Below are 144,179 nucleotides of genomic sequence, written 5' to 3' on the forward strand. Positions count from 1 at the left end.
ATAAAAACACACTCAATGTAGACAACAAGTGGAAATCTATGTCAGAAAGGACTATTAGAGAATAACTTGAAGTCTGTAAAATGTGATGATGTTCACCAATACATTAAGGGAAGACTCTGGGGGAAAAAAGAACAAAAACAAAAGAAAAAAAAATGGGGAAAGCAAAACAAAACAAAAACCCCACCATAGTTCACAGACAAAAAAGTGTGGACATTTTTCTTTGGTTTTAAAGAAAAATCCAAACCATACTACCCATGTTTCCACTCGTTGGTACAGTGGATGGCCCTGATTCAATGAAACACCAGTGTAGAGATGTAATATTAATTGTGTGCTTGAATCTAACCCTATTTCATGAGTATTTAGATACATAAAGTTTAACTTTGTTGAATCAGAGACATGAGTAGGAGGAACAAATAACCCATGCATTAAATGAAATAGATACATGCCTGGTTGCTGCACTCTTAATAATTTCTGCTATAGCACCTTTTCCACATGTATCTTTCCCCATGTTACTTGAACAACTTTAATTAGTAATGTCTCATAACACTCCTTCGAGGGAGATAATCACTGTAGTGATTTTGCAGATTAGACAAGGAAGCCAAGACAGATTGTAGCCTATATTTTTGTTAAGTGCTTCAGTTTTTTAACAACTAACTTGAAATACCAGAGCCCTGATTCTCAGTGTTAGCTCCTCTGCACAACAGCCACACACATTAAACATTCAGTAGTTCAGCCAGAGCAGCCTTATGTTTGGTACCATATACCTCTCCTTGAAGGAACTGTTTTGAAAACTGGTGCTTAAGTGATTCATTAAAGCAATAATCCTGACTCCTGAGCATGTTCTTTAATCCTTGAAGTCCAGTTCAGAACATAACATCTCTATTCAGGAAAGCAACTGATGATCTGCTAACCTTTAAACAAAACTTTTGTGCTGAACATTGAGGACTCACTTAGGTGTTTTCATGAACTGATATTCTGATTACACCATTGGGAATCATCATAGAACACCCCAGGTGTTACAAAAGTTATCAATAAACGCAGACCCTAGATTTGTCTTTCATATGGAAATAGGAATGAAAAAGCCCTCTCCCTCATGGTTTACGAAAGTAGCCTTTTTACTTGGATCAGTTGCTGTGCACAAATTCAGCTTTAATGGTAGCTATAATATTTCAAAAGCAGTCATGCAAAATTAAATAGATACAATTAATTGGAATAACAGGGCTAGGCAGTTCAGGTACACAGGTATGGCAGTTCCCTGAAGAGACAAATCGGGAGCAGAATATTAGCGATTTTTACTTTACTAAGTTTGCACCAGGAAGTGATTTTTTCTAAAGGTTCCAAAAAACTCTGACATGTGAATATTCTAAGTGGCTCATAATGAAATGCAACTAGATTTACTTCAATGTGTTTGTCGTTAATGTCAAAAAGAGTTTATCTCTTTGCTCTGGAGGAAAAAAACACACTTTCTTTTTTCTAGGGGACTTATACAAAGTTCTACTGCATCATTGTTGGCTCCACAAATGATCCAAGAAGGAATTGCTCTTAGCAAAGGCTATTCAGTTTTTGAAATGTGTGTGATACCTTGAGGAAGAGTACAAACTATAGTAATTTGGTATTGGTGGTTGAAAAGATAGTTTGATGAAAAGACACTGTTTTGACCTAGCAGAAGTCCACACTGATAACTCATAAGGTGAAAGAACATATGAAAAAGTAGATTTTAGCTATTTCTCATTCTAAAGGTTCATACAGGAATTGGACAACAACGGATCCAAATCTCCATTTCTGTGTAAGATTACCACGTGTTGTGATCTATAGTTTTACTGGATCTCCAAACATTACTAGAAGTATGCCTGCAAGAGACATTTCTAAAGTGCTCCAGAACTCATACAGTTTGCTGGCCAAGTTTGACCACACATGATTGATTGCTCTTAATAATCATTGCAGCAATGTGGAACTTCATCTGATACCTCTCTCTTTCTAATTTAAAGGCTTATTAGAAAGGCTGCTTATACTTGATTTAATACCAGCTTGAGCTACAAAACTATTGTCATGCCTCCTCAAGAGTCTGTTCTTTTTCAGGCAAAGCAATTCAACCAATGGGCTACTGCACAGGAATGTAAAACCAAAAAATTTTAGGGTGTGCAACGTGTAAATACTGCCAGAGGGTCCATACACTCTATGTCTGCTGAGTCAAACTGCATCATAAAATTTTGTTGTTGCTTTTATTAATATAATCATTATTAAACAATCTTATTGTCAGGAAATGGCCTAAAATAATAGAAGGAAGCAAAGAATGGCTTCTTATTGTCAACTTGCATAGGCATATATCACCCTTTCTAGACTGGAATAATGTGCAGTTTTCAACAAAGGATGCAAGTAAATTCTCCAGGGAGCTTAGGAATATACTTCGAGGGTTTTTCTGTGATGATAATGAAGATGAAGAAGGGAAAAAACATGACAGGATTTTTAACTTTTATGGAAAGATATTATTGACTACAGTTCAAAACTGCACGGGAAAAAAAAAAGATAATTTAAAAGTAAAGAAGTGAGTTATGGAATATGTGACAGTAACTTACTAGTTTTATCTAGATTCTAAAACTGAAGTTTGAAAAAGCTGTAGACATACAGCTGATATAAGTCAGTACAACTTTGTTGCACCTGCTAGAAATAGAAAGGAGAGGAAGTCTGAGCAACTCCGTTTGGTGGACTTTTTTTTCTTTCAAATAATAAGCAGATAAGAGAGGTATGATATACTAAAGAAAGTAAGAGTTTTAATTTTGCAATTAACCATTAGTAATAAAAGTGTTTACAAATTAGTTCTGACAAATAGACTCCGGCAGCAGTTCAGAAGAGTGCAGCGAATTGAGAAGGGGTTTTGTACTGAGCTGGAAACAATAGAAAAAGTGAATAAAGGTGAATACATTAACAAGTTTGGTGGCTGAACAACAGCACAGTGAATGAAGATGAGTGTTAATAAATACAATGCATTAGATGCTGGAGAAGAAAAAAACCCAAACATACTGATGTAATTTGCTGACGTTTTTCATTTAAACATGAGTGACACAGGTATAATTCCAGACAGATTAGCAAACCTGTGTATTTAGTGTTCTGCTAAGTAAATAAGGCAGAAGGAACTTAAACAGAGAGGTTTACACTGATTTATGAAATAACATTAGGCAATCATATTAGAACATTGTATCTAAGTGGTGTGGTTTCATCTGGGATAGTACCTGCTGTAAAATGACCTTGTCTCAAGAAAGGTACTATAGAGGGGGATCAGAAAGGGAAAAAGAATTGGCATGAAGCATGAAAAAAACAGAGCCTTGGCTGAACAGAGGGTGAAGAAAAAATTATGGAATCCTTACCTTGGAGATTAAGGGCATAGGAAAGAATATGGAAAAAGTAAAAATCCAGTGAATAATTGCAATATGGGAATTTGGGATTCCAAGGTGGGAAATTGCTGTTCTTGCCAAATCAGACAAAAAAAAAAAAATCCACCGTGGCAGAGGCCATCAGCTGAGGTAAAAGGTATCAACTTCAAAGCTCATAAAATAAAATAAAAAATTTTCACAAACTTAATTCAACTGTAAAACACACAATTACGCTGTAGTAGTCAAAACTGAGGATTATCCTGAGCCTGAAAACTTTGCAAGGTTTAAAGAATAAGAGGGTATTTCTAGACATACCAGCAATATCCTAAATTATAATAGCAAATGCTAAGACAAACAGTAGAAGAGACAACAAAAGCCATGCAGGAGAATTTATGCAGCTGTAATTCTTTGTGATTAGAAGGAGACTTCTTGGAGGAGGCAAATTATCTCATGTCTAATGAAGAAACTACTTCGCACTTTCTATAGAAATACCCAATTCTGGCCATTCTTGGAGAAAGGCTGCTAAATGTGTTAGTCTACAGATTGGGAATTATTTACTTTCCTCATGCTGTGAGTCTGAGACGCACAAAAAAATTCAAAAGAAATTCCAGCTGTGAAGGAGAGGAAGTGAAAAATGTAGAGACAAAGAACACAGAACCCAATTTAAAGAGCAAGGCAAACAAATAAAAGATGTATTTCTAAGTCCATATGTAAAGAGGATAGTGAACTGTACTGCAGAAACTGCAAGCTGGCCCTTAGAGAGCTGGCACACCACACAGAACCCTAATGATTTGGAAGATACCAGTTCAGGTACTGAAAACAGAACAGTCACAACCACATGGAATTTCACCTGAGCCAGTAAGCCCTGCTCCATAGAAGAATTAATTAGAGAATATTGTGTCTAACTCTGTGTCTAACCACAGAAGCACTGCTGTCTCTGATGGCTCAGGACTCCTGGCACTGTTTGGTGCAAAGCTTTGGTGAGTGTGACACTTATGTCATTACCAGCGGGTGAAAGGAAAAGGATAAAACAGTGTGGTATTGTTCCTGACCATGATGAGTGATGTCTGCCCCAGCACGGATGACAAATGGAACTCCTTTCACTCTGATTCAAATCAGTAACTCACTAGGCACTAAGGAGAAGGTGCTATCCAGCATACTTAATGTCAGGTTATTGTTAATGTCTGGTTTTAAGTTAAGTTGTTGTTGTTGTTGTTACTATTACTGCTTGAATGCTCATCCCAACTGTGTGTTATGTGTGACCACCGTTGAACTGGCAATGTTCTTCTCCTGCAAGCATCACTGCTCCAGTAGGTAACAATAGACACAAAATACAACACTTTAAGGAGGAGAGAGACAGAGAAAACAAGAATCCCACAGGAAAATGCTCACTGGGAACCTAGGAGGTGTGGATTCCACTCCCCTCTCCCCCCAAACTGCATTCATTTTCCTGTTTGTATTTCTATTGGGATGGATCTGAGCTGCCCGCAGAAGCAGCTTGCTAAAAAAGTGATCAGGAACTCCTATTTTAACAATTCTGTTCCTGAATTTATGGGCTTTGGATGCGCTTTGAATAACCATTCACTCCATACGTGTGTTTGGGTGAGTAGTATCAGCACTAGAGAGACTTTGTACGAGCCCTGTGGCAAAATCAGAAATACAAAGGGGAAGTGTCTACAGAGTTACACTGCAGGAGAACTTGGTTCCTTGGCTTGAACTGCTTAAAGAGCTGCCAGAGCCCTTGACTTCATGCCTCATGAAGATGAATCCTTGAGTCTGTTTGTAAAATAATATTTTGGGAAAAATATTTCCCCCAGAACTGTGAACCTCTTTAAATCTCTTCACAAAAAAACCAAAATTCTCAGCACTCCTCTGGAGTCACTGGAGCTTTGCACATAAACCTGCCAAGGGTCTAGCTGCCCTCAGAAAAATTTGCATTTGAAATACCTCTTTGTCCTTCCCCAGTTAATTAAAATAAAAAGAAGTGCATGGACTGCCTGACTCCTGCCTTCCTATGTCCATACACCATACCTGTGTATAATGCAAGTGAAAAGGACAGGTTTCCAGTGACTGAGGCTCTCTGCAGAAAAGTTCCGCTTACACTTTTGCGATAACACAGCTATTTACTTAGAGCCTCTACTGGAAGGAGCTATTTATAATCCTGAGCTTCAGCTTACTGTGTTCTTCAGTGTATGTTAGAGCTTTTCTGACACTTCTAAAGGACACGATGAAGTCTTCCTCATTTCTAGCCACTGACTCCAGCTAATGGGTACATGCAATGCACAGAAACAGCCCTCTCCGTTTTCCGCAGGGAGTCATCTTCCAAGGAACACAGCATTAAAAACAACAGATGTGACCTCAAAGAAGATCACACCAGATGTGCAGCTCATTACTGGTTTACATTTGCTTGAAGAGCTGCAAACACGCATGAGAGCAACGGCCGTATGTGCAAAGGTGTGTGTGCGCATGCGTGCGTGCACACACAGACACATGGACACACAGACAGAGGGACCCACAGACACTTCAGACACAGGGACACAGAGGCAAAGAGACACACGGACACAGGGACGCAGTGACACAGAGACACACGGACACAGGGACGCGGGCACGCGGGCACGCGGACACACCGACACGGGGACACACGGACCCACGCCCGGCGGCGGGCCGGCCGCTCTCCAGGGTGCTGCAGGCGGCGGGTCCCAGCTCCTCCGGCGGCTTCCGCGGCTCTGCCCGTTGGAGGATTTTCCTATTTTCTCCCGATCAGAGACACTTCAGGCTATAAGCTCCTGAGTTTCAGGTCAAGGAGGGCGTGTGATTCTAAGGTCAACATAAAGTAAAACTTTTATGCAGTAGATAACCCACTCCACACACACGCACACAATTTAGAGGATTTTATTTAACTCTTGGCCTTTTAAGAGCCTTGTGGCACAGCTGTAAAACATATCCTGTTATAAACACAACAATATGACTGCTTGCCCCTTTGTTAATGCTTTTTAACTCCTATATCACATAAATTGAGGCCGTATTCTTCCTCTTGTTTTCTTTCTCCTGAAAGTCACTTTTCTGTCTGCACTCAGAAGTATGTCTGAGAGCCTTGAACACATGCTGTACTGTCATTTTCAGCAGCTGTCTTTCCAAGCCTGGACAAAGGTGACACAGGTTCTCAGCAAATACTTTTTGCAGATTGTTTTGAAACTGTGTTCGGATCTGCCCACCTATATATTTACTCACCTGGGACGCTGCAACTTTTGCAAAGAGCAATTATTCCTACAGAAAAAAAAATCAACCCACCCTGCAGATCTGCAATTTATAGGGCTTTATTGATAGGCAAACTACTTGAATGTTTACATTAAAAAATGCCCCCTCAGCTTTGCTGTGCCTAGTGGGATGTTCTTCCAGTTACTGTGTTTATCCTTAATAAAACAGTAGATTTGATTTTCCAGTTCACCACCTAGCTGCTCTGCACGAGAGGGGATCAGTTTGGCTTTGAAAATTAGACTCTGAGACCTGGCTAAACCTGCTGGGAATTTCCGTTTCATCAGTGTGGTCTATTTTCAATAATTCCTAGTATGTTGGGCTTTGAGATTCAAAGGGGCCACAAAAACACTGTCATCATGCAGGGGGGGACTGAAAGAAAAGCTTGATGACTTTCTCTTAGTAAGGCAGTGCTTAATGTTGCTGGTGGCTGAAAGCAACACACCTCCTTGCCAGCTGTGTTGGTGGGCTCTGAGGTTTAACTGGGAAGGAGAAACTGAGGTGCTCTTACCTCCCTTAGAATTAATGATATCCAAGCTGTGATATGTCAAGGTTTCAGTGCCTTCCCCTGGCAGATCTAACTGTGCTTTATAACGCTCCTATGGAAATGCTGCTCTGGACACAGCTAAGTGATTACGTACCCTTTTCTGTTAAAGGTTTGACCACCAGTTAGTTTAACTCATTTAATTTCCACTGGTAAGTGCCTATTAGAGATTTATTTGCATGGAGTCTGACTTGCCGTTGCCTCCGTTTGGATTTGTTCCTTCCTTTCTTCTTGCTCTCTGCAGTCCCCACCATCCGGATGATTTGCTGTTGCGTTGTCCCATTCTTGCCAGCATTTTCCCATCATCTGTCAAATGCCTGCCTCCCCCATGTGCAAAACCATTAAAATCAGCTGTTCATTGCAATGCTGGAGGTAAACAAGCGTGGAAGCCCCAGAGATGGCTAAACAGCAGTAGAGCAGCGTGATGGGTGGTGGCGAGCACAGCCTGTAGCCAGGGGACCAGGTGCAGCAGCCCCGGGGCCTGAGCTGGTCCCTGCTGGGGGTGCAGTGTCCAGCTGGGCTGGGTGAGTGCCACTGCCTCCCCGTCTCACTTGACACCTTGTTTAATAGCCTGGCTTTGCTTGTGCCAAGTGCCCATTTGCAGGCATCCTTTGTCCCAGAGAGAAATTAGGGCTTCTCCATGATCTTCCTCACCTCGTTGGCCTAAAACTTTTGGCAAAAACTCTAAGGAAAGAGGTGCCCTGAATAAACGTGGCTATTGGAGCTATTTCTTTCCCCTGTGATGTGACGTGTCTGCCTCCAACAGGGACTGGGGAGAAGATCAAACCTCCAAAGGGAAATCAAGCATTTTAGTTTGCAGAGCTGGTTGTCTCCTGGGCTTGTTCTCTCAGTCCCCTGAGAAAGCCATCTGTTGGCTGGGAAGCAGGTCACCTAAGCCATGGCAAATGGGTTGGGAGGTAGCTGAGCCATCAGGATCCCCTCCATTGGGCACCCACATGTCTAAGGGTGCAACCTCCCTCCTCCTAGGAAACGTGGCAAGTCAGAAACCATAAGCGAGGGCAGTGGGGCTGCTTTTCTTAGCCATCCTTATCCACCTGGGGATAGATAAAGGCTAACAGGAGGGAAGATCTCATCTGCCTTGGCTCTGGGTGGACATGAGTGCCTCTGCAAGTGAGAGGGAAGCCGGCAGTTTCACCTGGGGTCTGCCCTTTTCTCATAACCTGCTAGTCCCAGCCATGTTGCAAGGGGGTAAAGGAGGTGTATAGGGGCACTGAGGAGGGGGGAGTAGGTGCTGTGGAAGTGTGGGGACAACCCGCCCAGGGTACTTTGTCCCCGGCTCCTCTGTAACCTCCCTCGCCCTTGAGGGGACCTTGAGTCTCTGCAGACATCTCTGTGGCCCCCAGGTATCAGGGCTGCACTCCCCCTTGAGTACAACAGAAAAGATCACGTTGGAAGTGGTCGCCGGGGACCTCTTTCCTCTCCAACCTTTGCCCATCCAAGCTATAGAACCCTTGGGACAGGGTGCTCGTCCTACCGGAGCGCACCCCAGCAAGGCGGCTCCATGCCCGAGGAAAGAAGCAGTCTTTTGGGAGGCGTGTAGCTACAGGCAGGGACACGGCCCGCAGCAAAGTCTTTACTAGAGATCACTCGGTATCACTGGGTACGGATGCGATTTCTTTTGGAAATCTCCTCTCTCAAAGTTGCTGTCTTTGCTTCCCTTCCCCGGGAGCATCTTTTGGTCCCTCCGCGGCAGGAGATCATCATTAGCAAATACTCTCTTCCTTATGCGCTTTCCTTTTTGTTTTTGGTTTTTTTTTTTTTTTTTTTTCCTGCGAAGGAAGGGCTAAGCGCTTTGTTCTGTGGTTTTACGATGGATTTATCTCTACAGCTGTTTAGCACACTGTAAATGACTCGGCTCCCCCTCCCTCCCTCCTCTTGCATGAGCACGGGACGAGGGGAGGAAATGCGTTTTAAATGTTTTAAGCTCGGGAGCAGCCTTTTTTTCCCCTCAGGAGGTGTGTCTAACACGTAGTGCTCTGAAGAGAGGAGCCGGTAATAACAGATGCTCTGTCAAAATTAAAAGGCGCTGCTTACCACGGAGTCACCGGGTGCCATCAAGATGTATCTGCTGAGATTGATTAAGAGCAGGGCTCCGCGGGCTCAGGAAGGCAGCGCTGCGCACACGCGTTTCGGCTGGGGGGCTGCGGGGGGGAGCAAATCTCCACTCACCCCAGGCGGGCTGCAGACAAGGCAAGGTGGAGGCGGGGGTCACACGGCAGGGTTTCCAGCACCGGCCTTTTATTTCCACGCCGGCGGGGGCGGGGGGGGGGGGGGGGGGGATGCGTGCGAGTGAGAGGAGCTTCTCCCCGGCTCGGGTGAGGTTTGCACGGAGGAGGCTGCCCCTCCGGCCGTCCGAGCTCTGCAGCCGTGAGACCATACGGCGCTGAGCAGCATGGCATTGGGGGGCCCCCTGCAGCTGGGTACAGCCGAACCACAGCCACAGCCAGAGCCCGCAGGTACCTCCTGCCATCGCTCCAGCCGCGGGAAGCAGCGAGCTGCTAGAAGCGGGCCTTGCCCCGAGAGCTCTGCCCCTCTCCTGCGACGCCACCCCCTCCCTGCTCCTCCCTTCGCGAAGGGCTGACTCGTGCTCGCGGTTATTGAACTCTAATTAAATCTCCGGGACTCAACGTGCACAATCAAACACTCGCGACGTCGCTGGGAGGGAAAAAAACAACAATAATAATAACAATAATAAGCAGAAGAGGAGGCGGACATTGTCCCTTTTGAGGCTGATGATGATCTTGATTAATGAATGTTAAACTATGTTAAGCACCAAGGTCTTGGAGATGGCCCGTGGGAGGTGCAGGGAGTGACCGGGCTGTCTCACAAAGGACAAGAGCTATGGGGGTTGCTGTCCCTTGCCCCGGCATGGCTGCACCTGCGACAGATCAGACCCAACAGAGCCATAGCCTCCTCATAGATTGCTTCAAAACTCAACTGTACCAAATCTCACCTGAGTTGCCCAGATAGTTGTCTCCTAACTGCTATGAAGTCCATGCTATGAAGTCCAGGCAAAGTTTTCTGTGAGGGCTAAAAAACCAAGGGACAGACATCAGGTCCCAGCTGCCTTGGTGCTCCCGAAGAGCCACAAGTGATCCAATCCTCAAACCCTATGAAAGTGCGTTCAGGTAGAGAAACATAGATTTGTGTAACACGGAAGCATGAATACCTCCAAAATTCAGAGTTCCCCACCTCCAAATTAGCCCTACCACCTGAGGCAGGGGAAATACCCACCCTACGGCCGAGCAGAGTATTTCCAGAGTCCTGCTTCCCTGAAAGGCACATCGCCACATTACCCTCTTGGGGATAAATCCACCCCTGAGATTCTTCCAGGAGCGATAGCTAAATGTATGTGAGTAGTGTAGGCAGCTTGTCTGCCTGGGGCAATCCCAGGCCAAGAAATATTTTCTGCAAAGTGAAGGAGTTTTTCGAGTGGAGAGGAGAGGAGTGGTTGGGCTGTGGGTCCATTGGCCCTTCAAGAAGAGGGATGGGGCAGGGGAGGCAGGGCAGGCAGCAGCCAGAAACCAGGGTCACCTTCATAAGGTGCATCTCTCTCCCCTTGTCTCTTATCACTTTCCCCCTATTATTGTTTAGACAATAGATGAGATGGGTTCCCCTCTCCTGCTTCCCACCCTGACAGCCCCTATCCCAAGGGAAAAAAGCCTCACTCCAGACCTCAAATCAATTCCGGTCCTGGAGAGAGGCAAAGATAGACAAATCAAACCTGAAGACGTTTATATCTAGATTATTTACATGGAACTGGCCAGTTCCCTTAAGCAAAGTAAATACTTCTCGGCTTAGTGACTATTAGTTAAAGGTCAATGCTTTACACCCAAGGAGAATTAACTCTTGTTCACAAAATGTATCTGTTTCCCCGAATTAGTTTGTCATTGTGCTGGAGAAGCTTTCCATGAATATTTCAGCATAATAATCAGTTTAAAAAACCAAACTGAATTTAGTGTAACAACATTTTTCCACAGTGCATGGAGACTCTGATGACTGCAATAATCTAAAAGCAATATCTTTCTCTCTTTCTCCTGCTGTATGTCACTTTAGCCTTACAACTATCATGGAACTGTGAAAAAAAGTAACCAGAAATAAAGAGGAGAGCATTGTGGGGAAAGATGGGTAAGAGGTAATTGAAAAAAAAAAATAATCGGCTCTGATGTGCAAATTGTAGATAAAGACTTCTGATGAGGAAGAGGGGAGTGTCTGATGAGGAAGAGGGGAGAGTGTGTTGAGAGATAACAAGAAGCAGTAATTTCTATTCAGCAAAGCCACCAAATCAGAGAGCAGTGCTGATCTTATTGGAGGAGAGCCTTCAACAGCAACTAATCCTGTCATATTGAAAGAAAATTGTAAATGTTCTCTGCAGAAATTGCCTGCCCATTGCAGCTAATCGAGCCCGCTTCGCGCTCTCGCACACCCACACACCACACACCCCTGCAGGCGGGCAGCAAGCGGACCCACAGCCACAGCACCCCACAGCAAGGACATTCGCCTGAGATGCTCACCTAGGCGCCCCGTTTCCCTCCCTCGCCACCACCCCCACGAAGGTGGCAGCTTGCCCTCATTTCCTCAGAAGTGCTGGGGGAAGTATGAATTATTACCAGCTCACTTACGAGTCCCAGCTTCTGCTATTTTTAATTTCTCCAGTTTCGTCCACACCGTTAAGCCAGGTTTGATAGCACTATTGCTCTAGTATTTTTTATTTTTTTTTTTTTAAAGCTCAACTTGGCTGAACTGAAGCGGAGATTCCCAAGGGCCAGAGCCACGGAGGGTGTGCGTGTATATGTGTGTGCCTGTGCGTGTGGGAGGGAGAGAGCGAGCGAGGGAGAGACAAAAACTCCCTCAGCCCGGACAATGCCACCTCTTGTTTAAAGCTTCCAAACTGTTATTCTTTCCCCCACCACACACCCTCCATTATCACGGTACCAAGTAATCTGTCTTTCCCCCTCACCCCAACCCCCCCTCCCTCCTCTTGGAAGATATGGAAGAGAAAGATAAAGCGGCTGCCGCCGGGCTCTGACTGCGCGCAGCCCGCATGCCTCTGCCGCCACAGCCGGCGCGACTCCGCAGCCGCCGCTCGCAGCGAGCCGCTTACAGCGGGATGGGATGCAACTTCTGGTAATTGGATCACAGGTAGGAAAGCTTTGGGTTTTACTGACGTTTCCTCTGTGTTTTTTTTTTTTCATTTCTTTTTTCTTTCTTTTTTTTTTTTTCTGTTTTCTGTCCCCCCTCCTTTTCTTCCTCGTCCTCTACGCTCCTCCACTTCTTCGCCGCACCTAGGATTTCATCCGCTGCTGTCATAGGAAAGCTCCCGCCAAGAAAATAATGTCCAAGTAAACGAGCTTACGTTTTGCTTCCTGGCAGAAGGAGCAGAACAAAACATAGGGAAACTTTTGCTGGAAAGGTCCATAGCGGTGCGGGTCAGCAGGGAAAGGCAGCGAGAGGAGAGAAGGCAAACCGATTGCCCCCGACACAGAGCCTTCTTCTCCTGAGTTACAGTTGTGACATTAATCCCAGAATCGAGTCTAGCATGGTATATAGCGGGGAAGGAGAGACGCAGTACCCTGATTTATAGAAATCCCCACATTTTCCTGGCGCTGTCCATAGGTTTTTTTATGTAAATGCTGCATTCCAACACACGGACATCTCCCGGATTACCCTTCCCAAATCCCGCTGTGACATGCTTGTTGACGACTCCTGCAAAATGTCACCGGGAGCCGAGAGCGGAGCCTTCCCCGGGGAGTAGAGCCTGCCTGCGGGGCGCACTGGCTGGCGGGCCGGGAGGGTTAGAAACGGGACGGGAGGGGGATATCCCTGCCCTGCTGGGGACCATGCAGGGATGCGGGGTATAAGGGGAGGGGAATTCCGCTGTGTCAGTGTGGTCCCTCGCCCTTCAGCATCCCTCCTGGGGAGCGGGCGCCTGCCCGGGGTCAGTGTCCGTCTGCGCTGCCTCAGGTCTCCGGTCCTGCCTCGGGGAGGGGGAGCGCGGTCGCGGGGAGCAGCCGAAGGCGGGGAAGGTGTGGGGTTTCCCCGTCTCATTTCCGACCCAACTTCCCTGGTTCGGTGCCCCTGGGTCCCCCGTGCGGCCAGCGAGCCGGATGCGGCGGGGGAGGATGCTCCAGGGCCGGGTAACGCTCGCCCCGTTCCCCCGGCAGGATTGTGCCCCTGGCAAGACCCACCCGTGCCTCCGGGTTCCTTTTCTTCTCTCTTTTCTCCTGTGGCCTCTGCCACAGGGTGCTTGTGGCCAGAAGGAGCGAGTTGATGCCTTGAGAGGCAGCTCAGATCAGGCTGTGGGAGAAAAACTGCCTCCCAGAAACAGCTCTGGGGGCCGAGGTCCTCGTGCCCCATCCCCCCCCCATTTCGGAGCCTCTGGAAGGGCAAAGTGCTTCTTCTCAGGTCAAAGCCGAGACCCCCACCTCTCCGGCTAGTGCCGCTCTTCACCTCGTGCCTTCCTACTGTTCTGCTCCCTCTTCGTGCTTGCTGGCTTCCCCGGGACTGCCCGAGTGCCAGAGTGATGCCCCACTGGGGGAGCAGGTGGGAAGCAGCAAGGCTTCTCCCCTCTGCTCGTCTCCCCGCAAGGCAGCTGGGCTGGAGGGTCCCTGCCCCAGCTGGAGAGGAGCTCCCGGCGGGAGGCTTTGCTCACCACATCAAGGCCCGCTGCCAGCTCCGAGGGGAGGCTGACAGGGCTTGTAACTTCTTCTCACAGGCCTAGGGGTGGGTACTCACCCCTTCACTGGGGAAAGAACAAGGGACTGTCCCTCTGTCCCCCTGTCCCCCATAAGATTGTTTTCTCCTACTACTTTAATGTGCTAAAGTAGTGCTCCTTTAGGAAAAGGAGAGGTAGCCTTTTCTTTTTTTTTTTTCAACTAGAAGAGGACACTGGGGAGAGGGGTAATTCTTATTGCAAATCTAGCCAGAATAGCATCTCTCCCCATTTGTATGTCAACCGGTGTGTTTTCACACATTGGCTTGTCCCTGTCCCTTAAGGAAGGTCTTCCCTTTGCAGAAGGAAAAAAGGCAACGGGGAAAAAAAAGGAGAGGGGCAACCTCTGCTTGACAACCTGCTTTTGCAATTTTTTTGGGGAAAAAAAAAACCAACCAAAAAAAACCCCCACAAACAAAAAAAGAGCAACAATGAGGACGGTTAATACAGGAGATGAGAAGTATGTATGCTGTCTGCTTTTATGGTATTGCATTGCCTACAACCACAGACCCTGTCTAAATACACACCAGCCTTGATAGTATGGTTTATGACACCAGCCGCTCTCGGTGACTTGTCTATAAACTGCATTAAGCTACACAGAGTACATTCCCTCTCTCATTTAGGCTCTTTTTGATTATAACTTTGGTTGAACTTCCCCTTTGCAGGATCCCTGGACTGCAAAAGCAGCCCTGTTTGCTTTTGTATCAGGAGAGCGAGAAGTGCGGTGGGCTCACTGACTTGGCAAGCGTGTGCCCCACTGAGTTGCCCACTCTGCCCCTGCCCACAGCACTCTGTGATTTCTGCATTGCAGTCAGCTCGGGAAAGGGGCTCAGTACATGGGGAGGGGGGTCTAGAATGTCCCCAGGTTGCTTTGGACAGAGGGAAAAATAATAAAAAGGAGATGTCATGCTCTTCTCCCATACAAATCCAAGATTTTAAGTAATATCCTGTACCCAAAAGGTTGTTACTCTGCATCTGGGCAGAGGTTTGGGAGATCTGGACCATCGTGATCGGGAATGTTCTGGGGAGGTGGAAGGGGCAGCAGCTGTGCCCTGCTGTGCCATCACCCAAGAGGGGGACCAAGATACAAAAGGGAAAAAACAATGCCACCACTTAAAAACAGCATCTGTGAATAAAAGTATATTTTTTATGTTCAGTTCATGTTCAGTTTCATGCCCCACTGTCACTTTGTTTTTCACCTCTGGGCTGACTCCCTGTCTACGTTTTGTGGCTCTCAGTCTCTCTCAGTGCTAGGGTCTTTCAGTCCATTGGGTGTCTAATTCAATAGTTTTTTGAGGACATCTACTATGAAATCCCCCAGTGTTGCTGATGCAGTACCAAGTGGTTACTCTGCCCCACTTCACTCCTGTAACCCACTCACCCGTTCACCCAGACTTTCTCTTCTCCACTAATATCATGACCTACATGCAAAAGACTTATTTTCTGGTCCCAGTTTCCATAGCAATGCAGCATCGGGAACACAGACAAACCAGTAATAATGAAGCATATTCCCTTTCTGTGAAATCAAGACTGCTTTGAAAGTTGAGTTCAATTTAAGGGAAAATAGGGATTTGAGGAGAGTTGGATTTCCGGCCCAAAGCCCAGATCTCTGCACCCCCTAGTGCCAAAGGCAGGCGAGAGAGAGCATCCCTGGACATAGGGGACATGAGGCTTGATAGTGAATTACAGAGGAAGGAGAGAAACAAGTGGTATGAGATAAGGACTTTCCCCCCAGTGTCTGTTTCCAGCCAGCTCTTCCCTTTCTAAATTCCAAGCTACAAAAAAAGGCAGGTGGCATTCAGCTGATCCTGGTTCAGTTACCCAGAAAGCTAATGCTGGTGTGTGGGTTAAACTATGGAGGAAGAGATATGAAGAAATTAAAGCTGGGAAGCCCAATCTGTATCTGGCCATTTATTCACAAATTTGGGATTTCTCTGTCTTTGAGCTTTACAGCTCGCAGCGACTTGCAGCTAATTCTCAGAGATTTGAAGTCACTGAAGAGGATTACTTCACTTGTGAAAATGCTGCCCTGACCTTCTATGGGGTCTTTGGGCAGGGGAATGGGTGGACAAGAGTAATCAGGCTAAGGAAAGCTGAAGGGGCTTAGATGCAGCTCATATGAATGACAGGGATAACTTTTTCAAAAATGCTTGTAGCCTTAAATCTTAAAAAGCTGAAATTGTATGGTAGCATTTCAGGCCCTGTTAAATCTGAGCCTGGATTCCTGTCTCTAAGAACCAGGCTGGACAAAAGACCAGGCATCGAGAACCACTGTAACTAAATGAGACAACTGGCACACGCCCCACACACCACCCTACCTATATTTTCCAGTTCCCATATTTTGGCAAAGATAGGTTTCAGTTTTGCCAGGGTGTCCATGGCATTTCGTGGGTTGGAACTGCCCAAAAGATGCGGAGTTATCTACTTGCTTGTCCTCGTCCCACTAGCTGAACACCAACCTCCTGTGCCTAGCAGATTGCATTCCCAAGCGCTCCGTACCAAGCTGAGTGGGGATTGCTTAGTGATTTATCCCACTGCCTTCCTACATCTTCCCAATACAAGTGGGCAGAATTAAAAGATGAGGCCACCCTGGAGTTGTATTAAAAGGCTGCATCCCTTTCCCTTGGGCTCTGAGCTTGGTTCTATGTAAAAATGCTTTAGGCTGTGGAGCTGCCTGTCATTTTGGACTGTCTGTCCTACCTTTAAAGCTGGATCATTAGCTATATGTAACATCATCTGCTCCCTGTAGAGAGAGATATGTATCAGCAGGCGTTCCAAAGACACATCTCTCCTATAACATGATTTTAAGTCCCAAGAGGATGGGACAGGACGTAGTGAGTTTCATCTCATTTCCATCAATAACTTCCTAAAGAATGCTTGCCAATGAGGCTAAGACAGGCAGTGGGATTTCAGTAGTCCATGTGTTCCATGTATTCATTTTTAAGAATATGATAAGGATAAAATGAAACAGACCATCATTTAGGACCAGCTGCTTTGCTGAGAGACTTCTGTACGTTTTCATTTTGATGAGATGATCCTCTGATTCCTGTCTTTTCAGTATCTCTTTTGACTCCATGGGCTAGATTCTCATCTTAATTACGTTCTTTCAAATCAGAGGTGACTCCACTGACTTTAATTATTTCTGGTTTATTCTAGTGCAATTGAGCTCAGAATTTGACTTTCACAGAAACATAGTAAGTGTTGTAATTAGAATATGCCAGTGTTTTGACAACTGTTCATGGAACAGCTCTATTTCATCAGTCTCTGCCTAAAGGGAAATGCAATGTGATAATGGGCATTGGGAATAGTATGGGGCACCTCTAACAGTGACTACAATAAAGATCTCTACGAGATGCCACAACACAAATAGGTGAGAAAACCAGCATCTCCCAGGGTTTTCCTCAAGCTCTTAGAAAAGCTCTGAGTAAACTGTGGGCAGGTGTGGGTTTTTTTAGGTCTTTGTTCTTTTTCTTTTTTTTTTTTTTTGAGAAAGAGGTGGAACGGAACGAGACAAAAAATATCTTCATAGATCTTTCTTCTGAATCATTGTGAAAATTACTGTTGGAAACCAAGGAGATAAAATAAACCTAGTCATTTAAAAGAATTCTCTTGCTTAGTAATTTCTCTGGGTCAGGATTCTCAGGTAGTCTGAATATGTAAAGCTGTCTTGATTTTGGTGGAGATAGGATGACCTGCAAACTCTTTTTTATAATTTTATAATCCATTTTTATAATCCATTCCAGCATGTGAGAAGTAAAAATTAACAAAATCTGTCCATGGGAAAAAGTAAGCCTCTGGTACAGCCCGTAGCATGTTCACAAGTTCCTGGGAAATTTTCTCTCGGCTTTGAAATGAATTACTGATGTCCGTTTTATACTCATCTATCTCATATTTAGTCAATTAGAAAGCAAAGTGGTTGTATATTGAAAATGATTCACAAATTTGTTCATGAATAATGACAACAAGCTCATTCTACTATGACTTCTGAGGTCATTTAGTGCAAGCCAGTGACCAATGATTTATTCATGAAAATATGCATACATCTCAAAAGTTTCATGAACGTTAGCATGAATAATTAACAGATATTGTGTTATTTGTTATCATTACTCATTATTTTCCTATTCAAAAAGGCATCAGTCATCCAGTTAAAGACCATTAGAACATAATGATTGCAACATTGGATCAGGCAGGTATTTTGTCTTGTCCAGTATAGTGTCTTTATTAATGTCCCTTACCACACGCTTCAGAGGCACGTGCAGGGAAAGCTGCCCTAGATAAATGTGCTTCCCTGAAGTAAAATGTTTTAATACTCACCAGTTTGTGTTTGCTCACTGCCCGGAGACCATTTCCAAATGAAAACAAGGTACCCGCCTTCCTCATCAAAAGAAGGTTCTAGACAAACTGCAGCCATACTCACAGGCCAGATAAGCAGCTAATCAGGTTTTGCCTCCAGTAAGTTCACTACCTTAGTGATAGCATGTAGCAGTGATTTCAGTAGGTTAATTACATATTTTTGGGGGAAAAGCACACTCCAAGCAGCCTTTGATCTATTTAAATTAGTTGTCTTTCAATGTTATTGCTACCTCTCTTTTATGTGACATGAAAAGGCCAACAGGAGCACGCAGTTCATTGTATAGGTGCCATTCATTCACTCAAGCATGAACATTCTTTTTCTTTTCTTCTTTCAGACAATCTCAGGGTTCCCAATCACTCTGCATGTCTTAAAAATGACTAATTCTTCCATCTCCTTTTCTGGTGATGGATTGACCAATGTGGACCCTGTTTTCTGGATGAGAACTATAGGCTTATATAGTAAAACTGTGTTCATTTTAACAACTTTTACTCGTTGCACTAATGGAAACTTTCTTTTGTTTGTTGGGGTTAGGGCTTTTTTTTTGACTGCTGCTGTAATTGAGCAGAATTTGCAACTGGGTTGTCCACGGTGACATCGATATCCTTCCTTCAGTGGTCACAGTTGGCTTAGAGTGCAGGAAGGTTTCTAAGTATTTCACTCCACCCGTGAGTGTTCTGTATCGGCCAATATTTATTTCCATTTGCGATGTGAATGCTAGGTTCACCTGACTTAACTAGCACACTCTGAAATACTTCAGTCCTTATTCCCTTTATCTGACAGCAATAATTTCAGTAAGGAAGTTATACATGGTGTAAAATCTTGGACAACCCAACGGTTAGTATTTTACAGTGAAAAATGAACACTCTTGTGTAGTTCCTGCTTTCTCTCTCTTAAACAGTTTCAACTTGTAATAATAAGCTACTTCTTCTGTGTTTACTTAAATTCTTTAAAGAAAATTTGTCAAAGGATTTAAGAAGATACCTATATATACACATTTATTGAGTTGTTTTTCTTGGTCTATTAGCTTGATCCTTCAAAGAATACACAGAAGAGACATTTCTTTGAAAGAAACTGATTTTTTTTTCCTCTCCTGTATGTAATTCTAGTTTTTGTTAATTTCAATCAATTAACTTGAAAGTAAAATAAGACTTTTCAGTATATAATACCTAAGATCAATCCAGTGCCTGTCCTAAAGATAGGTATGCTAGCTGCTACCCTCCAGTCCTTCTGTAGCGTATCTGACTTCAGCGACAGCTTGCGTATTTTTGCTATCAGTGCAGCCACTTCATTTTCAAATGCTTTCCAAACTCTTGCATATATAACCATGAGGTCCTTGTGACATGCTGCTATTTAGTTTATCAGTTTGTTCCAGTGTTTCCCCTTTCAGCGTTTCACATTCTGACAGCTCATGTCCTTTCTTGTCTTGAAAAAAATAGGTCTAGTGTGGACACTGGCACAGCATCATTTGTGAGGAAGATTGACTCAAATGAATGGTTCAGAACCTCCGCAAAGTCCTTTTGCTCATTACTTATTCCCATTACCCCCTGGATGTGCAGCAGATCCCATTGGTTCCCTCTTAAACTGGGTGAATTTAAGACCTTTCAGAAATGTCCTGCAGTTCCCCCCTCCCAAGCTCTTGTCAGTTAACACATCCTTGGCCCTCATCTTTTACAGCCGACGTTTTGTTAGTGTTTTTTTATAATTTTCCTCCCTTAGCCAGGAGCTTCACCAAAGCAGAAGTGCCATTTCCTGAAAGTTAGTTGCTTGGCTCAAACAACCTCTTGGACCTTAACATTTCACAGTACCTTTTTCTTTTTTCCTACCTTGCCTTTCAGTTTGCTTTCTGCATGACTTCACTGAATCAGAAACTGTCTGTTAATATACCTGTTGCTTTGAATCTATGGATTTTATGTTTTTTCTTCTTTTCTTTCCTTTCCTTTTCTTTCATTTCATTTTCTTTTATTTTTTTCTTTTTCTTTTTTTCTTTTTTCCCCCTATTCTCTTTCTACTTCCAGTACTTTTTAAGCAGATCGCTAATTATTATCGGTTTTAACCTCACGGTCTTAGCGTAGTAATAAGTTCATTACTATTCAGTGGCTTAACTGTACCATTTCTTCAGCTACTTAAGACTAAGTTAAGAACCCATAATGTTATGTTGTCCAGTTATTCTAAAAATCACTTAGGAATATTTTTTTTAAAACCTGTTCGTACCAGTTGATCTACCAATGTACAGGTGGGTGAAGTCACCAATGATTTCCTTTTTATTAGACTTAGTTGCCTCTTCGATCTCTTTCCACATAACCCATTGAGTATCCCAGACATTTCCTGGACTAAGTGTGCTAATGCTTTGTGCAAGCATCAAGATTTAATTAAAGTAGGATATTTTTATGCTGAGTAAGACGGACCCAGATCAAGGAGATCACAGATAAGATCCTGACCATGCCACCATCCTCCTGCCTGACCTTTGACAAGTTCCTATGGCATGACACAAAGCCTGCTGAGATCAGAGAGAAACTCTTGTTACCTTTGGGCAGGCTTTGGCTCAGCTTCCTGAGATGAGGAAAGTAACTCTTCTTGATCTCAAGATAGTGTTGTGAGGATTCAGTCGCCGCAGTTTGTCAGGTATTGAGGTTTCGCTGTGGTGGTGCCACATGAAAACAGGAGCAGACAGATTCCATCCAGAGGGGCTTTTTTTGCACAGGGGTGTTGTAAAGTTGAGCCTTTTGGAGCTGATTATCAGGAAAGTTTTAGTTCAGAACAGAGGATAAGTTAATATGTTCAGCATCCCTCCAACAAAAATGTACTGAAGCTTCTAACTGCTCCAGATCTTGGTGAGGATTAAAAGGATAAAATGACTAACATGGCCAGTTTTAGCTGGAGGAAAGCAGATCTCATAATATGGTCTTATTTGGGGAAAAAAAAAAAAAGAAAAAAAAAGAGAGAGAGAAATAAATTAAAGGCAATGTTTAAGGACTAGATCTAGAGAAGAGGACTAGCAAGGGATATGTCTTCTCTGCTGTTGCTTTTCTGTGCTTAGATTAAGCTGCAAACTGGTCTCCTGATCTGTTACTGGCATCTTTCACCCACACTAATTTCACTTTTCTAGCAGTGTATTCTCAGCCGATGAAAGCTGTCAGAACATGAGTGACATGAAAGGAGAGGCCATCACCAAACAAAGTGCTATATTTAACCTGGCAGTGTCATGCCTTCTCAGGTCTGACCTTGAGCCGTAGCAGTGAGGATATAAATGGGGCATCTTGGTTGTAAAGTTTATTCCTTCTTAAATACAAGGAAAAGCAGCGAAGAAGGAAGGTAATACAAGTTACCCTTCTACTTTTGACATTTGTGATAACCAGCACACTTAGCTGCCACTAGAAGGAAAGAATACATGAAGGGCTCACTGTTAAATTCTCATTAAAAATGTCTGTTTGATGTCTGCAAGTCATTTTCACAATCTCATCCACTGGGAGTAAATGTAGGGATCTTTGCTGAAAGGTTTTGACATCAGAAGCAGTTCCCTGCAAGGAGTATCATACTGTTATTATTCATTTTGCAATGTGATTCAGTAAAGGCAAAAAAACCCAAAAGTATACAATTGGAAAGAAACAAGGGAGGAAAAAGAAAGAAGAAGAAAAACATTTTGTCTGCTTCATTTGTAGAAAGCTTGTAACTATCTCTCCCTTTCTTTAGCAAAGAGTGAGACTGTCTATCTCCTGCTTTGAAGCACAGGGGAATGCAAACTATCTGACTTCAAAAACCCTAGACAACTCAAGTATTGCCATTATTTCAGATGACAAATTTCACAATTACTATTCCACATTATTCTCTTTAATGCCTCTTAAAAATCAAAGTGGGGTGTGGAAATAACATAACTAAAAAAATGAGGAGCAATTTTCTTGTTACTTCATTCGGACAATAGTGACAAGGGCTGGATTCATGGTTTCACCACAGGTTGCTGATGAGACCATGGACAAACTCAGCAATCTCCTGGACCTCAGCTTGTAACACGGAAATTGTACAAAATAGCATTTGCATTCTCACGTGTTTTGTCTGCCCTTCCTCTTCAGATTTGAAAGTGTTTGGCAGAACTCCTGTAACAGTATGCACAGCGGAACCTTGCCTAAATTTGGGCATCCATAGAAAGAAATTAATAATACAGTACCTTTCAAGCATTCGGTTGCTTTTTATTCCATATGAAAATTAGCTTATAAAACGGACTCGGTCTTTCTCTTCTTTAGAGAGTAAGAGCCTTTCCATTCACCCAGGGGGGTTGCTGGTACAGGTAGTTACACATTGAATACCTCTCAGAAGCCTCTATCTGGAGCAGGTCCGTGACAGATCTGCTTTAACCCTGAGAGCAGCGCTGCCCATGCTAGTGCTGCAAGGGTATGGAGAAACTGGGAAAGGTACACAGAAAGATGGAAAAAATGGGGAGAATCACCTGCCTTCCAGAGACGAGATGTTCAATAGACTAGGACTCATCATCCCAGAAATGATATGACTTCTGAGGAATAAAGGTAGGTCTGAGCAACCTTGAAGAGAGGAAGAAGGTGAACAGGGGACCATTTCAGTATTTTCACAACATCAGACCCAGAGCCCTCAGGTGGATATTAACAGGCATAAATTTAAAAAATCACTGCATGGTTGAGCTGTGGCACTTACTGCCCTATGATGTTTTGTTGATTCCAAAGGTATAAATGAGTAAAAAATGATCAAACAGGGCAGGCTACTGCAAGAAAAACACTACCAAAAGTTTTGTGATTCTAATAAAGTCACAGGGTCAGGGACCCCCCCATCACTACCACCAATTCCTTTGCCCTAAGAAAGGTATGCTGTAGTGGTGTCACTGCATGCCTGCTCCCTTTGCTACTGGCCACTTTTGAGAGAGGATAGTGGGCAAGCTGGCTTAGGGAGAGCTGCTCTTGCACTCGGAGACTCACTTGGAGTCATCAGGGTAGTTGTCTTCTTTGGACAATGCTCAACCTGTTTTACTTTTGCTGCTCACCAGAAATTTGTTGTCTTTCTTGGCTAGGTGCTTACCAAAACAGCCACAAGACACTTTGGAAAGTTGTTTAACTAATGCCCGACTTGCCAGAAAGACCTCCTACAAATAAATTCAAAGATTCTTCAATTTAGTTGCTCATTGTAACAATTGGAAATTTTTAATATACACGTGGTTTCCAGGCAGATCTCAATGCCGGTCACGAAGTAAGCATTCTTGCCCCACTGACTGTAACTCTGATATAACAGCCTGAGATAACCTCCTTGCAGACATGCTCCTCTTTCGGCTTAATGCCTTTGTGTTCCCTTTATAGGTGTTCCCTTTACAGGGAACCAGTGAGTTGAGAAAGGGAAAATGTGGTCACAGCTCTGCCTTTAGTCTCTCTTTTCATTCAGTCTTCTACTTCCAACAAGTAAACTGGAACAAAACAGCCTATATACACCAAAAATGAGGAAGGATGTGACAAACATTGAGAGAGACATTTGCATCCCTGTAAATGTGACAGGAGAAAGCCTCCCTCGATAGTTGCATGCGTACAATTTCTTACCTCATTAGAGCAGACCTGCCCCTCCCAAATGCCAAAAGAGAGATGATTCCTTCTTCTTGCTTTTCACTTGAAAGCTCCGAAATCACAGACTGCTTAAAGCTCTGTATCATTTTGTGTGCTGTATCAGGATTTAGACAACAGCCTTTTAACCAGTGAGTCCTAGGAAAAAAAAAAGAAAAAAAGAAAAAAAAAGAACTTTACAGAATAGAAAACTAAAGCTGAACTTAGGATGAAGGAGATACTTCCTGAAGATGATTTCTACTTTGCTGAGGTCTTTTAGGTCTTTAAATGGTGGGACATGGGTTCACTGGAAAGCTCTCCTGGTCAGAGTTTTCCTGTTATGACCATGGTCCCGTGAGAACCACAACATCATTCTTTCACCCATGCAGGATTGCACTGTACTGCAATTGCGTGCCGATCTAAAGGCATGAACTTAAAGGTGAGTTGAAAAGCTTTGAAATGAGCAGAAGCCAAGCTTTTTGTTTGTTAAGAAACCCACACAACAGCAGCATTAAAATTACGTTTCCAAGCTCATAACAGCTGAGGCCCCCACATTTTCTACTGAATAACTGTAAAAATTATTTCAGGGTGCTTTGCTTATTTAAAAGTCAAGCTGTTAGTGTATGTACTTGACTATGGCTTTAGAAATCCAAGTTTAGGTACAATATTTTTGACTCTAAGCCAAAATCTTTATCAAGCAAAATAAAATACATCTCAAAGAAAATATGGGCTTTCTTCCATTCTATCTGGAACCTAATTTCTTTCCTTGCTGCCCACAAGGCTGTAAAAAGCTGCAGCTCTGCTTGGGCTACACTTCAAAGCTATTTTATATACATATAGATGACTGCAAAATACTGAAGGCAGAGGAGAGCCAGGCCCATACCACACAAATTAGCAATGCAGTGTTTGTGGGTTTTAGAAACCAGTGAGCAACTTTGCAGGTAGATGATATAAGATTATGGCAGGTCCCAGTGAGCTGAAGTTTTTTCACCTGACAAATATTTCAATGGCATTCTCCAAGTTATTCTGCAAAGAGGACAAGGGAAAGAAGTTAAGTTTGGGGACACACGTCCCTGCTTTGCCAGGGTTGGCTAGGGAAGACGCTGTTCCCAGCTAATTAACAGCTGTAAGTTATCAGTTCCCATGACCTATCACCAGGTCTGATTTTTTCACTTTTCCCAACCCACTTCAGTCATTTGGTGATTTCCTTAACATATTGGTGGTACGTGTGTAAAACAAATAAACAGTGTAAACTAATACATGATATGTGTTATATATGCTGGTGTAATACAAATTCCCTCTCACTATAGCTGGTTTGCACAAACAATGTTGAGACAGGTTCACAAGCATGAAGATTTATCAGTGAAGTCCATGGATGATGGCCTACATTGTCTCTAACTGTGAATAACTGAGGAAAAGATAAGGCACGGAAAAATAAACCAAGAGGACAGCCAGAAGGGAAAGCACTCCTTGTGGCACTCGGCTCGGAAGAGAAGCAACCAGGGTTTCCAGACCTTTCCTGGACATCTGCTGCTGTGTGGCAGCTGTTTCCCCCCATAATACTCTTCCCATAGTAACTATACAGTTTCCATCAGTACTTACTCAAACCCTCAGCTGGTCATCGCTGCTTACCATTAGTATTGATTGGAGGATGCATTTATCAGGGCAGGGGCTGCATGGCCACTTGCTTGTGCGCATATGAACATTATTGTGTCTCTTGCATAAACCAAAATCTATAACCAAAATGTAGCAAAAGTTGGGGGGAAAAAGGCTGATTCTCTTGCCGGTGGTAATTGCTGCCCATAACAGCCCACCACAGCAAGACTACCAGGGTATGTAGGTGCAAAGCTATAAGGGTAACAGCATGGGAATAACAGCATGGGAACAGCGAGGGGAAAATACTGCCCCAGGGGCTCTGAAAACATTTCCCCAGTGGCCTGGATGGGAGGGTTACAGAGCCGTGAGGAAAAGGTAGGCTGCAAAGTTGCAGAGAGAAAGCTCCTAGGCACGCAAACCAGCAACAGCAGTATTTTCCTAGTATGGGAAGGTGTAACAAGGTGACATAGTGGTACTGCAGAAATCAAACGTGCCGCTGTTTGGCTTTGGACAAAGGGTGCAGTTTCTGAAGATGCATTCTCGCAGGAAGCTGTTTGAATCACGCTCCCTGTGTGAGCTGGGGCACAGGCTGGATGGCCAGTTCCTCTCTCAAAGGGGTCTTCCTGCTGGTGAATTGAATGAGAACAAATGCCTTTCTCTCCACATCCCCCTTTCCCTCCCATTGTTTGTTTAACACTTAAAACATCAAGTTCCCCCACTGCAGGTCAGCAGACAAGAAGAGCTGAGGACATGTTGATTCTGTGCTAATGACGATAGCATAACAAGTACCTACAGCACAACTGCAAAGGGGAAATACATTCTCTGCCTTTCATTTTCTGATACATTTTAGATGTTACGTTGAGTTTAACTCAACTGGGAGGAGCAGAGACTCCTGATTGCATGTCTTAGCAGGTGAAAAACTCTCAATTGAACTTTTATTTCTAGATAGGGTAGATGGAACAACAAAGAAGGTCTTCAGCCCTTTACTTCAAGGCATGAGGAGACTGTGGTTGAGCTTGTTTCCTAACCCTCTGTCAGTGTTAATGGAACACAACAAAGAGAACAAGGAGAAAAATCCAAGAGTGCTCTCTTATTTGGTTTTGGTTGGTGTTTTTGAGTTGGTTTTTTGGGGTTTTTTTGGTTGTTTTTTTTTTAGGTGTTCTTTTTCATTTGTTTAATTCATTTATTTATTTCACAAGAAGAGCTCCATACCAAGATTTTACTTATTGTACTTCACGTCTTCATGAACCAAGGAAGAAAACTAAAATCACAACATCCAGGAAGGAAGAAATTTCTTCCACATAGACATGAGAAGAGATAACTAAATAAAGAGGAATCATTTACTTATTTAGAAGGTGTATTAAGACCTCTTTGATATGGATCACACCAATTTATTTATCTTTGTTGCACTGACAAGCACCCCATCTCTTCAACCTACTGTGCTCTGCCATGGAGCCAGCTCCTGCACTGCAGCATTAAGAAGTAATTATTACCCTTTACTGTGTAATGATTAGTTTTTGCACAGGCCACGTAGAAGACTTCTGCAGTCGTCATGCCAACTCTCTCCTCTATCCTGATTTAACCCTCTCTGCTCTGCTGCAACAATCAGCCACAGGTGTGCGTGGGGGCATTCAGGCTGTGCACGTCCCATTCTGATTTCACTGCATCCAGGACACTAAAAGACGGTCTCACCTCGTGTGTACAGGCACAGGGATTTTAAAGACTGTTATCTCTTGCTCAGCCCGAGTTTCCCTGCCATGATCTGAGAGGATTACTATGTACCCTGAGTGCCAGACCTCTCGCTGCTCTACAGTGAACCCCTCTGGGTGCTTAAAGTGCAGCCTCAGAAGGAGCCTAATCCAGTCCTTGTCAGCTGGCAGCACGTTTCCTCTGATACCAGGGCTTGGCACGCTGGGGCTTGATGGGTGTTTAGCAGAGATGCATGAAATGAGGGGGAGAGGTGCTAAAACGAGGCAGCATCTCACAGAGAACCCAGATGCACTCAGCTGCTCTGGTAGGAACAAATGTGTCTTTCCAGTTACCTCTCAGTGCTACTGCTGAAAGGATCCTAACCTGGCTGGTGGTCCTCTTTTGGGGGGAGAATTGCTTAGCTAGAAAATGACACCACCACCTTTTCTTTAAAGTGGTGGCTATGTGCCAGTGGGGAGAAAGGCCGCGTATTGTCTGCTCTCCCACTGTTCCTCATACTCCAATGTGAATCACACAGCTAGGAAAATGAGAGCTGGTCTTTGCTTAGACAAGCATTCTCCAAGCAAATTTACAAAATAGTGACATGGCTGTTTGCATTCCTATAGGAAATGATGTACATGCCATCCCAGCTTTAGGATCAGTCCTGCAGTCCTGCATGCTGAAGGGTGCAGGACCAGACCCTTTGTAGCTAGTTTAGCTCATGAATAACTGGGATTTGATATAATATCCATATTTAATATGTTTTTTTTTCTTTTGTTGCTTGATGCAATTAGTACCTACAGCCTCTCAAGGGGAAAAGAAAAAAAAATCTGCAAAAAACCTCCACAACAAGTAGATCATGTCATGCAGTTGCTCTTACTGTTATTTATACACAGATGATTATGTTATCTGTCTCACAGTGAGGAATGAAGGACTTAATTGGAGAAATTATCTGAAAATCAAATTATTCTTTCCTTGGTGTTTCTTCAAAGAATAGATTTTGCCAATGTTGCTCCACACTTACTTTTTTTTTTTTCCCTTAAACAATCTATCAGTTCTGTAAGTAAACATCTAACTGAAGGGAGCAATATTTTTCCCTTCAAGAAACAAGTAAAAGATTTATTATTTTATGGAAAGCATCACTCTGGTAACCAGAGCTGATGGGAGACAGTCAGCAAAGGATGAGGAAGGAGAGAGGAAAGTTTCTGTCTTCAAATTTCTCAGTCTTTCTTTGAATTCAGTCTACATCCAGGAGACTGAAAACAGAAGACTCTCCCAATCAGATTCGTTCTTTCTTACTACTCTCTCTTCCATACACCTCTCCCTTCCACCATGCACTTCTCATCACTCTTTGAAAAGAGACAGCCCAGCCAGTAATCAAATGACATCATCTGCTATTTAGGTCTTTGAGTCAATGATCACCTAAAAAGCCCCAGTCACACTTAGAAGGTACCATTTTGCTTGGTATTCCACATCCACTGTAGGAAAGTATTGCTGTTCTGAACAGTTTGCAATCTGTCTCTTTTGCCTTTGCCGGGGTTGTCTGATTGTTATCTCTGTCCTCTCAGTCTAAAGAAGAGACAGCAGGAAAAAAAAAGTTGTCAAGCTATAGGTAAAGAATAGATGTGGGACAAAACCACACCATTCTCTTATATTCCAGCCAGCTGCCCTCCCGGCTCAGCCTTGCTCATGTGGTCATTATAAGTTTGTGCCATTCTCCAGGGTAAGGGTGAAGAAATTTGTTTGCAAGCAAGTCATCTGATCAGGTTGGTGTGCTGGAGCGTAATGCCAACACAAATAGTTATTATGGGGACATAATTAGTAGGTTTCTATACAGGAAAATAGCTGTGAATGATCGATTGCCATTAACCTGAAAGATGTGAGAAAATTTTTCACTTTCCAATAGCTTCAAAGACAGTTGTGTGAAGACGGACATTTCTGAGAACAGATATTCCCTCAGTCCTGAGTGACTGGACATTGGTCCCATCAGACAGCTGATGTTCTCTTTTGCTTTCAGATCACTGAAAAAAAATGACCTATGATGTACAATCTGTTAGTTGTCATTAATTTGTCCTCTGGATATTTTCCCCCTATATTTTGAATTGTCCATCTGCAAGTGTGCTGGCTAAGCTTAGCAGTCTGATTAATAGTTTCAATGATCACGTCAAGGCCAAGAAATTCTTCTAAGTTTTTAATGTTCAGCATTGAGAATCTGGTATTTTTCACGCATGATTGTTCACTTAACTCATGTGACATAGCTTCCCACCTCTAATTTAATGACCTGGAGCAGTAGCTGAAGATGCCCTAGATGGTGGGATGGGCAGATAAGTTGGCCAATAACTGCTCCCTTTTGCTCTAAGAAGAACACAAGGATGGCACAGCTGAGGGGACAGATACAAAGTCAGAAAGATCTTGGAGAAAAGACAAAAACATAGGGTTGGTCTGTTCATCAGGGGCTGTATTTACTGTCCCTTTCCCACATCAGATAATTATTGCAAATCTCTGGTGGCTGACTTCACACCTCAGCTTGTTCTCGATGACGGCTTGTGGCAGGATCCTTTGGTTCAATACTGATAATGCTGACAAGTTACAGTTTAAGGCTAGAGGGGGCAATATTTTGCAATGTCCACTTCTTTTTCTTAAAGGGAAAGGTAAGTATCTTTAAAGAGGCATTAAGGCCAAGCACAGGTCCATGTTGTGGGTATCTTTGGGGCAATGGTGGGCAGTACTAGAAGCTACCTTTGAGGACATTTTCTTAGCTTACACCAGGATGACCACCACACAGGACAGAAACTGTGCTGCATCTCCTTCACCCTGGCAGCGGCACAGGGTCCAGTCCACTCCAAAAGTACAAATCTGGTTTCCTATGTGTGTCCCAAGGATAAGGTATGATCCTGACAGGTCTGGCTTCCCTGGGAAGTTAATTTCTGACTTGTGGTTTCCTTTACTTCAGCATCTGGCTGTTCCATCATCCCCTTTCTTGAATGTTTTGTATCTGCAATGCAAGCAAAGGGATTCCAGTCTTACAAAATTTTTGCTGGTTTTGCACTGCCTTTTTTTTATACCACCTGCTGTCTCTTCTGCTCACTGTAGGCCAGATGCTGCTGCTTTTTTACTCACTTTGAGTAGTACACCAGTGTTGAAAAAACACCCCAGAAATGTTTGCCATGTCAACTGCTACATGCTGTGAGGCAAGGTCCCCAGGTCTGGCACAAAACAAGGACAGAACGAAATGGTATCCAGTCTGAGCAAAGACTGCAAAATCTTTCATGATCTCTCTCACCCACATTTCTTAGCACCTCTTCTCCCACACATACAACCTGTTCACACATGCTGAAAATACAGAGAAGCACATTTGAAAGTGTTTGCAAGGAATATTTTACCCCGTGTCTTTTATGCTGTTAGGTGGCAGACTATAGGCAGTTACTGAGTAGGCAATGCAATGTGTTTTTAAGAAGCATTGGTCACTCACATGGAAATAAGCATCATCTTTAGGTATACTAATTGTTGTGCCTTCTATGATTAAAATTACTACTGGTATCAGTTCTCATGTACCTGGTTTTACATTGATTACCAAGTCAGAGCTCAAAGAGGTGTCCTTCCACTTAAGAAATGACTACTGATTGATGATCAAAGTGCATGATTTTTCCTTGAAGCATGAAATATAAATAATTATTATATGTCAGGATGTATAATTACTGTACTCTTGGGTAGGGGCATCAGTGATCCCTGTCAACATGCAGATTCTTTGGTTTCAAAAATATCTCAGACTCATAAAAGAACAACCAAAAAGAGCATGGGATATGCACAGGGCACCAGGGACCTTTAAATAGACAGAGAAGTGTCTCAGCTAGCACGGTTAGAGAGATTCTGTTTGAGATGTCACTTCTAAAGAGTCTGTTCTTCATTTGGTGCACTTTGGTAGCAAAGCAGAGCTTATAAAAGTCCATTTCTCTGCATCAGAGTAAACACAGGCAGAAGGAAGAATAAATGGCTTCTGTCTAATCTCATGTTGATTGTTGATGCCAAGGAGAGTAGAACCCAGATGTCCCGACTCTGAATTCAGCACCATACTCTTATTATTGGACCATCATTTTACACGGAGCTTTTATCTTCTTTTTTTTTTTTTTTGGAGGGGCATTTGTTCATGTCAGCCAGGACTGAAGGAAAAATATTATGTATAATTACAGAGCTAGACAGGCTAAAACGTCACCCATCAGAATCATTTAATCTCTGGTATTATTCTCTGTTCTTACTCACCCTCATGTCAGTGCTGCCTCTCCCTCCACCTCAAATCCTTAACTCCTCCTTCCTCTGACAGGGTGTACAATAGCCAGAGCAGTATAAATCAAAGCCTAGAATCAGGAAAATTAGAATAGATTGGAAGTGCCAGTTTCTCAAGAAGGAAAAGAAAGAAACAAGACCGCGGGAGATCAGAAGAGTGATTGCAGCTTCATTATGAGGGCCGTTGTACCATCGGAACAGGTTATTGCCTGTCACAAGCTGTTTTTATTTTCCAGCTCCTGACTGATGCAGAGCTTGATCTGAAATAAATGCCATCTATCCACTTGCTTTATAAATCTCCTCACTGTATTCACATTTAATGTTTACAGGTCTTCACATTTTTCAAGTAAAATATAATTTTATACTTGCAGTATTTTTACTGTAAAACAGCAGCAGGGAATTTGAGGGTTACACAGGAGCTCTTACTGGTCCATGCTGAGGTGGGACTGTGACCCTTGGGAATGAACTCAGCTATGTCAAAAGACAGGATAAACCATGGTAGGACTGCCATGAAATGCACCCTCAATGTAAACTGCTTCTTTAATCTGTGTCACGTTCACCTACTAACAACAGATCGTGCAAGTGGTCAAAATACTTCAGTACCGGAGTATTACTCCAGTATTAAAGATTACAAGTGGTCAAAATACTCCACTACTGGAGTAATAATCCGGTATGAAAGATATCTTTCATGAATTTACTTAGCAGTTAAAAAAACACAAAACTTTCTTCCCAACAATCCCACAATATCAAGTTTTTTGATAACAGAAGGATTTCAGCAGCATGTCCTTGGGAGTTTCAGATTTTGAGAGACCAGTAAAAAAATACCTGGAGCAGAAAGAGGTAAAATAAAGATGGTCATTGCCTCAGTGCTGACTCTTTCTCTGCTGAGAACCTTAATTGAGAACAGATTTCCATACTACCTTTTGTTCTGGGTGGGAAGAAAAAAAAAAAAAAAAGAAAAAGAAAAATCTCATTAAGATAAAGATTTTTTTTAAAAAAAAAACAAACTATATGTAAAACAATAACTGATCTTTATATTAGCAACAGCTATAATTGCTAGACCTGCTGCTTACACAGCCAGCACAGTATACCTGTGCTTGTTATTTAGAAGTTGCATTTAGTGGTAACTGAAGCAACAACTGCAGTGTAGCTTATGAATTAGTGGGAAGGCTTATTCTTCTTATGCTCTGTAAATAGTAAAGTGCTTCAGGTTATACTTTTTGAGTAGCTGCAGTCTTTAAAGCAGCCTCAGTGCCCTTAGCCTGAGGTAGAGTGGGTGTTTTTCTCCCGTTGGCAGAGTTTTGAAACTGTCACTCTCACAAGCGGTCCCTCGGATGTAGGTAGATGATTTGCATGAGTAACGGTGGTTTGTTTCAGCAAGGAGTGCAGAATTGAACTCCTTAACTGGGAATGAGGAGCTCTCTTTGCCTGAACAGCAACTGCCTCCAAACAGTGAGGGAGTGATCCAGCCCTGATTTCCTACCTGTGCATTGTAACTCCGCGGAGGAAGGCTGCTAATGACATGGCACAGGAATGATTATTTTTAGAAAATGCATAATGTAAGTGTACACTTACAAGCATGAGAAAATCTGCCAGTATTGAGCATCAGCTCACTGTAAAAGCTGGTAATGAACAGGCGGGTTAGATTAGTTATGCATCGGAGTAACTGTACTTCCCCGCTGCTGAAGCTGGTCCCATTAATCGTAACAGTTTTAGTACATAGCTAGTCTTGGAAGGCAAAATGTTCACTCCAAGTTTCAGAGTAGGTTGTCTGAGATCAAAATGATCTTATTTTGCTACTTCAATGAAGTGTCACAGTGTTGCTTTAGGTTAACTTGTCATTGACTGGGTAATTGTCCTGAATGGGCCGGTCTAAGTTGAAAGCTCCTGGCAACAACGGGAGTCAAAGAAATTCGTCAGATTTGCTTCATGTAAGCGTTTCTCACTGGAGATGTGTTTTCACTCTACATGGAATTGAAGAGTAAGATTCCAGCTATGCTTACCTCTATTGAATGTCCAGTTTTAGGACTAAGTATTATCGTTTCAGTTCATTTTGTGACCTTTTCTCTTTATACTCACTAATTAATTTATAAGACTCTGAGCTGACACCACAGTTGCAAGAGCTCCCCATTTCAGACTCAGTCTTTTTTTAAACAGTCTGCTTCTTTCATTTTCAGTTATTATAGTATTTATTTATGCATTAAACTCGTTTATTAGTATATGTATTACAAAATTAATGCTGTCTCTAATGAAAGAACATATTTTAGAGTAGAGGAGGTTTATTTCTTTTCAGATATAGTAATTTCCCTTGTATTAGCACTAGAAAACACCTAATAGGAGAGGAAGATAAACAATAAACATCTCAAACCGCGGATAACTGCCATTTATTTGTATTAAAAAGCAATGAATGCCAAAAAAATACATAAATTCAGGAAAATCATTACTTTAATATACTTATTAAAGAGTTCTTAGTAAAATATTTGATTTTCTATTTGCTAAAAATTCTAGTAGAAAATAATAATAAAAAGAAACAAAAGAAAACAAAAGAAAACAAAAGAAAACAAAACCTAATTTCTTCATGAGAAATTTCATACAACACATTTCATCAGTTTTGGGCCAGCTCATTGAATTGTTTGCTTTTCATTTCTATCATTTTTAAACAAATTTTAAAAAACCTTGTTGGTCTTTTTCGTTTAACATTGCTTTGAGAGATGACAGTGCCAGCTCAGCAGCATGCAAAGTATATGTGGAGAAACCAAATACAATGCCAGATCAAATTAGTGGAGACAAAGAAGAAGAGAATAAGGGGATATATGCCTTAGGAGATAACGGTAATTTTATAAAATTATATTTGTTATTACTGTGATATAGCCCATCAAATGATATGATTGTGACCCAAAGGCTTAGTATTTTTCTTGAGTAAAATACAGTACGCATTTTATTTGACTGGATCTACTTACATTTGGAATGCCTTGCAATTTTCTATACATTAGGTAATTCTATCTATTTTTTGTGAATAGGCTACTATGAGAATTTCTTAGAACAGACTACACCAATTTGCTACAAATGCACATTTTGAACCTGAAAACACTTTTGCCTGTCTAACTTTGAACAGAAACACTTTTTTGTGCCTTCTGTGGGACTGTCCATGTGTTTGGCTAGGCATAAGTTTGTAAGTAACACTTGATCCACCTTTGCCTGTTGAAAGTCTTGCAGGGTGATCACATTTCTATCAATATCACCATGAAACATAAATACTTGTGTAGGATGAAGTGTTGTCACAGTTGTTTGTGATTGCCGAACTGTGTCAGGGCTTTGACTACCAGGCAATTGCATTGCAGGTTAATGTTCTTTAAATTGTCACCTGGTTCAGTTTCTTTCACCAGGTGGGGACTCGGAGGAGGGGGAGCAGTGTTTTGGGGTTCTTATTTTCTTCCAATAAGTTTTCCCTTTCCGCATGAGTACTAGCATGTACAGACAGACACAGGCTTATACCCTACTGAATTAAAACAACATGCTTAACTGACATTCTGCAATGGGATTTCTGTGGGTGATGTAATTTGGACAAAGACACCAGTGAACACAGGAGAAAACAGCAGCCTGACAAACTTGCACCAAAGCTGGTAGGAGCGCATAGGTGGGCAGGCGTTTGGCAGACTGTAGGACATGCCCAACTTGGTGCAGGCATGAAGGTACAAGGAGCACTTGAGGTTTGGAGGGACCTGACAGTGCTGGAAAGTGGTATTTTGACCGTTGGTCAGGTAGAAATGGGACAAAACAAAAGGAATTGCGGACTTACACCAATACCAGCAAGAGCATGTGCCATTGCAAAAGACAGAGAGGATGGATCATGTGGCTGGAGAGAATAATGCTGAGACAACACTTTTTTGGCTAGACAAAAGTGAAAGACACCCCCATGGGGCAGGGAGGATAAAATTCTACTAATGATGTTGCTGTCTTATCGTTTCTACTATCTCACTGGCTCTGGAACAGCAGGTGGGAGCAACATGGAAGGGAGTGAGCCTGAAACAATCAACACTGCTTCTTCAGGAAATAACTCAGTCTTGAAATCTATTTTCATTTTGCATCTGAAGAAAATCATTATAGGATCCATAGGAGGTCACACATACATATAAATAAAAAATTACACCTCCACAAAAGTTGTCTAGCTTACACTATTTTTTAAACTTGATTCCGAACCAATTAATTATTCCTCTCCATTCTGAGCTCAGATGAGTAACTGACACCTTTCTTATTTTTACTTTGTGTAAAGATGTATGGGAAAATAAATAAAAGCATCAAAATTCTTCCCGATAGCCATGGAGGATGTAAAACAAAGGAATGGGTTAAGACACAATTTGAGATAACCACTCTATCCCTCCAACAAAACATAGGCAAACCACTTGAGTGGGAAATGAATATTAGCAAATTATGCTCATTTTTCCAGATTAATGGATAAGGGATGTAACCATCCCAGTGCTTTGGGCCAAACTGATTTGCCTCTTAAATTTTGTTTAGCTGTCAGTTGTTCCTTCTTCAGCTGTCTTCCTCCCTACCCCATTTTTCTTTAAACTAGCCTACATTTTTGACTGGAGTTCACAAGGAGGTTGTTATGTGTTACCTAATTTACTTGAGTGCGCCACTTTTTCTTTCTTTCTTTTTTCTTTCTTTCTTCTGGTACATTTCTGGTTTATGTTTCTTTTCCATCCTTCTTCATTTTTCAGGAGCTTTTTTTCATACTCACACAGAGGGATTTTTTCACCTTTTTCCTGCCTCTGTTCTCACTTCTCTACTTTCCTACCTCATATCTTATTCCCTATAGATGTACTTTTATCTGTAGTGATTTTGCAGAGTGAATGAGATGGCACAATTCTGTCCTCTGATTCTTTGCAAGCTATGAGTGTCACAGAGGGAATCCTAAACCCAAGTGAAGTAGCTAGGATTTGGCTTACAAATCTGGGATGTGGTTTTTATTTACTTTTAATGTACAATACAAACTTATTTTTTATTTTCTGGCTCTCCTTTTTTTCTACCAGCATCGAGGGTTTCAATATTCCAGCTTCTGTCACACAGGGTGACTGAAACAGACCTATCCCGGGATTATTTATATCTCAGTTTCCAGCAAAGCTGCACAAGCTTTGTATGTTATACCATGCCCTTCCATCCTTCCTACAGGTAGATGCTGGCAAAGTCTCCAGCCTCAAACCCATTGACATTACTAACCTCCACAGTGCATGGAGCAGGCTCACCCCAGCATTTGTACAGCAGTAGTGGTGCTGCTGTGGCAGTTTCTGTCAGAGCACTTTTATATTTCTTTTAGAAATATCTGGATACAAGAAGAGTGTAAAAGCAATCTGTCTCCATCACACTGTCATCTGACAATAACAGCAATTATTTCAGGGGCATCAGGTGCCAGATGAACAACCTTCTCCTGCCTGCTCCCGCCACCTTCAAACCTTCAGAGAAGAACCTAACAGCAGTGGCCACAATTGTGATAATATAATGAACACTAAATTAGACAGATTGGCAATTTCAGGCTAGAAGGACTTCAAAAGTCTTCTACATTAAGCACTTTATAATAAGCCCTGAAGAGTGCCAGTGCCTGGAACAGAAGTGGGAGCATACGTGCCTCTGCTCCATTCGTGCCATATTACCTTAGCAGAGCTTTTGAGTCCTGGGTATTTTTAGGCTCTCTGGACTGCCCATACGTATCATACCCACCTGGTGCTGCCTCTTCAAGTGCCTCCGTGTTGGCCTGCTTAGATCAATGACCTGACTGCTCAGAATGTACCGCAACAGAGCTGGCAGAGGATGATTTCTCCCTGGACACGGTCCCCTGGTGTGAAAAGAAGCACCTTTCGGCTACTGAGATGGGAGAGAAATTCTTCTCAAAGCCCAGGGTGCTCTGGAAATAAAAGAGAACACAGTTCTATTCTTTATGTTTGTATCGATTGTAATCTTCATATTTTCTACAGCAAAAGATAATTTTTATGTGTATTTAAAAACAAAACAAAAGAAAAAAATGCACAAGGAAAACTTAGCTCCTTATTCTTTCTTTCTCCTTTTCTCTTTTCATTTTTATTCTGCATACATGTATGATTTTCCTCAAGTTTTACTGAAGAAGCTCCTAGAACGCTTAGGAGAAGTAAAAAGATTAATCTTAAAGTCCTGGTTGCTGTTCACTCAGTAGTGTTCTTCTTCAGAAGGAGACTTTTCCTTGTTAATGCTAACGTTTGAATAAAATTATTTTTGTGGCTGCTTGCAGCTAGCATCCTTTTATCCACAAACAGTGGCAGCAAGTCTTCCAGTTTACCCTGAAACAATTTAAGCAGTAGTTTGGTCTTTTGATTGCAGAAGGAAAATAGTTCACAAGATATCTAGAGTCCGTGGGAGATATAGACTCCTACACAGATTTACAGAGAGCCCTCTACTGAGGAGAATAGCTTTGTGGTATATTGGGAAATTACCTGGCAGCTGGTAAATGGCGCTTTTGTGTGGCACTGTTTATTAAAGCAGAAAGTAAGAGTGCGTCCAGAAAATGTCTTAGAGCCTGGGATAGCAAAAAGCCCCACAAGAGCAACGATAATCAACATACATTTAAAGAGTATGTTGTTTCAGGTTATTAGCATGAGGTTGCTTGTGCATGCTGTCCATTACCTGCTTGCTAACAAGATGCAAAATATTTCATTGTAGTGCTTAACGAACTCTGTGCAATGCAGTTGTAGGAATTAACGTGACAGTGGCAGAAGCAATGAATATCTGCTCTGGTTTTTATGTTGATGTACACTAAGCTGAGTTGCATTCTGAATTTCTTAGTGATATCCTGTACTCTACGCGGCTGTTTTACCCAGTTACCTCTGATATGCACATCAGCATGTTCCAAAAATACCATATTTCTTAGGACCTTCAGTGGTCAGAGAGGAAATCAAGTTTCCATCCATTTAACTGGGAAAATCAGTTCTTCTAAAACAATGTTTCAACTGGTAGGAAGAAGAATCATAATTTTCTGAAAGCAAAAAGTAATAAATGGCTCATCTTCCAGGGTTTTGCTCTGTTGTTGTTTTTTTTTTTTCTCTTTTTGTCCTGCAATACATCACAGCCCTTTAGTGTAATTTTGTTTTCTCCATTTTAATCAGTTTATCCTCTAACTATGACATTTCTCTGCCTGCTTGTCTTTTCTTTTTAGCTTTCAGACAAAATTATTATAAACCAGGAAAACCAAAAGAAAAACATACCAAATCGAAGTTGGATTTCCAATTAAGTGTCCAAACAAGACCATCTCTAAACGAGAACATCTTGCTGGAGGTACTTCTGTTTTGAGAACAACCTTCCCTTTAGATATATGTCTAAAGTTTTGTCAGTTTAGTTTGGTCAGTAACACTAACGAGAAAAAAGATCATCGTACTCTACATATTTATTTTTAATTTCATGCATTCTGTAGCAAACAGCATATGATTTTTATTGGATAGGACTAGTGCCCCTTGGTTTCTTCTTTCTGCTTTAATAAAAGTTCTTTCTCTTTGCCACCTGTCAGGAATGATGCGTAACAGACTTATAGAAATTAGGAGTTTTCAGACACCGACAAAGCAGCATGCCTCCCTGAGAATTAACCTAATTTCCTGAGCTTGGCATTAGAGCAGAATCTCAAGATTGTGACACGAATGACATGTGCTCTCGTACCTTCTTCTCACTCTTTCCAGTTTCTTTCTGGCATCGTGACTGTTTGCCCACTTAAATAAGCACAAACAAACCTCAAAAGTAGCAGAAGAAACAAAACTCCGAAGTCATTAATCAAAACCCTACTGTCAAAGCCACTTGCTCTTCAGGCAAGATCACATCTTTCTATAAAGGGTAGTGTTGAATTCTTAATAGGGCAGGACCCTTGTGAAAAACCTGGTTGTTCTCAGACCACTGTTATGTTCCTGTGAAAAACTGTCCTTTACATGTGAGGATTGATGTCCTACCTAAAACACAGTTATGAAACATACTGTTTCTATAACAGCATTATGAAAACGCACTACTTCTGCCAGGCCAAAGTTTTTGATAGTGTAATGGATAGAGCACAGTTTGTTAAAATACCATGTGATTATCTCAAATCTGAAGTTCAGCCTTTTAGTGCACAAAATGGCTTGAGCTGTGCTTGAGATTTTTCCATACATAGATCGCTTGTCCTCTGGCTTTAAGCAAATGACTTAAAAAACATTTAATTTAAAATTACTTAAAAACCATAAAAAAACATTGGGGAGTGAGCTGGCAAGGAGTTAAAAATTTTAATGTGAAAGATAATCTCTCTTGAAAATGCCAGGGACACCACAGTGTTCCTTGTCCCACTTGATCAAGATTAAACATCCCATGTTTCTCACAGCAGAAGCTAAACTCATCAAAGAGGCAAGTTCTTGCAGCCAACCCTCAGCAGGCTATTTGTTTTCAATATGCAGTGATACAGCTGGTAGGAGTTTTTTTCAGAGTTGTCTGATTTAAGTCCCTAGAGAAATGACCACCCTTGGACTGTGGCAGGATTGTCTCTCAGGTGTAAAAAAAATCCTCTTCTTGCTGAAGCTTCTGATTTTCCTGTGGATAACTATCAGGTTGATAATATTTTAGAATACTACCCTGTGTAAAACTCTTCAGGACCCAAATTCCCTTCTCTCCTTTTATGGATACATCCGATGAGCAATTGTTTCACAATGATGATGTATGGGATGATCACATCCCAGTGTGGATGAAATTATTTCAGACCTCTATTTTCTCTTGTTTTCTGCCACAGTGTTGCCTAATAGCTCCCTGGCTTTATAGGACATTTAAAGCAATTGGAGTAAACCATTCATTGTTCCAGCATTGGTTATAACTGTTTGATGGAAGAGGGCGTGTGGCAGTATTTGGGGACAGGCAGTTTGCATGGTCAGTTGCTAAGATATTGGATAATGTCAAAATCATGTCTGAATTGATGGATTGTGCTGTCACTTAAAAAGATTTTAGCTGCATGTTGGTCTTTATTTGTCTTCAGAAAAATGCTGGCCCTTAGAAGAATCGTTTCATTTTTGACATGCTGCAAAAACTATATGACTCAGCAGAGTGAAATGCCCTCTAGATATGATATCCATCTCACTAGTACACAGTACTAGTATACAGTTCACATCAAATAAATTCTGCCTGGTTTTCCCCATTAGGTGGAAAACTCAGGTCACAAGCAGCTGTCATGGGAGAAATCTTGTTTCCACAGAGGTCAAAGTAGATCTCCCTTTGCTTCTGGTCATCACAAAGCTTCATCTTATGCCTTTGTGGACAGGTAGTATTAGACAACATCTTACTTCAAATTAAAACAACCATGCAGACACACCCTCAGACCTCCTAAGAGATAAGGGACTTTTTTAACCTTGTGAGAAGGCTTTATCTTTATAAAACAAGTATCTGTCTTGATCAAATTCTTCACAGAAATCAGTGGAAATGTTTTATTCAATTTCAGTCAGCCAAGAGTCCACCCTGGTAAAAATTTTGAACAAATACTAATCAATTTATTTAACGTGTCCCTTTGACTAGTAACTTTGCATAATCTTGAAAAGCCTTGACTTGGCAGGACTTTGAACCTATATGCATAACTTCCACACAGTAACTTTCAGTTCTATGATTATAAAAATGGCTATCTAACCAGAGCTTTCATCTTGTCTATGCTGCATTCCCCCGTATCACTAGCAATAATTACAGGAGAGTCTTTGGTACCATTTTAGGGAAGCCTAAGAGGCTGATTTTCTGAGATTTTGGGAATCTCTTGCTTTCATAGCCTTCAGTTGGAGCTGTTAGAGCTCAACACTTCCAAAAATTGTGCTAGATTCTCCATTATGTTTAATCGGATGTTACGGGAAGTGGAGTACATTTTCATGTTATCTATCACCTTGAGGGAGTAATAAAATATATTACTTCAATCCACTGAAAACTCCCCACTGCATTGTATTCAGTACACTTCTGGGCTGAGACATGCCAGCTGGTTCAGAGTATTTAGCAGAATTACATGTTATCAAAGGATAGGAAATAGAGTATGGTATCCCATTGCAATGCCAAGTAGAATTTTAAATATTGGAATTTAATTACCCAAGTTGTATTAGGGTAACAGTTTTCTATCTCCTTTAATCCTGCTCATTATCATTTGAGAGAAGAGACTTCCGAGTCAAGCACAATTGCTGGTAATTAACTGCTGGTGATACTAGTGGTCTCTGGAGGCAGTTTTATCCAGCCCTTGTAATGTTAAAAGAGAAAGACCCAAAACCAGAACAGTTTGAAGGAACAAGTGAGGAATAAAAGAAAATCTGCTTTAAGGAATGTCTTTCACATAACTTCAAATCAATCACTGAAAGACTTTCCAATAACATACAGCTGAGGCCTAATATTTTGCAGCATTGTAACAGTAAACATGAACTGTCTGCTTCAAACCAAAAACCACTAACAGAATTCATGGGGTTTGGAAGGAATAGACTCTCTTGAAACTCCTCTTTGTCTTCTGAGGAGAGAGGAAGTCACAGAGACTAGGTTATCTTTTGAGATCTGCAAAAGATCTTTGTCCCCTTCTGCATAGCAGTAAGTTCTGCTTAATATTGGAGATGGACAGTGATCAGTCAGCCAGCAGTTACTATGTATAATTAGGCATGTTAAAGAAGTCTTGGACCCGATCCCCAGCCAGGATGTTTGCCACAAGCAGAAAGAAAATCTAAATATTTTCTGTATCCCGTTCCCAAGAAAGAACATTTCAAGCTTTTTATGGGCACATTTATCAGTCTGCTCTGTTGTTGACAGTCAGGGAGTTCTTAAGAAACTTTCTCTGGTGGTGCATTGGAATTTAGTGTTATAGTGATAATATCATAAGGGAAAGTAACTGAACGCAACATCAATTACCTTTCCACAGTACTATGGTATCTTGCTGTCAGTCATCACTGCAGCATATTTGAAGTATAGGTTTACAGTCCTACAAGAGCAGTGAAGGAGGCAGAGTGGTAAACTAAAATGAAAAGAGCATTGGAGGGTGGGACTACAAATTTAATCTTAATCTCTTTTTCACATTCCCTAGTACTTTATGGCGGCTCCTTGACCCCATTCTTTAAAGATTTTTCTCATGACAATTGCTTTAGTAAAACTTGTTCAGATTCATGCTTTTTGGAAATGGAACAGAGAACAATAAATCTACAGTGCCATTACACAGTGAAGTGATCAAAGGGATGCTGAAGCCTTTTAGGAAACTTTCAGAAACACACAGTCTTGTAATTTAGTTGGTCTATCAGATACTGTGTTTTATTTATTTTTTCCTTGCAGTCAGATTCTGCCACATTTTTTCATTCTGAGAACTATTCTTCTCATCAGACTCACATGTTTCTATGGGTTTACTCAGCAGCAGTCCATATATTCCAATTGAAGAATTATGTCTCAGTAAGCATGAATCCCATACATTTCCATACGGCAACTCAGGAAGTAATGTACTATTTGCTATATAAACTGAGTTTATGTCATCATCATAACTTGAATCACTGTGCATATGTTTGCTTGAAATTACTGTTGGCAAGCATATGAAAGCAAGGAGCAAGAGTTTTTTCTGCTTATATTCATTATTTGCCCCTGCCGTGACACCATAAGCATCTCTGCTGCAACTTAATGGCACAAACAACCTTGTAATTTCAAATGAAGAGTAAGCATCTAGAACAGATACACATCCCTAAATTCCTGCAGCTTTAGCTCATGTATTTTTTCTCTGAGAAAATATTCATCGCAATACGTTGCAAAAGAAAATAAACACAAAACAAAGCTATTACAGAAACTAAAAATGTATTCAAATCAAATACTTTAAAGACATCCATGGAGGCATCTTTCCAGGGATGCACTGCAAGATGCAGCAATAACTTCTTTGCCTTAAGTAGCACTTTCTTGATACAGTATAGTTTTCAAAAATTAATTGTCACTGGTATGTCTTTATATATTTTTAGAAATATGTATCATATATCAATACTAAATGTTAGATTCTGCTTTCTTGTAATGATAACATCTACAGTTCTAGAAAAAGAGAGGATTAGAGAGTAACTTTTACTATGCTGCTCAACAGGAGCCTAAATGGGTGCAAGGTTTTGTCTTAAGCTTTTCCTGACTTATCCATGCTTTTACGGAGTGAGCTGGCTGTGTGTGCTTCTTCCCTGTGACAGGTTGGTAGGGCATTCATGAGGAGTCTTGTCTCTATGACATGTCTGTCCACCAGGAAATGCAGTCATGTGTTGTCATTGTATATCAATAGTGAATGATTACTACCTAGTTTCCCTCAAAAAGGAAAAAAAGATGATTTGGGTTACAGAAAAATGAATGGCCAAACTACCTGCCAACTTATAGCTATCAGGGCTTTCTAGTTCCTGTTTTTCAATGTGTAGTTGATTAGTTTGTGCACAGCTGTACAATTTATCCTAAGCCTACCTCTCAAGGTTTGCCCCTCCACTCATGTACCCATGATATCTGCAAGGCATGAAGTCTCCAGGAATTATTCCTTGGGGTGATTTTTATTTTTTTTTTTTAATCATCTCCCACTCATTTAAAAATAAAATAAAAAAAAAAGACAAGCACATCTTAAACAGATTGCCTTTGCACAGCACTGGAAAAATTAAGAAACTTGGGCTGTAAAACAGTAGGGGAGATGAGCTCCAAAATAGATGCCTGTGTGTTCAAAATGTCCTGCTATCGCTCCCCAGTGGAGCAAGATAAGGACTCTTGCCAAGAGTGTATCACCACACAATTTAATCAACACATTGATCAGCTGTTTGCATAAAATAGTAATGTGGCATTTAGTCTTTCTGTGGACCTCAGCACACGCATCTGTAAAATGCATAGCATGTTCTAAAATTCATATAATACCTTGCAGGGGTTTTGCAAAGCTAAGCTAATTAAAGTCAAGCAGTCAGCTGAAATTTGCTCTTTAAGAGAAATTAATTTATCTAAACCTTCACAGGAAGAAGATTTCTTAATACCTTTTCATAAAGCTCTTATAGCCATCATGCTGGCCATTTATTACTTATACATCAAAACCAAACCATAGGAGAGAAATGGGCAAGCCAGAAAGCTTGGAAATAATAGCCATAGGCTGTAAGAGAGATCTCATTAGGGACACGAAAGGGAAGTACAGAGTCAGTGGAACCAAAGAACAGTTTATGATATTGTACTTGCATATTTAGCAATGGCAGGAAATGATATTAGAAGATAATCATCACTCTGTCTTAGCATCTGAACTTCCTTGGACATAAGCATTTGAATTGAGTTTGGAAAGATTCTTGTTTAGCACATAGAAAGACAATCCAGAATCTGACCATCTTTGAGACTACTGTGAAACCTCCTTCTTTTATAAAACTTTCTTGGCCAACCAATAATACCTTTCATAATCATTTTGCACTTTCTTCTCAATCACTGCAAAACAGAGCAGTCATACAACAAACTTACTCAGAGATGGTTAGACATGAAAGGAATCAGAGATTTTGTAAATTCTGCTGTGGGTCTTCATCTTGGTACTCTAATTGATGCAGAAGCTACTGAGTATGGAAGCTGTAGGTGTAGAGTGACTGCCACTTATCAAGTGCTGAAATGAAAGGTGTGTGTCACCTCTTGTCCATTTGTATTAAACTGTACAGTGCTGGAAAGGAGATTGTAAAAGAAACAAAGGAAATTGCCTGTCATAGAAGAAATGGTAAAGGATTCAGCAGTTTCTGCTGTTCAACGCACTGAAGATGAAGAGGAACTCCCCCACCCACTGGAGGCAATGCTGTCTTCATAAGTTCATGGTTCGACACCATGGATCTCCAGGTGGGTCAAGATTATAGAGATACACCAACCTGGAGGACTCCATGCTGTTGAGCTGTTCACAAGCAGCGGAAGCCAATAAACTCTTCTCAGCTACCAGGTTATTTTCCCTGTGTGCCTCTGGAGCTCTTCTGACTGAATTCCTCACTTCAGAGCAAATTACCCATGGGAAAAAACAAAAGCCTTACACAACCGAAGAGAAGAAACAAACCATCTCTCTGCTGAGAACTAAAGCACAATCAATGCTGATAGACAGCTAAGAAGATTTCCAGGTTGTTACCAAGTGTGTGCATGTGTGTGTACTTGCTTCTGCAGTGGACTTTCTTACACCTTTCTGTGAATGCTGTAAATTTCCATTCAATGGCAAAGGGAGAGGATGAATGGGCAAACGATGTTCTCTGTGAAGCAGCTAAAATAATGAGTGGATAGTTATCTACAGTAAAGAAAGCAGGCACGTTCTGAAAGAGTATGCCTACACTATCAAAAATTTATGGGTGTGAGCCCATTCTCAACCCATACCTGCCTTCCATCCACAGTGATTACCTGTAGAGGTGTTAGCAGCTCTATATTTAAGTTAATCTATGATTTTTCTGAGAAAGAAGATCCCAGCCCTTTCCCAGCCTCTGCGTGAATGCAAACTCTTGTTTAAGTGATATAGACAGGTCAGGCTGTGGTGAGGCGGAGCATGTTATGCTCCCAGAACATCAGTAGATATGTGAAGTACAGCATTTTCCATGTATAGTGGGGACATTTGAACTATAAATACCAGTGTGGATGGCAAGGTCTGAGGTCATGGGGAATGGCATCCTTACATCCACTTTTAAGCCCTCTTGTCTGTAAGTGTAGACATACCTATAGAGGACGTCTCCTGCATGATAGTAAGTATTTATATGCATTGGTATGATTCAATATTGATTCCTTTGTTGTTCACTGGAGTGAAGGCAAGTCTTGTCATACTGGAAAAGGGGAATTACCTCGGAGCAGAAGACAGCTGCTCAGGTCAAACACCTTGGTGCTGTTGGGTCATTAACTTGTTGCACCTAAGAGCACTAAGGCTCTTCAAGGAGGTTGGCAATGAACCATTGCAAATCAGCATTGTTCTCAGCAATTGTCAGTGGTAACGCTCAGGCCATTGTTTACTGGACTTATTTACATTTTGTATTTACTACACAGATTTATATTTGATGGTTGAGTAGGAGGTTGGAGAGAGAATAAACCTAAGCAAGAACTCTATAAAGCAGGATGTATCCTTACGCATGCTGCACTGAACTGTAATTTAAATATGTCTGGGCTGCTACTGATGAGAAATTTAAGAGTGATGGAATTTTCAGAGACCTCTTTTGCTTTCCATAAAGATTTTCTCTTTTCTTTAGGGGAAAAAAAAAGAAAAAAGAAAAGACACAGAAAGAATTCTTTGGGGGATAAAATTACTTTCAGAGAAGAACAGTGCATCTGTATTATACAGTATTGATTGTGACGTGGCTGTGAGGTACATGAAATTACAAGCTCCCTTGCTCTCTGTTTCACTAGGACCGTTCCATGTGTTATGAATTGATATGGGACCCACAGCTGAATGGCCATTTGTTTTATTCTTTTACCCGGGTCCTTAAAGCTGTTGGTAATGATTGGGAAGAGGGGGGAGCTGATAACCAGGGGGAGTGGAGGCAGTGTATTACTCACTTTCAAGTGCCCTATTAGCATACTGCTGAGCTGACACGGGGGTAACAACCCTCTCCAAAGGAATCTGCAGTAGTGCCGCTTGCCAGCAGCAGACAGAGAGCAAGAAAGCACATGGGGTGTCATTTTTTGGCCGGTGACCTAATGTTATGAAAGAAACTTTTTTGGATTCCATTGTGGCCAGGAGTCACCAGATCTACTATTACTACGAAGTAAAATATCTTTAATTGGGAACAAATGAATGCCCCTCCCCTTATTCAAAAAGGGCTTTGTGGTATTGCGTGTTAAATTCTGGCTGTGTGAATGGATTGTGCTCAAGCAGATCCATGACGTTTTTGAAAACGATGTTCACCCAGTAATGTACCTTTCATTGTCCTCAAACAGCTCCTGGAGCAGAGCAGGACCCTGCTGAGGCAGAGGGGCTCAGATCTGTCTGCACCCATCTGTCTAGACATGCCCGGAGAGGGTAGGGTGTAATCATTGTGTCTGTTTTTCCCTTGCCTTCTGAAGAAGAAATATATTCCTACTCCCTCCGGTTCCTTTAAGAAACTCTGTGCTAACTTTTATGGGTTTAGGGCTTTTTTCCCTTATTGGTGGCTTTTATTTTTAGACTGTGATTGGTGCTCAACTACAATACACCACGATAGCTGCTTATTCACGTGTTATGGCTGTAGCTTTAACTCCGGTTGCTCTATGGCTCATTGTAACAGTCTCTTAAAAATGCGAACATACTTAAAAAGTAGATTACATTTTGAACCAAAGGGAAAAAAAATATGACCATTTTCATTGTTTATGAAATTTCATGGCATATGGATATTTTTAGAAGGCTAAGAAGTTCTAGCTGGTGTGTTTAGTTTGCAAAGTGTAAGGGGTACTGCAAAGTGGCTAATCAAGTTGCCCTTTTCAACCTGCTGATTTTATAAGGGTTATAAATCTATCCTTTACATTCTGGTATGGCTGGATAAATAATGTAGCAACTGTTTGAAACTAGTCCATATAAAACTGGGTACAACAAACTGCAAAACTGATCCATCAGACTAATCTAGTTTAATATGCCAAGGGGGATGATTCTAAATCTTTTAAGCATAGTTAGAATTCACATTTTCCCTTCCCTCCTTTCATCATACACACATGGAAAGAAAAAAAAGAGTAGACAAGTGAAGAAAATCTCATCTTCTAGCATGTAAACTAATAGAGTACAGGTTTTAAGTTATGCCACCATCACCACAGTAAGGGTTGCTGTCTTTCCTCACTAGAAGCACAAGACACTTCCTGTATAGGACACTGGGCAGCAACACAGAAACCTTTACACAACGTTAAGGTTTCACCTAGCATTAGCTCTCTCCTTTGTGATTCCTTTCTACAGATACCAGGTATGGACTCAGCCTCACCTCAGCCCTGGGAATTTCCCCAGGTCAATCTTGCTGAAGGTTGTCCCTCACCAAGCATCTTTTAAAATAATGCATTTTGGTTGTTCTCAATTCCTTCCAGATGTTGGAATGTTTTGATAGAGCAGAATGACAACTGGAAACTTACTTTGTTTCAAAATATTAGATGCTACCGTTACCTGATTCACAGAACTGGGTTTTTAAGGGAGAAAAAAATCAAAAAGAACATACATATGACTCACGTTAAAATTACAGGATCTGGCAGTACTAAATTTTGCATCTCATTTGTAGAGATTTTTTTTTTTTCCTACTGGATTATTATTCCCATTTTCAGAAAAAAAACCCACCCAAAAAACAAACAACCAAAACCATAAATAAAGATGAGTTCTCAGTAATGGCTTCTTCCCTCAGCTGCAGCTGCTGAGAAGATTAAAATTCTGTTTGTTGTTCAATACTACTTTATTGGATAAGGAAATTAACACTTTTTTGAAGGATTTCAGTAAGATGAAAGCCAGTTTGAAATAGGAAGAGAACCTATTCACAAGTTGGATTACTGCTCTCCCTTTCTTTCTATAGTTGTATGAAGGATGTAGCCATCTCATTGCTGTGTTTTCTACTCAGAGTAGAAACTGTGGCCATCATGCATCTTCCTTCCTACTCCGCATTACAGCACCTGTAACGCAGGTTCCTTCTTTGAGAGCTAGGTGACAGGAGAGCTCCTGCATTAAATTCCCACCCTGAGCCACTCATGCTTATACTGCTTGTTGCCTTCTTGAAGATGTGCAGGAGGAGCTTTCTTGCTCTTCTGCATCAAAGATATTCATTATGGGCACTCCTCAGCAGATGCTTTTGATGGGCTGTGGTGGAGCAATACCATTACCAATCTCACACAGGAAAAGCAGAACACAAGCCTACATGGTTAATGTAGTCTCAGTCTAAAGTGCGAAAAAGGAACTTCTTGATCCACATTATGTATGTGTCCTTGAAGATTTCTGCTTCATTTACTGACCAAACCAAGATTTTCTATTGTTAGCAATGCAGAGCTATTACAATCTGAAAGAATGAGCTGTGTTCTGTTCTGGTGTATGCGCCATCAGCAAAATTGTCAGCTATGTCTTAGTCACTGCACTTTTATTATAGTAGGTTTTAGACATGAGTCTGTGTTTGCAGGGCTTGTAGACACTCAGATTGTCTTTTTACTTGTGCACTCAGCAAATATGGCATAGAAATTTACATAAGCCAGAAAAAATGGACTAGAACCCACTTGATACTTTTACAGTGTGGCTTTTGTCATTACTACTGATCTTTGGAGTGAGGGTAAAAAAGTCTCATTATTACTCTGTTTTGTTTACAGAACTCCCTTCCATCTCATTTCTACTGTGAGTTCTGTCTCACACAAATAATGGAGAGAAGGAAATAATACCTTTAGCTTGAAAGCTTTCTAATCACATCCCAGGGGACGGACATTTTACCTAACAATAGCCAAAGAAATCTATGTGTTTTAAAAGCCCTTGCTAATGTCAAAGAAAATGAATAATAGCTTTACTATTTAGTAAGCACCAAGACTTTCGTAACACAGTTGTGATTGTGTCTCCTGTTTGTAGTGGGAAGCTCCACTAGTGAAATCTCTTAGTTCAGCGAGGTACTCCAGTTTAGACTGGAGACGGGATTTCTCCCAGTCAGGTTTCAAAGTCTACTTGCAAGTTGGGCTTCTAGTCTACAAGGTCTGGCTAGGGTTTCTCTATAGTAAATAAACATCCCCTGGTGGCAATTAATTGCATCCTCCTATGGGGCTAAGGAAGAGGGGATGAATTCCCATCTAGAGGCATCTCTGTGTTGTCCTTTACTGTAGAGGGACCTTAGATAAATAGCTTTGATAAGGTACATAACTTTCAGAACACTAAAACCAAGCAAACAGAATCCCACCGAAGGAGAAGGAAAATAATTTCTGTAGTCTGTCTTGCATGTTGTCTTCTCTTTTCAACCTCAAACCCTAATGAACATTTGTTTCAACTGGGAAGGAGTACCTTCCCACAGCCCTTGATATACGGCTTATCATGAAGTGTGAAGTGCAAGGAATGATGGGCAGACTATCCTAGTTACAGAGACCTACTGGTGGTTGTAGCCCAACAGACAGTGGGTACTGATAACAGCTCATCTGCCAACAAACTAGAATGTCCATCATGGTATTTTGCACGGCAATTTTGAGGGTGAGATAAAAGAATTGAGGTCTGAACTGTGTTCCGTATGTCCCATTTGTCCTCTTCACCCTCAAAATGCCTTGGATCAGGTCAGGGTGCAGATGATAGCATGACTGCCTGGAGCTGCATAGAGTAAGGAAATAACAGGGCATGCTTCCCTGAAACTTGGTGAGGCTCTTGTTTCTAATGGACATCTGAAGGACTCCTTACTTCAGAAAGCAATGGATTTTGATAGGAGTGGAGAAGATAAGTGGTCTACCTCCAACAAACTCCTGCCTTAAAGATATCTGTGCTTGCCTACTCAAGGGACATAACAAACTGTTTTGTTTGGATCGAAATACAGATCATAAAGGTGCTCTTCCCAAGCAGCTGTGAAGAGTTGCTTTTGTCTAGGTATTAACATGAAGGGATGCCCTTTTAGGTGATGAATATGGTCCCAAAGGAAGGCTTGTCCTGCCTAACTGCTTAGATGCTGAGCAGGCACTGGCTTCTAGGCAGAAAATGAGGATGGTCACCTGAAAGTACCCTATCTTCAGACAGGATATTTTCAAGGAGACAGAAATGTTCTGGTGGCATGTGGGATGTGCATCTTTCCATAGGTACTGGAAAGAAGAGATAGTACTTATTCTTCTCCCTTCCCACCTTGTTTGTTGAGACTTTAGATTGTTCTGTGGAAGCTATTGAGAGCTGTTTCATTGATTTCAGCAGTAGTTTTATCAACAGGACAAGGTGTGTCTGTGAAAAACTTGTTATGCATTTGCACTGTGGCAAGCTTTTTAGTAGCCTCTGCTTTTGAAAAAGAAAATGCCTGTGATCTGGGACCCTGAGCCTGGAACATATCCTAACCCCCAGCACAATATTTGCTAATACTCTTTGTCTTAGTTGTAAGATACACAGCAAGCTACTTCTGTGTATTAGGTTTTTTCTAACAAATAAAGGTATGCACAAAATTGCCATACCTAATTCCTATTTAATTAATGGTGCCACTGGAGGAGGATTCAAAGTTGCCAAGAAAATTTCCCTTGTACTAGATGCTGAGCCAACAGTTAGCTCGAGCCCAGCTCCAGACAGCTTAATTCCCTGGACATTAAAGCTCCACAAATAAATTATTTTCAGAAATAAGCAGATAACCAATGTCCCACTGAGATACGGTTGTCAGTGATCTTAGTCCCCCTTTCTACTTAATGTTCTCTGTGCCTCTGAGATGTTTAATGTGAAAATTGCTCTTCTAGAGAGGGGAGAAGTGCTGTTGTTTTGAGTTTCTTTCACTTCTTTTTCTAACTCAAGTTATTTTATAAACTAAGACATATTGCAGTTGCATTTGCACTGGTTATCTACTACAATTACATTTACCTATGTATAAAACTCTCTGATGTGTCAAAGGATTTCTTTTCTCAGCAGAGAAACTAGATTTCAAATTACTAAATGGCATATGAGGATTTTATTTTGGCCACATATTAATTTTAAAATAAATCCATCCAAGCAAGATTTCTGGCAATGAATTTTAGTTTTCTAACTTTTTTTTCTGATGGCAGGCAGAAAAACAGTGAGTGAATAATTGTCTCCCTTTTGAAATGTACAGATTTCAAAAAATGCCATTGAATTGCGCCAGTAGTTTGTGTAGTTCCATTTTTATCTATCCCTTCTCTTGAATCAGCTAAATCTTGCCTCAGTGCTAGGATTTCAGGCTGCCTTTTCTCCATGCGGTTTTAGGTTATCCCAAAACGAAACTGCTGTAATATGAAATATTGAAGAATTACTATAGCCTACAAAATGCCACCTTCTGCATACCCCACAATAGATGAGTTTCATGTTACAAAGGCAGACAGAATTAAATTTATAGTGTAGGTAAGTTCATGCACTATCTTAATGTATGTATACTGACAATTTCTGGAGTTTACAATTTTTTCCTGCTGTGAAGGATTGCTTTGAACTCCTAACTCTCCTGATAGCCTTTCTAAAATGGACATCTATTTGAATGTTATGCCCATGTGTTTTTAAATGTTCTGTCTGCAAAGAACTGAATCTTAAAAAAAAGTATTGGGTGTTTTTTGCTTTACTTGAGGTCACTTACCTTTATTGCAATGCCCTGTGGCATTCCAAGTATTGTAACTTGCATTTGGTTTCAGATTCCAAAGATCTATGCAGGAAGTTTTACATTATTTCCTTCTGCTCTTTGATTCATTTAATTCTTTATTTGATCTTGGCAAAAGTATTAAGGGAGCCCAGTAAAAGTACAAAGTGGCTTGATTTAGAAAACATAAATAGATAAATCTTGTATTTTTAGATTGTATGTAAAGATAAATGGTTGTAAGTAGAAATCACATTAAGTCAAAAGGTATTATATCTTTACCTAGTCCTAATGCCAGCGTCTCAGCAACTGTTACATGACGCAGCTCCTTTACAGTCAATAGAATGACAATTTGCTGTAGCCAAGACATTATCCCATAATATTTCCAGAAGCCCAGAAACTACAGGGAGCCCTGTGCAGAGAATTCTTCCAATCACTGCAACGTCTCTTAAGTTACCTTTTAGAAGATCAAAATGATGCAGCAAGTAACCTCATCAAATTATGTCAATACGGATAGCAAACTTGATCATACCCACACCGGAAATATTTTTTTTGTTCTGTTCTCCACTTTTACAGCCACCACCACTGCAACTGTAGGTTTTCGATCACAGGTTGCTCCAATTTATCCTTTCTGAGCCCATTACAGGATTTTCTAGGAAGGGAGATGCATGCAAATGGTATTACATAGCTACGCTGAAATTGCGAAAGAGATTTCTTTGCTTCTTCCCATATGTTCACATGTTATGAGAGAATCCCCTTCTTCGTATGGAAGAATTACTATTTTTTATATAATTTACCTGACTCTGATATAGAATAGTATTGCTGTTCTGTGCACTCATAGACATTCGCTGTACTAACATCGTGTGTGAATTTGCTAGTCATCCTTAAGAATGCCAAACAAGCTCAATAGGGTAAAGCTGAAAATCACAGGGAGAGAAAACGTAAAAGAGCTATTAAACCACCCACTGGTGTATGCCTCTTCTCTTCGAGGGTTTTCCTGCAAGCATTTTAATGGTGTCATGATTAGACCTTTTAGAAATTGTACCAGTAGACGCTAGAAGGGGACTCATGATGTTTTTACTCTTCTTCCCTGGAAGTAGTATCAAGAATGTCTTGATTATCCTCTATAGATGTTTGTATAACCTGATATTAAAGACCTCCATGCATGGAGATGCTACAAAACTCTTTTGGTACACTGATCCAGTGTTTAACTCTCCTTTTAATTAGAACTTTTTACTAATTAGGAACCAAAATTTCTTTTGCTGCAGGTCAAAGTAATTATTCCTTGTGCTGTTTCTTATGAGCATAGAAACAAGTTTCTCACCCTTTGAACCAGCCTTCTGAAATTCAAGCTTCTCTAGAATAAAAAAATCCAATTCTCCCAGCTTTCCCTCTGTTGCATGACTTCTTGACCTCTGATCAGTTTAATTCTGCTGTCCTGGAGCCCTGATAATACATCTGTGCATTTCTGAAAGTGATGTGCTAAATAGAATGTAGTATTCCAGCTGAGTACTTATTGTTGTAAGCTACTGGAATAATTATTTTCCTCAATGTGCAGATTTACACATTCCATAATCAAATTTATCTTTTCATAGCAACATTGTATATTGGCTCTTACTAATATCCAGATCTTCTTCATAAGCACTTTATTCTCTATTTCATGTGTGTCCGTATAATTTTCACTTTCTTTATGCAACACTTAATTCTTGCCTTTATTAAATTTTATTTTATGATTTTTTTTTTTTCTCCAATGAACTGAATCATTTGAAATTCTGATCCTTATGCTAGGTGCTTATCGTTTTTATCCACATACTAACATTGGCAAAGTTTCTGAGGGATCAGTTCTCATTAACATACCCAGGGTTTTTTTCGAGGGAGAGATTGTCATCTGTGTGGAGCCCTCTGGAGTTTGTCTCTACCTGGCCCAGTGAAGGAAATCCACATGTCCCTGTTGTGGTTTCGTCAGAGTGGTGTGGGAGGGCAACTGCTGCTTTTTGCTTGGTAAATGACCTTTCCAAGGAAAGTGTTAAATCACACTGGTCTTTGGTATATATATTGCAGTGCAATATACTGTCTCATTAATGTTCCCTATTGCTCAGGCCTCTCAATATATTATTTTTTTCATTTTCATTGCATATTTATATTCGGAATATCTTTCTTTAAACTTGATAATTGTTATAGCTATTATCCTGCTTTGATTCCAAATCTAATGAGAATCAAACTCATGAAAATATCCCCTCGAAGAAAGTACTTAAAAAGACATTTAATCATAATCCTGAGTTTTAAGTCAAAGTTACGGCATCAGATTTCACAGCTAAGGGGAAAAATAACTCCTTCCTTCCTCTCATTCCAGTGGTAAAGTGCACTCGTGAGGACATATGACAAAAAGAGGTGTCATCGTGCAATGTATTCCATCAATATCCTGGCCACCGCCAGCACTAGAGATACATTCCTAAAATTTGACGTGTAATTTTAAGCATTTTTCTGAATAAGTGACTGCTGAAGTATTTTCCAAAATCAGAGCTCAAGCCATTTTGCATTACTTTTCCATCTGCTCTATTATTTCCTATAATATATTCACATTGTTTAATTTCTAAGCTGTTTATGTTCTTGTATTAATGAATATGTTAAATAAAATTAAATCAAACAGCTCTCCCAGTAGCCACATTAGAGGATTTCTCTCCCCAGATCAGACAAAACACAGAACTGTTATCTTTATTTACAGTCTTTTGTTTTTCCTTAGTTCAGGGACAGTAGTTTTGCTATTTAAGTCAGGGGAGAGCAACATTTCATGGAAACCTACATTAGATACTTTAATATAATATGCCTTCATTTTTGAAAACTATTTGATATTCTGCCTCCTAGAGAGTTATGTGTAAAATTACTATGCAGATAAGGCACATGATATGAATGCAAATTTAAAGATCTATTACTCATTTATCTTTTACTGCCTATAGATATTGAACTGGGGGTCCTGGTACTCATTAAACACACTGTGATCTTGCAGTGAAACTGTGGCGTTGATGCACAAACCACTGTTCAGAGGTGGGTTGTAACTTCTCAATTAAGACCAAAACTTGCGACCTCTAGCATAGGGGCCAGGACCAGGTAGAGAAAAAGGGCATAACTAGGAGAGAGAGCCAGAGGGTCTTGGGGGAAGCAGTCAGCAGCTACCATTTCTGTCAACAACCATCACTGCAGCGGTATCTGCGTTTAGATGTCTTCTACTCTTTCCCCCAGCAGTAGCATCTGTGGATTTCCACAGCTGTGGCTTTGGCAAAGCAGGCAGCAAGACCTGCTCTGGTTATCTGGCACTGCACACAGTGTGGGGGGTTCTGCCATCATGAGACTTGTCCCTAAGAGTACTGTGACCAAACACTTGTTAGATCTTTACTGAGCTGGTTAAAACAATACGAGTCTGTAGTATAAATGGGATCCAGCCCAGATTCCAGCCCATGAAACATCCAACTTCTCATACAGCTGGTAAAACACAGGCCTCCACTGGCACTGCTGTGAAACGCTCGAGCAGCCGGGGGAATATGCAGTCAATCTCATTTCATTGCGAGCACCAGATGCTACCCCTCAGCTCGGGCTATGGAGGTGATAAGGCAGTGTACCAGGTCTATTTATAATTGTAACCTTTAGAGAGTTTATTTTCAGGACTAAGCTCAACAACACGATAACACTGTGGGGCTGCATCTCAGTGTGGTGGTGGTATAACACAGTGTCAGAGTGGCATAGTATAATGCGATGTTCTCATGTCATATACTGGCTCATATCACTTACAGATAGAAAGCCCAATACCGCTAAGTGCTCCGGGGGCAGGTTGCGGTCTCCTCTTAGAGTTACTATCTGATATTAAAATGGTGTACTCAATTGTACTTAAAAGCACCAGGATGAGCAGGGGCATCCTGAAGCACAGTGAGAAAGCAACTGTTTAATGGTATTTCATTCTTCCATCAATATCCTCTATCAAGATCTATCGTACACCCTTACTAAGATAGAATTTATGGAGATCTGATGAAAGGAGAGATAGGTGACTGACCTCTATTATTTAATCATGTGCCTGCAACTGCAGTTTTGTCTTTAATTTTTGTTAGCTTGAAAAAAGGCAAAGGAAAGAAACCTATGTCTTTCTCTACCAACAGGCTCAAACCTTTCCTCCCACACATGAAAAGAACAAGGATCTTTACTAGTCTTAGGCTGCTTCCAGCTATTGTACGGCCAGAAACCAAATGAAACTTCTGAAGCTTTAAACACAGGGTAATTCACCAACTACACTGGACAAATCCTCCAGGGAAAACCAGTCCTGTGCCTGTAAAAGCTTCATAACATATAATTTTTCTTTTTTTCTGGTTTTCATTTTTTCTCTCCCCAATATCGTGCCTTTCTTCCTCCCCTTTTTTTCTCCCCTTTCCCCTGATCTTCCTTCCTCTCTCCCTCTTTTCAATCCTCTATCATCATACACTTCCTATTGCTTTCACTCTTCTATGTGAAGGTTTCAGTCCTGTGATAGGGATGGATGAGTTGCTCTCACAGAAGGTACTCCAAACAGCTTAGAGATATCCGGCATGCTATAAGGGAAAATCTCTCAGATGCCAGTATTCAGCCAGGATTGGGGAGCTACATGCTACATATTGTGATTCAGTTCCTGAGATGCCTGAGGCCCCCAGTGACTTCAGCATCTGTATCCCTGGTAGGGATCCGGCAAAGCACAACCAGTGACCTCAGGAGATTGCTGTGAGGTTCTGTTAATCAATATACACAGAAACTTCCAGAAATGCAATTGCAGAATAAAGTTCCACCTATTGCAGGAGAACAAACCTGTGCTCAAACCAGCCAGGGGCTGCAGAAGGCTTTCAAGCTTTCAACAGGAATGTTTTTACTTTGCAAGCAGATTTGTATTCATTAGGTAGACTCTAGGACCACCAGTCCATTTGAATAAGTGCTTTGATAACAAGGTCATGTCCCCAAAGGATGTCTGATTTGGACATGTCATTCTCCTGTAAAAGATGATTACAATAGGCAGACATTGATTGTCTTCTAACATTTTTTTTTTTTAAACCTAAAGAAATGACACTTCTCCTTCAAGGTTGTTCAGTGCTGATGAAAGTTATTAGAGTGATGACTCTGAGAAACAAAGTCCTCTGCCTCATAGCATAGGTACTGTTGGTGTAAAAAGATTTTGCATATTTAGCAGCACTGCATGACCAGCAGGGTTCAAACCCTCATCCAGGGACAATCCTCAAAGGATAACAATTCTATTCCAGCTAATGCAAGGAAGCACTGCCATGGTGCTGCATAGCTTCAGTCCAAGATCTCCATATAGCCTTTCAGCTTTCACTGTCCTGTTTTCTGTCTTTCTTTTTTGAATCTCTTTGCCAGAAAGGATACAAGCATGTTCATTAGGTGTGCCGAATGTACCCATCAGTAACCAGAAAACCTATCTTGGAGCACAACCTGAAGGACAGCCTGTTTTAGGAGTTTTTATCACATAAGCATTTTTGAAGCAAAGAGGCTTTTAATTTAGTCTCCTGTCTATATGAGAAACATCATTTCAAGTTTGAGAGAGCAACACTGATAAGTCAGCACAAAAGTTGTACAGCTGATTCAGAGTGATACAGGTGGTACGCTTGGTGGGTCTCGGGGTAGACAAATGAAAAGAGAGCCCCTTTAAAAAAGTTGTCCTGATGCTGTTGATGGGAAAGGAGGGTTGGAGATGGAAGAGAACAGTGTACACAGGGGACAGGTAGTAAATATGTTTGGAGGTTTTATAGATATAAACATAATAGCAGGTTTTTTTCTAAAGATGCTAAAACAAAAGCATCTGAGGGAAATTGCTCCAGAAAATGCTTCTCAGTAGCTCAAACACTGCACAGAGGAAACCCCACCTTAGGCAGAGCATGACCACTAGAGCAGGTAACGCAGCCTGCAATTTAGCTGTAAGAGATTTCAGAGATGGGCATGGAGTGAGGTGTGAGATAGCTACATTATTTCTGGGAGCCGCCTCTTTGCTGCACTCTCTCCCCATATCACCTCACTAGAAGTGGACTCTTTTGTCCCCTGCCTGCCTGCATGTTGAGCGTGTCATACAACCAAGATATCATGGGATGGGGCATGAGCCTGACACGTGAGGAGGGTCCCAGCGCTATGGGTCTGAGAAGGAAAGGACAGAACATCCAGTCCTTTTGTGCTTTCATTAGAGGCGCCTCCACATTGCATTTACAAGATGAAAGGTTTTTCAGCCGTGCCCTCGGAAATGATGAGACTGAATGTGGAATCTGAGTGTTATTAAGTGGCAGAGAGTTGGAAAAAAATATCTAGAAAATAGGGGAGTCAAATTCTTTATTGATTCTTTCGGAGAAGACTGAATTCATCCCAGTAGAAAATATCAAGTGCAAATAAACCAAAATTTGCTCCAAATACTTCCTCCTCATCCAACTGTTTACTCAGGGCATACACTGTAATTCAACATTTAACTACATAAGGCCAAAAAAGACAGTGAATAGTTCCCTATGGTCTCTTTTCTAGCTTTTTCATTTTCGCTGTCCAGTTAAGTTTTTATCACTCGGTTTGTAGGATGAACTGGTGGGTAGGATGAACTAATTCATCTTACGGTGAGGTTGTGAAGTGTTCAGATAACTGTGACACAGAGACAACACAGAACATAGATGCCCATCTTTCTTCTGCTTCTTCCCTCTCATTTGCAACTGCCTCACATTCCCAATTAATGACTTTTTCAGTGCTGGAATCCTAAATTCCCATTTACCCTCACTGGTCAATCTCTGGGTTTTAGTGTCACAGTACTCCTTTCCAAATCCACATACTTTTTACTACCTCTTACTACTAGTGCAAATAAAAGTGACAAAACAGAGTCTGATGGCCTATAGAATCATTTTGCTTTCATTCTTCTTCTGTGCTGTTTCTATTTCTTTCTTAGTACCGTATCATTTTGAAACTTTTATCTGGACGCTAACTTGTAAGATAAATAGTGATAAAGTTGTTTACACCAGTCAAACCTTTAAACTAAATGACAGTAAAAAGAAAAAAGAAAAGACACCTTTTTAGCCTAGGACAGTTGTTTAAATAAAATGACTGCAGGAAAATAGCTATACACTAGCATGAGTAACGTTTCCAAATGAGCCCTATTCCATATGTGATGGAGAAATGTAGGAACCCACATGTCTTTTGGAACTCAGTGAGAATTGCAGATATCCTGCTGCTCTTTTAAACTTGCAGCCTCCTGAAACAGCTAGGCATGCTTCAATTTTTTCTCTTTTCCTGCTGCTAATATGATTCACTTAATCTTCAGTTGGAGGCGAAAAGATTATAGTCACTCCAGGTACTCTCTTATGGGGAATCAAGGGGCTGGTGCAAGATGCCATGCCATTTAGTGACAGTAAGAGGGAGGGGCTCATCGTAGTCCTCCTGCCAGAGCTTTCAAAGTACCTTTCAAATTCCCCTATGACAAAACTTGGGTCCACATTTGCAACCACAGCTAAAATGCAATGCTTATTCCCATCACCCTCTTTGCAGAAAACATTACAGAATAAAAGGATAGGAGAAGAAATACTTGGAACATATTTTGCTTTCAGCTGTCTCCTTAGATCCCCAACATATGCTTTAGTGAATTTTAATACTGAAAAAAGTTTTACAGCTAAATAAGACATTTGCTTGGTAGTGAAACAGAAGTAATTGCTGGCATTTCAGCATTAAATTAACCCTGAATTCTTTACTCAACATGTGTGGACCTGCTGGAGGGAATTCTTTCTCAGACGTGCCACATTTCTGTTCTTAAGAGGGGTAATTCCAAGTTCTATAGTCAACATTTCCCTCCTTCTCCCTCCTGAAGGGACTCCTTGTCTTGTGCAATTTCATGAAATAAAAAGGTTTGCCCCTTTTTTTTCTCTCAACTTTCAAATATTTACTTATTTATCCACTCCCACTATGTTTTAATAGACAAAAGATATTAAAACTCCTGTCCAAAATAGCAACATCACTTCTAGTGCTGCACTTTGGTAACACCCCTCAGCCTGGGCACACCTCAGAAATTGCAATTACATCTGTTTATGGCTGGGGATTATGAGCCAAGCTTTCTGCTCATATAATCAATGGATTTCTCCAGTTGCGTAGTGGAATTTTGCCAACAGGAGATTTGGCAGAGAGTCAGGCTGCCACGACTAGAGGGAAGTCATAAAGGAATTTAGCAGATTTTCCTTGTATTTATTGTTAGAGAAAAGGGAAGGAGAAAAATGGCCAACTATAAAATCTGATTTTGTTTCACTCACACCCTCTCAGATAGAAACCTAACTTCTATTTTTTATAAGATTCAATTTCTTAGAAAAATTCCATAGTCAGTTCTTCCTAGTGATGTTTTCCCCTTCAATTTCACATAGTCTTGAAACGTTGGCATTAGTGGTGCAGAGTTTGCAACATGCTCGTTAGTGCCAAGATGTTTTGTCCCCCATGCTTTCTTGGTAGAATCTTGGCCTCACCCACCTCATTCTTAACTCAGAACCAGCAACCACATTGTCACTCACATCACATTTACCTGCCTCTGGCAAGAAGAGAAAAGCAATGCTTTCTTAGAAAAATTTGCAACAGCAGCATTGCCAAACATAAATTAGCTGGGACAGACATCTTCAATTTGCTTAAACAAATTAGACTTCTAATGTCAGGTCAGGGCATACAGACTAAATATAGGGAAAACAATGTAATTAGATCTTTAATCACACAGCTTTCCTGAGAAAGGGGTCTGTGACCAGAAATGCAGTACCACACGCCCTCTTAGGGCACGGCTAAGAGCTGCCTGTTCCAGGCATCGCTGCTCATTGAAAAGGAAATTCTTTGCCTTCCTTAGAGCTGATGTTGGTTGCAGCCACATTTTCTTTGACAGCTTTTGGGAACACATAAAGGGGCAAAGGAATCGACTGTTTGCTTATGGTGAAACCTTATCTTTATAAGGCCATTTCCTTAGCTTTAAATAAAGTATGACTGCTGTTGTTACAAATACTGTTGTCTCAGCTGAGGCACAGAGTGCAGGGCTTTGCACGGAAGTGGCCTTCAGCCTCATGCATGCAGGCAGGAAGGTTTTACACTCGGGACGAAGCCCCTCTGCATAATTCAGCTGGAATGAAAAAGTGAAAATTATGCTAGAAATTGCAAGCAGAAACCTGCTTTGAAGTTTGCCAACCCTGTCACCCACCATGATTTTAGGGATAAACTGGCAACTGAGAGGACTGCACAAAAATAAAGTGTGTGGGACCAGGCCTCCACTGCTAGAATTATATTAAACAGGGTTCAGAGGTGGCTCGTCAAACTGTATATTATATAGTCAAGGATCCTTGACTGTTAAACATGCCCGAATTCATCCATCCTTTATCACCCTCTGTAGCAAAAGGCCAGAAGAACAAATAATTCCCAAGTGCTTCCTTGCTTTTAGTATGTAGCTTCTTCCTTGGTCGACCACCACATGTGTGTTAAAGGCATGACAGTTGAGAATTATTTCTATTGGAAAAATAGCCTCCACAGGGAACATTGTTTTCCACAGGGAACATGATGTTTTCTTACAGTTCTCTGTTACCCATATATTGTCTGGAAGGGGACTTCAAATGCTCATGCCTAACAAGATAAACAAACACCATCATTTGCATTATCAAAATACTAAATTCTGCATCTTGGTGGAGATTTTAAAAGTAACAGAAACAGAGGGGTTTTCAATTTATGTTAAATTCAGTGGGGGATTTTCCTCCAAAGATTTGCTTTGTACGGTCAAATTTTATTTCAAATATCTTTTAAAACAAAAATGTATTTTTCCACTTTTAAACCAAGAATTTACACTATAATCCTGTAAATTCTTATATACACCTAAACCAGTAAAATAAACCCTTCAATAACTCCTAACTGAAAATTATTTCAAAATACTTTCTGAATGTTTAATACATTTCTGTCATAGCAATATACAAAGTCTTTGTCCCTTCTTACATTCCTGTGTTCCTCGGTTCATCATGTCCAACCAACATTTTGAAGGCAGCCATTTATTGCAAGATAACAGTTCTTCTGATATGAATATCAATTATGCAGAAGTGTGAATAATAGAATTCATTTTTCTGAAGATAAGATAACCCCCAAAATACATCTTAACTAGTTATAGACATTTAATTAATTCCAAATGTTAGGCCTTTGTAAACCAGAACTGAATTTGACAATTGCTGTAAACAGTGGAATTAACATGGATGCCTCCGTGACGTGGACTGTGTGAAATTTCTGTCTCTCTGATGCTGTCAAAAATCCAGACAATATATTTGCCCTTTTTGACCAGATGCAGTGTCTGGCATTGTACTGAATTTTATAATTCAAGGAACCTCTCTCTGCTAGTATTGATCGTATTTGCCCTGGCAAATCTGAAACCAGCCATAAATTGTAACATCAAATTGGCTTCAAGAAATCCAATAATCTGGAAGAGCAACTGAGTCTTTTGCATCTTTAATGATCAGTGAAATAGTACAGAAACCCTTTTGACGTAAAACACCTTTTAGTTAGGTTTTACAAAGTCTCTTACATGTAAAGATATGCTCTAGGGTGCTTTAAAATGCAAACTTCATGTAGGATATGATGTGCTGTTCTCCTTATACTCTATTAACTTCATGGTTTCATTAATACTATGTGGCAATTTAAAATATTACCTTTTGTATTGAATATATGATGCAGAGAGTCTGATCTTTCATTCTTCCTCCCTGATTACACTCTACAGTTTCTCTATTTTAAAGAGTAGATAGATGTCTATGCAGGGAGTGTTTGCTATGGGCAAGCCATGCAGATAATTAACCTTGGTATTGTCTCATGTCTCTCAGCGTAAAATTTTCACTGAGCAAATTTCAGGTAAATCATCTAGCCCACTTCACTTAATAATACCTCTTTATCATGCTCTGCAATTATATCATTTGTGCTGTTGAGCTCGGCCATTTTCCTTCTTCGTTATTCATCTCTCCCCAAGGAATGGCAGTTTAACAGATGTTTCCAGTGATGTAGGTAGTTAAATGAGGCCGTGAGCTGTCACACTGACCACAGGGTTTCCCTCTCATGGTAACCACTGCAGTCTGGTTGTCATGTTATTTTCAGGAGGAATTCATCTTCCAACCTAGGCCACCTGGGAAGACTGGTAGAGCTGGTCCTTACCCTGCAAATATGAAGCAGAAGATTGGACAGAGAGGTCCATGATTTGTGCCCCATTCTGTGGTTCTTCTGTCGTACTCATCCAGCCCCCAGAGAGCTCAGCAGCAGCACTACTCAACAGCTGGCAGAAGGGACAAAAGGGATGCACTGGATTATGCAGGTGATCAGCCATCGACGGCTGCCCCACTGAGCTTTGGTCTTGCAATTTCCAAATCTCTGCAAAGAGGTTGCAGAGAACGTCACTATTCCAAACCTCAGTATTTACATGAGGTACCTGCACATTTTGATGAGCATATTCTTTCCCCTTCCTGTAAAGGGAACTGTCACTATGAGGCAGAACACAAAACTATACTTACCTCACACTGTTTAAGCTCAGATCCAGCTCCTGGCAACTGTGAGTTACTGAGAGCGCCATGATAGCTTTTACCCTTATGCTCAACTGGTCTTATTTTTCTGTGGGAAAGAGTCTTTCCTTCCCATTCTTCTCTTCTCTGTCCTCTCCTTTGTTTTTTGGAAAAAAAATATGTATTTTTCATGCAGCTGTGACACTCTCAAGCCACTGCCACCTGACTCCAGGTTACCCCTTAATTGCTGTCTCATTTTTGCAATAAGCAGATCCAAAATCTTTTGAAACCTACTGATAGGCAAAGACTGACTCCTGTTTATAGCAACAAGAGAAACTACCTTCTTGGACAAGATGGAGTGCTGACAGGGGTGTTGTTACCACCATTTCCTATGCAAACTGCAGTGAGGGGTTCTGGTAGGATGGTGAAATAGCATTAAGGTTCTCATATCTGTCCACATTTGAAAAGGAGTACTACCTCCACAGAGTCGCATAATAGCCCCATAATGTCAGCAGCTAGGATTATAAAGGGAAAATAGTTAATACACTTAGCAGGCTTCCTGAATCAAAGGCATCCCGGTCTGATAACAGCTATTTTGGCACAGGTTTACTTCTGTGGGAACGTTTGAAGAGTCCTAGTTCTGTTTCAGTGTAGAATAAAAACCAGTATTAAGACCATCAAAGCTGCCCTCAAACGGAATGGTTTCTTTCTGTCAAGTGGGAAATAATGTGCCAGACACAGATCCTGTGTGCAATAAATGGATGTAAGTGAGTGAAATGAAATTCAGTACGTGACATCCCCTTCAGGGTGAGTTTCCATACATTTAAGCACATGATACTATGCCAGGATCAAGTGCATACAGAAGTGGAATAGTCAAAATACAACTCAATTTAGTGAGGTATTTCACATAGCTATAAGGAATACATTTATCAGCGCATAAAGTGACTTTGATAACAGGGTCGATGGCTGGAAGTAGAGGGAAAAGCAGAATTCAAGAGGAAATTTAAAAGACTTTAAAGAAGAGATGAAGTCTTTTAGATATAAGCAGACATAAACAAACCAAAAGATTAATAGGAAGACTATGTAGCAGAGATTAAAGTCTATGTTCCTGTGATCTAAACTGAAGGGAAGTTGCATTGAAGAATATCAGGACACAAACACAGTAGTGGCTAAGAAATCTCTATATGTGCCATAGAATCATTCTCGTAACACCTAGTTCCTTTGTATTTGTACTTGTTTGACATGCATTCGTTATCATGCACTTTTTTTTTTTATTTTGCACAAAAGTGTTTTGGAGAACACCAAGGTACTCCCATAACCCGGAACAAGGATACAAGAAATAAAATAAGGAGGAAGGGCAATTTCATGAACAGGAGAGTGAGAGTTAGCATTATCCTCAAAACGGGGTTCCAAACTATACTCTGTCACTGACTTCCTTGGCTTTCCTTTGGAAAAAAAGTTCAGAGCAAAGTTTTCTTATTTTTATTTGACTTCATCTGTGAAAAAAAGATTGGTGTCCTTGCTTCTCATACCCAAAGGGAATTCCCCAGTGTAAATTAACTGCAACAGGAGTTTGCACCTGTCACCTTCCTTCTCAAGTTCAAGGAGGAAGCACAGACAACAAATCTCTTTTATACCAGCCTTCCAGACATGGAAAGTCCTCTTAGGGGACACCAAGCATAAGAGCTGTTGTAAGATAGTACTTCTCTGTGACTGACCATGTAAATTAGCGTGCTATAATCACGTCCCTGAAGAAAATCTAACTCTCTATGACTTTATTCCTTAACTACTTGCCTGTAACAAATAAGTTTTATTACAGAGAATAATATTTCCTTTCTTCCATCCTTATCTGTCTAGTTGATAAACTCATTGGGAAGGAAGAGTTTCTTTCTTCAAATATTCAAAGACAAGATGCTCAGGCACCGGTATAATTGAATTAAACCCATAACAGAGTTATACTGATTTATCTGAGCTGGTGATTTTGCCTTGAAAATTTTAAAGGACCACATCCGGTTCCTGCTAGTTCTTTCATCCCAAAGTGAAGAATAAATCTGTTCTGCCCTGAAACAGATGTAAGAAGTACTGCCATCAGTTCAGACAAGCAGCATGTTGAAAACTCAACACTCCCCAGGCCTTTGACGTGTTTAATATCATCTTCTGCAGTCACCCCGTATCTCGTCACTTTGTTGCTTTCCATTAGATTCTGAAAAGTTAATAACACTGTCAAGACAATCATGCAGTTACTAGACAGTGTCAGTTCCTATGCCTTTCCCCTACCCTGTTTCAGTTTTGGAGCAAGTGTACTGTCTATATACATTGGAGACTTAGATTAAACTCTCTATTAGAATCATTGTTTGGCCGTGAACTGTGTTACCTGAAAGTAATTGGAGAAAGTTGTGGTTGTGAATACAGGAGAACACTAATGAACTGCAGCTCCTTCTCAATCCATAAGCTCCCAGAAAAGTTACTCTTGTTGAGGGAAAAGCTCACATTCAGATTAGGTTTTGGCTGAAGCTAAGATTGATGTTTGCTAGTGGAAATAAATGATTTATCTAAAATGAGAAATGACCTTAATATTAACCTAAAGCTCAAACTAAATCCATTTTCAATTATGAAAAGATTGGGTTCATGTGTGCATTTGTCCTTTTGTTATTTATCAATAAATGAAAATACCAACAGAGCAAAATAAAGACTGTTCTCATCAATTTAGTTCAAAGAACAGGAGAAATAGGAACTCTCAGAAATATCAAGGAACTAAGTGATGAGAATTTCAGGGAATGAGGCCAACAGCATTTAAAATTCTGGTAAACAAAGTAGACAGCTATTCAGTAAATGAATTTCTATTGCATTTCGGTTCATTGTGACAGAATAAGTGATTTTGATGAGAATTTCAGTAGGATTTGTTTACCAAGATTCAGAGAAAGTCAGATTCTCTTCAGGCAGAATTCTGAAATCTTGGATGCTTATCTAAATTCAGTTAAGCACTTGGAGTGTCACCTACTGCAAATTCAACGTAAAACCTTCCAAAAGGAAAAAAAGTCAATTAAGTGTGCAAACAGGTCACCTGCTCTATGTGACCCTACATAAGCAGGAGGGTAGACCTCCAGAGGTCCCTTCCAACCTCAACTGTCTTGTGATTCTATGATTATTATTTTAATGCTAATATCCTGAGCTCACACTGATCTTTTAAAAAAGTACAGTATTTTTCCCTTTTTCTTTTAGAAATGGGCACTGAAAATTAAAGAGACTGTAATCCAGCTGTCTGGCACCTTCACTGGTGATGCACGAATGTGTTTCATGATTTTGAAGGTTAAGCTGGTATGTGCATTTGTGTGCTTCTAATTTTGTGTGCAAAGCCTCAAATTTTCTTTGTCAAAACACTTATCGGGTGTCAAGGTACCTACTCACTGTTGAGATGGCAGGACAGCAGGACTGTAGAGCATCCTCGTAGCTGCTGAAGCTGCTTGTCACATCTCTTCTTGAAACAAAACTCCATGAAGGACAGTAGCAGCTCTAGTGCCACCCTTCTCCGAAAAACCTTTCCAGTTGGTGTGGCTATGAAAGGAATGTGGGCTGGCACCCCAGCCTCTGGTAGCATTTGGCAGTCATCAGTAATTCAGGAGGACTTCAGAGACCACATCTTCAGTGTCAGGGGGATAAGGGTCCTAACAAATAGCAAAACACACTTCTACCTCCTCTTTTTTTAGCAGGTTTCAATAATTTTAGGCTACAGCCCTAGGATTTCTGTGTCCAGAAACCTCTCATCCTGGCTACACATCAAAATTGCCTTTCAAGCATGGGCAAAACCCAACTACTTATTTAGGCTTGCTGTGTGTTCATAGAATTTGAATCCAGTAGAGCTATGGAAATGTCCAAAGCATAGCAATGATGAATGCCTGAAGACTTGAACTCTATCATCCCTCAGTATAGGCCAAAATACGACATGCCTGCATTGTGAGTGGGGAGATACAGCTACAGATTAACCTCTTCAACTGGTTCTTTTATCACATATCTCAAAAGCCAAAGCTCAGTAGGCAAAACATATCTTAGATGGGCCTAAGCAGGCATGAAAAAAGTGCAGTGGATGTTATTGACACGTGCAATTTAAAAATCTTCACTGTTATGATATAGGCAAAGGGAGCACAGAATTTGGATATTAAGTGCTCGTCTCCACCAGTATCAATTAGAAAAGTGTGTCCTACCCCACCCTCATGCCTGCTCCTAGTGATAGCATAGAGGTAGCCACTGCAAGCATTGATGGGGGTACGCGTTCACGTCTCATTTCCATGCAAAAGTGTCTGAATTCCCTTGTATTTCCTGAATTCCCTTGTACCAGTTGCGACTGTGCACCTTTCCACTGTTAGAGAGCTGTTGACATCGGCTAATTGGAACAAATAAGCAGAAAGATTTCAGCAGTCAATACAGTAGCAGCAAGTGAGAAAGAACTCATCATTGCAATGCATTTGCAGAGAAACAGTGACTTCCATAGGATAATTTAGATGACACCTACCTAAACTGTGCTGTTAAACATTTTCTGGAGTTTGTGTCTACGGATTTATTGTAACTGACAGCCTCTACTGCTCCTATTTGTTCTTTTTTTAAGAGTTCCTTGAAACTGTCATATATGAACAACATGTTTCTCATCCTAAGCCAGAGGAAAAGGGAGGAAAAAGATTATAGGCCCAACTCAAACAAGTGGATATGGGGAAGAATCACAAGTATTTGTATTTTGTAATGAGACTGTCCTAACTTTAACTTCAGTATATTTATTCCTGATAAAGTATTCAAACTAGAAAAGCATATTTATGTGCAGAGTCAAATACACAAAAAGGCATACTGTATACATGTATAGATGCACATATATATACACACAGACATACTTGAAGGGCAGGTGTGAGTGAATTGAGTTATGAGGTATGAAGCCTGGCTGACCACTGCTTTATTTCAGTGTTATGCTGCTGTGATATAATTTATTTTCAGGTAGACACACCAATGTATAAGTGAATTAATATAGAAAGGGTCTATATGCCACATGTTGCAGGTATAGGGGAAGACCACAGTGGCAGCAGTGTTGACTTCTGGAGTTCAAACATCTTTGTATCAGTCCTAGGTTTCCTCTAGGAATTCGGCACCATGACTCCCAAGAGAGCACTCATGGCACTGACAGGTCCCCACAATGCGTAGCAGAGCAGCAGTTAGTGCTAGGAGGTAGGAGTTGCTGTACCTAATGCTGTGATACTGTAGGCTTAGGCTGTAGACCATGGGAGCAGCAGACATTTATTTCCAGTATGGTCTCTGACAAAAGACAGTCCAGGTGTCAAAGTGTGTTGGTCAGAAAAAGGTACCTGCGTTGCTCTCTGTAACAGCAAGTTGAGGTAGGAAGCACTTCTTTGGGGGCTATAGGAGTTTCCCTTCTCTCAATATCCCCTACCATTTACACGACTGAAAACTCCAGAGCTTAACAGTAAAGAATTTTAATCAAACTGCTTAATCCGAATAACCACTGAACAGAAACTGCAGTAATAGAGTTAGAGAACAGAACTGCTGCCAGGAAAATGAAAACAGGTTTTAAAAAGAGAAACACTAGGAGTGGAAAAACAGCTTTGAAAGGAACTATGTTGCATTGACCAGCACTCCCTTGCAGGATTTTAGCAATTCAATTAGAATTCTTTACAGGTTTAGCAGCTCATCTTTGGAAAATACACCTCTATCCTACAATGCCTGCTGTTGACGCATAATATCTGGTTCTGTGTGATCAGGATTTCTCTGTGGCTCAGAGGGCAAGTGAGCCTGAGGCTCTCACATCTGCTGAAGAGCATTCGAGGTTTTAAAAGGGGAGCAAGGGTAACCCATGGAGAGAAATTATGAACACCAGCATCTAGTCCTGGTATGGGAGAAGAGAAGGAAAATGAGCATGCATGGGAATTAGAACTAAAGGGACTTGCCCCCAGAGGAGAAGCTGTCTCCTCAGGGCATACTGTTGAGTTTCTGGGGTAAAGAAGTTTCAGTGTTTCTTTTTCAGCCTTTGAAATGGGCTGCATGGAACTGCAGGGAGGCAGGCAAGAAGGAGGCAATGGGGGAGACTGGGGTTTGGGAATGAAGCGGTTGTCTAATCCAACAGATGGTCAACAGGCAGTGTTTTTCCTTAAGCAAATTCCCATAGAGGAGAATTCAGCTTGAGTTTGAACCATAATAAAAAAGTGTTATGAATTCAACTCTGATTTGGCGGGGGGGAGAGGGGCATTACTGGTGTCTCAAGTAAGTATCTGGAGCTTTTATCTACGCTGATAAAACTGACATTTCTCAAGCGGCAACCTGTTCAGAGATATGTCTGTTTTTCACATAGAGACAGCAAGCAGTCAAGCACCAGGGCTGGGACTGTGAGAGTATACGAGTTTTCCACTTGTAAGCCATGGCAGGTCTTTCCATCTCTATTTACTATTGTTTTAATTTTGAATGTAACTGTTAAGTGTCCCAGAAAATCAAAATGGAACCTTGTATTTCACCCAGTTTTCACTGCAAAGTCTAGTTTGTTTGAAACGGGCTCCATATTTGCAAAAAACAGGTTATGAGAGATGGTGAGTAGGAATTGGGCTTTGAATATGCTGTGAAACATGAAGTCAGAGGCATGTTGAGTGGGTAGAGCTTTGCAGATAACTGTTTACACTGCTGCTGTTAAAATTCCTCTAACTCATCCTAAGTTGCTATAACCTTCACCAGTTCCCTTAGTTTGGCTGCAAAATGTGTAAAATTAAACCCATCTGCCCCATGCAGTTACAGAAGAGCTTTCAGAATTTATATTTCTGAAAGGCCTTTGTATACAAGTGATTTTCTGAACTGTAATATATAGCAATCGGCACAGTCGGCAATAAGAGCAACTAAACCCAAACCAAACCACAAAAGCGCGGTTGTACTGACTCTTTCCAATTATAGCAACAACGAAGGGGGATAGAAGCAAGGCATATGAACACTTCTAATACGGAGTTGGGTAACCCAAGAGGATGGAAAGGTGAATGAAAGGCCAGTGGTAATTTAGAAAATGAAATGGCTTCTTGATGTTATTTCACTGTGCAGTTTTGTAACGTCTGAAAATACAGTAGCTGCAGCTGGAAGAAAGAAAAAACAAAACCCTAATTATAGTTTACTTTGTGGCCAAATTCCTTAGTCACATCTGACCTGGTTTCCTTGATCTGACATCCTCATATTTCATTACTGAAAAATGAAAACTCCCTTTCCACTGTCTCAGGTGGTTCTGCTGGAGGGCGTCACTGTGGGGTATCCTTGTGCCTCACCTGATGTCACTCATTCCCACTATTAACAATCAGCATAAACCTGCCACTTCCAGGATGAGTGGGAACCTGTCAGCATGAAACACTTCAGAGTTTTGTACAGGCCAAATTTAGGGAGAAAAATAGATTTGGGGGGAGGTAAAAAAAGTTTAACTAAAATATTTAATTTCTGTCATATGCAAAAGGTCAGTGTAATTAAGCCAAAACCTGCGAATACATACATATGTAGTCTCTGCTGGCGTCAGGCGCCAACTTATGGGGGAAACATCTATTGTTTGTTGGCAGAGGAGACACACATGGCAGCCTTCCAAAACCCCACTTCCCGTTTCATGTAGGCACAATACCCAAAAGAAACATTTGTGCCTAAATTAGCTGGCTATTCTTCCTAATGACTTCTATGATCAATGTATAGAGGTAGGCTCCTCCAGAGACACACTATGAGGAAGTGCCTAGTTTATATGCTCAAAGCCACCTCTTTCCTTTGGCTCTAGAGAAGACCACACAGACAAGCCAGCTGATTCACAGGACTGAAACTGGGAGTTTCATCCCCCCCTTCTCCCCGTTCATGTCTCTCTGCTCATATATTACTGCAGTTTCTCAGGGAACATCGCTAGTGTAGGGTTAACTCAGGTTACCAAAGATGGAGACATGCAATTAAAAGCAATAAAACCTCTGTGTCTTATTGAGTTACAGCTCATCAACTGATTAGAGGTAACTCGTTAAGCCTCAGTAACTCAATTGCTTCCAGTCGTGTGTGTACCCTTAGAGGCAGCTTGATTCCTCTGGAGCTGGCCTCCCTTGGGCAAACATGGTCACGCTGCAAACACTGAAGCTGTGGTGGGAGACTGGCTAGTGACACGCTCTGTGCAGGGATTAGCAGTGAGTGGCTGAATTCTCCCTTGCTGGTTTGAAAATAAGCATTACTCTAACCTCTGTTGCAGCATGGCAGACTGGGCACCAGCTGTTAGCAAGCCTCCACACCCACAGAAGCAAGACACCAGGCACTTCAGTTCATCCACCGGCACGGACGCAAAACACAGCAAAGATGTCTAAATCATTGCTTAATTCAAGTTAGAGTCTGCTCTGTGTGTGCGGGAGTTCAGCCAGGAGCAATGCTAGAGTTATACCTTATGCTAACATTTCACTGAGGACAAGCTCTCCTCAGAGAAAAATTAAACTGCAGTGACATACAGCTTCTTAACACTCGACAGAGAACACCCGCAGGATTTTTAATGCCCTTTAATTCACACCATTAACTGATTCAGTTTGCCTTTGCTGCGAGTCCCCGGGTAGCCAGGCCTGCAATGAGGGTTAGGGCACCGTGAGCTACCTGCCTGCGGTGGCGAAGATGAGACGAAGCCCCCTCGAAGTCTGAAAGGGGGCATGTATTTTGCCACAGAACTCTCTCATCCGAATAAGCCAAGGTAATTGAAATAAGCCAAGTTAATTGGAACATTTAGTTTCATCAACTTTCTCTTTTTTTTTTTTTTTTTGGTTAAAAAAGGTGTTCCTGTTCCACAGATGTTTACCTGTGCTCAAACCCAAGATTTTTTGTTCCTATTACCAGGCTATTAGGCTCCATTTCCTCATCAACACAAGATTTTCTCCTTCATTATTTCCGCCAGTATTGAATTAACAACAACAGCAAATAAAGGCAGCACTATCATAATCTATGAATAATATTTTAATGAAAATGAAAACTAGACACAGTTAAGAACACGTGTTAAGCAGGGTGTCAGCAATAATCCTTGGCCCAATATTATTTAATAAAATCAAGTGAGTTTCTGAGTTTATGCAGAAAGACGTGGTGTCTTTCAAAACTACACCTCTTCAAAATGCTCCTTCCCCGGCACACTGCAGGAAGAGCGCTTGCACGGATGTGTTTGCATGGATATTCTTCAGCAAACCACACAAGAGTCCTAAGATACTCCAATTTTTTCCTACTAGAAAATAGAGAGGAGGAAAGAAGAGAGAAATCTAAAAACTTTTGCCTGAATCTCTTCCTTAAAAATTTAGAATAACAAAGAAACAAAAAGAAAATAAAAAAAAAAAAAGAAGATGGAAAGAGGATCTTTTTCCTATGACAACAATTATAGGCTATTTCAAGTAGAACATTTCAAACAAAACTTTTTTTAATCTAAAATAAAACCCCAACACTGATATTTCCAGTTGTCAGATGTACTGTAGATATTTTTGAATATCAAACCTATCAGCCTTTCAAGATTAATAATCTTCACTTTGATCAAGACAGTAAACATTTTGCAGTCCAATATTTCCAAATTGAGATTGTTTCCCACTTTCTTTTATGTGAAAATAGTTGAGAAGTCAAAAATTCATCAGTGTGGTTTGAAAACTAATTATTAATATTTCCTACGGAAAGACAATTTAATTTTCCACATTTCTCTGACTGAGAAGCTATTCAGACGACCCTGCACTTTTATAGCATGCAGGCTTTGAAGTACCTGAATACCCTCATGTCTTATTAAGACTTGGTTTATGTTCTGTGTAAGCAAAGACTCTTCACCTCCATCCTTCAGCTCTCCTCAGACCCCACACTGTCAAGGAAAAAACTTTCTTAAAGAGATAGTAAGCCAACAGAAATAATATAATGTCAAACCTCAGTATAAGATCGGTCAGAGAAATGGACCTGGCTTAGTTGCTTTTAATTAGTTGCAATTATTAACAACCTAAAGAAGTCAATAAGCTAAAGGAAAATGTTGAGTTGGCAAAATCAGCCAATAGCAGTGGTTAGATTAGCCAAGATAGTAGGGTTCCAAAGTACTCCTAAAGATTTACATTGCATACCAAGGTGGCATGCAGGTGCCTGAGACTGTCCATGTACATTGATAGGATTTGAAATCAAATTAACCTTTCTAGGGAAATAAAATAACAATTAAGGACCCCTAGTTAATCAGAAACTGATGAGGGAGGAAGTGAATAAAATGGAATGTGAAGCAGCTCATCCACAGTGTTTTCACAGAATCATATAGAATCATAGAATGGTTCGGGTTACAAGGGACTTTAAAGATCATCTAGTTCCAGCCCCCCTGCCATGGGCAGGGACACCTCCCACTAGACCAAGTTGCTCAAAGCCCCATCCAGCCTGGCCTTGAACACTTCCAGGCATGGGGCATTCACTACTTCTCTGGGCAACCTATTCCGGTGTCACACCACCTCACAGTAAAGAGTTTTCAGTTTTCAGCCCTTTTGTCTTGGGTTTCAGTTGTCCTTAAGAAAGAAAAGACAGAAATGGGAAGGTCTAAAGGCACTGAGAGAACACATCAGTATAAGAAGGAATTGGAGAGTCTAGGAGAGTCTACTCTGAAAAGAAAGGAGTTATATCAATTGTGATGGAGTTATAAAAACAAATGAATTCCATAGAGAAGGCCAAATAGAGATGTCTGTTTACCTTGAGTTCAATAATACAGGATGCATTAATATGCAGCAAATGTACAACAGGGGAAAAGAAATAGAGTTTCATGCAACATTTAATTAAATTAGAGCTTCTCACTGCAGAGAAATTTTACTGACACTAAAAGCTTGGCAAGATTTAAAAAAAAAAAAAAAGATTGTATTTGTATGAATTACACGGAGTATCCATTCCTATGTTTTGGAAATTGGTTGACTACAGAAGATGCATTATTGCTCAATGAGGTACATGGCTGGAAACCTGGGGCTTGATCCCATTATCAGTAAAGTATATGTAGAGCTTTTAGGATGGGAAGAATTTCAAGCTCCTGTCCTGCTATGACCTCACTGCTATAAATGTCAAGAGTACTTTGTTATTGACTTTAAATGGTAACAGAACAAAGCAAATTCTGGGCACTTTTGGGGAATCCCTTCTTTAATTCTCACTCTGAGACATTCAATGGCAACCAAGGTGGCAGACAATCTATTGACCTTTTCCAGCATGCAGCAAAGGTCAGCTAAATACTTTACTTCTCATCTTTATTCCTTCAATACAATCCACCTCAGCAGTATGAGGACTCTGCAGTCTATAACACTAACTGACAAGAAAGAAAATAGAATTGTTTATATGCTTTACCCCAGTTTATTATTCCCTGGCACATCTCCTACCATGATATACTGTTAGAAGATAAGCCACCAGTAACAAATTAGCACTCACACATAAAAGCAATACTAAGTTTACACTGGAGACAAAATAATTTTAACAACCCATATCAATTGCTGTTTTATAAAACAGAAAAATAATATCATAGAGATATAAAAATATAAAAAATAAATGTTTTCTAGGAAGTTTTTCTTTTCCAAGCCTGGCTTCAAGCAAAGCATTGCTCTCCTAAAGGTCTGTGGTGTTCTGACACTCTTCACTGTTATACCTGTTTCTCTCTTGTTTCTCTTTTTTCTTAGCTTCTGGAAGTCCAGTCTTTAGACCCAAGTGCAATTTTTAGTAGTAAATAAATTTAGACTTGGATAAATTCCCCAAAAGAAAGCGGTGAAGGAAGACCACTTTTATCTCCTGTGATATACTTCTGACAAAGTATAATTAAAATATTTTCATGCTGGCTTGCCTGCTCTGTCTGCCTTTCATGAATGATGAAGTCTATCAAGCTATTATTTGTCTCCACATTGTGTGAGGAAGGATTAAGCCACCGAGGTGTTCAATATCAGTAAATGATCTGGAACTCCATAAAAACATCAATTTTTATGCAGTTAAAAATGTCTTCGTGCTCTCTGAGGAAGCTGGAGTTTTGTCTTCATTCCTCTGGTGGTGGAGTGTGGGGATGACTGTCTCCAGAGACAGAGGGTGCATGTACAACTAAAATGTAAGCTATGGAACTATGCAGAAGAGAGGGGATTTTCTCAGTTATTTATTCAGATACACCGGAAGAGAAATGAAATCCAAGTCAGTGCAGAAAACGGTGCCCCACTCAGATCTCTGAAAAGACGTGCTCTTCTGACTGAGCCCCTCCATTTTGGCCTGACACAACATAATGGAACCGTGTCCTGGGGCCACATAATCTTTGAGATTTTTTAATGGAGCAACCAAAAAAGAATTGTAATTCATTTGAATGGAGTGGCGCCTTGCTGAGTTGTAGGCAGCCTGGAAACCTACTACCTGGGGAATGGAGCCCTGCTAAAATCCATACAGTCTTTTTTTGTTTTAGCTGATAGGACTCTGCAAGCTTGATGCAGCTCTGCCTATTTGCAGCCAAAGAGGATCTGAAACATCAAGCAGGGAGATATATCACTAACTTCTCTTTACAAGCTCTGATGTCTCAGCATCACAGCTCTCAGACCTGGTAGCACAGGAATAGCACTTCATGTACAACCGGGGAGATACCACAGGCTTCATCTTTAAGACTCTCCACCATTCCCTAAGTCTTTTCCCCAAGTATAAAATCAGTTTGAACTAAAGCAAATAATATATTTGCATTTGGTAGAAATTGCATATAATCCTCAATGTAATTATAACATACAAAAAATAATGCCGGTGACCTTAAATTACACAACAAAATAACAGAGGACATCTTAAACTTAATTCTAACTAAATAAAAGCATTACTCAGTTAATGAATGATTCATGATTCGTATTTCTCAAGTTGCCAAACATTACCTCAAATTATAGATTAGGCACATCCTTTCACCACTATTAATAATTGCAATTATGTCAGTGTAAGTAATTTCAGCTACAATAGCCAATATGTTATCCCCTCTAAGCCTTCCTGCCTCATCCTTGGAGTAGGACTAAGCTAAGGTCCCTAGAGCACACAAGGGTGCAGCGGGGGAGTGCATTTTTTCAAAAGAAAGGCATCTTTGGGAGATCTACTGTGAATGGCCAGGGGCAATCTCAGCACGCCTTGTGATAGCCAAACAGTGTTGGACAATAGCGACACAGGACTTGCCCGGTGAGTTTTTAATCCTTCCTCTGCTAGTGTCGGATAGTACTTCAAATAACCTAATCAGAGATATCAGAAGCTCCTAAACAAATACTAGGAAGCACAGCTGCTACTAGGGGGAAAAAAAAAAAGAAGAAAAAAAAAACCCACCCCAAAATCTCTGTAAGTCAGACTGCTTATAAATTGTCTTAACCTGAAATCCAGCCACAGGTGAGTTAGAAGACCAACACACCACCTCCCTGTGCACCTTGCAACCTTGTATTGTGAACATTTTACATATACTTGTTATGAGCATGTATTTTCAGTCCTTTTTAAATGCTGACAAGTCCTTGATCATAAACCTCTCTTGTGGCAATGAGCTCTGCAGCTCTATGTGCAGTACATGAAAATCCATCTCCTTGTACTAGATTCATATCTATGGAGTTTCAAATTTCTCTAAAGTCCTCTTATTAGAGAGGGATGGGGCAAAATAAGGGTCCGGTTTAACCTGTCTGGCACTGAGTGCCTTTCATGTGATCACAGTATCCCCTTCTTTTTTTTTCCTCCAAGATAGACAGTGGCAGTCTTTGATCTCTCAGTAGGTAAACTAAATAAACCTTGGTAGAGAAAGAAGAAGTGAAAGACATTTTGATCTGAAATATTCAGAGAGAAGAATCTTAACTTGCTGTAGCCGTTATACAGCTTGGAAACAGATGCTTAGAGTACTTTGTGGTAAACACTGGAATGAAGCTTTTCTTTTCCTTGTAGTTAACTTTGTGGTAAACACTGGAATGAAGCTTTTCTTTCCCTTGTAGTTAAACTGCTTATTTATTTATTTACTCACTTGTTGGACAACAGGGAGCATTTAAGCTAACTTTTGAGGTAATGAAAACCATAATTGAACGAGGGTATAAAAAGAGGAATGTAAGTTGTGCTTGGATCTTTTCTAGCAGGGAATTTTTCGTGACTCAACAGAAAAATAAGGAGCAGGAAAGCTTCTTCTTTAGTAAAGATCAAAAGGCCTCTGCCTGCTGTAGCTTACAGGTATGGTAAAGAGGTAAAGAGCAGTAATCTTATCATGAACCAGGATTACAAAATGTAAATATTGTGGAGTTGTAGATGTATCTGCTTCAGGATTTGAGATTAGCTACATGGTTGGATTTGGATTTCTGAAATATATTATCCAGAAAGGTTTATTGAGCTTTCTAGAGTTGGGCATGGTTTAGTCTCTTTAAGTGCTAAAAATCAAGGCCCTCTTTCTTCATGTCAAAAGACTAAAGAGGGCAAAGTCTCTTTGCTGCTGATTGAAATAGATACTGAAGTGCCATCGTGCCTGCCATCGCTGCATTCACTGACCTTTTGCCTCAGTTTGACTCAGGGTAAGTAATTGAGCAACTGCTTTTGTAGAAATTCCCACTTTATCTTCAACGGTAATGTGCTGGAATTTTTCTCCTTTCTCTGTTCCCCCTGCCCTCACAAAACACACAAACATATCCTTTTTACTCCCAGGTGAATGTTACCACACCACTGGAGTATCAGCAAATTTACACTGCTTACTTTAGTAGTAGATAAACTCCATTTTGCTGTGTCTACCCTCAACTATATTGCCACTGCACACGGCTTGGGCTATACTATAGCTTTTATTCCACACCCAGAATCCATCTGCTAGTCCTCTGGCATCTCAAAGAAACAATGCATAGCTGCCTGACATGCCAAGGCAATGCATTTGAGGAACATCCAGTTGCAGTCATCTACTCCATGGCAACAACACAAAAAGTCAGGAGAATAAATTATGGGGGAACCCTTGCAGTTTTATGACACAGTTTATTTGCCATGAGCCGGACACTGCTGGATCTCTCCATCCCCAGGAGAGCAGGATTGCGTGCAGATTTGACTTGTAACCCAGCACGAGATGAATGGGCAGCATTAGGGAAATGACACTTGCAGCTGAACATAATAAAAAGCATCTCACAAGGGAGGCTGGATGGTCAGCTTTATTGCCATCCTGTTTACTCCATTCATTTCAAGGTATTTATAAGACACTTGACTGACTGTCATTTTTGTCCAAATGAGGTTACATAATATGTCATGAAGGGGAGATGAGACAAAGATGAGAGATTGAAACGCTCCCTAGGACTAAACTGGATAGCAGAGACTAGATGGCACAGTTTGCTCTTTGGCATGGTGGGTGTTCATGCTCCACATCCCTCTGCACCCAGCTGAGGTGCCTGGGTTAGGAGCCTAAGAGAGAGCAGAGAGAAAGACTTCAGGAGGCTAAATCAGAGCTCTGAAGAGCCAAATCACTGTGAAAGAACATCTCTGTCTTCATTCATTGCAGAGCTGAAGATGTCTGCTACCTCAATTGTACCACAATTAAGCATCAGCTGCTATAGGTATGAAAACTCTCTCCTCCATCCTTCTTTTGTTCTGCAGTAATTAACCACTAAACCAGTAACTATTGCTGGCAGCCAGGTACTGAACTGCAGGCTGGCACAGCAAGGCCCTTACACCTCTGTCGTGATACCATTCCATCTGCATGGCTTTTAATCCTATCCATGGACAAGGACTTTCTCCTAATTTATCCCCTCTTTGGCTTTCACATTTTCTCACTCTTTTTTTCTTTACTTTCTTAAACTTTGTTGCACAGTCCTGGAGTGGAGAATCCTGAGTAGGCTCATGAAATTTCACAAAAGGGAGCTGCTCATTTCTCACCCTTCACGAGGTTGACAATATCAGTAAAGGTTTTTATCCTTACCATTACAATCAATGCAGAAGTGACTTTAAAGCATTAAGGTAGCAGGCTTGGTCCTGCCTGCCAGCAGAGATGAAATCTCCTCTAAATTGACATACATGACACATCTCACTTGCAATATTCTGCCATGTGTGTTCCTCTCTATTTCCAGATAGACTTTAAAGTAATTTTAATTGCAATCTGTAAAGCTTTGCACACAGTTCTGACAAACAAGAAAAGCAAGTCAACAGAACTAGGTGAGCTGACCAGATCAGGCCAGAGTTCAGAAGTCTTAGACGCTTGTCAGCTGCTCTTCAAAGGTCAAACCACCTACTGGACATTAATCCATTATCAATCTGTTTCCAGTTTTATCCTGGAAATATCTCATAAGCCTATGCATGACATTGACAGTAATAGTGAACACGGACTATCACTAGTTGGGGTTTTCTGAAGACAAGCATTACCCCATTGCTGAAAAATTTGACTCCTGTTTGTAGGCTTGTGATGAACACAACACACCACAATTTCCTGGGACAATGAAGAACGGATTCTTTCCTGTTGACCTTGAGGTCCACCACACTGAAAAATTTTGGCCGGAATGACTGAAAATCTCATTTGTGGTGGCTTATGTCCTTGAAAATGCACTAAACAGAATTGCCCTGCCCATTCCTGTGCACAGCGTATGGTCATCAGTATTGCCATGAAAACAGAAACTGTTGTCACCGGGGACTCAGCCTTGCTTCTTTTTCTTTTTCCTCAGTGGGTTTCTGATGCAGTGTCTTTTCCTTCTAAAGCTGCTGTTACAATGGGTCCCAATAACCAAAACTGGGCAATCTGCGTAACAGTCACATGAGGCTGCTAAAAAAGTACCTGGACAAAGGCAGTTCATCTGCTTCTTTTCATCAATATCTTTGTTCACATTTTTGGGTGCTCTATTGTCAAGAAGCAACTCTTCAGTACACATTTTTGGCCACTCAAACACAACAGGGTTCAGAAAACCAGAGAAGTGTTTATTTGTGAGGTGAAAGAACCAGCGTTACTATTAACTGGAATATTCTTTGCAGAAAGCTGCTCAGGTTCCTATTGAATATTACAGATATGCCAGGAAAATAAAAAAGAAAACCAACAAACCAAACTCAAAATAATTACACTTGTCTCAGCAAGCATCCTTTGGCTTCTTTTACAGGATTCAAATTAGTTACCACAATGTACAATTTCTTGCAAGGAATCTGATAACTGTAACTTTCTTTAAATTGTGAGCTTCCCCATTTAAGGTATACTTTAAAGTACTATTTCAAGTATTTATGATGTTGTTAAGGAATGAAATAATCTAAGTGTCATAAAGGAGAGTTTAACAGGTTTCCTGGGCAGTGATCAAATATTTTTAGAAAATGTAACACGAAGTGATGATGATCTGTAGCTATTCTTGAGACTCCGAAAATATATTGAATACGTGAATAAACATAGGAAGAATAGGATCTGTGGTAGTCAGAGACTGTTTGGGGTAAAGAGCACTTCAGTGAGGCAATCTGATTCAAACCCTTCTGACATCTCAAGTAGCAGAGAATGTGAATGCTAGACAATGAAATTGTTGAGAAATCTCAGTGGTAGACTCCCAGCAGAGTCTGGCAGGCTGCTGAGTAACAGCAGAGGAGCAAGGCATGGTAAAGCCCCTGCTCACACAATACCTGAAAGGCCAGAAGAGGGGGGACAAGGAAATAATCAAGTAGTTTTCTGCTAGGCGTTTGTCACCTGATGTGACAAAGATCTAAGGGAGTTGGTCAGTGACCAGAGACCACCACCTGCGCTGCTGCATGCTGCTGCGTGGGCTTGCAGATAACTGAAGGGTTACAGGTCTTAAAGGTTCCTTCAGATACCTGGTGCCTCAGTTTATTTGTTTCAGTAACATGTGGAAAGTGCTTGAATACAGCTGGCATGATCTGAGAGCTCAAAAAATTTGGGACAAAAGTATCATTTTGAAAAAGCTATGTTAGCTCACTGGGGCACTACTAATGGTGGAGGACTGAAAGTGGGGACGCAGCATTGAGCAGTTACAAGTGACAGACTGGAGCACTTGTTGGTAAGAGTTTTTTTCTGGACTTGGAGAGCTCTTCAGAAAGTTTGTACAAATGTTTGCAGAAGGAGCAGCCAAATGTAGGGGACCTGCTGTGAAACCAAACAACACTAACCATTTGACAAGACATTTCTTAAACACCTTCTAAGCACCACAGCCCTTCGTGTCTCAGAACTGTCACTTTCTGTTCCTGAATGTCTACAAAATTAGAAGTAAAGACTAACAGGAAAGCAAATACCAGGCAGAATGTGTTTCACAAGTTTTTGCAGGAGGAAAGATATTTTCTCTCAGTAGAAAAAATGACCATGAAAAAAAAATGCCACTTTGAAAGCAGCCCTGTGGAGTCATCAAAACCTAAACAACTTATCTTTGCTAATCTCCAGGGGTGATGGCAAACGACAGAACAGAGACACATGGTGCACAGGTTAGTGGATACAAACGATGGAACACACTCTGGTGTGCATCAAACAATCTTTAGGGAAGCAAATGTGTTTGGAATATTTTCAGCAGTTTTATTTCAAATGGCATCAGAGGACCAGTTATGGAAATGGATGAATTAATGAGTCAGAATGTATAGACATTCAGGGGAGTTCTGTAACTGAATTCACTGATAGATCTTTTAAAGCAAAAGAGAGGTGGTTAAGATGACACAGTCTAGCTAGTATCCATGCCAAAAACTACCAAACCAGTGCTGTCAAAACATATTCTAATCGATCAAGAAAAGCAGACATTCCTTGAGATGTTTCTGATCTTCTCCTTCTGTGTTGTGCATTACGCTTTCCAATATCTTTTCTAAAGGACAGAAAATGTGAAGGAGTAATGATGAAAATTTAGATCTTGCAAGCATCATACTAGGTATAGAGCTAGAGTTTTGTTGCAGAAATACCAGGTTCTCTCCCAACACCAGTTCCTACACACTTAGGTTTTTATCTCCTAGGGTTTCTCTGGTCCTCAGCATAAACTTATAGGAACCCTGCATACAATAATATCCCTGTGTCTGTCTACATATGGCCTGACTGAAAGATATCAGGCCATACGTAGACAAAGCAATCTTAATAATAATAATAACACAAGGTAAGGGTTCAGGATTTTTTTTCCATTTTTTTTGAAAGGAGGGATTAAGAATTTGTTCATCTCTGCGACTATCATGTATCACCCTTCCTGTAATCAGAAATAAGAGCATACCCTGCCTGCTGTACAAGCTAGCCATGAGCCTAGTTTAAAAATCTAGTTTATAGTTGTGTCTCACTCTGAATTTTCCTTCCTGCTTCCTTCTTGCTATGTATAACAAGATAACACAGCTTTCAGATCTGGTTTACCTTTCCTTGGCCTCCTGGTTTGTTTATTATTTTCTTCTTTTTTTCTCTCTGTATTCTACTCTATTCCTACGTTTTTCTTTCTACTGTCGAGCATATCCCCTATCATTTCTTTCAACTTCATCACAAGATTACTGCTCTTTAACTCTTTACCATCCCTGTGCTTCCCTCCTCTGAACAGTTCAAGCTTCTTGCTGCAGTTTCACATGTGGCAATGAATCATCCCAAATTCTCTCCGCCCTGTGGAGGCACAATCATTCCTTATATTCCTTCCATCATGTTATTGGCTCCATCTTTCACGGCCCTCTCTGATCACCAACTGCTGTTTGACATACGCACTATCCACAGCAGCAGAATTTTGTCAGGAAGTCAATGCAGCTTCACCAAAATATGGGTAAGAAATAGGTTCCATATGCCAGACCACAACCGAATACGATTTATGAGCAAACAATTCAGTGATAAAAGTACAGAGGCAAAACAGGAAAGATGAGCACACGATGCTGTAGGAAAGCCACCAATGAAAACTGTACTGTGTCACTTTTTCTACAGTAGCTGTCCTCAAAATAAATGAGATCTGATAAACCCAAGACACTGTAGCAAATAGCAACAGTGATTTTCAGAGGGGTTAAGCCTGTAAGTCCCCTCTGATGCAGGGGAGTGTATGACATGACTCACTCACATTGTGGCTGATGAGAGAGACCACCTTTCAGGGTTGCTTTCCACTTTTGGAAGGATGCAGCTTTTCTGGAAGCAACAATCTTTACCTTTCCTTAGAACCGAAATAGTGACATATTATAATGTCTTAGCTGTAATGTGACATTATAATGTTAACTGTAAAATTCAACACAGGAACATTTGTACAATATCCACCCATTACCTCAGTACTTTTCTTTTTTCCTCTTCATGTGAACATTTCAGCCAATTCCAAAACTCTTTAGTGAAATGTAAGATTAAGCTAAAAGCATGTTAGCAATTTTGACAAGGGCTGAAAGTGCAATGGAAAGGCTTTAAGAAGAATCTGTGGTTTTTTACACCTGTATACCATAAAGAATTACCTGTGAATATGCAATAACAGGAAAAAAATTAAATCCTTGTTTTCATTAAAGCTATTTTATGGAGCAGTCATGAAAACTGTATTGGAAAGACCTGCATAAAATAATGAGGTAAATTGTCTTCTGGATGAGTCATGAGCTGACCTCCGAAAACAGCGCCTGAGATGTGCTGTCATCAGGGCAAAAATCTTCTCTGGGTTTGTGAGCCTTTGTCATTACAATAATATTCAAATGACTCCTCAAAATGAAACCTTGATAGCCTACTTCTGCAAATACACAGAAGCAATCTCTTTGCAGTATTCACAGAAAGCTGGATGTTAATATCAGGCACTAGATCCACAGTTTAAAGATTAATTAAAACACTAAAAAGTAGCTTAAACTAACAACACAGTTATGCGATATAATTCCTCACTTACAACCCAATTAGACAAAGGAGGATATTTCTAAGTCTGTGGTTTTTTCCCCCTAGAATCTTCTTTCTGATATTCCCCAGCACTTTTTGACTTGATGAAAATGTCCCAGAACATTTCGATCTTGGGCTTTTACAGATACTGTACAGACCCTGTGGGGCAGTCTGAAATGAGACTCAGCTCACAAGCAGTCCGGCTGACAGCACTAAGATTATTTTCAGGTTTAGGACTAGGTATTATTGAGTTATTCATGTATCTAAAGATGTATATAGTCATTTAATGGGGCTTACAAAAATGCCTAAGCATGCTAGACACCTAAACACACAGAAAAGCTAAGAGATGATAGAATCTGGCTCTGGGACATGATGGAAGTTCATCTTTAAAACTAGGACTTGCTGGGACTCCATATTCCAGTGAATTGATGAAACACTTTGTGGCACTCGCATAATATTGATGTGACGAGGGATAAAAGAGACACCACCCTCCAATGACCCTCTCTGCAGGAGGCTGAATTCCCCTTGCAGTGATTCACTGGGAATTAAATTGCTGCAGACATTACAAAGCTGGATATTGGCTGAGAATACAGGAGTGTTAAAGAAACTACAGTGAATATCAGCAACTTTGCAGTCCATTTATCAAAGTGCCAATGGCTCCCATTTCAAGGCAGGTAAGGCAATAATATATAAGGATTGAAGAGATTGTCTGTTTCCAGAGTAGTTTAATATATAAGGAAAATAATGACAGTTGGGGGTGGTAGGGTTCTTGTTTTTTTTCTTGCTGTTTTTAGGGAAAATACTGCAAACCTGTCAGGCTTTTGCCAGTTCTTGTTACTGCAGCTGGAGCTCAATACTTGCTTATTTACTGTTTCACTGAACATAGCAATATGGAATAAGGTCTTGCTTACCTTCAACACATAAAGATGAAAGAGAAGGGGAATGATAAGCATGATTCAATTATTATTTAGCAGTCTTACTTGGGCCAGTTCTGCCAGGCTCACACCAACCTCATGGTATCATTTCAAGGCTTTGATCCGGGTTTTAGCTCAGCTCCACTGCATTAAATGAATCCTCTTATCTTCCTCCTCTCTCAGACCCTGCTTTCTCCTTTATCTTTCAGTATTGTTCTAGCCCTCCCTTAGCAAAAGCTCTCTGTGTGTAGATGGAAATACCTGCCATCAGCAATGTGGCCAAAAAACCCACCAGTTCCCAGCAAGTGCAGGCTCTGTGTAACTATGGGGAAGCACAGAGCTAAAAATAAACTCATTCTTTGCCCATTTCACTGGATGTCCTGCCTGAAAACAAACACACAAGTAATGAAAAGATGAACAAACCTCCAGCTCCCTCCTGTAACTTGAACTGTGTCGTGCTGAGTAGTTGTATACCAGCTGTAGTGACCTGAAGACCTATTGTGGTTGGCATTGCTCAAATGAGAGTGAGAGATCACCCATGCCCTGTAGATCTTTCAGGTCTTAGCTGCAAGATAAACTTGGAGCAGAACAATAAAATGCACAAACAGAAGACTGAAATGGAGAAACAGATTGCCATAAACAATAGGATTTGGGTGCCTGAGGTGCCTTTGATGTCCAGGGTGATGCGTTGTGCCCACATTTTTCAGGGACAGAGCTGATTCCAGAAAAGTTCAATCTATGCCATTGCTTTTACTGCACAACCCTTGTTCTTTTAAAGCCATGTGCCACCGAGTCCAATATCATCATCACATCTAGTGTGATAGTTGTGCCCTGACACACGCTCACAGTTCTTTCATACTCAAGTATTTTGCAAAGTACATTTCTCATGCTATTAGGTCAGCCAAAAAATGACAATGCTGATGTGGCTGGGTTGTCATCAGAGCTGGACTAGTTATGGAGGTAACTATTCACTGAATATCAGTATCATTTTTGGACTATTCTTCAAATGGAGTGAATCTGTGCAGCCTCACCATCTTCAATGATGGATGAAAATCAGAACCACCATGTTAACAGCTGAAATAATAATACAATAAGCCTGGCTACTTTCCTGCAAGCCTTTGTGGTTGAACTGTATGTGGTTAATCTTGATGCTTCCTGTGCTGAGCCTTTACATTGGAAAACAAATCCAAGCCAGATAGTCATTGCAGACTGCGTTCATGTCAAGGCTATTATACTCACAGAGGAAACAGCTGATCCTTCAAGGCCTGCATGCTTGGGACCAGAGATGGACAGCTGTCACTGTTGCTAGTGAAACCAATTTGATGGGATGGGAAAAGATAGACATCATGTAATAGAGACGGAAAGGCTTACCTCTTCGTGATCCTGTTCACTAGTATTCTGTGGATCTGATAGGGCCTGCTAAAACAGTAATTTCTCTAGCTTATGCATAAGATAGCATTTGTTTGGAAGACAGCACAGAGCTTGGGATCTTCTTATTTGCTTCATTTCAGCAGGGTTAAGGGCAAACATGGGGCCTGATTCACCTGTGCTTAAAGGCCTTTTGCTTTGATATGAGCCGAGGTATGTGCCAAAGCAGTCACTTTTGTGGTTGAGTTCCAGCAGCATACAGCTTTGCTCCTATAATATACGTCCTGCTCATACTGTGCATTGCACCAGGAAAACTCTGGAAGTAGGGCAGAATTGGAAGGGTCTGATGATCTGTGCTCCCTAAGCTGCTGCTATGGGTCCTTCCATCTACCCTTGTGGTCCCTTTCTTTCAGACCAATTCCAAAGGGTAACCGGTGATCAGCAATAGGTCAGAGCTGTGGAAATCCAGGCAGGGGGAATCTCTTTCTGATTCTCTAGGGCAACCTCTTAGCTTAAGCTCCTGGGAAGCAGCAGACATCCCACATTGTGGGCTACAGGCTGGTAACTCCCCCTGGGCAAACACTAGGGCAATTAATTCTAGTGCAGACCAGATGCTGCAGGAGCTTTGACTTGTATGTGTCACCTCTGAGTAAGAAGCCAAGGATCTGCGTTATGCTGATTCCTTTTTCTCTCTAGCCTGCTTTTGCCAGACTTCCAGTCTGCTTTCTGCACCATCCTATGGGCTGCTTTCATAATCTCTGACTCTGTATTAAACAAAGAGATATGTGTTCTTGCTTCTCTGCTCCACAGTACCTGAGAATTTCATGGCATATGCCAGAATCATATAACCACAGAAGCACAGAATATTTAATGTAGAGGAGTCTCAGGAGGTCTCTACTCCAATGTTGTGCTCAAAGCAGGGTCAGTGTCGAGCTCAGACCAGGTTGCTCAGGGTTTTATCTGTTATGTCTTGAAAAACTCCAAGCATGGAGTCTGTACAAGATCTCTGGGCAACCTGGTCCACTGCTTTGCTGTCCTCGCGGTGAAATAATTTTTCCTTAAATCCACCAAAATCTTATGCCTGTTTTGTCTCATCCTCCCACCAGATACCACTGTAAAAAGACTGTCTTCATCTTCTCACTAGCTTCCCTGTAGGTATTGACAGGCTGCTATCAGGTAACCCCAAAGCCATCACTCCTTCAGGCTAAGCAAGCTTGTTTCCCCCAACCTCCCCTCACAGGTCATGTACTTCAGGTTATCAAATAACATACCCTCTGTCATTGATCTTAGACCTATGGTTTGCTCTTAGACTGCTTTCAAAGATTCATCAGACAAAAACATTTCTGTTATAAGACTTTTCTAGATTACAGATATTTCTGGTCTGCTGGACACAGCCCCCTCTGGACATACCTTTTGTCTCATGGCTGATGTGAAATGAGGAGGTACTCAAAGCCACACTGCCCACTGGGTGACAGCCACCACCACCACAGTGGTAACACAGCAGAACGGAATGTGAGTTGAAGGAGGAAACACTACATTTGTCCCAGCGGTGATTCTTACACCCAGTTTTGCAGCCAGAGCCCAGTTGCCCCAGGAATGCTGCATTACTTCTGCCACTCTGTATGCGTTCAGCAACTGAACTGAAAGAACCAATCTTCCATTCAGCTGTTCTCTTAGAAATTTGCTGTAGTCTCCATTGATTTTCTTTGAGAGGGAAACATATATTTAGCATTGCCTTTTGCCTTTCCTTTTACAAAGAGAGGACTTTAATTAGTGCCCTTTGTGTTAAACCATTAGATGTGGCCACCTGTGGTATCTTGAAGTTATTCACATTTTTAAGTGTTTTTAAATGTTGAGTCTAAACCACCCAGAGACTTTCCAGCAGGGGGAAAATTTTCAGTTGCCTGGAAGCTTTTCCATTACCTTACACCACAGGACTGGCATAAAAGAGCTGAAGAAAGGATGAATCTAGTACTAATGTTTCTACTACAGGGAACATTGTGGAGTTTTTTTAGGAGACGGGAGGGTGAGTGTGAGGGAGTTCAATTTGTTTTGCTGATATTTATTAGTTCTTTTGTCTTATTTGCTCAATGACAAGACCTGAGTAAAAAAATGTGATTATTTAGATGTCTTTTGTTTTATTCGAAGAAACACTTGCCCGTGACAGTCACATAATTTCTTTCCAACTTTTGTTTGCAGTATGATGACCTCTTCTTTGCCAGGACCTCCTCCATCCCACTGCATCCCACCCCATCTCAGGAGCTCTTCTCCCTGCAGCTATTTCCACAATTTTAATTTCAAGTTTATAGAGGCATGTCTGTTATCTGCATCTCTTTCACACAATAGGTGAATGGCAAAGATGAGATTTTATTCCTTAGTCGTTCTGCTGCTTATCGTGTCTATTCATAATACTATGATCTTTGTTATGATGCTTTTGCTAGCCTTTGTCATTTACAGTGCTTTTATCATGTAGGGATTCCATGTTACTTTATGAACACAAAATGGTTATATACATAGAGATCTATTTGGCCATAAACAGAATGTGTCGGGTGAACTGCAGCAGGTGTTTAAAAGTGGGGAAGTGCTGTCCAGTAAACACACCCGGAAAAAAGTCTGCAAAGCAGACTGCATCTATAGCTCTGGGATACTCAGAAGTCCATTAGGCTCCAATCCGGAATACAATGTTATACTTTGCATATTTGTTTTGCAGTAAGTTATGTGTGCCAACTGCCTGGCAACAGTCACAACCCCAGGTTGTTTTGCATAACCCTGTGCTAAGGGGAGAAAAGGGAAGTGTTGTCCTTTTTAAAGACAGAAACTCTTGGTTGGACGCTGAATGTTACAACGGGATACTGGAGACAGACTTTTCTCCTAAGAGATGAATAGCAAGCGTGATTCCAGGACAGTTTACAGCAGGGAACACAAGAATATAACTCTGGATCCAATAAAACAATGAACTGGGACTAGTCCCTAGACACCAATCCTGTTTTTTTTTTATTTTCTTTTTTTGCAGAAAAGCCCTAAACCTACCAAAAGCAACAGCAGTTTTGCCACTGGCGTACACAGGGCTTTTGACCTATTGATTTTTGTCAGAGCAATTTACCATGGGATTTCAGACTCTGAAATTGGAGTTTGGATGAGTAATGTAGCCTATACATTAGACCCCTGCTCTCAGCACTCTCCGAGTCAGGCTTTCTCTGTCAGTGCTGATGTGTGGAAATTTGCAACTCACTTCATGAAAATTCTGTAGTATCCTCCCAATGGCTGCTGTTCTCATGAGCACCCTGATATTTAATTCATTCTTAAGAATATAAGCCTGCATAAAAGTAGCATGTTTGCAGAGCAGATGAAGTGAATCTAACACAAGCAAATATTATCTGTGCATTTTTGTTATGAATAGATAGCTCTGTTAGTTACAGAGGGAGCTCAGATTAATTCTGTGAATCTCAAAACCAAACAATACAGAGGAAGAGACATCAGAGACACTGCACATTCAATGGGTGTGTGCTTTCTGACAAAAACATCGGTTATTGTTGATTAGCCCGTATAATTTGGATTATATTGGATTTACTGTCCTTTGTCTAATATTCACAGTTCTGTCCAAAATCCTTGTGTACACCATGACAAGAAGACAGATAAACAGGAACAAATGCAATACGGATCAACTATATTGAGAAATATATCAGTAAAGGACAAAAAGGATAGGAAATAACAAAACTACAATACAATATAAATATGCATTCCATACATACATACACAGAGAAAGGGAGATTATACTTTGCAGGCATTGTGGGATTTTGATTTTCTATCTATCTGCTGCACAACAGGTTCCTTTTAAGTAAGCAGGAAAAATAATTACTTCAATAGTGATTAGCCCTAATCACCTTTTGTATTTTCTGGAGTAGCTGCTGTCAGTGTTGGTCATCTAACACCTCCTTGAATAAAAATTGGAGAGCAAAAGGAGATAACCAAGACTACACAATAGGAATAAAGCATCAGCGTCCAGGCTGTAAGAGGAAGGAAGGAAGGAAGGAAGGAAGGAAGGAAGGAAGGAAGGAAGGAAGGAAGGAAGGAAGGAAGGAAGGAAGGAAGGAAGGAAGGAAGGAAGGAAATCACTCAACTCCCTCTCTAAAAAGGAAGGAAACACTCAATACTGAATTAGGATGGTGTCAGCTGAGCTGAGTAGGATCAGGTACAAAATGCACAAGAGAACCTTCCCACTATGTGAAAAAGCATATGCCAGAGATATCTGACACTGGGATGCATTTGCTTTTTACTAACAGACTTCCTGCATGTGTCTTGTGAGAGAAAAAAACACGCAGGTGTCTTCTGACTGTTCTCAAAGTAGCAGTAGACAGGTTGTGCTGCTTAGCTAGCTGTGCAAGTTGGGGTTATGCTGAAAGCTCCTCACTGGTACCGTTGAAAATTCACTCTTCTGCCTAGCTGGTGTGTTTGCTACAGTGAAAATAAGAAGTGAGGGAAATCTTGGAGAGTAACTGTTACCAAATATTAGTAATAATCTAAATGAAACTCTGCAAATAAAAAAGTCGTCTAATCTGCCAAAAGTACTCAATAGACAAGTCATGGATGCTTTTAAGAACTGTAATTAAACTTACTTTGAGGAATACATTTGCAGCTCTTTTGGAGACCAGAAGATCTCTCCATATACCTTTGCTGTGCTTTTATAGTTTGTCTGCTATGAACACAGTTATTCCCTAATTGATACCTTGGTTACAGCACAAGGCTTCAGACAAGGTAAGGACCCTGCTGTGCTGGGTACTGCACAGCTGCTCCAGAAGCAAACCCAGCTGAAACTTACTTATAAATTCAGTGAAACTGTACAGTGGCCCATCATACCATGCTTGCTTCAAATTAAGGTATCAGGAGCTAACAGGTACAAAGGAAAGCCATTGGCCAGCAGATGCCCATTGTCCCAAAGATAACAACAAACCATGTTAATGCCAAGAGGTATGAGACACAATGTTTTAAGCTCAATGGATGGGGCACAGCAGCCTATTTGATTAGCGAGGTCCTTCCCCAAATCTCCCAGCTGCAGAGTGCACAGGGAGAAAATAGATGATGTGAGGCTCTTGCCTAGTTGCGGTCTCAAGGACTGAGCTGGTGGTGAGAGTCTGCGCCTGGGCTTGGAGGCAGGGGGAGATGGATGTTGCTTCAACATGTTTTTCATGGAAATCAAGGAGAGGGTTTCTGAGGCGCATAAGCACTTTCCCTAGCAAGCAGTTGCCTTGTGTCACCAGTTTCTCACTGTGAAGGAAACAGTCCCATCAGAGTCAGAACACTGTTAACCACTCAGGCTGGCGAGGCAAAATCGTGTGGGCTGACTCTTCCATAGCTGACAAAAGCATTTAGAAAAAAAAACTCACAAGAATTCAAAACATTTCTTAAACCTCCACACTGGTTTTAACCTGCCTGGGTAGGGAGAGACAAACATACCTTATTCATGGCAAGCTCTTACCCAAGCTGTTCTTTTGAGGCTGGAGACACCTTTCATTTAGCTTTTCTCCCAGGAGACTTTCCACTGTCCCTTTCCTGGGCTCCAAGGCGATGAAAGAGAGGAAGCCCCGATGTGTCTAGGCTGTCTGGGAACAAGAAATGCCACATTCTTACGAGCATTCTTGAGTTTAAGGCTTAAGAAAGTTATATATGAGCATCCTAACTATCAACTTTTTATCTAAAGTGAAACACTAAACTTCTTGGCATTTCTCATCGTTAGTACTACTACATTGGTCAGTTTGCTTGTAAATCTCAAAAGAACTTTATGAGCTTCCTTTTTCAAAAAGAGAGAAATCTCAAATACCTTTTGTCACTTCCTGTATAGAGCCTTGGAAAACCAAAGCTTTTGGCTCACCCCTCTGAATTTACTACATAAGCTTTATTTTTATACTGACTGTAACAAACACAGGTAGATCGAACCACTTTTTGACCACAGAAGCACAATGTGCATCACAAGATTGCAAAAGAAAAACTACGAAACCTGTGAGCTTTTCCTCTTTTTACTACATTGTTTTTATTGTCAGCCGAATATTACACTCTTTGGATCAGAATACACTGGATCATTATTTACTTGTTCTCAAACATCACCCTGTTTTCCAGTAATGAAAGAACAGAAGATTTCTCAAGCTAAGTGCATCAGGTTCATGACAAATTTGACAGAATGCCTGAAATTCAAATTTCTATTTGTGTTTGAAGTCCATGTGTATTTACATGGGAGTTTAAGGCATATTTGCTCTCCTTAGTTCAAGGTAAACTGCATCAGTTTCTCACTATCTGGAGCGCTAAACCAGTCCATTGATGTAAAGCAACAACCCCCCTCCACCTGTGAAGACTACAAGGCAGCAAGAAGAGATTCTCCCAGAAAAAGTGTAAGAGTTCAGTTCTCTTAATCTTTCTGCCATATCTGCAGTTGAAAATAGTTATGAACTGTGTTACTAGGTTGGGTTATAAACAGGTTGTGCAGAAGTATGGGGTATGAATTAAGTAAATCATAAGACCCAGCAGGAGTAGCTAGAAAAGACATTTGTCTTATTACCAGATATAATTGTGTTATTTGTGAATACCATCTCTTGGATGCTTGATCTTCTTTGCACAGGTGATATAATTCAAATGCGCTATCTTTGATCTAAATGGATTATGCATTTGCAATACCTACCTTGCAGACAATGAAAGAAAGAATAAATACTCTTCTGTGTAAGATGTAAGTAATGAATTCTGTATTTCTCCACATCCCTTACATTTTTTGTCCCTCACCTGTTTCCAGCCTGCGAGGATAACTGAGATACCCCTTGTGTCAGACCTTAGAAGCATAAGCAAGATTGTTGACAGAAATGAAGCAGTGATGATACCACTCTTTGCTTTCCTTTCTTCTCAGCGGAGAGTTCCCAGATCCCCATGTAGCCTCTTATTCCTGTATGCAGGAGTACATAGCACTACTCAGCACTGGTGAGGCCACACCTTGAGTATTGTGTCCAGTTCTGGGCACCTCAATATGAGAGAGATATCGAGGTGCTGGAGCGAGTGCAGAGGAGGGCAACGAAGCTGGTGAAGGGCCTGGAGAATAAACCTTATGAGGAGTGATTGAAGGAGCTGGGACTGTTTAGTTTGAGGAAGAGGAGGCTGAGGGGAGACCTCATCGCTCTCTATAACTACTTGAAAGGACATTGTAGAGAGGTTGGTGCTGGTCTCTTCTCACAGGTAATCAGCGATAGAACAAGAGGGAATGGGTTCACGCTGCAGCAGGGTAGGTTTAGGCTGGACATTAGGAAAAAATTCTTCACAGAAAGAGTGGTCAGACACTGGAATAGGCTGCCCAGGGAGGTGGTGGAGTCACCATCCCTGAATGTGTTTAAGACTCGTTTAGATGTGGTGTTAAGGGATATGGTGTAATGGAGAACTTTGTAGAGTGGAGATGATGGTTGGACTCAATGATCCCAAGGATCTTTTCCAACCTAAATGATTCTATGATTCTAAGAAGTAGGAAGATAACCAGGTATTTTTTGACTTAATTGTGCTGTCATTCTCCATTGACTACCTAGCTGATGACAGTGGTCATCCTGGATAGTATTAGCTGATATTATGAGGCAGGGTGTTGGATACCACTGGACTCTGTGTTGACAAACATTACCTTGCCATCTATTCCTACAGGGCCCATCCTTATCATGTAGTTACACCAATGTCGGTTTCAACTTTCTCTTGCACCTGACAGTCAGAATGGCAGCTGTTTTCAAAAACAGCAGACCCCCCACAATATCCATCATACAAAAAAATTCAAAAATTTTGCCTGCTCTTCCAGACATTTGAGAAATTGATATGAAAGTATAGATAATGTACTGACATAGTTTGTATCTTATCTAGACTCCATACTGTTACTTCCTCAGATTTATTTTCCATTTGACTAAATATTAATAATTTAGACCTTTTTCTGGAATAATTATTTTCTCAGAGCAATGCCACCCATCCCCAGTTAGTTACTGAGATTTTCCTACCTAGGTTACTAAAAGGCTCTTCATTTAGATGCAAAACCACAATCTATTAAGATTGGAAATGTTTCTAATATGATGTGGGGTTAAAGGGAACCATACTATCCCTTGAAATACATGGTCCAAGATATGCAAAATTCAGACAGTTAGGAAGAGAATAAAGGATGCTGTCAGTGGCATAGCAGGTTGAGTGGCATTTGTTTAGGATGACCAGCGTCATTATGAGTGGATACAAAATTATTATAGATCTCGGTAAAGAGAGATGACTGACATTTTTAAAAGCTCATTTACAAAGTAGTAAATGTAAAGAAGCTGATAATTAAATTTAAAGGGCATTTTCCAATGATAACACTAAAAAGCTTAAGATGTTGAACATTAACCTGACTGTAAATCCCTCCATTATGTCTTTCTACAAACAAGAGTGTCTGCATTTTAACCATTCGGTGTCATTCAGTGCATCGTCATTCAATGTGATTGCATTTCATATCACAGACTAAAACAGAAAGATCCCAAATTAACTCATTTAAAATGTAAAAAAGAATTTAATCCTACTTTACATGAAGTTTTATACACACACACATACTCCCCCCCAAAAAAGATACAGTTCAGACACTTTATGACCATCCAGAACCTCATTTATATGGAGGACACTGATGTTATAGATAATATGTTCGAAACCTTAGAATGGACTGAATTTAGAACTGAACTTCATTTGCACTCAAAAACAAGAGAAAACATCATTTCAGTGATGTTGCCTATAGCCTGGAAGGGTACCACCAACCCCCAGAGACTTTTCTTACTTATTTTATGACTGAATCTGCAGCAGGAAGCAGTATATGATTTGCATATGCATACGCATATGCATACGTGTATGCAAAGTCTTGATATGAAAAAGTCTGAGAGTCTATCTTGGACATCATTCCAGCTCAACCCATGGAGCCTGCTTAGAGATGGAAAGTTGCTTGCCTGCTCTTTGGCAAGCCCACTCTAAAATGACAACATCTGGATTGGGATCACACAGCCATTTTTCTTCCTCACTGCCGATTTTATTTTGTGGTCTTTGTAAAGTAAGAAGGAAAAAATAGCCCACTGAGAAGCAGTTATACCAAAGTATCTTAAGCCTGTTATATCATGAGCAGAAAAAAGAGGGACAAGCAGACAATCTTTCTTGTTTTATTTTTTCTTTTTTTCCTCTGAACATTTCCTTTCAGATGTCTCTTTGAAGTCACAGGCTTATAGTGTGAGTGACTGAGAGCAAGGAGCTGTGAAATGCGCCTTTGAGCCATAGACTCCTCAAAGACTATCACAAGGCATATATGACTGGGGTACGCGACATCTGCAAATCAGTGTGGCGTTATTGAGGCTTTGTTCAGCCTCAAACTCTGGGAGCTACTGAGAATCAAAAACTTCAGCAAGGGAAAATCTTTTCTCCCATCCTGATTCTATATGGGGGGGTGTCTCACTGCTACTGTGTGCAGTGTGACTTTGTTGGTGTAATTTGATTATGATGAAATAATTGAACATACACATATATTCTATAGGTAACATAATCGTTCATTATATATGCATTAATCAGGTATAATTACCATCTTCTGTTCCACTCAGCCCTGTTATTGCTCTAGTACTGGATACTTTTGCATTGTTAAAAATATACTGCTCCTTCTCTGCTGTTGTAAGGTTGTCCCTTCAAACTACCCTCACAATACACCACTCTTTATACTTATTAAAAACAATTCCTGCTCCGATGGATCTGATTCACTTCATAATGAAACACACAGATCGGCAGAACACCTCACTCCTGACGCGTGACGTCTCCTGATTCTCCACTCATGAGTCTCCTGCACTTCTCATCCCAAATAATTTCCATTACTTCTCTTACATAAAGGATATTATAAAAAGGATACTGCACCCTACTGGTAATTCTCAAATAGGGAGAAAAACAGGTGATATTATCAGTCTGTACTGATGTATTAGTTTCTTACAAACTTCAGAGAAATGCTGATGAAGGTTAGGACTTTTTCTGTAAATTGTCCAGTAGAGCCACTGATCAGCCTCACACAACATTTATCTGGAGTGGGAGGGCAGCACCATTGTGTGTCATTACAGTATCGCTTCCTGCTAGTCCCGTTAGGAGGTTTATAGGAGACTGCATGAATCTTTTTTGTCTTTCTGCATTTCAAAGTGCTCAGAGAAATGGGAGCTGAGCACTGCAAAGGAAGTAACTGTTAGACCAGAGGATGAGAAAAACAACATAGTGCGTCCTGAGGAAAATGACAGCTAGAAGACTGATCTGAACAGCAGAGGGGTGGAGAACAAGATGAGAAGACCAGAGAGGCCGAAGGGTAACCAGGTGTTGCACTAGGCAGCAAGGAAAAAATGAAAAGGGAATGAACCCCTGCCTGTCCCAGATCCAAAGGTTACAGATCAGATCCTGCTTCTCCCTAATGCAGAGCCACTGCAAAGATCTGAGGGAGGAGCGTTGCGGTTAAGGAGAGGAGATGCAGAGGCAGCACTTAGTAATACAACCAGGAGTGGGGGAAAAAAGATACCAAGTCAACTCAAATCCCTGGGACACGACTTCACAGAGAGCCGTGGCTGTTCCGTGGTGCCGAGCTGTGCCTCTGTCAGTTCAGCTGAGACAGCAGGGTTGTGGTGTGCTGGACACTAGGCTCCAGGGGTCCCTGCAGTTCAGTCACATTTTCCCTTCGTTGCTTAGTTTATGTTATTTCTTTCCATTGTATTTTTGCATGACTTGTGTTCCCCAGGGATCATGGGCAGAAATACAGAAACCCTGTGAGAAATGCCAGCTTTATCTGGAGATAAACATCTGAATCCTGCTTGATTATCTGAATCTCATACATTTTGGAGGCAGATCCATCATGGAATTGATTGCTAACGATCCCAGACCCAAGGTCATGGCTTTGCTGCAGAACTGAGCAAGAAAAGAATGATAGGGCAAAAGGGAAATAAGTTCAAGTCCACAACATAAATTTCCTGTTTCCACAGGAAACAACAAAAGCAATCTACAGAGAAAAAAATCATCTCCATAGGGAAATTAAATACATTGGAATTCCTAATTAGGGAAAGAAGGGTAACTTTAAAAAAAAAAAAAATTTCTGTTCTCTTCTCCGAAGAGGTTATGGAGGCCAAGTCCCAGTGAATGGCAGCAGAATTTAGGAAATCAAATGTTTGAATGACTATTGGAGGTGAGATTTCAGATCTTCAAGTCACTTCAGTGCTTCTACAATACTGCTCAATGCGCAAGACGTGAAGGAATGCTAGCTGATGTCTCTGTGGGCTGGCATGTGATAATACAGACAGGTACTGAAACCTAGGCTCAGTGGAGAATATCTGCTGAAAACAGGCAATAAGGGATGGCAATTTAAGATAAGGCTTTTTTGAGCTGCATGAAATTGTTTGTAAAAGATTTTCCTATTGTTTTAAACGTTCCACAGTTTCAAAGAAGAAGTTCAAAACAAAATGAAAATTGGGCTGGCTCAATAGATAGAATTGAAGGGATTTTATTTAGGAGGTTCTACTCATGTATTTGTTTATTTTGTTTCTTTTCTGCTGGGGAGAATGGAAGTGAAAAGTGGTTACCAATGTTCAAATATATTTTTTTTAAATATTAATTTTGTTGTTATTCAATTCTAACAGAAAAGATAAAAATTATTTAATTGAAAAATAGAAAGTGTCAGGAGAACTGTAAACCATGTAAATTGTCTTTTAATCCATAGGTTGTAGAAATTCATTCATATTTTTCAAAGATCCCAGGTGAATGCTCTCTCAGTACTCTTCATTTCTCTTGCAGTCACTCTTTCTTTCTTTCTCCTCATTAATTTTCTTTCTTTTTCATTCACACCTCAGTCTCGTCCCCCTTTCCTTCCTCTTGCTCTCACTCTATTGATTTTCTCTTGCCCCTTGCCTCCTGGTATGTCTTTGTTTAGGCATGTACTGGTGCCCATCAAATAGGTTTGTGCTGCGTGGAGGCACGTTGCAATGCAGCAATCGCTGCTGAGTGATTCTGCTGCTCTTGCATGGCACAGTGGGAGGGATTTAATCTCAGACATGACACCCCAGGGACTCAGCCGTTTGATGGAGGAGATTGTTTCCTAAGTACATTACCAGTTAGTATTCCTCTCAAGATAGTATTTCACTTCCCATAAGTTTGCTTTACCATCAAGTCCCAATTTAAAGAATTGTTAAGTAAAGATGAAATTAGATTGAGATAACTGGATCATGTGGGTGATACTGCAGAAGAACAGGGTAAAGTAAAACCTCAGAAAACAAAATATAATTGTTAGTAGTCTTTTCCTCCTCAGACATGTTTGCTGTGGAAAGGTGCTCTGAGATGAGGAAGCAGAAATGTCAAACTTGCAGACAATAACAGATAAGCCTGCCAAAAGGAGGAAGACAGTAATCTACAGCATAATTATGGAATTTCAGGATATTAATAAAAAAAGTTTGAGATCCTCAATACCAGAAATGGGAGAGCAACTGACTTCATGCAAGTCAAGTAATTCTACCATGATGAAAGCGATGTGGTGTTTCTGCCATGATGTGAAAGAGGTTCCCATGCAGTAAAATATAATGGCACTGTCTCTAGAATCCTGAATTTCAAAATCAACCTATTTGTCTCAAAAGTCTTTCTTCTCTTCTTTTTTTAAAAAACTCATCTTTGCATTAGAATGAAACGTGCAAGGACCATCAGGTATATTGACCACTATCACCCTATGGAAGCTCCATATCTCATACACTTCATTGCTAAAGTAACAAGATCAGTTTGCAAAACCCCATGTGGGATAACAATATTTTCTCTACACACTTGTGTCCAAGCAGTTACTGTGACAGAAGCATAAGGTTTTGTGCTTAGTAATCGTAGTAAACAGTCTCCCATCAGGGAGAAGCTGAGCTGAAGCCTTTGCACCGAGGGACAAAATTCTATGTGGCCTTTTCATGTCTCACAGTGCAGATCTATCCATACAATAATTGCCTGCTCTTCTCTCTGTGCTAGTTAATACCCCTTAGGCTTTTAAGAGTTTTGGTTTCAAATAACCCCATTTAGCACTTCTGAAACCTTGCATTTTAAATGTTCCCATTATTTTCTTTTTTGCAAACATGCAAAACGTCAAAGTTTGATGTGAACAACCTTTGCAATGTCTCTTTAAAAATCAAAATGAGCAGAGAGTTTGAGAATATTTGCTTATGCATTTTAGTTTTCCTGGCCCAGTTATGCTGAGTATATTTTTAACAGAAGGTACATGGTCAGAGACAAGTCCCCCAATTTCCTGTTATTAAGTTAACCTTGTTAAACATCACATTATTGTTAAACATAGGATAGGGGCTTCTCTTAATGCCATGGTGAATTATTCATATGCAAAGCTAAGGTATTTTACCTTGTTAAGAGTAACGGCAGCGTGTTGAGACCAATATCAGGAGCCATGCATCAGAAGCAGAATTAGATACGGATTTCTTAAACCTGTGGTGGAGTAAAAATGCAATTAGTCTGCAAGTACAGTTTATGTAATTAAAGTAGGTAGCAGTCATTAGTGAAACATAACACAGTCAGAGACTTAGAGAGCCTGTAATAATGTAGTAACTGTGAACATAAATGCTGCAGAAAAACAGCTAAATAAATATTTCCTTCCTTTGGCAAGGAATATGTAATCTTTGAAGTTCTCTATCCACAAAAGGGGAGATGATCATACAGGTTCAAGGCACACATTCATAGCTGTGATCAACATGTTTATAATTAACTATAGCAAACACCTCATTTGAGATTTTCAAACATTTTACAAACATTTTGTTAAGTATTCTTAGCAGCTTTCCATCTCTCACAAATAGACCCCTCTCAGACTGCAGAATGCGCTTGGAAATATGAATTGTTATTTGGGAATTTAGGTACCACTCTTTTCTGGTGAGGTAAAGACCTAATTACTTTTCTTCACTATTTCACTGTCACTGCCTTGAATGTGGTCTGCAGAAATACCAGCACAAAAAAGATTTAGATGCTGTCTCAGAAGCAAGTTTGAACTTGAGTTCAATTTATGCTTAAATTCTTGCAAAGAATTTGAGCCAACTCTTTATATCTGAGTCAGCTTTCTTCTCTGTGCTTCTGATCTACATCTTAGGTAAGCTGTTAAGTAAGATGGAAGATGTGTAAAAATCACCAGGATTAATGGACACAGAAGCAGAACGGACCAGATTTTCAGGTTCTTGGGAATTTCATGTAAGAGTGGCCATGGTGGAGTTACAGGAATTTTAAAAGTATTTGCTGAGTAAAGAAACCGGGTACTTTCCAAAGCAGGTTCAAGAATCATCCAGAGGTATCACAAGTGAGTCTGATGGATCAGAAGCCAGTGAATACGGAAATCACTGATAAAAGCAATGTACTAACACTATTTCCAACCAAGGGAAAAGGAAAGATTTTCACTAACTTCAGTAAGAGTCCCTTTGGGCCCTCAGTATGTTAATATTCCTGTCAGAGACACTACTGAAGGCTACAAAATCTCTGAGGAACAGTGACAGTCTCCATGGGTTTATTCAGGGTCCCAAAAGGACCTCCACGGCTGGGAGAGATTTGCAGAGATTCACTGAAATATCACAGCATCTTTGCTGGACTCGCTGGCAGGCTGAGGGAGTTAATCAGTGGTTCTTTGAGAACCGCCCCCTGTACTGTATTATAGCTCTCTGTTATTATTTCATCACCAATATTCCTTCAGGCTTTGGGAGGAAAAAAAATCATTTCAACCAGGAAAAAAACAGAAAGAGTGTGGTTTTGTGTTTTTGTTTGTTTGATTTGGTGGTATTTTGGTTTGGTTTGGTTTGGTTTGGTTTTAGATCTACCTGTACATGTTTTCAATAAGAGATGCATTTCTGTTATGCATTACCTCTAGGTATTTAGAACAAATTGTGAGCTGGTTTCATTCAGCCTTCTGAACTCTCTCCTCTTTCCCTAGCTTTGCCACTTGTCACCCAGGGACTTTGAGTAGGTCTTACAAGGTTTTTATATTTAGTAGCACAGGCATGATAGCTGATATGAGGATAATGAAGTACTGTGCCTCCAATTCACGCTGGGCTACAGAGGGAGTACTTACCTATCACGGCACTGTTCCTTCAGAGAATATATCCTGGAATCTAATGATCTTCAATTCAGTCTTAACAGAAGCTTAAATAACTCTTCTGCAGAGGGAACCTTTCTCAGGGCTGAGGACAGGTATAATTTTAGGCTGAGTTCTGGTATGAGTATTTTATCTGAAGTGCTTGAAGAAGATAGTTATAGAAGCATAGAATCGTAGAATGATAGAATGTTTTGGGTTGGAAGGGACCTTAAAGATCATCTAGTTCCAACACCCCTGCCATGGGCAGGGACACCTCCCACTAGACCAGGCTGCTCAAAGCCCCATCAAGCCTGGCCTTGAACACCTCCAGGGATGAGGCACCCACAATTTCCCTGGGCAACTTGTTCCAGTGTATTACCACCCTCACAGTAAGGAATTTCTTAATAATATCTAATCTAAATTTCCCCTCTTTCAGTTTGAAACCATTACCCCTCGTCCTATCACCACACTCCCTGATAAAGAGTCCCTCCCCATCTTTCCTGTAGGCCCCCTTTCTGTTCTTAAAGTGCTAGTTAAGTAGGAAGGGCTATGAAAGGAGGTTGTAGTGAGGTGGGTGTCAGTCTCTTTTCCCAAGTGATAGGGCAAGATGAAATGCCGTAGTCAGATAAAATTTGTCTTGTTGGGGTTCACTGGTATGAGGACCTTCAGTCAACTGAGGGGAAACTGCAACTTGTCGCTTTGATCTTCCTTTTCTAGATAGCCTATAAGCTCTGCAAGTGGAAATCAGCATGGAATGCGTGTGTGGCATAAGCTTGTTCCTAGTTTTGCCACCTTTTGATGACACCAGTCACTGTTCTGATCCATTTACAACCTACTCTGAAACATGTTGAGCTAGATCATGCCCAAAGTGACAACTAAATATTACTGGTTGCAGTGGGTAAGCTCAGGCATGTGTGTCTGTGCAGTGGTTAACCCAGCCTGATTATGCGTCAGTATTCTGACTGCAACAAGAATATCTAACTGTAAAGGTTTCAGAATTTCATCAAATTATATCTCTGCTCCTTAATTCCAATAAAAAGTACATTGTAATTTAAAGTGGGGCTCCTTCCTCTGAGAGATAAGTAAGCATCTAAATTTTCAAAATATTTTGAAGCCAACCTACTGCTTGAAATGATTGCTTTGCATGGCAGCTGCCTTTCTGTGCCTCTAGATGGAGATCCTATCCATTTAACTCAACCCTCTAGAGAGAACTGTGGGATGTTTCAATACGAGCTCCATTTTGCCCTTCATGCTCCATAGACCAAAAATTACTTTTTTCTCTGATTTCTGGGTTATAAAATTATTTTGATCTTAGTAACTAGATTTCCAGACTCCCACACTTCACAGCTTACCAGAAGAAAGGAAAAAAAATCCTATTCTGTTCTAGCTTTCCAAAGCGAAGGTGTCCTGAACTATTAGCTTTGCCTGAAATGTAATGGTGAAGCACTCTGTCTTTTCAACTTCCATTCTGCAATTTGCCTCTAGCTTTTAAGAACCTCTGACAAGCTGAGGTGCACAGTATTGCAGGTAGGACAGAAGAAATTATATAGACCATTGTATTCAGTCATTTCTGCCATTTGGGCAACCACATTATATGGTTCCACCAGAGCGTTGAGAAAAGCCTTGCCATAACTTCACCAGGAGACTAGGCTATTTGCTCACTGGTTTGGGACCAAGGGTTCTTTATATACAATCCCAGCAAGAATAAGGAGGCACGTGAGTGAAGTTATCTCCTCTAGCCCAGGAGGTAAAAATCACTTTTTGTAGATCAAAACCAGTTAGATAAAACCATACCTATTAAGCGTATTTTTCAGGTTTGCCCAATGCATTAAGATGCAGAATTTAACTTGGAATGATGTCAGCTGCCTAAAGACCAAATGCAAATTCTCTCTTGATTACACAGGTCCTGAAAAACAAAGACTTATCTGCAGCCAAAACTATATTTACAAAAAGATATCAATAGATTAAGTGCTCTAATACCAGTGGGTCACTATCAGCATAAAAATAGTAATAGTAACAACAACCATACCAATATAGTAATAATACATAATTAACCAGACCTTTGAGGAAAAACTGCTTCCTTTTGGTTATTTCCTGAAACTAGAGACATTATTGTATTTTTTTTTGTCTAAACTACCTATATTTTTCTTTGTGTGAATTTGTATCAGAAACAGTGTGGCCAGCAGGAACAGGGAAGCGGTCATCCCCCTGTACTTGGCACTGGTGAGGCCCCACCTCAAATAATGTGTTCAATTTTGGGCCCCTCACTACAAGAAAGACATTGAGGTGCTGGAGCATGTCCAAAAAAGAGCAATGAAGCTGGTGTATGGTCTAGAACACAAGGCTTGTGAGAAGCAGCTGAGGGAGCTGCTGTTCAATCTGAAGAAAAGGAGGCTGAGGAGAGACCTTATAGCTCTCTACAACTACCTGGAAGGAGGCTGTAGCAAGGTGGGGATCAGTCTCTTCTCCCAGGTAATAAGTAATAGGACAAAAGGAAACTACCTTAGCTTGCACCAAGGGAAGTTTAGACTGGATATTAGAAAAAATTCTTCACTGAAAGCATTGTGAAGCATTGGAACGGGCTTCCCAGGGAAGTGGTTAAGTCACCATCCCTGGAGGTTTTTAAAAGATGTGTAGATGTGGTGCTGAGGGACATGGTTTAGTGGTGGACTTGTCAGTGTTAGGTTTACAGTTGGACTCAATGATCTTAAACATCTATTTCAACCTAAATGATTCCGTGATTTTGAATACAAACCAGTTGGGCTCATGGCACTATATTTACCAGTTTCAGGCTAGTAGAGCAGCAGTGAGCAAGATGTAGTTAACAGCTCTACAAATGCTCAGGCCCTAACAATAGCACTGAGGCAGGAGTGTTGATGCCAGCTCTGCCACCTACTCACGTATAGTTCCCTGCTGCTTTTGGGGGAGTATTTTTATTTTTGCTTTTTTTCAATTGTCATTAGTGGAATGGTGCTAGTCTGCTTTTGTTAATGTTCTATGACTCTGATCTACTTGTTGTTTCAAGATATGTGCAGAAATTGTTTATTTTGCCCTTAGGTACCCTTCATAATAAGTAGATCCAGACAGGCCCACAGAATATCTTTTTTTGTAGGACATGTGTTGATTGAGAAAAACAAAAGTGCATGAAAATGGGAAGAATGGACCACACCGAGGCAGTAACACTTTGCAAAGATGTTTCTAGTTTCAAATGGATTGCAGAAGGTAACCATGTGGTGAAGACTTTAGTCTTCTGATATTTGGGAATTTTCTGAAATGTTGTGGGTTTGTTTCTTTTTTCCAAAAGCCTTGACTAGATTTATAATCTCTCTTAAAGTCTGTAATAAATTCTGACTAACATGCCTAGTATACTTGTCCTGGGCTTAGGGGTTTTGTTTCTCTCTTTTTTGTCACACTGTGGCTTTAAATGGTGCCAGGAAGGAATTTAGAATCAAAACCGGTGCAGTTCAGCATCAAAATCAATTCAGGAAAAAAATAAATCTGTTATTGCTACAGCAAAAATCAAATCCAATTTACATAGGTCCGGACTGGAGAGGAACTGGATCAAAGAGGAGAAGTTAAAAAAGTATATTTTCCTTTTGTTTGAGAGCTGAATGATGAAAAGTGCTCAGAGTAGCAATGCACATAGGTTCCAGGGTAATCCCATTTAAATCACAAATATAAGTTTCAGGTACAGATAGTTTGTTTCCTCTTTCATGCCTTGACCTTCATATGGCTTCAGAGGATTCAAAGAAGCCATTAAATCCTTACCATATTTAACTTGGCAATATGCATAACGCCGAGGAGGGATTTGTCTAACAAGCTTTGACAGGCATGGCGTATCAGCCATTTTTTTCAATATACACAACATTTCCATAGTCTGTTTTGAGACAGATGTTGGAGATATATTCTAAATTTAAAGTTAGTTATTGCTACAAGATTCATCTGCACCAAAGGGATGGGATCGTGTCAGAGCAAGTGGAAAGCACAGTCAGCAAGATGTAGTACCTAAGTACCTCCTGTTTGAGGATCATGATCCTAAGGGTGACATGCAGTCCATGTTCCTTCTCCTTGCCCTCCTGTTTCTGCAGGCCTCCTCCTCATGGTCTGCAGTGGAATGGGATGAACACCCTCAATGGCATAATTTTTCTTCCTCACACTCACGGCCGCTCCCTTTTACACTGAACCAGTTTGCAGATTTCACCCATCAGACCTGTTGCTGTTCCAAGAAATCTCTAGGGAGGTAAATGAAGGAAAGCGAAGCACACCATGGCTGTCAGCATACTCTGAAGGTTTACTCCAGCCTGTGCCAGCCTGGACTACTTTTCTCCTTGCAAGTGCTAATAATAGTCCAGGTCAACCCACCTGTGCCCTGCTTCTGCCTGTCTACTACTCATGGCAAAATGACCTGGCATCACACCAGGCCAAAAGTACATGAACCTTCTAGCCCACCAAATGCCCCGGTTCTGCCCCAAACCCATGTCTAGTTAAGAGAAGTGAAGGGAATCATTTTCAGCACTATGAATTCTTTAGAGGGGAGAAAATACTGCACTGGAAATATTTCCAACTACATATCAAATATCAAGCAATGAATTATTTTATATGTGGATTTCTTGGCTTTGGGCATTTTCCGTGCAACGATTATGGTGTTTGCATTCCACAAAGTCATATATATTTTAAAATATATTCCAGAAAATGAACTTGATTTGTTTTCAGGTCACAAGAGAAATTTCTTGCCTTTTCTGGGTATTGTCTCTTTAGCAAGAATGCATTTAGTATACACGGATAAATTATGGTAGCCCACGGGAGTCAGTGACATATTGTGCAACTCACACAAACACTCATGGGCTTGCAGAGGAGCGCTCTGTTTGTTGAAGAATAAGATCTGGTACTTCTCATAACGGGAGGTCATATTACCTTAAAATGCCTCTGCCCCGTAGGTCTGCCTGATGAATAACATCTGTTCCCATAACAACTGCCTCTCCAGCAGAAGAGATGGACTCTGTGGCATGACAAAAACAAAAGCAGTCCACAGGCAGTCCTGTACCAAGGGAGAAAGCGGACACAATAAGAAACAGAAACCTCACTATGGGCCTGATTCAAACCCTACTGGAGCCAACAGGAAGAAGTCCAGGAAATTTCAGGGGCTCTTGGGTTAGGAAGCATGCATACCCCTGTCTCTGCTCATGTAGTGGTAGTACTATCAGCAGCAATGATACGTGTCAGTTGAAATCAAATGTTTCTCCAGCCCTATACCTTCTCGTCAACACACACAGCAAAACATGGTTCACTTAACAATCATACTGATGCAAGCAAAGGAAGATTTTACTGGAGTAAGTGATAGCAGGTATGTTTCTCCTACTACATATATATACCTAAGAAAGCCATAATGGTCAATGCGATGTGCAGTCCGGAACTACCGGACTCCTTATGGCAGGAAAGTTTTGTGCAAAGAGAGATCACTGGGAAAGGGACTCCTCAGTTTGCTTCCATTCAAAAGAACATAGTGAAATCCTATTCCTAACAAGTACAATTAGCTTTTAGCTCTCATCCAACTCCTTGCACAGAAGACAATAAAATCCAGAGAATTTATACTGATTTACCAATATTTCCACTGGAAGTGGGTAAAAAAATCAGCTGAAAAGAGTTAGGAATAAAGTTAGCTGGGAGGTGGTAATTTGGTTTCACAACAAGTTTTAAGGTTTTAAGATGAATTTTAGTTCTTCAGTAGAATGAAAACAAAACCACTGAACATTTTTTCAAAATTAAATTGTAGAAAAACACCTGTTTTCTTATCATAAAGCACCATTTTTTCAGCTCTGATCCTCTCTCTCACTCTCTTCCCTTCTTGCTCCCCCTCTCACTCTCTGTCACCAGAGGTAGCTGCAGAGCCCTAGATCACAACCTCTTTCGGCTGAAATTTTTCTGAAATCAATACATCTCCGTGAGTTGTTTTGCCTTTTCATCAAAAATGCATTCTGTCAAGAATGTCCATAAACAACTCTGCTTCGAGAAGTTCTTAGCTTGTCCCAAAAAAATTGATATCTTACATGTCTAACTGGATAGCCAGCTGCTCAGCTGTGAGGTTTTGGGTGAAAAGCACACAGTGAATTGCTGAAATGACAGTCCTATATATTAAAGAAGTCTGGGCTTTTCTCCTGTCTATTTTTTACACAGACTGTAAATTCTATTATATTGCCCTCAGCCTATTCTTACTATACAAAGCACATATTTAATTAAAGCATTCCTCCTCACACTTTTGCTCTCTTGAACCTGATCCCAAGGATTTTAGGGATGTACCTGTGAACAGGTAGCAAGAAAAAAATGTATGTCTAGCCTTATGTTGCTCTATTTATTCATGTATTCACTTCAACATGGAATTGGCAAACAAATCTTAGCTGTTTTTTAAACCAAAGGCAAATGCATGAGCCCCACCTTCTGCAGTTGTATTTCTTTAAGTGTAAATTACAAGATTACAAAGTGGCCTCAGACAGAAAACCTTTACCCTGGTATAGCTTTTTGATTTTTCCACAGAGACAGACTTGCTTATTTTTCTTAGAGGTCAGAAGGGTTTTTGCTGTTGTGCTGACATTTTGCATCATCTTCTTCCTGTTGCATATAAGAAAAATATGCAGTGATGAAATGACACTGAAAATGCGTTGCTCTGTTTAAGTGACATGGATTGTATATATGTGTACATCAGCAGGTTAGTCACAGGGGCCAGAGAAAGATTCCTTAATTGCTGCTGTATGGAGGAGCCAAGCATAACTGAATTTTTTTGTCTTCCTTTGATTGCACCCCCACTTTTAGAAGCTCTGTATTAAAGTGATGCCTTACAGGTGGGGAAAAAAGGAGAATATTCCAATTAGACACAACCTAACTCCTCTGTTACATCTGGCCTTCGTGCCTCAACAATCCCTTGAGCATAGCTCATAAATAAGGAATGGTCGGAGACTAGCTGTACAATTCCAGTGCATTTGATTGACTTACAGGGGATGCACAAAAAGATAGTATGTATCCTTAAGGCGAAAGCATGTGCTATTTTCTTGGTCTTCTATCAAATGTATATTTCTAGCACTTTAATTACTATTTATTGAGTACTGCTGCTAGGTTATACAAGGCATACATTGCTGTGTATAAAGAAAACGGATTTCAAAACGGTATCATTACCCTGCTATCCATTTCATACCTTTTGTCATAGCTTTATATGATACAGATTTAAAAGAATGTGATTTGAAAAAACTGAGAGAAGTACAAGCAAGCAAGCACCAAGAGAAAACCTCATCATGTTGAAAAAAAAGCAAACAACAATCCTTTTTCCAGGTACAAATAGTCAAGAGGATGTAAAAATCACTTTAGTCTCACTGAAATGAAAAAAAACCCACAAACTTGTACACATCTAACTAGATAGCCAGGTGTTCATCTGAGGTGAGTTTCCTAATTCTATTGACTTCAATAGACCTACCCTTTTTTGTTTATTGGGAGGCTCATAACTTTAGTTTGATGGAGTGCCAAAATCTCTGCAAGTGTTGACAGAAGAAGTAACTGCGGTGTAAAAAAATGAATGAGACATGATACAAACTTGTTCCGTAACCCTCTAAGAAGGATAAAGAGGTGGAACATGACGGAAAGATGGAAACACAAGTCACCTTTGTGTGCCCCGGCTCCTGGTAAATCACATCTTCACCTCAGGTTATAAGAACAGCATCCCCTTATGACTGGATTTTCTTTTATTTGGAATAGGGTTTGAAATGAGCAAAGTGAACTATTTGTTGGTAGGAAAGAAATCAACATTCATATCTGGTTCCAAAATTTTCAAATCATTAATAGCTGTATAACAAAACAAAGGGAAAAATGAATCTGAGAACTTAAAAATCTAGATCTGGATTCAAATGTTGTGTCTTTGTTGTATTTAGAGATATCTTATTGGTATGTTATTCCTAAGAGAATATCTGATGTTGCAAGGTGTTTTCATTAGCCAAAGCTTACTCGTCCTTCTGCACACATCTTCTACCTTTAAACTCTTTCCAAGTAGTTTTTCTAGGATCCATTTCCTAAGAGCAAAGGGACTAACTTCACAATGGTATCTGTTTTGTTTTTTCCTCTGCAGGCTTAAGTGTTAATTGGGTACCTTGTTAGCAGAACAGAAATGAACAACTCAACGTACATAAACTCTTCCACTGAAAATATGATGGCTCTGGAGAGCCCCTATAAAACAGTTGAGGTGGTCTTCATCGTCCTGGTAGCAGGGTCTCTCAGTCTAGTCACCATAATTGGGAACATCCTGGTCATGGTGTCAATCAAAGTCAACAGGCACCTACAGACTGTCAACAACTATTTCCTGTTCAGCTTGGCCTGCGCTGACTTGATCATTGGCATCTTTTCTATGAACCTATATACCCTCTACACTGTGATAGGCTACTGGCCCTTAGGGCCTGTGGTGTGCGACCTCTGGCTGGCTCTTGACTATGTGGTCAGCAACGCCTCTGTAATGAACCTCCTCATTATCAGCTTTGACAGATACTTTTGTGTCACCAAGCCTCTGACATATCCTGTAAAGCGGACCACTAAGATGGCAGGCATGATGATTGCAGCTGCATGGGTGCTCTCCTTCATCCTGTGGGCCCCTGCAATTCTCTTCTGGCAGTTTATTGTGGGAGGAAGGACTGTCCCAGATGGGGATTGCTACATCCAGTTTTTTTCCAATGCTGCCGTCACTTTTGGCACTGCCATTGCAGCCTTCTATTTGCCTGTTATCATCATGACTGTCCTTTACTGGCAAATCTCTCGAGCCAGTAAGAGTCGGATAAAGAAAGGGAAAAAGGAAGCTGCCCAAAACCAAGATACGGTTTCCCCCAGCCTTGTCCAAGGTAAAATAGTGAAACCAAACAATAACAACATCCCAACCAGTGGGGATGGGTTGGAGCACAGCAAAATTCAGAATGGAAAAACCACTGAAGAGACTGTGACAGAGAACTGTGTTCAAGGGGAGGAAAAGGAGAGCTCCAACGACTCCACCTCTGTCAGTGTTGTTGCTTCCAACATGAAAGAGGATGAAGCTGCCAAAGATGCCAGCCAGGCTTCTGCCTCCCAAGACCATCTCAAAGTGGAGAACTCCAAGCTGACATGCATCAGGATAGTCACCAAGTCCCAAAAGGGTGACTGTTCTGCCCCCACCAACACTACTGTGGAGATTGTAGGCAGCAACGGGGAGGAAAAGCAGAACAGTGTAGCCCGGAAAATTGTTAAGATGACAAAGCAGCCAGCCAAAAAGAAACCACCTCCTTCTAGAGAGAAGAAAGTGACAAGGACTATTTTGGCCATCCTTCTGGCCTTCATCATCACCTGGACACCATACAATGTGATGGTGCTCATCAACAGCTTCTGCACATCCTGCATCCCCGGCACTGTATGGACCATAGGTTATTGGCTCTGTTATATCAACAGCACCATTAACCCTGCTTGTTATGCGCTCTGCAATGCCACTTTCAAGAAGACCTTTAAGCACCTTCTTATGTGTCATTACAAGAATATAGGAGCAACAAGGTAAAAATAATAATAATAATAAAAATAATAATGGAAAGGGTGAAGAAGTTTCAAATTCAATTAAAAAAAACCCCACAATGTCACAGCACTTTATGCTCTTCTACGGAATGTGCAATCCAAGATGTTAGTGGAAATACTGACATGGGGCATCAGCTCCACCCCTGAGAACTACACTTAAAAACATTTATTAATCATTGAAAATAAATCTTGAGGACATGGGTATGTTTGAGGAATTATTCAAGTATGTGGACTGGAGGCATAGTTCCTTGCTTTTTGAGAGTATTCTGCAGAAGGGCTTTAGAGTCTACGATTTTTTGTCATTCTGTGTAAAATACTTGTTCTCCTTTTTTTTTTTTTCTTGTGTCTGTTTAATATGTCTTCATCTAGGGGAAAAAAAGGGAAATTTTAACAATAACTGTGTGGAAGAGTCATAGGAGTTTGGAAGATCCTTACATAATCTGAATGGATCACAGTAGAAGGTTTCTAAAGCTCAAAGTTGTCTAAGGTTTTTTTGTCACCATTATGTAAGAACCTTAATGTTAGGTAAATCATAATGAAAGTTATTTTATGTTGTTTATGACACTACCATTTCAAAAACTTCATCAGTTCTGAAAGTGTTCTTATGCTCAACATGTAACCATTGCCTAACCTGTTTATCGTTCAAGGTCTGCCACTGGCCCCCTCCTAGGGGCTTTTTTTCTGTGATTCCTTCATCGCTTCAAGGTAAAAGTGAAAAAAAAGCGGTCTTTTCCAGACTGCTACATCCCAAGACTATTTCAGCATCTGTGTAAACCAAAGCTTTTGAGACAATTTTGTTCAGTTTGTTTGTCATATAATATCCACCCGTGGATTTGTCTTTTACCTCCATCAAGCTTTTCTTCCGTTTTGTACCTTACTTGTCTAGGGCACGAAGATTGAATATCTAAAGAAGTTGTAGATTCAAAGGTCTCACCCAGTCAGTCACCATGGTGGCCAAACAAAGGGCCTCAGCTAAAGAATAGAAACAAGGTTATTACTAGGAAGGTTACATCCTTTTAAAGCTGGATGTACAGATGAAGCGGTATGCTGAGGCTCCACAGAATGAGTAGTTAATATTAGATGACTATGCTCTTGATGAGTCAAAAGATGATTCACATTTGTTTATTGGGGAAAAGAATAAGACGGACTGACATGCCCATATGGATCAAGCTCTGCCTAAGCCCTTAGTGTGAAACCAAGGGCCTTCCTAGGTGTATCCTGGACAAGAGGTTTACTTTGTGGAAAAGATACTGGCTACGTTGCCTTTTGAACCAGCTGGGAGCAATATTTTCGCTATAAGCCAAGGGATAATGCTAACAAAAAGGCAGAGAAGAAAACAGTGATTACACAAAAACAGATGATGAAACAGTCTGGATGCAGGGCTGGCAGACGTAAGGTCCAGATATTATCTGCTACTCCACACCAGCTCAAATTCAGATTCTTTCTGCCTGGCAAAGAATTTACAATTTCAAAGTTTGATATTTATTGTAGCACAACTGAGCACTGTGTGGATTGGACAAAGCGTATCAGATTGCTGAAAACAGCAATTGTCTGTGAGTTATGCATACTCTAGTTACCTCCTTTTTAGTAGCTCTAACTTCCAGACATTGGTGAAGGTACACCTACAGATTTTGTTACCCAAAAAAGTAGTTTGCTGCATAGACAGTGTCCTGAGAGACTGTCTTCTGGAGTGAAAGCCACCTACCAAATAGGACACCAAATCATTCTGTTATTTCATGCACATTATTTCATGTACGTTAGAGTCTTCCAAAACGCACTTCAAAATAACAGCCTTCAAGATTACAGGGAAATTAGTCTTGTGGACAAGTTTTACATTTGACAAGCTTATTGAAACGCAGTGTCAAAGCAGTTTGGCAATATGACAATTTTCATGTTTCAAAGTACAAGTTCCTAGCAGAAAGTGAAAATGAGGAGGATTAAACTGCAGTAAATTAAGGCCACATTAAACTCAGGATTAATGTGTCTTAATACGCATTCATTGATTTTATACCCTTAGTGATTTCATCCTAATATATCTAAGTATCTCCATGCAGCCAAGAATCTAATTTTGCAACTCTCACTCGCCTTAAGTCATATTTACTATCACTATTTTGATCTTCTTCCTTGTAAGGAAGAATAACTCGATGATAAGGCTTGCAAAACTGAGTGCTGCTTGTCTTTCAAAACTACATTCACTAGGCTTATCTTGACAGGTCAAAGGAAAGACTTACATTATCATTTCTAGACCATTTATTCTCCTACAGTGTTAAAAATCCTGATAGCAATCAAAGATAAAATTATTCTAAATCTTACTTCTTTAGAAGAGCTTTGTAAGAGAAGCACATCTGCTGCTTGCTTTCAGCAAGTGCTGTATCAATAGTACAGATACTCAAATTGGGAAATCATGGTTTGTATATTTTTATTTAATCTTTTAACTCCAGCTTTCCAGCAGGTCTGCAAATCCTTTGTTCTGACCTTTGATATTTTGACCTTTGATATTCTGACCTTGTTCATAAATTATGAATTCTTCTAACAACTAAGGACAATTCTACAGGTTAAGTGCAACATATAGATTACAATTATATTTTTTCATCATGTGATGTGATGACACTCAAAATACCATGCTGAAAAAAAAATATTTTTGGGACAGTGTTCATGGAAAAAAAAAAAGAAAAAGAAAGCCCTTCAGTGTAAAGTTTTCTAGGACATCTCCCTAGCATCACCCCTGCATTTGATCCTAAAGGACAAGATGCTTTGGTTTGCGTTATAGTATATTTAAAAGTCTTGCAGGACACACAATCCAGTGTGTGTCTTGTGTTTTCACCTCGTACCAGTTCAATGAAAAAAATATTTCCGTAGTAGATCCACATTCACAGCCAATTAACAATGTAAAAATACATGACACGCACCTTCGTACGTGCACACAGGCATACAAACACACACGCCAACATGGTTTATACGCATGGAAAATAATCATCTAACATTCAAGCCATTGCATGGGATTGTGTCTGTGTTGCACTCTCTGGCAGCTGGTGGGAGATGCAGAGCCAACACTTACTCATGACACTGTCTACCCCCTCCTGGAGGCAGAGAGGAGAAAAAGCCTTGCCTTGAGATACTGGGAACCTCTCAGGTCTTCAGATGATTGTGGCTCAGTAAGACAAAAACTGGGATGATCTTTCAGAGCCGCATAATGATTTGTTCTTTCGAACGTCTTTTGAGCTCTCATGTCTTTCCTTTGTGTCCCAAATCACGTTCACCAGGTTTCACTTCCCTTCTGAGTGATAGTTCTGCAAGATGTAGATGTCGGTCTTGAAGAGCAGCACTCCCTGGGTACCCACTCCGGCTTCCCTGGCTGTCACCTGTGCCCTGTCGCCCCCAAGGCCCCAGGTGGCCCTGCTGCTGGTGCTGCCATGTCTTCACCTTGGGCTTGGCCAGAGGATCCCAGCGGCATGTCCACACCATGTGCTGTGCTGGCCACTTCTGTTTCACATAGAAATTGAGCAAACTGTACAGGTGACTCATGAAGAAAAAAACAAACAAACAAACAAACAAACATCAATGAAAAAAAATGTAACTAGCACTTCTTGCCCTCCTTTTTTCTTCCTTTTAACTATTTCCAGAAACAGACTAAAACTGAAAAGGCCCAACCAACCTTTGACTGTAGCCCTGCTGCAGCAGGGGCTGTCATGTCAGCAGCCTGTCGGGAGTGACTTGTACTGTCACAGGCCAGCCCTACCTTCACTCTCCAGGGAGAGGACAACAGCCTGAAGATATGTCAATCCAACTGGCATCTTTTCTGAGTATTAAAGACAACTATGGTTAAAAGAAAGAAAAAAAAAAAAGGAAAAAAGAAAGAATGAAAGAAAGAAAGAAAGAAAAAAGCTGACGTAAGGTTGAGAAATCTGTTTTCCAGTGAGGACAAAACCCAAGAAAAAATTCTGTCAGCCTTCTGTTTGGGATTTTCATTTGATTTATTAGGAATCATGAGGATCTGTTTAGAGACAGCAAAGTGTTTGAACACCACCTGATGAAAAATAGTCCAAAGCCAACAGACACATCTATATAAGTCAGATTGCTCTTTCTTTCTTTCTCTTTCCTTCCTTCCTTCCTTCCTTCCCTCCTTCCTTCCTTCCCTCCTTCCTTCCTTCCCTCCTTCCTTCCTTCCTTCCTTCCTTCCTTCCTTCCTTCCTTCCTTCCTTCCTCCCTTCCTTTTTCTCTATTTCTTTCTTTATTTCTTTCTCTCTCTCTTTCTCTTTTTCTCTTTTTTCTTTTTCTCTCTTTCTATCTTTCTGTCTTCCTTCCCTTTCTTTCCTCCTTTCTTCCTTCCTGTCTCACAAATGCTCATCACAACAGGAGTGTTCAAATGGACCCCGGGGATCAGTTGTTTGTCATCCACAAAGCGTGAAGGGGACAAAAGCAAGTGTTAAATCTATCAGCCCTCTGTTTTGTATTTTTCTGGTGGAGGAAAACATATTGACAAGAGGAGGAATCTTTAGCGAGCATGGCTGTGGTGAGAACAGCCCACACACCAGTGAGGAAACCCTCGGGGTGTCCCAGCTGCTCCTGGCCATACTAGCTGCAAAAGGGCCAGGATGGGATAGATAATTTTTGTTTGTTTCATCTCCTGATGGATTTGAATGTGTCCATGTGTCTGCTCTGCAGCAGGGCTTGCTAGTAAACTCACAAGCCCCTTCACCATTTTTGATTTTCATCCCTGTTCTCTAATTCCTATGGATGCAACAGCTGCCCCAGTGCTGCCTGGGGATACAGCTCCTGGTTTCTCCCATGGTGCCAAGGTGGAACACTTTGAATTTTTCACTTCTGCTGGCAGCACCTCTGCTTGCCACTTCTGTTACCCAAAACTTTTACCAAATAGGTAACGGATCCTCACAACCACCTTATGCTGCAAAACTGGCCTGATGCAGCTGAGGGGGACAGGAAGAGTGCTGCTGATATTTCTTTTCCCTCACTTCCCCTAACAATTATTCCCATAGATCTTTATTTTTTGACAAGCCAGGTTGCTTCTCATGAGAAGCCAAACTCTTAGGAAAGAAACAGAGAGCAGGAAAACAAGCTCTGGTCCTATGAGCAGGAGGTGTTTGCTGACAGGTAGTGGGTTTAGAGTCTAATAGCCTTTGATATTTTTAAAGATGTCCTCCTAGATGGCTCTGTACTCTCAGCTGACAGCAGTGCAAGTGGTAGAAATTGAGAAGCTAAAAAGAAGCAAGCTTTTTTTCACCCCTGGGTCTACAGATGTTTTATATAACATGTCTAGAGACACTTGCTAGGGACGTGATTTCTATACAGTATTGCTTTTATTGTTCCTGTATATCCTGAAAAGCTCTAGTCTTCTAAGAAACCTTTTTTTTTTTTTTTAATTCATAGAAAACCTTTCCCTGAAGGAAGCTGATAGATGGTCCTTAATTTGCTGTGGCTTTTTTTCTCATTTCTCTGCCTGTCTTTCTTCTTTTGTCACAGTCTTGACAAAAAGCTTGCTTTCTTCCTTCCTCACTGTAAGAAGTATCTGTCACCTGTGTTTCAGCTACAGGTGTGCAGTTTCTCTTGCCTTTCGGGCACTGTGAATGCTAGTATTCACACTTTTTAACCGCACCAAAAATACTGCCTTCCCTAGCATGCAATTTCCCCTTCATGAAAGCCCAAACTACTGTGTGGAGTGAGAAGTTCTATAAATCCTTTCTGCACAGGTTTTAAACTGGAAGTAAAAAAAAAAAAAAAAAGTCCTCACGTGAAACAAAGCTAAATCAATTCCCTTTCTCCCCAGTTTTGTCATCTCCATATTAGAGACAATGGTGGGTAATGGCAAAAAGTGAATGTTCTTGTCATAGAATATCACACAACAACATGAATGAATTTTATGCCCTGTGCAATGCTAAGGCAGCCCCCCCTTCCCTTGAATCCCCTTTTATTCCAATGCTTACTATCAAAGTATACACTGAGAAACCAAGCCTAAGAATGCAGTTATAGCAAGGCTGAGCTGGACATGAATCATTTACCACAACCAATGCAATTATTTATCCTGTATTTTCACTTCCTTCCTTTTGCTATGGCCTCTTTTGCTACATTGTGGGACTAGTGGCTCACACGAGCGTATCAGTTCTCCCAGGCCTCATATTTCAGGGTACTGGGTAGATTTGTTATACACATTTCAGTCTGGTATTAACCAAATAAAGGGAAACAAATCTTGGTGTCTTTTTGCTTTCCAGAGCTCTGCGTAACCTGAAAAGTGTCATTGGGTAGCTATTCTTTTTCATCTTTTTATAGCGAGTTTCTTTCTTTTTTTTTAAATTTTTTTTACCTCCCCTGCCAAGAAGCACATAGAAACTATTTTCTTTGCCCCAGAGTGCTCTGACCATCTGGGAGAATCGGCTGTGGGTGGTACGTGAGACACTATGATCACAGCCCATGTTAGAGTGGCCTTCGGATGGAAGGATTTAGCTGGGTGTTTAACGTTTGTACCGTCTCACCTGGCAGCACTGAAGAAAGCACAGGGGGACAAGCTTGGCATGCCCTAACTTGCAAAGGGACAGACAGGTCATGGTTGGATTGCTTCTCTGCTCCCCGCAGCTCATGTAGGCTGAGGGGAAGAGCGGGAGGATTTCTGCCCCCACCAGAGGCTCTGTCTCTACTCCTCTACCCCAAAGACAGCCCTTCTCTGAAGCACACTATGGTAGTAGCGGTAGTAATAAAAGTAACAACATTGGTGAGAGTGCCATGATTGCCAATAAACAAACCTTTTTATATCTTAGCTCTTAATTCTGGTGCCACTTTGTAAAGGTGGGTGGTAAGTTAGAGACTAGCAGTTTGTAAATACCTTTAGATAGCGTGTTTTAACATGACCAACACCATATCTTGACTGTGTAAAAAAGTAATACATTATGTGTAATACTATCCAGATAAGGTTATAATGTAAATATAATTACAATGAATGTCCAATTATTCTTCAAGCTCTATGTACGAGGAAGAACCTCATTTCTTCTTGAGACATTTTTTAACTTAAGGGTATGGAAAACCTGTTATTCATTTATATAAAAAAAACAACTGCATTCTTTTCTTCAAAAGAAAATCCTACTGCAAGGAAGTAGGGAATGTATTACGTGTACGTGATATCCAAAATCACATGGTAAGACTGGGAACTGAGGATCTTACAAGTCGGGTCTGGTCAAATTCTTGATGCCGTACATTTGATCTCATATAAATAAGATAAGCACAAGTTTATGGTTAGCTGTGTAAAGCTGACCCATTTGATTATATATACATTATAGAGATATATTTATATATGCTGTATAGATATATACATATACACAACATTCATACAGTGAAAGCAGAGTTTGACAAAGTCATGTTAACTGGGAATTTGGATGTAATGTTGTGCTCCATTTGGAAGAAAAATGTCTGTGTTATTCAGCAACATTCAAATACGTTATGCAGGATAAAAGAAGAAGGTGCTTCACCAAAATAACTCATGAAGGACTGAGATGATGAGGGTTTGAAATATCTTGAATACTCAACTAAAATTACATGCAATATATGTGTATGTACTTCTGCTGAGTTGTATTCCTAGTTAAAGTATTGCATTAAACAGCAAATTATGACAATAATAAAAATGGTTTTGTATGTGTTATCTTTGTTTATTTTTTCTTTTTACTGAGTGAACTACACTGTGAAATGTGAAACTAGAATAATAAGTGGAGAAAAATAATTTCCCTACAGTAGCCCTGGGGCTGTGAGACTGTCTGTAGTAATGAAGAGAAAAATTCTAACTTTGTTTTTGCCAGACTTCATAGAATCGTTGAATCGTAGAATCATAGAATACCAGGTTGAAAAGGACCTCAAGGATCATCTGGTCCAGCCTTCTTGGCAACTGTGAAGTTCAAGAAAGGTCTGGAGCACCACTTCACTCGTCCTTGTCTTGTCCACATCTCTGTTCCTCCCTCAGTTCACCTCCCCGGGTGACTCTGCTTCCTTCAGATTTCACCTTTTAACTGCAAGGTCCCTTCAGCAGTCTGACAAGGGCCTCCAATATGACATTCCTCTATATTTTTCTGTCATCCAAGTGTTAAAAGGGAATAGTTAAGACTCTTTTGTAGGCATCCTGTTATATCAAAGGAAAATAAGTTTTTAGTTATTGCTATGGGGGGAGATGGTACCGCTAACAACCAAATGTATTTTGAGTTCCCTTTGCCTCATAAATGCAAACCTAACTGCATAGCATACCTAGAAATCCTCTGGGAGTAGGAATAAAGAACGTAGGTTGCATATCTTCAGCTCCTCAGGGTCTCAAGATACCATCTCACACCCACTTCAGGAGAAGAGGGGCTCAGATGCAGCAGAGGAAGCCAGTGGTAGTGACTGGGGACCATCCTTGCCCAGGTAAATCTGGCTTTTGGTGCACAGTCAGTCTAGCAATTTGACAAGTGATTGAAGAGTGGGTCTCCTGAGCATAGTGGGTGTATCATCAGCTCTGTCAGGATCAGGATACTTCAGCCCAGCCGCTCCAGAATGGAAAGAAGTAATTTTGATAAGGTGCTCTATATTGCTGTTCTTCTTTCTAAATTTTTCCTTTGTTAATATTTGAGGATTTTCTCTGTTTCTACCTTTTCAGGACTTTATACTTTCCACCACTGCCATTTGCTCTGTTGTTTCTTCAGTCCAAGCGCACCTTCAGCCCTTTCACCACCATTCTGTCCATAAGCTTTCCACAATGAAAGCCAGAAAATTCACTTTTTTGCCTGCCTTTTTCTCAATTAGATAAATTTATGTGTTTGAATATATTCCTTTGCTTGCAAGTCTCTTGAACTCCGCAAAGCACATACTCTACTGATAAGTTGTAAGGTGGGAAAATATTATTATGTCTCTTTTACAGGTAGATCCTGATGTTCAAAAGACACTTGTCAAGATTACAATAGAGACACAAATATGCACATGAACTTTGTTTTTACAAGCCACAGTCTCAGTCTACTTATTTCTGATTCATCTCTTCCCTTCAAAGAATAAATTACCTTTTTCAGACCCCTCTATACTAACCATCACACCACAGACCTCAATATGCGTAACTCAAATTGTCAGTGTACCGCTACAGTCCAAATAATTCTCTCACACACACACTACACCATTCTATAATTGCCAACATATGGCTTCAAGGGGGCCTCAAGATGCCAATGGTGAGATTTTTAACAGATGGAAGAGGTTTCTGCAAATAGGAGGGTTAACTTCAAAATGGGTGGAGTTGCCAATCTTATTTGAAACACAGCATGGCAGTCCAAGACTTAATCCCCTGCTCTATGTGTTTTGGAAAGCAGAGTTCAAAAAAAAACCTTTTTCCAGCAAGCACACTTTTTTTTTTGTACGTGTATTTAAGTTCACTTAACATTACAGAAAGCCTACAACCAATGGTATCTGTAAATGCAGAGCACTGACACTAAAGCTTAGTTTGTCTTCCCTGAGGAGTTTAGGCATGTTTCACTGACCAAATGTATTTAGAAAACTTTGTTGCCAGAGGGGGATTGCACACAGGGGAAAACGGATGCGGCTTGTGCCAAACTCCTCGTCTCCCTGCCTAAGCCGTTCAGTCAGACTTGCAGTTTCACCACTGGGCTGTGAACATGGTTACCTTTTTCTTTAAAAGAGTAGAATCACACTCAAGCACAATAAAAATTTTCACCTCAACCTCCACATACAGCCAGTAACATTTGCAATTAATGTAATATCTAATATTATTCATCCTCTCCCCCTGGAGAGACATCTTTAGACATCTGTCCCCCAGATCAGAAGTGTCTTCATTAAGTGCTTCCCTCTGAGGGCTTTTATTAGCAGAAAAAATTGTAAAGTGTAACTACTTACTTCTCCCTGAATTCTGGAAACACCCTGAGAAAATCAATACAGCGAAATCCTGCTATTTTGTAAATCCATTGGCTGTTTCTGGCCTTTTGCCAACCATTGTATGCACCGTCTAGACATGGGAACCTACTTGGCAGCACTAGGAAATTGACTCTGCTGCCTTCTTCTCAATGGAGCTTGCCAGCTTCATTTCTACCAACGCACAAAACCAGGGAGAATAATAAAACCAGCAAGAATGATATCAAAGAAATGGAGAAGGAAAAACACCCCTTTCCTCTGCCCTCAATCATTGCTCTGTTTTTCCCCCCCGCCCTCCTTCCCTCTCTTGCCCCTTCCTCCCTCCACTTGTTCCTTTCTCTTCCTCACCTGTCTCTGAAGGGTCTGAGCTATCTCTCCAGGTTTCACTCTCTCATTAACAGCTTCCTAAAGGTGCTGAATAAATCACCATGAAAGCAAAGCCTTTGGCTTAAAAATGTGAAGTGATGTAGGAGGGAAGGAGACAAGGAGGAATGCCTCAAGAAGCTCCTGAGTTAATTCATTTAAGTTTAGAGACCAAAGGCTTTCCTTGACACCCACCATAATCACTACTATGATTTTGCCTGCAGATGAAAAACGCCCAGGAACAGGGCTGAGCGGGGGTGATTGGATCCATATGGCACAGCAGCAATATTCCCAAATAGAAGCATTACTGGTGGCAGCTGCACCAAATAATTTTCTGGGAGTATGGGCACAAGAGAGAGGTGGCATTGTATAATTATTCCTACTGAAACTCCAGCCTAAAAAAGAATAGGGAGCAAGGTCAAAGCAGTTAAATTTCTCCAGCATAGAAGATATAGCTCAGCTCCTTGTAGAGATGGGAAGACTAAGAAGTGCCAGTAGCACAAAGGAGCAAGAACTTCCCTTTGTAAAAGTCACATTCTTTGTCACAAATTAAGATACTCCTGGGTCATCTGGCCAGGCTGTCATTTTGGGTAACAAGGGATATGCTACTGCTGATGATTGCATGTGTTACAGCAGGAGGGTTAGGCTTCAACTTTCCTGAGTGTAACCAATAGAGAAGGATGAGAGCAGAATTCACCGTATATAGGCTTAGTTATTAAGAGAGTGAATGTTCTATAGAAAATATAAAAGAGACATTTCAAATATGGACATCAAATCCCAGATTTTGTTATGCTCTGTTCCTAAAATGAAAAATAAAGAAAACAAAAGTTTTCAATGGTTTTAGTTGGTGTATTTTCCATTACACGTATGGCAAAAAAAAACCCACATAATTTTATACAAGGGAGGAGGAATGTCTTCTGTTTGGTGGCTTTCACATCATGTTGAGAAGACATGAGCTAGACAATTACAAAATAATGGAGTTGGTTGGGAGCTTTCCAATGAAAATTTTTTCCATTACAAAATGCTGATTTATTAAATTCTTTTTTTTTTTTTTTTTTTTTGGTGGGATGGGGTCAATCTCAATGGATTGCCTGGTTTTGAAATGTTCTAGGAAAAAATCAAACTTGTCTTAAGAGACTACTGTTAACACTTTTTTTAAAAAGTTCATTCTTTGGTTCAAATACCTTTCATTCCTAAAGTTTAAGTACCAAAATAAAAAAAAAATCAATAAGAAAAATGAAAAGGCTTTTAAAAAAATGTATATTGGTTTATCCAGTCTTACCTGGGCGGAAGGAAAGAGAGCATAAAACTCTTCAGAGATTGACTGTCTGCCAAAATTTTGGAAGCGAATGGGAAAAATTTTCTCTCATTCAACTGCCCATTACCAGTTTCACTTGTGCAGTGGACACAAGAGCCCTGATCTGCCATCACTGGATGTATAACAGCGTTAGTACGCTGCGGCCTAGGAGACATTTACTAATGAAAATACCTATCAGACACATACTTGCAGCAAATCTGTCTCCACATTGATCTAAAGTCCCCTCCAAACCTTTTTTTCCCATGTTGCTAGCTTGTCTGAGGGGATGTTTTGGGTGGCGAAGCACAGGGTGTCGGGGAGGGCTACAAGTCAGGGCAGTGCACTGGAATCGGTCCTGCTTAGGCAGCCGCTGGAGAAACTGTGTAGAGGAGGGCTACAAATAGATATTGGTGACAAAGCCAGCTGAGTGCTGCTGCTCCAACACCTCATTATAAACTTGCACAGGGCAGTGAGAGGCTGTAGGACTTGTGCACAGCCTTGAGCAGAGGACATCAAAGAGATGCACTGTGCTAAAACAAGCATAAGATTTCCACAGCACTTCACGGAGAACAAAAGTGACCATGCTTTTTGTTCTGGGCATGTTTGTGTCACACTCCAAAGCAGACAATCAGAAAGATTATGCTTTTATGAACACTTAGGTAAGTGCTACTTCAACACTTTGGACCCTGCAAATGGGAACTATTTATAAAAGGGAGGAATATATATTTCAAAAGATGAATGCTAAAATATGTGTTAATCCCTGGGCAGACACAGTTCAGAGTGGAAAGTGTTGAAAAGTGAAAGTCGATGGTGTTTGCAAAGAACTATGAAGCCACAGGAAGAAATGACGATGAGGCATGTCACGCTTCATCTGTCAAAAGTAGGGCACCCTCCTAGGGGCAATGTAGGAACATAATTTTCTCTAGAACAGGATCGTTATTTAAATGGGTTGAAGGCCTCTTTGGATAGAGTTGTTTCTGCCTATACTGGTGGTAGGGAGAGTCAGGGGGAGTAGCTCAGCAGACCTTCTTTTGAACATCTACAGATTCTTCCTGGCCCAGGTGTGCACAGCCCCGGGGTTTCAGCCTTTGTTAGATTTTATAGATGCAGCTCTAACAATAATTATAGTAACTGGTATTATGCTAGGGAAAAAAACTACTGCTTAATGATTAATTAGTTGCTTGTGCTTACAGTAAGAGTCACAAGCTCAGATGCATTCCTGACGTGGGTTGTACAAGACAGGAAATAAAAAGTAGAGATGGGAAGAAAGGAGAGGAATCCATTATGCAAAGTTGCAAACTGCATGGAGGAAGAAAACAAAATGATTTGGGTTTTATGCCTTTGCTCTGCATCCAGGAGCGTCTTTAGTTTACATCTCTTGGAGAACATTTGGTTCTTAATACACCTACTGCTGATGCCATGACGGCCAGTTTTGCATGCCCTTGAACACAGCAGACCCACCTTTATGGTAAGTTTCCAAAGGTGTAGGAGAAGTTTTCTTTCTTGTCGGAAAGTTTTCTTTCCCTGCTATGATTGCAGTGGTCACGGCTGGCATGGAGCTGCCCTCCTCATCCCCTACAAAGGCTCTTCATGTAAAGTGAACAGAGAAATATGGCAAAGAACTCTGGCTTGGTGCAGTGCAAACTGGAAAAAAGCAGAGCAGCACTGCTCTGCAAACACTGTCTGACACCCCCATCACGTCAGCTCCTCTCCATCACTCCCTATTAGCATGCATCTTACTGAAGGTGCTAGGAAAGTCACTTTGCAATAACATTACCACATAAGAATACTAACCTGAAATGAAAGGAGCCTTACAAAGGAAACTGCTAATCTGATTGCAAAGGTCTAATGTGACAAAGCCCCAAAGGTCGAGAAAGGGACAGGCAGTAGTTTCCATGCACTTTTTCTATTTCCATCCTCTCCTCCCTCTCCTACTTTGCATTTTGTGCAGAAGGGACAAAAAATAACAGATTTGGATTCAATTCCATACAAGCCGCTGCTCTCCCTGTTCTGCTGGACACTTAGGTTGTGACTGTGACAGATAAACAATATACTGAAGAAAAACAAATCCACCCTTGGTTGTTCGTTTGCTAGGAGGAGCCCTGAGACTTTGGTTTAAAGTAATTTTGGTTGCACAGCCTATCTACTGCTGTATTACCTTTTGCCTACTGTTCAAAGCTACCTCCTCCAAGGGGTTTATTTTCCATTAGGTTATGGGCCTAATCATGAGACAGTAATTCCTCAGGGGCCCAGATAGCGTTGATTATCTTCTAATGAGATAAAGTACCTCTCATCTCTAGGTCACTGCCTTGAAATCATCTCTAGTTCCTCAGTGGCTAAAAGCGATCACAGTCTGTTGATGACAAAACATGTTGATGGTGGTGGCTACTGCTGCCCCAAAGCAAAGCACTTTAAGGAGGAACCTAGATGAAAATGTAGAACTTAGGGAGGGCTACGATTTTTACCTTTAATTTCTGATGGTTTTCATTGGGTCAGCAGCTCATCTGAAAATAATTCAAAACTAACCTTCGACTCAGAGCAAATACGAGCTGAGTAACAATTAGTGAATACATCTCACCCATATATTTGTCAGGAAATTATATTAGGGTGAAACCAGGTTTTTTGCAGTATCATACCTGTACTGATATAAGCATCAGAAATGTGATTCAAAACCAGAAATTAAAAATTCAATAAAAAAGGAAAGTTTAATTTCACGCAATTCCATCATTTATTCATTGCTTTTTGTATATATTTCTATATGGTTTTATGAAAAATCAGTGGAAGTCATGCACCATATAACATACAATTTCGAAAACAGATTTTTTTCAAGATTTCTCATTTCATGGGAAGTTGTAGAACCAAGTTTTTGTTCCAAGCCTAAACAAAACAAAAGAAAATAATAGTTTTCTAGTTTTCCATTAATTGGAAAACTATATTTCAATGTCTCTAATATTTACTTATCTTCTTCAAATGCGGACATATGTGCAACTGAAAATATTTTTCAGTCTCATTGAAAAAGCTGAAGACCAGGATGTTGACACTCTGGACATTTACAAAAGCAAGCACAGAAGCTGAAGTATAAATAACTACCATCTCCTTATTCCAAATATTTATTTCAAGAATTATTTTAAAATTTATATTCAACGTCATTGTGCAGTGAGTATGGTTTGAGCAGAACAAAACAGAAATCTGCTATTTTAAACCTCAGGCAAACACTGAAAAGCAGTACTTTTTCCCAGTCTCAAGCATGGATGTTTGGTGTCCCATTTTTATTCTGTTCCTCAGCTGGGAGGCGGTGGCTCAGCTTCATGCCTGGTGCAAACATGCCTCTCCAGACACCTGGGAGTGATGGACCGCAGAAGGGTTTATGCCAGCTGAGCAAGGGCAAGAAGGACCCTTGTAAGGCAAGAAGGGAGCTCTCCTCTTTGCACAGCCTGCGTGCCAAATTTCCTGCACCCCTCTGTTTCAGGAGCAAAGCTCTGTGTATTGATCAGCACAATACAGCTGTCCACCCACGTGGTTGTTAATGGATAATAAACAGCTCAAGCACCCACAAACAGCATTTTTCTTAGGAGGCACCAGCCTGGAATCAATTAAATAACGAGAAGGGCTCTAAGAAGTGCCATCAATTGCAGAAGTTATTACCCTCTCAGGATGTTTCACTGAAAACTCCCACACAACGCAATTAGATGTCAGATGCTGCTGTGTCTTGATCAGGAGTTTTCAGCAGGGTCAGTGCCCCTTGTGGGCACTGTCTGGTGCCAAGCAGCAGTCCTGCACAAAGCCATCGAGTCCCCAGGTCCCTCCTTGTTTAGCAACCTGGATTGACTACTGCGTGGTCTTCAAGAGTGAGAGCAACAACTAGAACAGCCTGAAAGGAGCGTGGAGAGCAAAGCACAGAAAAAAAATGACCTACAGCTGGCTTCCAGTAAGGAGTGAACCCTGTTTCCTGGCCAGAAAGCCCCAAAATGTTGTTCACCTTCCAAGGGAGGTATAAGGAAATGTGTAGTGTCCCATTTTCACTCCTTCATTTAATAGTTTACTGTTGGCGTACATGAAAAAGGCAAGGGTACCAAAACACAGAGCAAATTAACCTGATTTTAAGGCCAGTGCAAAAAAAGAGCTAGATAGATATAACATTTATGTTCAGGAAAAAGCAAGACGAGATTTCTTTTCCTGGTCATTTTTCTTGGTGATAAACAAGCTATTTTAAGCAGTCCCAACTATGTTCCGTAGTGTAAAGCAACTTCCATCCTTGCTTTATCACATTGCTCATACTGAGACTGTAATAGCAAAGAAGGGAAAGGTGATTGACTTCAGGCCACTAGTCCACAGTAAGGGGGAAAAGTGAATAAGCGTCTTCAGCAGAGGTCAGCAATACCGAACAGGTCTCATTTCCCCTGTGCCAACACTTCTGACATAACAAATAGTCCAGAAGTTTCAGCAAGAATTATAATACAGGAAAACAATAAAACATACCCAGCATACCCATACTTTTTGCCAGAAGGACAGAGAAGCAGCCATACAAAATGACGGAGAAAAATATTCTACTTAAAGGAGCTATGAAGAAGTTACATGGTAGCTGAGCAAGGACTTTGAGTATGCAAGCATTGGGCGCGGGCTCCCTATGTAGTAATAGGATCACAAGTAGAGGACTGGTCAAACATCCCTAGTGCCTAAATACTTGCAGCTACACTGCTAGAGCTGCCTCTGCCTGCTGAGTGCTGACCAGGGAGACTCTCGGTTCATTCCCAAGCTCTGCTGGGATTCAAAAATTCATAAATAAATATTCCTCTGCCTGCCTGGCCTGAGGCAATACACGTTCTCGGAACAAACCTGCCAGCTGGGCTCTGCTGCCCACACTGTCAACAGCACAGCACAACCCACCTATAGCAGTCCTCCCCCATGGCCACAGCACTCGGGCAGAGCATGCCAGCCTGGGCTCCCATGACCCTGGAGTGATGCAGGATGGTGTCTCCCAGCAACGCTCCACACTGGCAATGAGACCAGGCTGTAACCAGTGTCTCCTCATATCGCCTGGCTGAACTTTTCCTACTTTTCAAGAAATACTTAAACTAGACAGGAATAAAGAATGACTCCTTACCCACTGGATACCTGATGTTAGGATATTCAGCTGGAGCAGCAGATACCTATGGATGCCTAAATATTATCTAGGCCAACTACTAGCACTGACTTCTCTTTTTTTGTCAGTGCTCCAACAACGAGGTTAGGGGTTCACTCTGTTTATCCCGCTAAGCATAAGAGTTTTAGCTGGATCAGTTGATCTTACAGATTCAAATAGAAGATGCATACTTGAATCTTCTTGGACATGACAGACAGGGATGTGGGATGTGAACAAAAGTTTTCTAGAGCTAGGCAAATCACTAGGCCATTAAAGTATTGCTTCAAGTCTGAGAAACAGGCAGCAAGCTGGGGCAAAGTTGCATCTAGGAATACAAAGTACAAGACAAAATGTTCAATTTTATTAAGCTCTCTTTTTTTCCTCACTGCCTCCAGTTAACCAAAAAAGGCAGCTCCTTCCCAGTAAGCCAGCTTTCAGGCCTTCCTCTGCAAAGCACCCAGCTCCTTACAAAGGGAGCTTTTCTGGGCCCTTCCCATTGAAAGGAAGCATACCAAAATGTCTGGCATTGCAGTTCCTAGGTCCTTATGTGGCTCTGAATTTGTTAATGAGGTAGATGGATGTTTTGAAAGTCTGCATCTGAACACATCCCAGAAGGTCCATTCCTATCCATGACATATACTGAGAGCAATTCAAACTCAACAGAATAACTACAGCAGCAGCCTAGAAAAAAAAATTACACTCTTTCAGTGCTCTGAGAAGGCAGTATATTCTTCATGACACATTCATCATTACAAATGTGTCTGCAGCTGAAGATGATTGTTGCCTGCTGTTTAATCAGAGGGAAATGCAATGCAATGATAAATCATTCCCATGGAGGAGTTTCACAGGCAGCTCTCCCAGCTGGGGACACCAGGCTGCCACCCAGGATGCTCTGCCACCTGTCCAATGCTTCAGGCTCTTCAAATCAGGATCCAAAGGGGTTTCTTCTCTCCAGCCCTAGAAGAAGGATGTTTCATATGCAGCTCTGTAACCTGACTTGCCAGCTGACGACAAACACAAAGTAGGCTAATAGGAATTACACACAGAAACAGGCCTGGTAGCTGAGATAATGAATCAGCTCAGGTTTCATCAGTCAGCACTATTTTTTGAATTAAAATTAAGCTCTTGATCTCACCCAACCTCCCCCCAGCCCTGCCACCCTTCCTCTTTCCTCTCCTGCCATCCCTCAGCTTTCACCTCAGGAACAGACCTAGTGGCAACCCCTCACCCTGTGTGGAGGGGCACAGACTTCTGGAGTCATGGAGATGCCAGTGGCGATGCTCTCACTGCATAAGAGGCTGCATTTGAACATGAACTCATCTCCTTGTAGGCAGCATTCTTTCTCGTAAACTAAGTTTCAGGGGTTATGAGAACCCTGTTCATCTTTAGGACTATCTGAAATGGGATGCCAAGACAAATGGAGGTGGGTTCTGAATCTCTTTTCTCTTCTGCAGTCACAGCATGCAAATTTTTGAAAATAATGAGATTAGGTGATTACTGCAGTCTTCCAGCTGAGACATTTTTTAGATGGCACTATTTATTTTAGAAATGAAACAACAGTTCAGGCAGAGACTCTGATAATCCAAAGCATGTACTGAACCTTCTTTGAAAATTAATCCATTTGAAAGCTTCTTATTTTACACTAAATGACGGAATGTTCAAAAGAAATGTATTTTTAACAGTGAGTTAGATTCACACCACAGTAAGAAAACATGAGGGATGCCATCCCAGAATGCCATCTCTGTGGTCTTAGGTTCACCACCTCTCCATATTCCTGGGGCCTTTCCTTGTCCATGGCATGTTTAGTAGAACACAAAGAAGAGGACGTTTTGAAGACAAATCACCATACATTTATGGTTAAAATTTTCTTATAAGCTTTCTCTTTCATTTCTGGGGAAAGTTGCATGGGTACATCTCTGCGTACCATTTGGAACTGTCCTATAAAGTCTCAGTAAAAAGAGAGTGAAATTGGGCAGAATAATCTGTTTCCTGTGCAGAAATCATCACTGATACTGGTGAGATTCAGCATTAGTGTTTTCTTGTAGCCAGCTACAAGCCCATTCAGCAGTGAGGTGGTCTGATAGCAATTTGCTTCCATCAGCTATTTATCTGCCTTTATCATGGCAATTTGCTACTATTTATTAAGCGTAACTAGTGAACAACCATATAAACAGGAATCTACAAATTTTTGCTATTGTTTCTCTAGAACTAAGACTGCTAGTTAGCAAATCTTCAAGGGAGAAAGCTGGCATGTAAGCCCATGGCCTGTGTGCCTTTCAGTAAGGGGAAAAGTACCAGAGAGTGAGTTCAGATTCTTTTCTTAAAATCCTGCTACTCTGACTTTCTGCATAAAATAGACCATGGGATGTCATCAAGCAATTCCTACAGCAAGTTCAGAAATTCCACTTGAATTAAAACTTATTTTATAGAAAAACTTTCTACTGAATCTTGAGACAGTTTTAAAATAATCCTAGTTTAATGACAGCAGTTTCTGGCAGATATAATCCATTTCTCTAAAAGGTGCTTAAGTGATTGATTATCCTTATCTTAAACTTTTGCCATTGATTTCTGTTCTGAATTTGAGTAGCTTCAGCTCCCAGCCATGAGAGCCTTTTTGCAGTTTTTTATGTCTTTGTAAGGTTAAAATGTTGTCTCCTAGTAAATCTGCTCCTCTTATAGGCACTTATCTACTGTGAACAGGCACCATTTACCTTTAAAGATAGACTAAAAAGACTGAATGTCATGAGTTTTTGTAGAAAAGAAGATTTTCCAGGTCTCCAGTATTTCTTATAGTGCTTTTCTAGACATTTCAGTTTGCCAATATGCTTTTTAAAATACGAAATAGAGATGATTGCAAATACTCTTTTACTTGAAACACCTTTTCTCAATGAAAGGCAAAGCTTTCCATGGAAGCATATTGATTTACAGGAGATTTCTGAACTGCCTCAGAATTAGACCAACAATGGAAATGTTTTCCAGGGATGTGGCTGACACATGTTCAAGTCATCCCAGTTCAAAGCAGGGATCTTGTGTCTTTAACTCCCGTAATCCGAGGGATTGACCTAATCACTAAAACAGCAGTGCTCTACGCTGATTGTCTCCAGTTGGAGTTTTTGCAGTTTGTGTAACTTACTGAAGTTCAGTGGACCCAAACTGACAAAATAGTAGTTTATAATGTGCTGTGAAAGATCTCTCCTGGCACCACTCCTGGCATGAAAAACTTGGGTTCAAATCCCTGATCCAAACCCAGCCAAGCAGACACCCGCAAAGCTTGAGCCGTAACCTGGTAGGAAGCACACCCTTCCTGGGTGTCCTTCGGAGGGACTGTCCAAAAGTGCAAACATGCCCAGGCCTTGCTGCAGCACTCCCATGGGATACGAGCTCTGTGGTGGCAGGGAAAGGAGACAGCTGCCTTCTTGGGATAGTCATGGAGGCTCAAATGCACCAGGTGCCAAGATGTACTCAGGTTACAAGGCACCCCATGGGGCACTCAATCCAGCCACTTGAATTTAAGCCCATGATAGCCCCAGGGAGTCACAGGCTAGCTTGACTTCCTTTGTGTTCTTTAGCTTTTGTGTAACAAAAATCAAAGAATTTCAGTTTGCAGGGCTAAAAACAATGACTATGCCTTCAAACACCCTGCAAAACAGAATTTCTGCTTTTCAGATAATCATGGTTTAAATGCAAAAGCTGTATGCAGCCTTGCTACATAGGGTGGTAGCAGCACCTCTGCTCCTGATAGGTCTTTATTTACACAATCAAAGACTGCATAGACTCTTGTCTTGCTACTGCATCATCCTTAGAGCTTATGTTGCCATGATTATCCACTCTGATCCTTCAGTCCTTTATCTCAATCATGCTTTTTAAAATAAACCTTCATCTTATATAAATAGGGCCTACGATTTTCATTCCTAGATGAATAACCTTGCATTTAGCTGTATTAAAAAAACATGTTTGTTGTTAACTGAGCCCCCTATGCTATCATCAACATACAGCTTTGGAAAGTTTCCATACATCTCATCCTTCCAGCGGGAGACAAGATTTCCACAGCAGATGTGACTGAGGGAACTGAGCAAAGGGAAAGGGATCAGGACAAAGAGGATGAAAACAAGAAAGCTAGGGAGATTTGCCTTACTTGCATATAGAAAGGCAACTCTGAAAACTGCAGTAGAAAGGTTTCTAGTTCTTAATCACTTACCAGCTATCTTTCTGATCCAGGAAAACCAGGCCTCTGAAAAATATGGAGCTTCCCACACCTTCTAGAGTCCTCTCTCATTCTACAAATTGGCATTAATATAATTTGTCCCTCCCGATGCTTCAGTCCCTCATATAGGCAATCAGTTTTGAAAGCTAGTCATGCCCTTCTCCCTCTCTCTGTGACAAGAAATAAAAAGCAGTCCAGACGGGAGATTGTATATGTCTGTGGGGAGGTCTGTCTGTGTTTTTTTCCAAAATATGGATATAATTACTGGGCCTCAGGCAAAGAGAAAGAGAGACAAAGAATGTGTGCCTAAAGGCATCCAGCTTCACAATTTAACTAGGGCCTGCACAACTCTTCCAGGTGAAGGTACTGTTCAGCTGAATTGTTGCATGCCCAAGGACACATGGGAGACAGGTTCTTATTTTCTGAAGCACAGGGTGGCATTTGTTGTATGGTGTGAGGGGTTTTTAATGACTATCCAACTTGTGCCTAGTACTTGTTCCAGCCTCCTTATATGAGGAACTTTCCAAGAAAAATAGTAGGAACTAATGAAAAATAGTAGTCCTAGTCCAAAACTAGGACTGTGTCTGTCCCCTGCAGCATGGGTGCACAAAGGAATCTTTTGTTTGGCCTGTACTTGATGAAACTCTATTCCCAGCTCCCTCTATATGAAGTGTAACTTTTCAAAGATGTGCACAAGCACTCTGGTAGCACTACGCTTATGCATGCGAGTTTGCCTCTGGGTTTTGTCTTTTCAATATGCTCACATATAGTAGATTATTTCTAATTCATCAGCTTGAATGGACTCCTCTCATCAGTGCCTGTTTTTTCCTATTTATCTCTGGATGAACACAATGGATTTATTCACCCCAGCTTTTTTCCCAAGACAATAAACTCCATCTTCTCAAGAGAGCAATATCTGAAACCTTTAGTGTGCTGTTGAAGCTCCAAAATTACCCCTCCGTTTCAGAAGACAATCACTTTCTTTTGTGATTGTCTTTTTTTTTTTTTTTATTTGTAGACATCCAAAAAGTTTTTCTTGGAATTGCAGCCTCCTACAAAGCTCATTTTTGCCAACTAGCAATAAGCTTTCTTTTCTCCCCTACCTTTCATTCATCTCCCCAAAGCCAATGGACTTCCAGGGCCCACAGGGCACAGTCTGAAGGAGCAAGCTATATCCCTGCATGGAAAAGCATAGTGTGGGTAAACAAGACAATGTTTTTAATATATACAAGACTACAGGTTAATCCAGGCTCTCCCAGTGTCTACTGGTAAAACAGTTCCACTTCTCATTGAAATACAATCCTGGTTAGTTATACAGTCCAAATTGAAAAACTTCTATCCAAAACTGCCCAACACTCTCACCTTTTAACTATATCGAAAGCCCTATCTGTTGGTTTTTAAAGTTTCTAAATACAAGCCAAAAAAATTGCCAGGGAAAACTGCCTTTATGAAAGTAATGTTTAAGGCAGAGGGTTAACGTATCCATAAAATTAAATTTCAACAGGAAGATTCTCATTAACTGTAATTGCATGTTTTAAAAGGCGTAATATATTCTTGGTCTCAGAAACCACTGCATGTGCAAAAAGAAAACACAGAAAGCTCAGCCTTCCCTGAGGCAGTGGTCAAAGGGAAGGCCTTTAATACAATTCTCGTAAAAGACACCTAGATAGCTCATGTCAAACAAGAGTAGCTCCCTATCACCCATTTCCCAAACCCGCCTCTGAGCCTCTAGGCGCAGCAGCGAGGTGGCACAGGCTGCGGCTGCTGTCACACAGCTACACGGGCAGAACATCATTTCTCACTAGGAAAACAATCAGTGTCACAGCAGATTAACATAAACCCTTTTTCTTTTCCAGAGTGGGGAATTTCTTGATTACCATAAGCTGCAACCTCATTAAAATATCACAAGGAAGAGCATATTTCTGACATTTCCAGCGCTTTTGGTTTTTTATTCACTCATCCTCACCAGAAGCAGTAATCAAGAGTGTGGGAGGACAACTCCTGTTAACCAGAAGCAGCCTTCAAGGGCAAACAGGCTCTTGAGGAAGGGGGAGAGACAATCCCCAAATGAAGTAAATCTTCAAAGGGTAGCATGAAGACTATTCTAGGTGAAAGCAAAGTATGTGTCCCCCTGAAGTTTAACATCCCTTTTTTCCTTGATTTTCAGCTTCTAAACCAGATACGAATATAAACTAATTTATTTTTTTTTCTTTTTTACTGTGATACTGTTTTTGGACTCTATTGGGCAGCACTTTACGAACAAACCCCAAAATTGTTATTGATGAGGCTGCAGAAAATGAACAGTGTATGAGTTAGGGTGAATACAAAATATGAATATGAATATAAAATACTGGCAAACCTGTGAAAGGTGAGATGGCAACAGAACAGTGGAAACAGTCACATAGAGCTACTAGCTTACCAGTTTGCAGTCGTTATGCTGTCTGTGGAGAACGGCACTGGAAGAGCATTTGATTCACCTCCAACTGAGGCGAACTCCTGTTTACTTCAGACAGCTTGTTTCAAGCTTTCACAGAAAAGAGGTGGCAGCTTAGGGAGAAACGTGATGGACTTTTAGTAGGGATATGAGTACAGGTCTCCCACCATTTAAAGCAATTATTGGCAGCTGCTCTTTCTAAGCATTATATAAATTATTGGGCAGACTGAACTAAGGAGGGGAGTGGAATCCAGCCTGGCGGTAGTTCATTTCCTCCAGCAATGCTCTCCTGGTCACTAGAATATGTGGGACTAGATTAATATTAAACAGGAATTGCATTTTGAGAAAATACTTGGAGCTTTACCACTTGTTTTCCCTCTGCACTGAATTAAAGGCCAGACCTCTTTGAGAGATTTGGTAAAATCAGACAGATTGTGCTCAAAGATCAGTGCAGGACAGAGAGTGCCCAAGTTCAGGTCCCTGCTGCTCTGGAATTTGCTTCGTCCCAGGCACAAGCCCCCCACAGCAAGCTATAATGTCAGTCTCCATGGGGTTATCCATTTGGCAATGCTGCACATTCCTTGCGCATGCAACAAATAAGTTTTGAGTAAAAGAGAACATGAACCAGACAGGTTCTGTTGCTCTCACATGTTGACATTAACTGAGAATCAACAGAGTTCAAGTAACCCACCCCAAGAAACTCTAAGGGATAAAAAGAATTTTTGTTTGAAACTGCAATGCAATGACTAAATAAGTAAATAGTATATTCATACATATCCTGTCACACAGAGATATAAGGGGTACGCAGCCAACAATTACATTGGAAAGTGCACATGAAGGACTATACAAAGCAAATATAAAGATTATTTCTAAAGAAATTAACTCACTAAGGCAGAAATCTTACCCGAGTTACCTAAATTCATGAGCTAAAGTCACAGAGGCATTTTTGAAGTATCAACATATGAGAATCTCTACATGAGTGCAGGCTTAATAGGAGGAGAGCACCTTCTCCCTGATGGCCTTTCTTTCATTTTAATCATTTGCATAAAGCTATCTCAGTATGTACCTTATACAAGACGGTCAAACATTATAATACTGCTTTATCTTAATCTAAGTAACTTATAAAATAAGTTTATCAAGTGCTTTCTGATGAGACCATGCTCTTCTGATCTGTGTCTCTAAATTTTCCTAGTTATCTGACTTCCTAATACGCTAATGTAAGTTAAACTGTCATGAGCTGCCTCTATTGTTCCTCATTTATGCAAAATTACTGTCCCCATTTTTATCTTGTTCTATCCCTAGTGGTTTCCACATACTATTTCCTATGCTGTCATATGCAAAATCTTACACTTAGACCTACCAAAAGACTTAGGATTGAATGATAGCACTACTAATGCACATGTATACTTTGACCAGTCCATTCAGTCTGATGTGCCACTTTGGTTAATCTGCAGTATCCTACCTGGGGGGAGAAAAAAAAAAGAAAAAAAAAATTATCTCTCTTATGGAAGGAATATCTTGAGTAACATTTATTCCTTGAAATTTGCAAATTATTCATGTTCTCTATTCTGGTACAATGAGGCTTTGAATTTTAAGTAAAAGAAAAACACAGAAAGAAAAAGCACAAAGTTTTTAAAACAAATTACTAACTTAATGAATGCTTCTAATCCAGCAGCTAGGCCATTTCACTTTGAATTAGTTAGCACAAATGATCCAAGACATGTCCCCTCTAGGATCCCTTGAGGCTTTTATTGTCCTAAGCACACAATCAAAGAACAAAACTGGGTGCCTCCCAGTCATCTAGAAATCATTTCAGGGACAACCTGTGATTTTGCTCTTCATGCAGAGTGCACTGCTGCATTAATTGTGAATGGAAATTTATGCATATTCGAATCCCAAATAGCCAATAGTCTTTGGCTGGCTTTTCTTTGGTCCCTTCCATTAAGCAATCATGAAAATTTTAGAAGCTTAGTTTTGCATAAGAAGTCAGCTCTTCATTGATTAATGAACTGATAGTGAATCACCAAGGTACATATGTTAACCCTCTGAAGAGAAAATGCCCTTACATTGTCATGGGATAGATCTCCAGTGCAAGGGAAGAGAAGGGTCCAGCTTCCAGTTTCCTCCAACACACAGAACAAGAATTCATTTCCCTGAAAAAAGCAGTTGCTCACCTCTGTTTTACACTCAACTTGCACTTAAGTCTATATTCGGTAGATGTAATTACTGACACGTCTCAACGGGGTCCTTTCTGCATCACTTTTGAACTGCTGTAAACAAATGATGTTTCAAGACAAAAACATTAAGCCCAAAAAGACAGATTTTACTGGCATGGGAGCGTAGGACTATTCATGCAAGGGTGGTGCGCTCCTTTCCTTTTCCTTTACTGGTGACGTCAGGGAGAAACAGAATATTGTTCTTTACGTGCAGTCACTAATTATGCAGTCACCTCCCTCTCTGTGTGCCCACAGTCTTCTAATACTTTTATAAGATGTCACATGAAACAAATATGAGCCCTAGGCAACAGAGGAGAGCAAAATAAAGTTTAGCAAAATAAAGTTTAGCAAAATAAATGCACTTATGGGTTTCAAAGAACTGGTCACAGCATATTACAGGATCCAGCAAAATCTAATGAAACTTCAAGAGGATTTTAGAAAACAATCACCATGCAGTTACTCTGCAGATAGGGTCAAAAGTAGGGGCTAACAGAAACGGCACTTGAAAAGAAAATAAAAGCTCTCTTTTAAATTGAGCGCGCTACATGTCACAAAGCTAGTAGGAGTATTTTATTCCCACCAAATGCAGGAGGGATGGGAAACAGATTTGTCCTGATAAACAACTCTGGTCCTCAAGCAAGTAGATAATTAGAGGTACACTTGCCTTGGTGATGGCAGGTGCCGCAGAGGAAAAGAAAGAGGGGCAAAAGCCGCAGCTTGTTCCCACCACTCTTCTACATTCCTGGAAATCATAAATTACAGGAACCTACTGGGAAAGGGCTTTCTAAGCCCCTCCTCACTTTCCATCTCTCTTTAGGGAATTGCCAGGTCCATATAATGCAATAACCCACTTCTTATTCCTCTGTCAAGGTTAACAAGTTGCCCCGAATACTGACATGATAAATGTATGAGGCTAACGCTTGCCTAAATGTTCTTCCCTGTGTGGATATTAAGTTCTGAAGGTGAGAAAGTAATGAGATTTTGTACATTTATGGTTACAGTGGAACAGAAAAACCTTTGCTTCCTCTTATGTGTGCTTGGGGCTATGTGCACGTGTGCCAATATACATTGTGTATGTATGCATATATGCGGACATAGGCTGATGCCTGTTGAGTGTGCATCTCTTTTTGTGGCTTACTTTTCCAGCAGAATATCTGGTGGCATCTGATAGTTTATGTATGCTTTTTTTTTGTGCACAAAAACTCTCACTCATACACCGTCCTTCAAAGGCTCCCATGGCCCTGTCTGCAGGGTTTTTTGCAGGCAAACAGTTGCTGCCCATAGGAATGCTTCAAGGGGAAGGGAGAGCTTGTTTCCAGTGTCAGTTTATCTGCAATAAAACTGCTTTCTCTGCCTCAGCAGAGAAATAAATCTGGAACTTGTAGCTTCTCTACAGGTTATTCCGAAATAGGTCAGCGACACGTTGACAAATGAACTGTATTCATTCTTGCCTACTGCTAGAGCTGTAGTGAACTTCAGCTTCCTTGAGAGATGCAGGTAATAATAAGGAGGAATTGCTTGTATATTATCAGGTAAAAACATAGAATGTATGCGAAATTCACCTTCACCTTCACAGTCTCCTTGCATCATCTCTGAATTACTCCAATTCCCTATCAATTTAGAGAAGAATTTTCTCAATGCGGAAACTAGAGATCAGCAGGTACCACTTCATCAGGATACAACAGGGATGGCATTTGAGAAGCACCTTTGACTTGTTACGGTCTTTCCTCACCAGTGCTTCAGTATAGCTGTTCCAGGAAGTAGATTTCCTAAGACAGAGACAGACATCTTTTAAGATGTTGTGACATATCCCTCAGTAACTCTGTTAAGTGCACTTGCAGTGTAATGATATGTCACGATGCCTTGTAAAAGATCAGTACAACAATTGTGCCAAGACTAATTAAGAGAATTTATGAAATCAGAAATTTGAAGTCAATGCAGAGATTATTTTAAACTCCAGCTAGACTGATATAGATGATGAATAGCTAGTTTTGCTCTCTTTGTCTCTTACAGTTTCTTGCTCTTTCTTTCTCCTTCCGTGCCTTACTTACAGTCTAGTTCAAATCAGTTAAAAATGTGGTTTTTCAACAGAACCCTCAAAATATTCTCTTAATTTTCTTGGTAATTCAAATTCTTCTTTTGGGGAGGAGGAAGAAGTTGTAGCTGGGTGAGAAAAAAGAATGAATATATATGGCCACTAATTTACTGATACAGCACAGCAGAGATGGAAATATTCACAATGAATTTTTGCTTTTCTCCACAATATTGAAAATCCAAAAAAGAAAAAAAAAAACACAAATCCAGAAATAATTTTTAGCAAAAGCAAATTTTCCATCTCCCTGAAAAAGGCCATCTGAGGAGTCAAAAATAATGTAGTGTGAATATGCATCCTGCTTTCTTTTCACTAAGGGAGACATTACATAAAACAGCATCATCATTAGTTTAGTCATAGCATTTTTCACTTTGAGATTTCAGAACATTGCCAGTATTTATTTTTCCACTGGGCTCATCCTCAAGCTCTTTCTAAGTATGCATAAATAAATTCCTGACAGATACATATATTCACTTTTAACAGCAACAGTTTAACTGTTCTGGTCATAAGACCCTATAAATTAACATTAACAAAGCAGTTATGCTTCCGTTGAGATCATTCCTCAAACAAAAATACGCCAAGCATTCAAGCAAACGGGCCCAGGAAAAATTTCAGAGTATAGGAAAGAACAGAAGAATTTCACGGATCCATCTGAGATCTCAAACATGAAAAGCCAATTTTTAGACCATCCTGGATGCACTTTGCTGATATGTGAACGCTTATGTAGACTGCAGAGAAGTTTCTTGCTTTTGAATCATTGCAAAGGGGCTGTGTGCCTCTTTGCTCAAAGTCAGAGCAGGGAACAGCTGGTTGCAGGGTAATGGCTCTTCTCCTCAAACTGTAGCAATGAGAGAGCAGGACCAACACTATGGATTTTGCACCATTTCAGCTTGTTGCTGGTGTCAGGAAGAGAATCTGAAGCTACTTAACACTGCACTTTCCTTCCTAGCCCTAGCTCTGCTTGCAGCCTAGCCCTCTCTTCCCTCAACAGTTGCTTCATCTGGAGAGCAGAAGTTCAAAGCATTTCCCCAAAGCTGAAATGGCAGCAAAAGTAATCCCTCATCCTTTAAATAAGATGTGTGTGCTGCTGCTGTCTGTGATTTGTTCAGATGGGAGCTGCCAAGGCTTCCATCACGATGAGCATGAAGAAGCATCCATCACCCAATATCCCTAACAGGCTGGGAGAGCCCTTGCCTACAGCTTTCTGGCTCTCTCATCCACACTTCTGGCTTGCAGCTAAACAGCTCCATGAGGAAAAGAAACCAAACTTTTTCCCACCTTTTCCTCACAAATTGGTAATTATCATTTCTTTTTAGTGCACAGTCACTGAGAAAAGAAAAAAAAAAAAAAAGAGTTAAAACAAAGCCAGCAATCGATGAAAAATTCTTGAACAAAAATAAGTGGCTGGTTCTTCAGTAAGCAGTGCCTCACAGATACATCCATAAATAATCCCAGAGTACCACTGTGACAGTCCAGTCTGGCCCAAAGCACAACACAGGTCATGAGACTTTCAGGGGTGAATTATTTCTGTTTGGACAAGTGTCTCCTCTATGGAAGAATTATCATTTTTAATGTCACAGTTTTCAAGAATGGAGAATCCATCACAATTCAATAGAAATTTTTTCAGGCTTAACAACATCCATGGTTTAAAATGTGCTTCATTTGAAATGTTCAGTTTACTAGATGGCTTCAAGTTCAGAAAAAAAAATCCAAATAAACTTTCTGCAGGACAGAACATATTTCTTTCTTAGAATGCTTTTTATTTATTATTTTGTTTTTTAAAAGTTTGAAAAATATAACTCTCAAACTGACACATCTGCCTGACCTTCAGTCTATTTGAGGTGCGTTGTAGAAGCATATAGAGCTTTTGCTTTTCTTTTAGTCTTTGCACCGCTTCAAACTGATAATGACATAAGTATGCTGGCTACCACTCCCCTAAAGGAACCTGGAGTGATGGGAATGTTTACCTCACTGGACAGGCTTCCTGTAAAAGCTTATTCTTGTTGCAATAAGGCACCTAACCTTGTTTGACCCTGCATTTGATGTCAAGATAATATGTTGCTATGGATGTCACAAGCTTAGCACAATTTTCCTTCACTAGAAGCTCAAACGCAGTCAAAGGAGGAGATGGTTTCAGAGAAGGCAAGATTCAATTTAATTGCAAATATCTATAAAATTAGTGAGAGATCAATTGGTTTATGACTTATGGATAAAAAAGAGCTAAGATTTCAGTATCTAGTATTGGCCCTTGATCCTGCTGTCTAGCACAGACACACACTTTTGCACTCTTTGTGTATATGATAACTTAATGTAACAACACAACACCAGCCCTATCCGTTTTAGAAGGAACTAGCATTTTTATGTATCTTACATTCACACACTCTGCAACAAGTATACTAAATTTAATCAATGGCAATACTTCTGTTGAATTTTCTATTCACTGAAAAATATGAATCAACAGCTACTACACCTTTTATGTATTTCAGATGAAATTCTAAAAAGACAATTATTATTTTCATATTTTGCTTTCCAAACTAGGGAGAAAATCCTACATTTTTTCCACTGCAAGTTGTTTTTCTTCCATTTTAAGGCTTATGCCTTCAAAAGTCCCTTTAATGGGAAGTTTGGGCATGTTTCTTCACCAACTACAAAACATCTTTTTTTTTCCAATATGAAAAAAATGTGGAAAATAAAGTTTTTACAAATATTTTAAATACAAAAGAAATAGTTTCAGCTGTGGCAATGCTAAATAGCTTTAGCTTTTGCAAGACAATTGCACTAAATAGACCTATCTTTCCCAACACCTTCTAATACCAAAAAATTGATCCATGCCAGTGATCCAAACCCCAGGGTATTGACACCTTATAACTTCAAAGCGACAAGAGAACTAACTCGTTGTTGCGAAGCTCTGGTTCAGCAGAGAGTCCTGTGAGAAAATGTCTCCAACTAAAGTGCAACTGAATGCTGAGATTTTTGCCTGGGGAGGGCAGGAAGCCAGTGTCATGCGAGATTCAGAGCAATTCACTTCCTTTGAGCAAAATAGCAACTGATGCTTCTCTAAAACTTTGCCTCTGCCAGCATAAGGCCCATAGACAAGATGCAGTTACTGTGCTCTCCTGCAAAGAAGAGGAAAAATGGTTATCTCCAATGCAAAATACTAGTAATTGTTTGGAAACCATTCAGACCGGACTCAGTAATTATTTGCATGTAAAGAAAATTCAGGGTAAAGCAAACTGGTGCTTTTCCTCTGCCACCTCCCACTGTCATTGACAGTTGTTACTAATGACAATAAAATCATCCATCACAGATGCTGTATTGCTTTAAACCCTCAGGGCTAAAATGCTACACCATGTACTCACAACATTTTTATATCACTGACATCATTTGCATCACTCTTAATGACACAGCACAGGGCATTTCTCCGTATGCCCACAAATCACACAGGAAGCTTACGGGTGTATTTGCCCTCCGTCATCCTTTACATAAAGGGAGTGTAAAATGTTAGCAAATGGTAGAGTGGTGACTACAGATGGCTACAAATAGCCTTAGATCAGACCAAAACTTACACACTAGAAGGCTTCACGAGAAAATACAGAATACTCTTGAGATAGTTTACAAATGGATCTAGTTAAAGATGTTAACTGTGCTGACACCTAATGTTCTCCAAATCACGCCTCATTTTCTGAACCATCCTCTTATGCTCTTCCATAGTCTTCAGGTAAACTGTCAAAGCTCCTTGTACAGTTGAATATCATCAGAAGATTACCCTTACATAAAGGAATCCTCCAAAGGATAAAATAGTCACAGTAGAACTCAAGGCTGGACTAAAGTTTGATTTCACCTCCTAAGAGACTGCTTCTTTCATCCTTTTTTCTCAGTAAATATAATTGGTTCTTTTTCTTCCCTAAATGAAGTATTTTCTTTGCATCATGTCTCTTGCTACTGTGAAAGTTAATATCTGTCCTTCTTCCCTGCCTTCCTTCATTCATTTCTTAAAATCGAAAGCCACCTTCAGTGTTGATTAAGTCTGGAGGATTTTAGGACAATATAGAACAAGGATATGACTTTGAAGGTATGAAAGGTTTATCACTATACTCTGTGTGCCGTAAGACACTAAAAGGGAACAAATGCCTAAGACTGGGAGACTGCAATAGTTTACATGGCACACAAGACAATTCATAATAAATTATAGCCTGTTTCTAAGGATGAACTCATTTAGCTCAGCTGGCTGTGAGTTTAAAAACAATTATATATAAAAAATACACTGACATATGGTACAGCCAAAACAGAAATTGAGTAGGGAACAAAATAAGACCACATTGTGTGCAACTCCAGCAACTTTCTGAATTGCCTTGAGTTTACTTTTTTCTAAGGGACGCCAATGAACAACTTTTTTTTCCTTTTGGAATTGCAGTCTTCTCTTTCACTGAAGTTTCTTGTCTTCCCTCCTTACTTTTCCCTATTCTTGCAACAGCATGGAAATGCATTGCTACTAGGCAGCCATGCAAAACCTGCGCTGAAGAGCGTGTGCTGAGAGACAGATGGGGTACTTCCCTGCACTGGGAGTGCTGTGCCAGAGCCAGGTACGCAGGCAGGAGGAGTCAGCACTGCTGACCAATGGGGTGAATGGGCAGAGCTGGTACACACAGCTGCACTTCTGGCAGCATGGGAAATTGGCTAGAAGATCTCTGGCAAAAAAGAATGGACCAGCCTATGGGCCTGCACCCGCTCTGGCTCCAGCTCTGTTTTTCCCATGTGTCCTAGTTTGAGGTAAAACAGAACCAGTTTTCTGTTCAGTAATTTGACCTCTTCTAAGTAACTGAACTCTCTGAAATGAACAGCTCATTTTTCTGACAGTATCCACTTCCCGAGCAACAAGAATGCC

General features: G+C 40.7%; 1 protein-coding gene across 7 annotated transcripts; it reads left to right on the forward strand.

Annotated features, from left to right (window-relative positions):
• Nucleotides 1-12,224: 12,224 nt before the first annotated feature.
• CHRM2 (cholinergic receptor muscarinic 2) lies at nucleotides 12,225-115,824 on the forward strand. 7 transcript variants are annotated; one of them, XM_054223487.1, is made up of 5 exons: nucleotides 93,287-93,412; nucleotides 93,640-93,744; nucleotides 96,238-96,351; nucleotides 105,239-105,348; nucleotides 110,234-115,824. In XM_054223487.1, the coding sequence occupies exon 5, from the start codon at nucleotides 110,273-110,275 to the stop codon at nucleotides 111,671-111,673; it is 1,401 nt and encodes a 466-aa protein (XP_054079462.1). In that variant the 5' UTR covers nucleotides 93,287-93,412; nucleotides 93,640-93,744; nucleotides 96,238-96,351; nucleotides 105,239-105,348; nucleotides 110,234-110,272; the 3' UTR covers nucleotides 111,674-115,824. The 7 variants fall into 7 exon arrangements, with proteins under 7 accessions (XP_054079497.1, XP_054079462.1, XP_054079469.1 ...); XM_054223494.1 differs by lacking the exon at nucleotides 105,239-105,348; XM_054223477.1 differs by lacking the exon at nucleotides 96,238-96,351.
• The last annotated feature ends 28,355 nt before the right edge of the window (nucleotides 115,825-144,179 follow it).

Source organism: Rissa tridactyla, chromosome 1 (genome assembly GCF_028500815.1).
Source record: "Rissa tridactyla isolate bRisTri1 chromosome 1, bRisTri1.patW.cur.20221130, whole genome shotgun sequence".
Taxonomy (NCBI): Eukaryota; Metazoa; Chordata; class Aves; order Charadriiformes; family Laridae; genus Rissa; species Rissa tridactyla.

Bases quoted from the DNA above. Each gene is read 5' to 3' on its own strand.
- CHRM2 (XM_054223522.1), top strand. From the start codon at position 110,273: ATGAACAACTCAACGTACATAAACTCTTCCACTGAAAATATGATGGCT.